The sequence below is a fragment of the Clarias gariepinus genome, chromosome 18 (assembly GCF_024256425.1).
Source record: "Clarias gariepinus isolate MV-2021 ecotype Netherlands chromosome 18, CGAR_prim_01v2, whole genome shotgun sequence".
Classification (NCBI taxonomy): domain Eukaryota; kingdom Metazoa; phylum Chordata; class Actinopteri; order Siluriformes; family Clariidae; genus Clarias; species Clarias gariepinus.
In genome coordinates this window covers 10,235,889-10,346,181 of record NC_071117.1, presented here as the reverse complement: position 1 = coordinate 10,346,181, position 110,293 = coordinate 10,235,889, and the positions used below count along the sequence as shown (strand labels likewise).

The window sequence follows — 110,293 nt, the reverse complement described above, 5'->3', positions numbered from 1 at the left end:
TACGGCTTCGAAAAAAAAGATGAAGAGAAAGATGGGAAAAAAATAATTATTGTTTTGTTCTTTTTTTTTATAAAAAAAAAAAAAGATTATGTTTTACAAGATGGACTCTGTGAACAAAAGGCACTTTTGAAGGGAACAACCTTTAAATGCTGGCTTAGTACTACACTACACTAATCACGAGCACTAGGGAGGGTCACTTACATTTTGATGGGGAGGGGAGGGGGTATATGGGGTGGGACTGGTGGTGGTGGTGTTTGTGGGGTAGGTTTGGGATGAAGCTCATCTAAGTTTTATTCTTCCACATGATGCCATGGTTCTCTGGAACGTTCCTTGAACCCGTCTTCACATTGTCTAAAAACTACAAGAACTTCTACAAATACTCGTTACGACATTGTTCAAATCATCACAAAGGCAAAAACACTTGCTGCTGATTCGCAGTTCTTTAATTTACAGGTGAAACCTTTATGAAATTCTGGGTTTAAAAATAAAATTTAAAATTAAAAAAGCGATCTCTAAATTGAACCAACTCTGTAGATCAGGTTTACGGAATTAAATATGATCTTCTTAAAGGTTGAAATAAAATGCCTTTTGTCACAACTGACTAAAAAAAAAACCCTACAAACCCCGCCCCCCACCCCCCAGTGAGCACACCAAAGACGAGAACTGACACATTTTTTTTTTTCAAACGTGTCTGGAGAGAAAGTAATATTCTTTACAATAATAGACTGACCCTGCGTGAACAAGCGGGATCGTACTGTAATACACAGTTTTGTAAGATTGTTCATCATTCCACCCTCCTTAATAATAGTTTAAAAAGAAAAGAAAAAAAAGATTATGATTACAATATTAAACATGATAAAAGGTTAACTATGGGGAAAAGAACAAGAAACGCCCAACATTTTATAAAGATTGGGGTGCTGTTCATGGCCCTTGAGTTTAGAGTCCAGGACGAGTGGACTTGTGTGTGTGTGTGTGTGTGTGTACAATTCTCGTATAGACTCACAGGTTTGTCCCCTCAGCCCACAAACACCTTACTCTGTTTTCCCCCTTTAAACACTAACACTGATATTTAAATATATATATATTTTTTAATCAGTCCTGTACCATGTATGAACGATAGGTGATAAAACATCGATATTGTTTTATAAGTTTCCTGGAAGACAACTGACATGAACAAGGGGTGAAAAGTCAAAAAATAACTAGACTGCCATATTCCAAAGAAGAGCTACTATACATATTTCCATATATATACACAGCACGTACGAGTATGATTGTTATTATTATTTTTTTTAAATGTCTGGATAATATATATTTATAAAGGCGATGTTTCCAGTCTTGTTAAGCCATGATACATATTGTACATTAATTTCTGTAGCTTATACATGAAATAGACACAGACCCTGAATTCGATGGCATTCGGTTGCATAAAAAAAAGGAAAGGGAGGCACTTTCTCTGCACAAATTGGAATCGTCAGGGAGGGAGAAGGGGGTGGGCGGGGCTAACGAGGTGAATATGAATCCCTGACATGCGATTGACAGCCGGGCAGTCCAGTTATTTTGTGATGTCAGAAATACACAGTGTAACTCTGTTACCAGTTTGTTCGTTTATTCACATTCAAGAATGAAGAGTGTAACTCATAAGATCGGTGACCGGAAGGCTTTTTTTCAAAGAGGGATTCTTTTAAGGGATTTATAAATCATAGTGCAATGTTTCGTGTTTGTGATCCGGATGTGAGCGGTCTGTAATGACGAACCTGTAGTGGAAAAATGAGAGCATGCTCGGAGGAAGTGATGTCAGTAATATGAAAAGCCACTCCTGACAGGAAGTAGAATGATAATGATAAGACAATAAGAGGGATCGGACATGCGATCGGGAAAGGGAGGTACTGTGGTATTGATAAGGAAGCCGAAGGAAAATATTTCACGAGTGTCACTGTAGAAATCGTACACGTTACTGTGACCAGGTTGTAAAAGCAAACCTGAAAGAAGCGAAACTCTCATGCAGTTAATTCTGTAAATGAAAAAAAAATCCCAGATGACACAAAATTAAAACCAGTTAAAACAAGCTACTGCAAACCCAAACCAAATCTCACTTTCAGCAGAAAGAGAGAGAGAGAGAGAGAGAGAGAAAAGCAAAAATAAAAATGTTTTTTCTATTTCTAACATTTCTACAGGGTTGTGTGGTTGCACTGAAACTGAGACACTGAACTCCCTGCAGAGAAACAGTTACTGCTGGAAGTGGTGAAAATGTCTTTTGTTTGTTTGTTTGTTTTTTCTCCTGCATGATGGTTAGTAATAAAAGCTGAATTGTGCATTTATAACGACTTTACAACACCATATTCATGAATGCGTCACTGTCTTCGGTTTATTGCTAAGGAAAACTGTTTATTAGTGTCATTAACTGCTGTACGTAATGGCCTACAAACTCCCCAAGCATCCCTCACTCGATGGTGACACTTTTTAGTTTTAGGATTTACATTTTTCATTTTTTCAACTTTGGGTGTGTCCCAAACACAAGTGTGTGGGGAGAAGCGCTGTCCCGACACAGTGTCTGAAAAATATAAAAAAGACATATTTTGCGGTAGCGTACAAATAGAAACGTCCCCAAAGACGAGAATGTCATATTTTTGTTCTGATGTATCCTGTTCACTCGCTAGCTCTGATGCTCATTAGTGGTCAGGTTTTTTTTTTCCCCTCGTTCGCGTGTAAAGCATGTTAGCTTTTTATCTTATTTTATTTTATTTTTTCGACCAGGCCAGTTTAACACGCATTTGGTCTAACCACACCTGGCTTGGTAAAGTCAGCAAGACAGCAAGGCGCCTAACTGATGCAATGTAACGCAACATGCCGAACCGATGCCTGACTGATGCAGTATGCTTTTTCTGCTCAATGTCTTCGTTCACATAAAATGAGTACGCTCTGAGTAATAGTGTCCATTCCACGCGTGAATTCTGATATCGTGACAGCCATCCATGGCTGAGGGGTCAAAAGATTAGCCATGATCGCTGGGTGAGAGAGAGATTGCATGCCAGGACAACCTTCTGTCAGTCATAGAGACTCTAGTCAATGGCAGGCATCTGTAAGTTTATAGAACGTATGTGAAAGTGGATGGATAGTGTTTTCCTCTTTAAAAAAAATGCTGCAACAGGCATCTTGTGTCTCAGAGAAAGCACGTGTCAGGGATAAAACCTTGAGTTAGTGTGTTTTGTGATTCTCTTGCCTCTTGTGCTTTGTGCTAGGACTTTAATCTTGACTTCATGTCAGTATGCTTTTTTACTAGTAGTGTCATCTCGTTTACTGGCACCTGAATCTAGTTAATCTGATTAGTGTGTGTGTATAAGCAGGCCTGTGTTTGGACTTATCGATGTCTCACATCTGTTCGTTTGCTGTCGTTACTGTCGTCACCATCATGTTCTAGTTTTGTTTGTGGTTTTTCTTAATGAATGCCTTCACGTCTGCACATATGCCTTGCCTGCACCCTACCAACGCTGATAACAGGTTTTTTGTTCTTTATACAGGAAACAATGTTTTGATTAAACTTTGTGACTATATGCTTGTTAGGTAGTGACAAATCACCCCAGTGATAATATTGTTTCTGTGTTCAATTTCAATTCATTTTAATTTGTATAGCGCTTTTAATAATGCGTATTGTCGCAAAGCAGCTTTACATAATCAAAATAATAAAGAAATATGGGAATGAGTTTGAAATATGTATTAATCAGTATTCCAAACTTTGACTTATTGTGTTTTGCATGGAACGAGGGAAATATTTTTGAGGTTATGTCTCAACATGAGGACAAGATGCTGTTTCTGTTTGAGTTTTTGGTTGTGCCAATGCTATGACTAACTGCTAAAGTTCTTTGTGTGTTTTTTTCTCCTTTGATTGTTGAGGCCAATCAATAAACCTGGAACATACAGATTAAGGTCAAATTACTGCAAATAGCTATTAATATTACAGCGTTTGAGACACACACGATACGATCATGTTAATTATCATACTGGTCCGATCTAAAGTGGAGGGTGCTGGGGAGACATTTGTAGTTTCGTCTGATTAGATGCTTGAGACAGGCTTGAGAACCAAGTGTAGCTTGATGTGGGTGAGTCAATCCCCGATGTCACACTATGCTTTATTTGCACTAGATGCAGATTATCTGAAATGGTTTCGTTTCAATAACCTGTGATGGAGTGAAAGCAGAATGGTTTGGCCCCACTGTATGATGATCGGTAAACGATGCAAAAAAAAAGAATAAAACAACGGCTGGAACTATTGGTCAATACTCGGGTCACCTTCATATCATTACAAAGATTACTTATGATGAAATCTCTTCTTCATCCAGAATGGAATCACATCTGTTTTCCACTCCTGATTTTTTTTTGTGTGTGTTGCTGTTTTCCTGGTTTCTCTTTTCTCACCAGTGTCAGATTTGCAGAATCGTGCAGTTTTGAAGACTTGTGTGGAAGTTTTCCTGATTCCTGGTTCGAGGGCTCATGGTGAAGGTTTGCAGGTCTGAGTTGATTAGGGACGGGGTGTATGTGTGAGTGATTAGCTAATAGCAGTCCATACTTAGCTTTGTGTTTCTTGTCTCAGCTACAGACTTTGTAATCTGTGTGTTTCAGACAGATCTTGTCAAAGAAACCAAGACTGTAAAACAGAGGAAAAAGTACTGATAAGAATCTATACACAAAATCTGTACATAGACATTACGTAACTTTTCACCAATATATGCAAAATACACCTTAATAGAAATTGCAAAGAGTTGTACAGTAGTATCACAAAAATAAACGATTTCTATTGTTCCAAAATACAAGTTTTTGATAAAACTGCAGAAGAATTTATAAAACTGCTTTACAAATTTATAGCTACACATTGTAATGCCTGTTGGAAAGTCAGAATTTAAACCTAGTCACTGTAATTTTAGTTGGAATGCTGGAAATCTAAAGTTGCACACTGTAAGGGTAGTTGCCATGTTGGAAATGTAAAGCTACAAAATATGAGGCTTGTTGGAATGTTGGAAATTTAAAGCTGGAAGTAATACTACAAGCTATAAGGATATTTTGAAGTTAAAATGTTAATAATAAATGTTTAATGTTAAAATCCAAAATTACACACTGCAGCTGGAACTGGTAGCACACTGGTTGGAAATAATCTTTTCGTCTGAACAATGTTTGACAATTTATACTTCCACAGAACGGCCATGGGATTTGCACAAACACACAAATAAAGCAGACGAGTTGAGGCCTGGGAAAGCGTTTAATTGATTGTGATGTGGCATTGATCCCCTAAATTCTCAGTCTTGATTTGATCTTGGCTAGTCCTTGTCTTGAGCTTGAGACAGCTCTAGATTTTACTTTTTAAAAGCACACATCTGTACAGAAGCATGTCAGAAGGGCAGTTCTCATGATGACCACAAGAGTGTTAGAAAAGCACTGTTACACAAGCTGGTGTCTTCAGCCTAAATGTTTTTTTTTTTGGTCAATGAAAAACAACAGACTGACATCTTTTATGTGTTGCACAGAGAGGACACACCACCATGTTTGTATTAGAGCAAGAAAACATTTTTGGACCGAGCCTTTGGGGAATGTTTGTTAACCCCCCCAGGGAGGGGTTTACTTTTTTGGCAGAGCTACAGAGATAAGTAGGCTGAGGCTGGAACTCTCTCTCTCTCTCTCTCTCTCTCTGTCTTTCTTTCTCTAATACTTGGCACTGTCCATCCTCGCTTTAAACGCTCACCCTTCACCACGCTCATGTTCATTGCCTATGACATCATGTCTGTCGTTGAGGGCAACCAGACAGTTGGATCTGAATGTGTGTTTTCCTCTCTCTGTGTTTCTTTCTCCCTTTCAGTCTCTCTTTCATTACTTTACTTCCTTCCTGTATTTACTCCCATCTGACTTAAACTATCTTCGGCCATGAGGTTATCTGCGTGCATAATCCATGTGTTATCGATTGCGTTTTTTGTGAGGACGCAGATGCGTCAGTTGGAAAATAAAACATTTAATATTTTGTAAAAATTCTCCATCCAGGTGTTTCACGACTCCCATAAACATCATCTCGAATCAAGAGGTATGTGCTGCAGAGAGAGAAAGAGAGAAACAGACGGACACGGAGACGCGCTCCAGATTGCCTCCATGTGTGCCGGCTTTAGTGTTTAGCTTGAGGTTTTGTTCCTCATGAAAGATGTTTCAGCGGGCAGGAGTGAAAGTATTTAACATCTGGTGGCCAGGACCGTGTACCAGAGGAGCGTCTTTAGTAGAATGCCCCGCAGCCCTGCTCCCTACAAGCTCACATCTGGGTTTGAACACACGACTACACTAACCACAAACAAGCGACAACATACAAGTAGCCGATTCAGCCTCGGCCTCCGTCATTATGTGAGTGATACTCTGTCTGTGTGTGGCATGGGGTGACGAAAACAAAAAAAACACTGTGTGTGTGTGTGTGTGTGTGTGTGTGTGTGTATGTGTGTGTATACATACCTGTGTCTGCTGTGGGATGTTTAGAAAGTTGTCCCGTGCTCCGATGCCGACAAACCTGTTGGGAGTTGTGGAGCTTGGCGAGGAGTATGCTGCTCACACACACACACACACACACACACACACACACACACACACACACCTGTCAGTGTGAAGATATTTATATATATTCTACAGTGGCTCAATGTAACAACATTGTTTACAGTATTACAGCTTTTTTTCGAAAATTACGAAAGGTTGTATAATGTTCGTTCTAACAAGTGATTATAAGTTTATACACCCCTTCCCAGAAGAATTTCAAAATCGTAATAATTTGCTATTAAAAATAAAATGACTACAATTTATCTAGTTAAGATATTTGCAGATAAAAAATACCATCAATGTGCCAAAGATAGACACAGTATGGACACATCCTTTATATGTCCATACTGTATGTAGTAAAGAAAGATTATAGTTACATACAGAAACTAGGGATTAAAGGGAAAAACCCCAAATAAATGAGCTGATGAGGACGCAGAGGCTTCCGGAAAGTTTTACCCCATCACACGGATAATCATGCTCTGCAGCAAAGGTATTAAAAATCTGGACCAACTGTCTGTTTAAGCCTCAGATTCTGAGAGAAAAAAGTGGAACCTGATGTTTCTTTTTTCTCATTGAATTCTGAGATGCTTTTCTGCTCACCACGGTTGTTATAAGTAGCTATTCGAGCTAACGTCGACCTTTTATCACTCTGAACCAGCCTGGTTATTTTCCATTGAGCTCCCGCATGGACAACAACATGAACAGGTTCAGGTGTTTCCCGTCATGTAGAATGTTATATTAAGGATCTTGTAGTTATAGTTGGGTTGGTGTAGACGAGATGCTGAGATCATGTGTGGCTAAACCAAGAAGGTGAAGGGTTCATCACCTGAGTGACAGCTCGTGCAGCTCTGGCGTGGCCATGGGCGTGGTCTCTTCCCGAATGACTCTGTCTGAGGATGTAATCATATACTATTACCTTCACATGCAGCCGAATCTATGGGTTGAAACTGAAGATTTTGATGTAAAGTGATGCTTTAAAGGTTTATCTTGCATTTAGCATCTTTGGCACATTGATGGTTTTTCCTTTAATCTATCACCAGGTCTTGTTTCCTTTAACTCACTCCATAATAAATGTTATAACTGTACGAAACGTTCTTTTTCAGCTTGTAAATCCGAGGAACGCTTTCTGAGCTTCTTTGCTGAACCGATCGAATTCTGGGCAGAGGTATACAATGGACTCCAAATTTTAAATTAAATATGTCTAAGGCAGTTTTACACAGCTAAACCAGTGGACCAGTGTCTGCATTGTCTGAAGCTCACATCTGCGTGTCTGCATTTGCACGTGTGTGTGTGTGTGTGTGTATATATATATATATATATATATATATATATATATATATATATATATATATATATGGCATATACATATATAAAGGTAATGAAAATATGTCAGCAAAATATGACAGCAGGTCTGTGAAATGTGACTGGTGCGCTATTACAGATATACAGTGAGAAATGTGAAAAAAGAGGAGAGAACAGGTGAGAATAAGGAACAGAGCTTTAAAAAGAAAAAGGAAGGATGTCATGGAAACACATGAAAAACATATGATATGAAAAAGTTGGAAAAAGGAGGAGAGGGAAAAAAAAAGAGACAGATGGTCTTCATCCATCCCAACAATCAACTTGTTCTTAAGGTACTTTCCACCGGCTCCTCCCCTGGTACACACACAGACCCCAAACTTGCCCCCCGAAAACCACGCACGCACGCACACACACACACGCGCACGCACGCACGCACACACACACACACACACACACACACACACACACACACAATCGAATCGGGGTATGGTGACATCCGAGTGTTGAACAAACTTGCTCTGTTTGGTTCGGCCTTATTTTCAGTGAGACTGTTGTCCGGTGGATTTAACTGAAGTGTGATGTTGATTTATTGATCATTTGTTCGTGGTTAATGTTTAATGTTTATTTTTGGAGTCCATGCACACTGCCCTGAATTTGACCTCTCAAATGAGGCAGGGAGGAGAGTAGAGAAAGGAAATAATAATAGAAAAAAAAAATATATATATATAAAGAAATGACAGGAAACATGAAAGTGTAAGAGCGGCCTGTGTAACTGTTAAGGCTCTAGATTTTATAAAATAAAAAGAAATGAAAGAGTGAAGAAAAATTAAAGCCAGTAAGGTAAATTATAAAGAAAAATACTACTAGATTAGCAGGAGAGCTTGTCTAATTCCTGTCCTGACTATTTAAGGATTATGAGGAGACATACAGCACTTTCTGAGTGAAAGGTTACGAGTCCTTAACTTGACATGATTTTTTTTTTGTAAAAGGCGGTGTTTTCTCACTACAGCAGTTTATTTGTTTTTTTATCTGTTTTTCCTTCCTTTCCACATCTACAGTAAATCTATTAGCTTCTTTAGACTGATTAAATGAAGTTCCAGTCTGGAGGCAGCTGTCTTACAAGTCACATCCTTTTCAGGTCTCTGACTGTCCAGCAAGGTTTCTTATTTTATGCCAAGTTCCAATATCACTTGACGTCTAACTGAATGGACAGGGTGAAGACGGGGACATGTTTGTGAATCTGTGTAACACGCACTGGAAGAAAAACGTCATCTTTCACATACTTGAGGTCATGCGATTGGTCAATGTGGCTGTGATTGACAGGCGACAGAGAGCGTGGAAGATCCTCTCTCATGGAATTCCACATATAGTACTATAGAGGTGGTGTCACTGGGATTGGAGCTCATGATGTTGTGAACGACAAGACGACCTCTTACTGTGGCTTAAGAGCAGTGACGACTTTCTCGCTAGCTGACTGAAGCTACGTTACTGTGGACCTTCAGAATGGGACGGTCTGAGGAGCTGCCTTCTGATTGGAACTGGGGCGGGTGTTGGATTGTGGGAGGGGCTTGTGAAGGGGCTCGGCGCTCTGGGTCGTAACTTACGGGGCGATGCGGGTGAGCCGAGTCCCCCGTCGGGGTGTGTGTGGCTGGGTTTGGGGTCGGGCATGGGGAGCGGCACCGGCCGTGCCACCAGAGAAGGCGGAGGAAACAGGAAAGAGCCGGACATTTTGCTCTGACCGCTCCCGTTAGGCTGCAGACACACACACACACACACACACAGAGTGAGTGATGACTCTCTGTGATACCACACACTCTCTTAGCATTTAAACACCCACCCACACACACACAAACACACACACACACATACACACACACCCTCAGAATGAGCGGATGAGAAACAGAGCATATGGAGGTAAAAGAAGTTGAGAGACAGAGCAGTTAGATAATTTAGGCTAGAGGACGTGAGTGTGTGAGAGTGCTACCTGAGCACCGGGCTGGGCCGTGCCGTCCGAGCAGACGAACTGGACGAACTCCTTGAGCGGATCCTGGTGATGGTGGTAGCGGATGGTGGGGTGGGTGAAGTACGGGCTGGACTGCTGGATGATGGAGGGAGACGGGAAATGGAGAGCCGAGGCTGAGGCACGTGGACTTCCTGTATGTGTGTGTGTGTGTGTGTGTGCGTGTGTGAGAGAGATAGAGAGAGAGAGAATACTAATTCAGTGAAATATGTTCAAGACTAAAAAAAATGACGATCAAAATCATGTAGATAAACATGTACTGTATCATGTATTTCATACGGCAACGTGTAAATATGTTTGTTTGTTTTGTTCTCTTTCTTTTCATTGGTCAGTCCATCTATCACTGACATTCCTCTAATCTTTGGACTCTTTCGCACTCATTCTTTGAGTTTGTCATGTTCTCAGCCTTAAACACACATTTTCAAACTCTCTCTCTCACACACACACAACATAAACATGTTAGTCACTCAGTAATGTTAACTCTCTCTCTCTCTCTTTCAGTTTACTCTGTATTATGAAACAAACTTTCCTAATCACATCCACTTCAAACAAGCAGCTCGGGATCCTCGTGACCTTTTCTTAACAAGCTCGCTCCGGTTCGACGCTGCACTTTTTCTCTCTGCGGCAGTTAAACGTTCAAGAACTTTGGGAATATTTCTGGGAGGATCTGGGATTTTTCTCTTCTGGGTCGCAGAGAGAGAGAGAGAGAGAGAGAGAGAGAGTGTCTAAGAGAGAGCGAGAGAGAGAGCGTGTTCACTCGTCGCCCTCTAAGAGCGTGCTTGCGCGCGGCGCTACTTTATTAACAGGATTATCACGCCGATTCGAGCGGCTTTGCCTTCGCCAGCACAGAAGGAGAAGATAAGAGTACATTTCCTCCTCCTCCTCGTCTGACAGCGCTCTGCTTTTCATCCTCGCTTGCAGCCTGAATCACAGCATGTTTTGCAGCTTATGAGCGGCTAAAAAATTTAGAAGAGACTTCAGGTCGCGCATTGGTTACGCATTTGGACATGTTAAGAACATTTCTCTATTTCTCTCTCTTCGCCTCCATCCATCTCTGCTTTCTCTTCCAGGATGACTCATCGGGGGAGTTTTAAATTAATAAAAAAAAATTGTAAAAAATGAAAAATGAAACGAGCGTGCTTGGCACTCGAACTACCACTATACATATCTGAACACACACACAAAAAAAAATGGCGCCCACTATGGATCTTATTTTGGAAAAAAAAAAGGCAAGCACTCCCTGAAACGTGTGTGTGTGTCTGTGTGTGTGTGTGAGTGTGTGTGATGACCAAATCTAAACCAGATGCTCCGGCTTAAGACTCTGATGCGCTGGGAAACAAAGAACAGACACGTTAAGACTCTGCGTTATGACTCAAGCGCTTGGAGGCAATAATCTTCTGGCGGAGGAGTGTCACTCTGAAACCGCACTGAGAAACAGCGATGGAGTGATGGATGAAGGAGGGGAGCGAGCGAGCGAGCGAGAAAAAGAAAGAGAGGGAACGCATGACGAAAAAGAGAAGAAGAAGAAGCAGGAACGATGGATGGATGATGAGGATGATGATGATAATGTGTGTCCTGAGAGAATCTGTTTTAAAAAAAGTTTTTAAAGGTATAGATATAAAATATATAAATAAATATATTTATAAATATATAAATATATAACCCCGGGTCTCTTTAAAACTCTCTCTCTTGCACTGTTTACAAGGGGGTCATTCTTTTTTATTTTGTTTGTTTGTTTGTTTGTTTGTTGTTTTTTTTTTGGCGTGTCTCACCTGGTCTCACTCCCGCCAGCATGGGCAGTGGGTGGTGTGTGAAGGCCATGCGGGGGGACCTCGTCTGAGCCGACAGGGCGCCGAAATCGAATTTCCCCGACGGCTTCTTTAAAGACCCGGGAGAGGACAGCCCTGCCAGAGACCACATGATCAACAACAACAACAACAAGCAACAAACAACAATAAGCTACACCTTGGGCTAAAGGCCGCTCTCTTGCCACTCGGAGCCTGACCTTGCTGGGGTTTCAATCTTGAGGTTTAAAACCAGATTACAGACGACAGGAGGGACACAGCAGTATGAAACTTTTTAGATGCCACACTGATGCCTGGCTATCAGTGCATCCCAAAATATACAGCGTGTTCACTAATCTCCTTCTGTCTGATTTAATGGTCAACTTTTCTTTAAAAAGACGATATGTTACCATATTATCTTGTAAACCGATACAAGAATTAAAAAATAAAAAGTGCTTATGATCGATTAACATTGAACCTGCAAACAGGTGAAAGCTTTTAGTACTTTTAAACTGTCATAAAATAAAATAAAATTCATGACAAAAGATATGAATTATCATATTTTGATCTCATTTAAAATGTTTATAAACAACAGACTAAAGTTTCTTTGTATCATACAGCTTATCTTAGCTTAATGGTGTGTATATACATGTATTTATAGAATTTTTTTATTTGATTTAACATTTGTTTGCACTCAGTTTGTATAGTAAATTAATATATTTCCTTAGATTGTTGTTTGTAGTAAATTTGCAGACTTAATTTTTATTAACGTTTATTTATACCTTTTATTTATTGTTTATTTATTGTTTTAGTTGTATTTGCTTATTTTATACAATGAGGGCGGACTTTTTATTATTGTATATTGTTTTATTTGGATTTTATTTTATTATTATTTACTGTTTCCATGTCTGCAGCTATTTTAGAATTGTACAGCACTTTGGTTAACCAAGTTGTGTTAAATGTGCTTTACAAATACATTTGACTTGACTTAATATTTGGACAATAAAATATTTTTCTTATCTTTTCTTTAAACCCACTGCCGCTTCTACCTGTATATCATTAGGAATAAATTTAGTCTGTTAAGTGGCACTCTGCACTTTTCCTGCTGAAACCTCTACAATATATAACAGATAATCAGGGACGATTCATACACGGGAATTTACACTGACTCTTTATTATCACTTAACACTTGAAAATGGTCACTTCATACTGTGGAAAATTATTTCATTGTTTTTTTTTTTTTTTTTAATTAGAATAAGTTTCCTCTAGTTTTCTTTCTCGCTTCTTACTTATTTATTTAAACTTTTTAAAGCGACTATTAATTATATTTATATTACACTTTACTGCATATGCTATATGTTGTTCAAGATATTACGTATTGTAAATTATGCTTGTTCCCCCTTTATAGTGTCTATATTTTCCATATCTGTACAGCCATACCGTCTATAAGTTTTTTATATATATATATTTTAAATATTTTATATTTTGTTCTCATCTATATTTCTACTGCTAAAGTTTTTCTATATATTTTATTCATATTTTATTTCATAATTTGTTCTTGTTGATAATCTTAAGGTCACGGGTGGTCGTATAAGCATTTCACTGCATGTCGTACTGCGTATGACTGGGTATGTGATAAATAAAATTTGAATTTCTATAGTCGTTCATTCTTGATAGAAGTAAACAAAGTAAAAATTCCACTGTACTAGTGCATATGACAATAAAACTCTTGAATTTTTAATCTTGAAGTGTAAAAGCATTTCAAAGTCAGCCAAAAATTTTGATTTTATTATGTATAATAATATTAATAATAAAAGGAAGAAAAAGGAGAGGAGGCGGAGGAGGAGGAAGAAGAAGAAGATTATGGCTTTTTTTATGGAAATAATGTATAAAAGAAGAAGACTCCTACACACACACCACTAGCAACACTATCAACACTGTAACTCTGAAGTGATGTACTTCCTGTAAAGAAGACGTGTTTGTCGAATAATGTTAGGTTTATTCTCAAAATAGAATTAAAAAAAACAACAAACAAAAATGAAAGAAAGCGATTCGACAGGCGACACGTCCTGGCTTCTCCTAGACTATTACGCGAGCGGACATACGAGGCTGCTCGCTCTAACAGAGTGTCAAACAGCTGCTCCACTACATCTCCCAGCCCAGAGTGATGGATAGATGGGAGAAAGATGAAAGGATGGATTATATGCATGGGTGTGTGTTTGTGATTATATGTGTGTATTTTTTGATTATATGTGTATGTGTGGGTGTGTGGGTGTGTGGATGTTGGGGAGAGGGTGAGGGGGGGTGAAAAATAGCATGGCGAGGTGAGAAAATGTGGGAGCAAGTGACAGGAGGACAAGCGATTTAGTGGCAGATTATCAGACTGCACACACACACACACACACACACACACACACACACTCACAATGGAATCAAATCCTGGTTATGGACATTCTCTATTAAATCCAATTTACTTTTCAGTTTGTCATATGTGTTTATGTGTGTGTGTGTGTGTGTAGTGTGTGTGTAGCGTGTAAGTGTGTTTGAGTCTGCCTTTTAGACATGTGTGTGTGGGTGTGTGGAAATGTGTGTTAAGTCTGGAGCAGGTGGGAGTGTGTAAAGGAGAATATGGGAGCCGTTGATTTTTTTTCTTTTTTTTCTTTTATCTTTTTCCCTTTCTAGCAACAAATATTGTGAAAAGGCCCAGAGGGTGCGCGCTATTAGCAGAAAAACCAGGGATAATCTCACCAAAAACCTGCAGTCACACACACACACACACACACACACACACACACACACACACACACAGAGAGACAGATACACACTGTGCACTTTCATAAATTGTTTTTTTTTTTAAATATATTTCTAAACCTTTTGGAAAACAGAGCACTAGTGTTTGATTATAACAATAACAAACACACACACACACACGGGAACAGATGTCTCCTGTAGACACACAGAGGCACCATCTGGAATCAGGAGCCAGACTGTGTGTGTGTGTGTGTGTGTGTGTGTGTGTGTGTGTGTGTGTGTGTGTGTGTGTGCATGCTCCTGGCACAAACACCTGAAGGTGCACCTGTTAATGTGTGCGGATATAATGTGTGTGTGTGTGTGTGTGTGTGTGTGTGTGCATGCTCCTGGCACACACACCCGAAGGTGCACCTGTTAATGTGTGGACACGGTGTATATATATATATATATGGGTGTGTGTGTGTATGTGTGTGTGTGTGTGTGTGTTCTAACCATGATATGGGAACTGCACGCCATCATTTTCATGTTTTATCTTCCTCTCCTGAACGCTGGCCAAGTGGTGCTGCACTGCAAGTGGAGAAGGACGTCGTTAGTGAGACGGTGAGAGAGAGACAAAGAGCTGGACAAAGAAAGACAGGGTAATATTTTCTCTCTCTCTACACACACACACTCTCTCTGACACATTTTCTTACTACGAAGAGTACTAAGAAGAGTAACAACAAGAAACCCCTCCGAACTCAGACAGGAAACACGCACAGATAAACCCTTTACTCGGACACTCGGTCATCGAATTCTGGAATCTGATTGGTCAGGGGGATTGAATTCATTTTATACGACTGTCGGGCACGCTGTTTATTTTATCACTTCATTCTGATACCTTATAGTTTCTATAGTAACGGCTTACACTGTGTGTGGAGAGTTGTGAAACAGGAGCGTCACATAATCCAAACCTAACAGTTCTGCATATACAAAAAAAGTGATTAACCAATTCCCTGCTTTTTGTCCTGTTTCTATTTTTCTATATGGCCGAGATTCCCCCCTTGGTGTGACCTCAGATTACAATTTAGCAAGAAATTTGATCTGCATGCAAATTACTTTTGCATTCATACAAGTGACCGAGTCAGTCATGTGTGCTTATACTTGCGCGTATATCCGGTTGTGTGTGTACTTCTGCTAGCCGATCAAAGCTTGTTTGCATCAGTTAAAAGAAAAGTGGGTTTATTTTGCATTTTGTGCAAGATTTATTAAAGACATAGCACCATGGGTCCCAAGAATGTTTTTCCCGAGGACAGCAGAAAAAAAAAAAAAAAAAAAAAAGCCACCTTTGGTTTAATTTTTAAAGTAGCCCGGTGCCAAGAAGAATAATAAATTAAGGTTAAGTGAAGTTGAATGTTCATTTATTTCATATTTTACTTTATTTACATGTCTTTTTTAAATGTTTTAATTGTTTTATATGCAAAACATATGATTATAGTGTTGGAAATGGGTTATATTGGTCATATTTTGACATGGCTGGAACGAATTATCTGCATTTACATTATTTCCTATGGAAAAAAGGGGTTTTGCAATATGATCTTTTGACCTTAAAAACTCCACTCCAGCATGGATTAAATTCATTAGCCGAGGTACCACCGTATAAGACGGTACCCCTCCCTCCCCACTCCTGCCTGAAACAGACAGAACTATAGCTTTTTAAATCCAGAGGATTTGTAGATATTTTTTTGCACTACTATGTTTTAATAAACATATATACAGTATATAGTGCTCAGAATTGTGTAATAAAGAGTGAAATATACTTTTCTTCAGCGCAACCAGGTCAATAAGAGGAACTGAACTTTTTTTTCAATGTAATCTACTATACAAGCATGACTGAGCAAAAAATTTAAAAATAGGTCACACAAAAAAGGCAAAGAAATAACACAGATACACATGGTTATGTGATTTTATGGTTGTTGTTTTTTTATAATAAGAATATGAGCGGTTTTTGAGTTCAAAACTTTTGTAACGTCATTTTTATATTCCAGTAGTGGTGGAGTTTTCTGCTTTTTAAAATGAATGATAACTTTGATGGTACGTGACATACCTGAAAACCCAATTCGGTCTGAAGCCTCCTCCGTTGACACACATACTGTACACACATGCACACACACTGCAGGACTTCCGTATAAGCAATTATTATTATTATTATTATTATTTTAAAGTTTATTAATCAATGCTGTGTTTTTTGGAGGTTAAGGGATAAAAAAGGCCTATATTAATATGTTAAAGAAATAGTACAAATATGGGACCTTTAATTAAACAACATAAGCATAAGTTGAGCATGACCTGATAAACAAAAAACCCACTTTGCTCCAACATGTGTTGTTCACCGAAAAAAGTGTGGTCTGATTCCTTCAACACACACACACACACACACACACACACACACCTTCACACACTCACACACACACACAATCACACATTCTCGGGGCTTAAAAAGCTGCTGTCTTCCTTTAAACTCATTTACATAATGGAATCTGATTGGTTGTTTTATTTCATGACATACGAATCCTCTGTTTAGTGTTTTCCAATACGAATTTAGCTTTTTTTCTCTATGAAGAATTTAAATATAAGTGTCTTCATATATTAATTAATTCATTCATCTTCTATAGCGCTTGTATACAGGGTGGCCTGTGTGTGTGTGTGTGTGTGTGTGTGTGTGTGTGTGTGTGTGTGTACCTGCATCCACATCATTGGGCCAGCCACTGGACTGTGAACTGGTTCCAGCAGGCGAGCGTGTGGGGTAGAAGACATCGTCCACTGGGCTGTCCATCTCACTGTCATCTATAGACTTACGCTTTGTAGAGCTTGAAGAAGAAGAAGAAAAGAGAGAAAGAGAGAGAAAGAAATAGAAAAAGAGTTTTACAAAAAAAGAAGACTTTAAAATAAACTCTGTAACAAACACTGACACACACACACACATAAACACATACAAGTAAAGAGACAGATAGGCTACCTCCGAGGAAGACTCGCGTACAACTCCACCTCAGCCCTGAAGCGGCAGCCAAACAAAGAGAGAGAGAGAGAGAGAGAGAGAGAGAGAAAGAGAGGTGGAGAAGGACAGGACGAGAGCAAAGACATGGTGACAGGGATGGGAGAAGGAGGTTGAATTTTAAGTACTCACAAAACACTATGTCTGTGTGTGTGTGTGTGTGTGTGTGTGTGTGTACCTGGTGGACGGCGGTGAGGTCAGTGAGCGTCGGCCCAACGCTACTTGGTTGATGTTGTAGTAGCCGGGGTTTTCCAGGTCAGCCAATGAAAAGTTAGGACCTGAAGCCGATGCAACAGGAGCTGAGGAGGAAGTGAGGACAGAGACATTGACAAGTCAAAAACATTGCCTTCGGGATCAATAAATAAAAAAATCTATCTATCTATCTTTATATCTATCTACATGAACATATTGTAATACTGACTTTAACAGAGTTAGTAAGTATGCGAGTTCATTAACTTTAGAGCAGGTTTAGATGTCTAGCTAACAACTTTTTAAAATGTTTGCAATCATAGCCTCTTTTTTCATGATTTTTTTTGGTTTCTTGATGCTAGCTAGCTAAATACAAATCTAAACATGTAAACAACAGCTCTAGCTACTAAACATGAATAAAACATTGAACAAAAATCATTAACAGTAACCAGAAAAGTACTGTGGGCTAACACATGTAGGCTCAGATGCACGTGAAGCCGCCAAGCATATTTTTATTTCGAATGCAGCATTAGGGAGCAACATAACACACTCTGAGGACCTCCTGATGATACTTGGCTGCACCTCTGAGGAGGCCAGTGTTCATATTTTAACTGAGAAATTACAAGTTTGAATCCAGACGATGCCTGAGAGCTGAGAGAGGAGAAATAGATTTGCCGTGCTCTCTGCGGGAGAGGGCCGTACTCTTTCTCCTCACAATGATGTCAGTCACAATTTCGTGAGACGGCTGTCGTCATGTGTAAGCTAGTGCATGTAGAAGAGGGCAATTAGCTCTTGTGTTACTCGACGCTGTGATGCCACCTCAGCAACAGTTTGGAAAGATCCGGTGGCTTCACGTGTCTTTAAGTAAGTTTCCGCAAAATGTATATATATAGAAAGCATTATTAAACCTTTTTTAAAAAAACTGAACTTATGTCAGTAGGAGAATGTTATGTTGTATGCTGCACCCTATATTTTAATCTTTTAAAAAAGGAATAATGCTGCACAAGCACACCTAACCACAATTATCCTGCTTTTCGCCAGGTCACAGCCTGTGCTCATGTCTGCCACACCCACACGTGTCAGCGCCACCTTCTTGTTTTGTACTTATATTTGCACTTGGTTTAAAATCCTGAAAAAAAAGCAACTGCGTGATCCTACAACGAAATAAATAATAAGTACTGCCTGGAGGCCAAATTGGTTTGTCGGTCTAGCGTAGGTGTCCAACTAAGTCATTAATGGCTAAATAACAAGACAACTCCCCCTTCAGAACGATAATTTAGAGACCTAAAGTGTTCTCGTGGCACCTCTGAACGTACTGTACATGGTTAAGTTTCCCAACAGGTGTGGATTTGTCCCTGTTAAACATATTATCTTTTTTTTTTTCAAAAGAAAGCAAACAAAGCTAACTAGTTCATATGGGTTAATACTGGTTACTGATTTCCTGGAAGGTTATTTTTTTAATCTCTTTAAGGACAATAATGTAACAAAAATGGAAGAAGTAAAGCTTGTTATCCACATTGTTATCTGTTGTGAACGATTTATTTAGATTAAAGAGCAGTACACGAGCTGCCTTATAAATTCAGAAAGATGATCTCGTTTGTTGTTAAACAATACATCAATACTACCTATTTAAAAAAAACATCAAAACAGATTGGCTCTATTTTATTACAAATCATGTTAAAGTATCAATAATTTGATGTAATGTGGATTTCAGGAAGAAGAAAATTGCACGTATACTGTATATAAAAAGACTGAATTAATCTGAATTTATTTGCAAAGAAACATGAGATTGGAATTAGATTTGGAAATTGAATATGTAATTTTTTTGCAAAGATTGCTTTTTATTATTTGTTTTAAAAATATTTTTGTACTTAAAAATTCATTACACAGCAGGGATCATAACGATTAATCATTAATTTATTTATTGCTGTTGAGAAATTATTGCAATCGATTGCAAAACTATAAACCCATAATGTTTGTTTTGCAGAATATTTCTCCATGCGTCTATTAACTTGTGCACCACAAGAGGGTGCACTTGAGGTTTAGTAATCTGCAGTGTATTTATTGTGACCTTGTTTTTAAATGAGGACAGACTCAGAAGATGTTTTTCCCCCTTCTTTTTATCACATTTTTGCCTTTTTTCTGTTTGTTTAAACTATTTGATTTATTGAAAGTGTGTTTAAATAAATCTTAAACTAAGAAAAATTTTGCATCTTATCAATGATTAATGATGAACTGATTATTAATTGTTAATGAGTTCAACTGTGGGTTAAGAAAAATGTTTAAATTTTCAACTTTTTCCACACAATGTGTCCCAGATGTACACAATGAAATACGACATCTAGTTAGATAAATATTTTTTAATCCAGATAAATTGATCTACTATTTATTATCAAATGACACACATTATTGGATTATAAAACCTATTCCTAGACATATTTTACTAGTTTGAACTTTTCAGTTTTACTTTATTCAGATGATTTTAAGAATTCACACCTAGAAGCAAAATAAAGCAGACATACTAACATAATTTTTGGTTAATTATAATCCTATTATAAATTATAGTATAAAGATTTTCATAGTTTTCATAGCAATCACAGACATTCGCATTCGGATGGGATTAAATTTCTGAGAGGACCTCCGAGTTTGCTGAAAAACAGTAGGTAATTTGATCTGGAATTTTTACAGAGGTCGTGTGAGAGAAAGACAGACATGGCAGATTCGGACGAGATTAAAATCACAAAGTACGTCTGTGAAACAGAAATTTTTCTAACGACCCCCAGTAAAACTAGTCCCGTCCGAATCGGGCTTTTGACTAGGATTCTCTGTGAGTGGAAATATTTGGATTTGTTGTTTCTTCCTACAAACAGGTTTCATAACAGAATGTTTATGGGATCTGCACTAAGAAGGACAGGACTAGATGATATTCTGATACTGATACTGTGATAAACCTGTATATTTATTAATTAATTTTATTGAAGCCTTTATTCTTCATTCTACATCACTGCACAGTAAAATTCTTTATCTCTTGCTTATACCAGCTAGTTGTTTGTTAGTAGGCTAGGGTCAGAGTGCAGGGCCAGCCCCCCCGAGCAGAAAGGGTTAAGGGCCTTGCTCAAGTGCGCAACAGCAGCAAACTGGTGGAGCTGGATCTTGAACCGCCGACCTTCGGATCGGTTCCTCAGAGCCTTAACAATCCCCCCCCGCTTTTTATTATTAATTCAACTACTGCAATCTGTGTTTCCATGATTAATCACTGTAACAAGTGAGGGCTGATGATTCTGAGAGGATTCTGCCTAAAATCTTTCTTCAATAAAACTCTTTTGTCTCAGAAAAAGGATGTAAAGTCTGCTGTTAAAGGATGTAAAGCACAAACTATTTTATCCTCACAACGACACGTGTGATTACATAAAGCTCTGAGCGCGAGCACATTTTCACTCACTCTGTGAAACTCGTACGAGCTCGGCCGCGTTCCAAACCCCAGATGTGACGAAGCAGTCCTGGAAGCTTAAATGCCCTGTGGATAACAAAAGGCAGATGTTATGACCTCTTATAACCACAGGCTTGTAAAAAAAAAAATAATAAGGTAAATGAGTGCAAATGTATCACACATCCATCTTTTCTAATGGAAAGTCTTCACTTTAAGAAAATGTCATGTTTCATACAAGCAGATTTAACACCTTTTTTTTCCCTTTCTCCTTCCTCATTGTAAAGCATCCTTGAGCTCTGGAAAGGCGTTATATAAATAAAAATTATTATTATTATTATTATTATTATTATTATTTACTCAAATGGACTGGATTGATAAAGTTTATGACTACCATAGGGTACACGTATTCTTATTGTTCGATACAGGACATTCAGTTTGGTGTGTTCTGCGTTTTGTTCCGAGTGAAACCAGTCTTAAATATTGTCTGGGGGATTTTCTCTATTAATTATCTATTCAGATATCACTTTGGAATTTGTGCCAGATTAAAAAGTCAGATGAACAGGTTTATTAAAAAAAAAAAAGTACATTGTTCAGCTATAACTTTAAAACCATTTACATTACATCCACTTAAGTTTTAGGTTTTACTGGTGCCACTGGGGCAGGTGTGGCCCCTTGGGGTATGTCTTAACTGGGTGTATGGGGGTGCGCTGTGGTGTCAGGCCCCGAGACCCTTTGTTTGCATGATGTGAGTTGCAAGATGAGGCCTCTGTGGATTGGACTTGTTTGTCTGGATGTTTGGTTGGGTTGGGATCTGGGTAGTTTTTTATGTTCTGATACTGTTCTATCATGGCCAGCTTCTTTCAACTTTATTTACCTTCTTTGGCAGTTTGTGGTGCACTAGCTTTGACTTTGGGATCAGGCGAACAGGCCGGTGGGTGTAAATGAGACTCGGGTGCCTGAGAGAGATCTTGTCACCTGTTTACTGGTATATAATCAATAATTATAACAATGTCATTCAGTTCAACTAGTAGCGGTGTTACTGTTATGGCTGATCTGTGTATTTCGGGGTTCCAACTGCGATAATGTTTCGGTCAGGAAAAAACTGGACTCGCCACCTCCAGTGATAGCCAGCAAGTGATTAGTTATACATCAATGAGTGATGTATATTTTCATTCTCCAACAGCAAACTGTAAAGTCAGTGTTTTAGATTTAAAGGAAAGCGTCTAGATGATAATTACTCATTACTAATCTGCATGTCTTTGGACTGTGGGAGGAAACCGGAGCACCTGGAGGAAAACCACCAAGCACGGGGAGAACATGCAAACTCCATGCACACAGGGGCGGAAATTTAATCTGGCCGGGAATCAACCCGTACCATGGAGGTGCAAGGTGACGGTGCTAAACGACCAAGCCCTCGTGCCAATGTATGATTTTTAATCTAAATAAAATTTTAATATTAAGTGTAGTATAATTAATTTAACGGTAAGAAGTTTAAAAATGACTTCGTTTATTTCTGATACTTTGAGCAGGCATGATGATGTGTAGTCATTGTAAAAGTGAGGAAGAAACTCGGATTTGGATTTTGAAAAAAAAATACCCCAAGTTACAAATAGTGCATATAATGTTTTCAAATATAATGTTTTAATATAAAACATTTATATTAAAATATAATATTTTTAGTGCCATGATTTGATTTTCTCCTTTTTCATGTGTAAGTGTCGAATACTGTATTTAGACGTCAGCGATTTGACTACGAGTAAGTCTGAGGTGAAATGATGTATTCTTTCAGTTGATAAAACAAGAACAAAGTTAATGTACCATGTGTACAAGAGAGAGAGGGAGAGGGAGAGAGAGAAAGAGAGAGAGAGAGAGTTACGTCTGGAATAAAAAATTGGAATAGTGGTTTTTTGATAAACTACAACTCGTGTTCATTCATTCCTGTTTTATTTCTTAGGGTCAGGTCTACTGAGATTACACCCTGGACGGGACACCAGTCAATAGCAGGGCACTCCACACGCTCCAAACCACACACACACATATACACACACATATACACACATATACACACACACACACACACACACAAACATTTACACACTCGTTTAGGTTTACAGTAGGACCAGTTTAGAGTCACCAAATCCACCGGTTTGTTTTTGGACAGCAAGAGGAAACTGGAGAACGCAGAAGGGACAGGATTTGGGAAAATCATGCACAGAAGTACAACACAGAGGAGTAACCTGAGCTCGGGATTAATGTGTGAGGAATTCACAGAGAATATACAGCACACAGAAATACATAAAGGTGTGTTTTTAGAAGTAGAAGGATTTGCTACACTAAACACTTTTATACACTACCACTTAAACAAGGCATGAAGGTCGGCTGTTCTGGAACAGGCCTTGCAAGAAGGGTATCGTGTCAAGTGTATTTGTCAAACCCATCAAGCTCCATGATGAAACTGTCTCTCAAGAAGACCTTCACAGGAAAGCAAGACCAAAACATTATCTCTGCTTCAGAGGAGACGTTCATTAAGAGTTACCAGCCTCAGAAATCACCAATTAACAACCAGCACCTTAGATTAGAGCCGTTATGAAGGATTTACAGATCATAAGTAGCAGATATACATCTCAATATCAACTGTTTAAAGGAGGAGTGTATTTTGACTAAACGCCTTCAGTATTGTTTTAGGGTGTAGAAAGAAAGAAATATCAGTGGAGTTAGAAGGGGTATTCCAACTTTTACCAACTTATGGTTGTGTTATAACACCTTATAAGCGCTGAGATCTTACCGTTCGGTGGGGGTTTGATGTCTGAGTCTGCCTGTTGACTGGAACTGTCTGATTGTCCTGATTCTGTAAGGGCAAGGGATAGAAAAATTTAATGTTATGTTAAAACGTGATTTCAACTATATAAAGATGATCCAGAGGAAAGTGTGTGTGTGTTTGTGTGTGTAGGTGTGTATCATTCACCCAGAGCTGCCAGGAGAATACAGTGGCACATGCCAGCATGATTTGATACAGCGCAGTAGAGATTAGGAGAGAGAGAAAGAGAGAGACACAAAGAAACAACAGTAAATACCTCAAGCACAGTGAGAGTGAATAAGAATGATCTCTCTCTCTCTCTCTTTCTCTCCCTCCAGAAACCTGGCAGCCATGTTAGCGTTTGGCAGCCATTTTAGCATTGGCGGTACAGATGCATTCCTACTAGCTGACACACATCCACACATCCACATCTCGCAAAAAATATAAACACTATAAGCAAACTAAAAAAAAAAATTATGCCATCTAACAAAAATTCACAAAAACCACAGCGGAGTCCGACTTCTCCTCCGGTCACCTCACGCACGAAGAGCAGCAAGAGCCGTTAACGACCGGGATGGGACGAGACGGGTCGTGGAGAATGACGTACTTTTGTCCGCTCGTATATGTAGCTGTGTAAGAAATAAATAAATTGTGCTGGAACGATGACCATAACGCGTAATTGATGCATAAAGCATTGAGATGATAGTGTGTGTGAAGGCGATCCACACAAGGCTGCTCCCGTCGAGAGGTCGCCACAGTGGACCGTCTGATCCGAGCAACGACTTGGCACGGGTTTTACACCGTTTATGATTTTGACGAGTCGAGTTTGACTGAACACCCAAAATGATTGAATGTAATATTTGTGCTACAGATACTACAGTACTACTAATTCTCTATTTCGTTTCGAGTATAAAACATAAAGCAAGGTAATAAAAAACATACAAATATCTTTATTTATTTAGTCACACCCACTGAGACGTCTTTTTTTATCAATGCATGAAAAGAGGTGCATTTGTACTAGGAAACTCCTATATACTCTATACAAACTAGGATACTTCCGGATTAATACCAAATAATCCACTGAAGGATTTTGTCAGGAGACATTCTTAAGAAAACCTTAAGCTCCATTTGTATTCTATACACCTTTGCACAACTCTGCTCATCCCAATTGTTTTTTCATCCCAACATTGATTGGTCGTTTTTTTTTTAAAAAACACTTCCTAATCCCTGACATCTATTGGAACGTTACTATACATCCTGCACATCCTTTAAATAGAATTGATTCAGAATTGTTTAATAAAATTTTAATCAAACAGTAATAAAATATACAAAGCACTGTAAGAATAAGGGGGAAAAAATATGGAAAAAATGAACAAATGTGCATTTATATGGGTACAATTAAATTAAAAGCAATACTAAAATAAACATGCACCAGTGCTTGTTGGATGTCCAAAATAAATATCATTCTAGCTCGGTCCCATTAGATATTACATTCTGACAGCATGGCACACAATGGCATCCTCCTCATCGGACATCAGCTCCAGCATTGCAGTCTGTCACAGTTCTCACTCTGCATCTGTTTGAACGACTCTACACCTGGACTCCAGCAACTGCAAAACACATCATTTGTTTACCCCTAAAAACACTCAGAGATGTACTGAACTTAATACATAGATGAATTTGTACACTTACTTATCTTTGTTGGTTTTTAGCTCCTGCCTTGATGGAGTCTCTTAGCTAACACTGTCCTGGCCAAGAAAAAAAGTTTTTCCTCTGCAATGTCTCATAGTAAGTCCTGTAACAAAATCAGGTAAGTGACAAAATCAATTCAAATTATTAGTGAGACAAAAATAAAGGGATATGAAAATAATTACAATAACAATTTCTGATTATCCTTTATACACTCAGGGTTTACATCTGCAAAGGTCATCTTTAATTCCTCCAGCAGATATGTCATCACCAGTGTTGGGGGACGTTACTTTTTAAAGTAACTAATTACATTACAAAATTACTGTCTTTAAAAAGTAATAAATTACATTACAGAAAAGTAACTAGTTTGAGTACTTCAAGACCTTTATAATTATTCTACTATCATCATTCAGCGAAGTTTGGCCCATAATTTGTTAACTACTAATACCTCTATCTCACCTACGCGGTTTCGCACTGTGGCCGTAAGTACGGTTCATCATGATTCACTGCGAGTTTTGGCACTGTGATTAGATTTTATTTTTCGTTCGCTTCTCGCATAGTCAAACCGCATAGGTGAGATAGGGGTATTACAGCAAGAATAACAGAGGGGGCGGGTTATCAGGGGCGGGGCTCGTAGGAAGACTTTCACACACACACACTAATGGATTGGAAATGACTGCTGTCTGGCTCAAGGATTAAATTAATTGTCTGAACGGATAACATTTTTGAAAAAGTAACTAAATAACTGAGTACTTAAATTGCGGACCTAACACATTAGATTACTTGTTACATCAAAAAATGTATTCAAGTACTCTAACTGTTACTTTGTAACGCATTACACCCAACACTGTTCATGCATGTAAAGACACAACATTCTTACCCAGTTTGTGGATCGTATTTTGTGGGCTGTTTTTTAAATTATGAAGGCTCCTTACAGCTTCCTGTAACGTTGAATAAAAAACGCATTAATACATACATTTTTTAACAACATTTTATAATTCAGATGTGACAAACTGTTAAATAAGCGGGACACCTACAACAATGCAAGTAACAAAAAGTAGTTGTGTGGCCAAGTGCTTAGGCTAACTTGATAAGGTATAATTTACTACTGTATTGGCAGCTAACATAAAGGTCAACTTACCGCAATGCCCATGTTGTGTGTCCTCTTAGCTGTTTTACGCACATGGCTTGTCTCTTCCTGCGGTCTTCGCTCATCAAACTTGTGCTCAAGTGCATCAAGACGCTGGATAACCTCTTTGAGAAGAGCAGTGTGTGCAGCTTGCTTCTCCTTAAAACCGATCAAGTGGAAGAGACAAAAGCACACCATGGCTAATCCCCCCACCCGGCTATGATAAAAAGGACAGCACCTCTTTTTGCTAGTCATTAACATACAAAAGGCCTTTACACCTCACAGTCATCACCTCTCAATGCTAGCTGTGAGGATTTCTGGAAAGTTTTACAGATTCCTGTATACACCCACAGACATGAGGTATCTGGTCGTTTTACAAAATTTCCTTTTGCATGCTACCTTTCCAAGCACTCTGCCTCATACATCTGGCAAACATGAAGTTTAGCGGGGATTTCCCAGACCCATATTTGTCTGGATACAGGTCTTATCATGCAGTGTATGATCCTGAATCTGGTCACACTGGAAGGTGAGTGAAGCTTCACAGATGGTGCAGTTGCAAGCTTCAACCAAAAGGGGGCAGATAAAAACTCTTTATTACACCCACATCTGTCTTTATCAGTGTCAAGCTGTTCAGAATAACTGTGTACTAGATTTCACACACACACACACACACACACACACACACACACACAAACATCATCATCATCATGGGGTATTGTCATGAACCTTTAGTGATAAGTCACAGACAATAGTGAATAAATAAAGATAATTCCCGGTGTGTGTGTGTGTGTGTGTGTGTGTGTGTGTGTGTAAGGGCAAAAACACCTCACTTCAAGTGAGCATGCTCCAATAAAGGAGGCTATTCTGTCTGTAGAAGTGTCAACATTTATAAAGGAGGCGTGTCCTCTCTGTAGGTATGTCAGCCTTAGTGAAGGAGGCGTGTCCTCTCTTTAGGTGTGTCAGTCTTAATGAAGGAAGCGTGTCCTCTCTGTAGGTGTATCAATCTTAATAAAGGAGGCGTGTCCTCTCTGTAGGTGTATCAGTCTTAATGAAGGAGGCGTGTCCTCTCTGTAGGTGTATCAGTCTTAATGAAGAAGGCGTGTCCTTTCTGTAGGTGTGTCAGCCTTAATGAAAAAGGCGTGTCAGGCGCTCTGTAGGTGTGTCAGCCTTAATGAAGGAGGCGTGTTCTCTCTGTGGGTGTGTCAGCCTTAATGAAGGAGGCGTATCCTCTCTGTAGGTGTGTCAGCCTTAATGAAGGAGGCGTGTCCTTTCCGTAGGTGTATCAGTCTTAATGAAGGAGGCGTATCCTCTCCGTAGGTGTGTCAGCCTTAATGAAGGAGGCGTGTCCTTTCTGTAAGTGTATCAGTCTTAATGAAAGTGGCGTCTCCTCTCTGTAGATGTGTCAGCCTTAATGAAGGAGGCGTGTCCTCTCTGTAGGTGTGTCAGCCTTAATGAAGGAGGCGTGTCCTCTCTGTAGGTGTATCAGTCTTAATGAAGGAGGTGTTTCCTTTCTCTAATGCGTGTCAGACTTATAAAGGCGGTGTGTCCTTTCTGTAGTGCGTGTCAGTCTCATAAAAGAGGGGTGCCCTTTCTGTAATGCGTGTCAGCACTTTACAGAGGTTCCTTTCTGTAATGCGTGTCAGTCTTATAAAGGAGGCGTGTCCTTTCCGTAATGCGTGTCAGTCTTAATAAAGGAGGCGTGTCCTCTCTGTAATGCGTGTTTTGTATTATGATTGTGTTTATTTTAACATTTCTTAAGGCACTTTGCTCATACGTGTGCGGGTGTGTGAGCGTCAGTTTAAGTGGGTAATCATTTGTGTGTGCGAGAGCACCTGCATGCATGTGTGTGTGTGTGTGTGTGTGTGTGTGTGTGTGTGTGAGACAGAAAGAGAAAGAGCGGGAGCAGGTGTGGTGTGAGTGGCCCGCGCCCAGCCTGCCACCCATCTGTGTGCCTGCCTGTTTCAGCCAAGAGAGAGAGGGAGAGAGAGAGAGAGAGAGAGAGAGAAAGAGAAAGAAAGGTACTGGCATGCACACACTCTCTCTCTCTCTGTAATTCCTTCCATGTTTTTAGTGTTTTTAATTAGCGTGAGTCATTCCTGGTTTTAGTGTTAAGCTCGGCACAGGAGACTGAAGATCTATTTTCAGAACTCTGATGCGACATAAGCCTCCATCACGGAGCTCTGACTATTATGCATGCTCGTCACAGACCAGCAACAGAACATTTATCCATAATTAAAATGGACTGGCAGCTAGAGGGGGAAAAAAGTGTGTGTGTTTGTGTGTGTGTGAGAGCAGCTTGCTGAAGTGGGTTTGTGCCTTGGAGCGATTCTGACAGGCTTTTGATAGGACAGCCATGTAGAGTCTCTGAGGACCCCCCTGGGCTCAGTCCCATCTTACACATACAAACACACACATACACACACACTACAGCTCTCAGTTGAACCATAAACTGGGTATCTAAATGACGTTCTGTGAAGCTTTGTCAGATGGATTGCTTATTAATTTGGAGTTTGGACAAAAATACAATTATCCTCGAATGTTGATCAGAACCCGGGCTTGTTTCTGAGTTTCCTGTTCCAGGTTTAGCACCTGAGCCACGGCGATGAACGAGTACGCAAAGCTTGTGTGCTTGGTTCAATTTACCAAAAGTCATTGATTACAACTTTACATCTGATCAGAGTTAGGAGAAACTAAGGAACATCATCATCGTTAACATAATAAGTCTGTTTAAAATCTTTTCTCTGACTTATTTAGAGATGCTTGTCTGGTATAAATACACATACACACACATATACACACGCACACACTGTCTAACCCTCGACATTCCTTTAACTCTAGTCTCGCACCACGGCGACGGCGCCGAGGCCAGTCTGAGCACCACAGTGGACTGCCTGAGAATACTGGACATGCTTGTACGTAGCTTGTAGTTTATAACCATTTTTCTCTGCAACTGAAATCGTTGTCAATTAACAGCAAATAAAATAGAATTGCTGGCATGAAGTACGCAGTCTGACATTGTTGTGTGAAGCCAACATTTGAAAGACCTGCAATAATAACTGCATTCCTTGTTTCGTGTTTTTCTTTTTTTAATGAGACAAAAGAGGCTCGAATGGGTGTCCTCGGGAAAGCATTTCAAATTGTCCTGAATGACTGACTTTGAATAACAAGGTGATAATAATCATAATAACAAATATTAAATTCTGTAGATTTTTTTTAAAACATCGAATAAATAACAAAACTTAAATTCGAACATAAATAAAATAAAACTTCCTGTCCATTACGCAGTGCAGTGTGCATCAAGGTGAATCCTTGATAAACAATGAATCCTAAATAAACAATTATCATTATTCTACTTCTTCTTCTTCTTTTCTTTTATTATTATTATCCGGTTTGTATTATAAAATAACACATTGGAAAAGAACTCCACAATGTTTATCCTGAAAGTTCTGTCTTTTTTGTTCCAATCGAACACTAGAGGATCTTTTTTTTCAAATCCTCTGTGAAGTTAAATTATCGTTTAAATGAACATGGTGTCACTTTGAGGCCACAGTGAACATGCTTTTAAACTGAAACTAAACAAGGACATAAAAAGAGATACTTATGTTAAAGCGTTAAACTGCAATTTAACTAGTAATTTAACCGATTAAAAAGTTAATAACCGATAATCATAGCTTCTCCATAGGTCACACATGTATCAATGTGTATACCACAAGAGGGCGCACATGAGGTTCATAACATGACATTGTATTTGTAGCAGCGTCATTTTTGAACAAGAAAAGATAGATGAGCTGTTTTTTCAATGCCGTATTAGGACCCAACACTAACACTATGTCTTCATAGTGACTATGACATCATTGTACTTCAATGTTGATGTCTCATAGTGTAGATGTCATACCGTGCAAGGGTGCTAATGTTCTTCAGTTTTTTTTTTTGTGGGGGGGGGGGGGGGTCCAAGCACTATGACATCAGCCCTATGTCATCATAGTGTGTGAAAGCACTCTCATTATTCTTCTCATATTTATTATTTTTCCAGCATCTGAGGCTTTTAACATTGGGGTCTTAACATGCTCAAAAAGTCAAGAAAATCACAGCAAGTGACCTAAATGTGTCCCCCAACTGTGCCCACTGTCCCCACCTCCTGGTGTGCTGATGGGGCAATGGCGCAGGGTGCTTGGGCCCGCTCATCGTTACTTGCATCTATATTTATTTATTTTTTCTTATTGTCTAAACCGTTTTTGCTTCAATAAATAGTAGAGATGGGAATCACCAGGGACCCTGATTCGATATTATCACAATAGGTGGTGGTTCGATCTGTAATGCGATTCTATAAGTATCACGATTTTTTAACCCCCCCCCCACCAATTCTAAATGAACTTAGGAAATAATTTCACCACGTCAGTGTACTGGAGATATATGAATTTCAACACAGAAGAATCGCGACACATCAGTAAATCGATTACTATTTTTGGGAGGGTTTTTTTGGGGGGGGATCTCATCAGCTTTACTTAGTATTGATTTTTAGTATATGTGATGTATGAAAGGTGGGATTTTCCTTGAATCATATCTTGAAACTTTTTTGTGTAGACTTATTCACGCACGTCGTTATTGCTGATGATAAAATCAGGCGCGAAATGATCGTCATCAGTACTGGAGGAAACCAAAGACGTAAAGGTGTGTGTGTGTGTGTGTGTGTGTGTGTGAGATAGTGTATATATTCCTGAAAAGTGAGACTCATGCATGTGCACACACTAGACTGTCTATGTATCTAAGCGTGTGTCCTCAGATCACCCCTTGACTGAGGCAGGATGTGACTGTTAGAGGAGCAGCACAATAGCTTAGTGTGTTCCGTGCAGCGCGGGAAATACGACACACACACACACACACACTACAGCAGACAGATTTATACTACAAGGATCTCAAAATGATGCAGTTTAAAAAAAAAAAAAAAAAAACAGCATGACGTCTCTGCCGACTTCATGACACAACTTATTCACACACGACTCGCAACATTTGCGGTATTTTAATTTTTTTTAACATTAGGTTTCTACTTCGTTTTACGATGTGTCCTTTTTCAGCCCTATAGTTGTGTCTCGAGTTTATTACTATTTTGTTTTTATATACTTGTTTAAATACTCGTCTGTTGCTATTTTCTTTCTTTTCAGCTGCTGCGGCACTGGAATTTCCCACCTTGTCTTATCTAAAAGTTATGTGATCATGTGCCTGGGATACGAGTGCATGTGTTTGTGAAATAATACAGCGACCGAGAACAAGAGAGGAGACAGATTTACGGAGACGCAGTGGACGGAATCGAGCCTTCCAGCACGTATGATGTAGCGGCCGATTGGAGCCAAGTGACCTGGACCGTGACTAATGCTGAATTTGGTTTTACTCTCATTGCCAGGGCACTAAACCGAACGCTAAGGTCGTTTTCTGGGATGAATCAAAGATCAGATCCCTGGACTTTTTAGACCGGCTTTCAAGCGGACCAGTCCCCGTCAAATCGGGCGATTTGTTACGTTACTCGTCTGGTCTACTTTTGTAATACCTGGGAAATGGGAAGTGAAACATTAAACCGACGGAGTGCTGGAGGTAGCTAGGTGGTACAGGGAAAGAATGAAAAGCAGTGAATTCTATAGATGAATCTAATGAACTTTCTAACGTTAAAAAAAAATTTAATCGAGCCACGGTTCAAAAGGAGTTCCTGATGAGACCCACCTCAACACCATTGTATCCCTTAACGTCACCTTTGAGTTAAAGGTAAATCTGACATCAGATCACCTACATGTCAAGGAAGAAATGATGTCACCATCGCCATAATCATCACACCTAATTTCTGTATTGTTATGTATTGTTATGCCCTTTGATCTTACTTGGCATGATCTCTATTACCCAATTAGTAAAAGAAAAATACACTCACACACACTCACACAATTAGCAGACTGATTTCAACTCCTATGGTAACCAGGAAGCCCTGCCCACTTTTCCCAACCATTACACACACACTCCTCCTGTACTCGGAGTGCTCTCACTTTTTATCGGAAAATGTTTTAAGTTACTCCATGTGAAATTAAATCTATTAGTGTATCTTGCTCGCCTGTCTCAAACGAGTAGCATTTTACGTCATGGTCACTATTTTACTCCGTGCTTGTGTAACAGACGTTAACAACTCAAATGTTTTAAACAAAACAAATATTTAATTCAAATTTTTGTTGCACATTTAATGTTTGATCCCCTTTGTAGATTTATCAGAAATGCCACAAAACAAGTAAAAAAACCCTACATGTTTATTTTTAGAAAGAGAAACTTGTTAACAAAGTGAAAAAAATCTAATGCTTAATAAATATGAATCGTAATGATCATGAGAAAATGAGCGAATTTATTTATTTATTTTTCAATTCTTTTTGCAGCAGAAAAAAATGTCAGCCTTGTTCAAGATTAAACAATAGAATGGATTACAAATATATACTCAGCAAAAAAATAAACGTCCTCTGACTTTCAACTGTTTTTACCCTCAGTAAACTTAATGTGTAAATATTTGTATGAACACTAAAAGAGTCAACACCATAAGACACAAACTAAAAATGTTTCACAATGTGTCCCTGAATGAAGGGAGGCTCAAAATCAAAAGTACCAGTCAGTATCTGGTGTGGTCACCAGCTGCTTGAAGTACTGCAGTGCATCTCCTCCTCATGGACTGCCTATTGCGGACAGTCTGAGCACTGATGGAGGGATTGTGTGTTCCTGGTGTGACTCGGGCAGTTGTTGTGGCCATCCTGTACCTGTCACGCAAGTGTGATATTCGGATGTACCGATCCTGTGCAGGTGTTGTTACACGTGGTCTTCCACTGCGAGGATGATCAGCTGTCCTTCCTGTCTCCCTGTAGCGCCGTCTTAGGCGTCTCACAGTGCGGACATGGCAATTTATTGCCCTAGCCACATCAGCAGTCCTCATGCCTCCCTGCAGCATGCCTAATGTACGTTCACACAGATGAGCAGGAACCCTGGGCATTTTTCTTTGGGTGTTTTTTTACAGTCGATAGACAAGTCTCTTTAGTGTCCTGCGTTTTTAGAACTGTGACCTTAAATGCCTACTTTCTGTTAGCTGTTAAGGTCTTAACGACCATTCCACAGGTGCATGTTAATTAATTGATTATAGTTAATTGAACACGCATGAAAAAACATTGTTTAAACCCTTTACAATGAAGATCTGTAAAGTTATTTGGATTTTTACAACATTATTGTTGAAATACCCAGTCCTGAAAAAAGGGGCGTTTCTTTTTTTTGCTGAGTATATATATATATAAGTTATGTATATATGTATTATATTTGTAATACATATATACGTATATATTTGTAATCCATTTTATGGATTGCAAATAAAGGCAGACCCCTTGCAACCCTGAATACAGGATAAGCTGGTTTAGACGATGAGTGAGTGAAAGTGATTTGTATCAGTATAATTTGTATCAGAACAGGGTAAATATAAAATATGAGATTTAATTAAATCATTAGAAAGGTTAATTGGGGTAAAAACAAAAAGCAAGTTTAAAAAAAAAAATAAAGATGAGCTAGTCGTGTCACATGTGCTCCTCAGACACACCACCATTTTTGGAAATGATGTCATGGGTGCATAGATTGACAGATTGTCACATGACTGCACCAAGATGCTAATTAAATGTCACTCATGAGTCAAAGTCGAGGATAAAAGCTGAAAAAATAAGGAACTTTAAAAAGTTTGTGACGCCTGTGGATCACGTTGGGTCGTTTTAAAGGTTCTCACATTTACGTCCAAACCCAAAATGGCGAACAGACGCTGAAGGGCACGCTGTGGTTAAATTGAAATGATCGAGCTTTGTGTCACATCGAGCGGACGGTACTGGAACTGATGACACCATGACATGGAGATCTAGAAGAATCGATTGACATTTTAAAAGTTCCTTAGCCGTTCAACTGGTGCGTCAATCGCAGATAAAATGATGGAGACTCTACTGGACTTGTCAAACACGATGAATACATGATATTATCCAGGACATTTTATTTATTTATTTATTTTTTTACAAAACCCCATACGCGCAGCAGCTGTATGATCGGACCGAGCGGATCCTCGGCCTGAATCTGCTGCACTCGTGTCGTGTCGGCATGCGCACGTTTCAAACACGACCCTGAGACATCTGATACGATGCAGGCCGAAAGAGCGGAGGGGGAAAAAACTGGTGTATCAGGACACTACTGTTCTGTAATGGAGAGAGGGAGAGAGAGAAGCATGAAAGCTCCTCTGGTGGAACTCCAAGAGACTGCATCTGTTTGGCAGCTATTCAGAAAAATCTACTGTTACACACACACACACACACACACACACTCAGAGAGAGAGAGAGAGAGAGAGAGAGAAAAAGAGAGAGAGAGAGAGGGCTAGTGTTTCAGTGCTCGCCTCAGGGACTGCTATTCCAGGCTAGAGTTTATAAAAAACAGCTTTATGTGGAAAAAATGCTAGACGTGGAAGGAGAGCGAAGGAAAGAGCGAGAGCGAGAGAGAGAGAGAGAGAGAGGGGAGGGGGGAAGAGTATATACAGGTGAAGGAGAGCAGTATTTACAGAAAGGAATGATGAAGAACATGAACGTTGTCAACGTTATGAATAAAACTTTTTCTTCCTTCATCCTTACACTTCTAATCTATCAGAGGACAGAAAAAGAGAGAGAGAGAAAAAGAGAAAGAGAGAGTGAAAAACATCTGCTCTGGCTATAAAACACACCACAAAATACACTGTTCTCTCTGTCTGAGCACAGCTGGGAGGCAGGTGCTGTCCATCACTCGTCTTGCAGGAGGGAATCGCTCCGACCTGAGGTGACCCAGCGATCTCTGGTGCATGGAGCTCGGTTTAAAAAAAATCGATGACAATGTGAGTGAGTGAGTGTGTGTGTGTGAGAGAAAGAGTAAGGGATTCTTTATTGCAGGTAAGTGGAGTACAGAGTGTTATTCTTGGACATCAGGAACCCCAGACTTCTAATGAGTCGAAAGAAGAAAAAAAAAACATCTCAGGGTTTCGGGGAGGGTTAATTAGAAAACAGGGACCGTCATGTTTTCTCTGCGATTACAAATTCGTCAGAGGGCTCGGAGAAATGACAGACTCAATTTCCGATTTTCCGTGCTTAAAGCGCTGCCAAGGCCACGAGTTGGAGGGGAAAAGAAAAAAAAAGACAAAATTGTGAGAAGGATTTCAAAACCTCGTTCGTCACGAACAGGACGTTTTTACACACAGGAAACTATTTCCGAGCTCTAACAAGAGCAATTATAATTAGTGTTCAGGAGACGTGGGCTTGTTTGCTTTACTCCCTCGCTCTGAGGACGCTTGTGAATTGCATATTTGGATTTATCTCACCGTGAATTGCGCGTACACACCCTCGCTAAAACCGCAAATTTCTCTCCCACACACACACACACACACACACACACACACACACAGGTTTTGCTGTTCGACCTGTATCACACTCTTTTTTATTCACGCCCACTTATCCTTCACTATCAGCATCAGGGAATCTGTTAAGCGCTACTGATGTGTAAGAACCCGTAACACATTTCCTGCTGATATTGCCCGGCCAATCAGAGCGCGCCGCGAAAGAGCAGCATCCAATGATGAGGAGGGAACGGAGTCTTTGCACAGTGCACGCTCTATACTGTTTTTTTGTTTGTTTTTTTAGCCAGGATTAGTAAACATAAGTGTAATCGAACACTTGATTTCATCAAGTGTAAACAAAATGAATTTGGTGTGAATGGTTTAAATAAACTTTAAATAAAAGTGCTTAACCACATTTTGCTGAATGATTTCTTTAAAAAAAAAGATATAAGGTTGGATATTCGCTAAACTGGAGACCTGAAAATTTGTGTGGAATATATCTGTTCCTATAATTCTTAAAACTCTTGAGACTGTCACGGTCCAAATTTTTTATGTGGCGCGCCCACAGCTTTAATCCCAACTTTGATCAACTCACAATCTTTTCAAATAAAGAATAGCGCATTATTTAGTCTTATGTTTGGCTTTGTTTAATTAGTTTCAATTTCATTTATCAAACATTTTAATGACACTTCTGAACTTAAATACAAAATAGGAAATAAAAAAAGTTGTATTTATCTATTTATTACAATAAGTGCCCGAGAATTTGTTTGCGTTAAGTTTATTTGCACACTCATAAGCACATTCTAAAATCTGTATAACTCCATCTGCTGGATTTTGTAATGTACAAAAATTTTAACTTGTTACCATGATGTTCAAGGAATGAAGATGTGAGTTTCATGTACAGTAGTAGATTTCAATCGCACCCTCATAATTGCGTATTAAAAAAATGTACAGGGCCATCTGTTGACTGTTTAGTTGGTCTTTTTTTTATGATATAAGAGTTTGTTTTCGTTAAAACCTTTAAATTTGCACATTTATCTATTACTTTAATCTCTGCAAAATATACGTGTGTAAAAACACATTAAAATTCCTTCAGTAGTTTTTACGTGAAACAGACAAACTGACAGATGAAAATCCCAAAACCATCTTGATGTGTTCTATTATCTTACATCCCCACAAATTATTTTTCCGCAAATATCTTCAATGTACAGACATGACAGTTTATAAGTTTTTATCTAAACTTTACTGTATAGATAAAGTACCTCTCAAAGGGCACGCTGCTCTATGCATAAAATTAGACTTTCAAAATAATTCATAAAATGTTTTTTTTTTTAAATGCTGTTATAAAACATGTGCCCTTTTGTTCCTCTGTAGAGTATAAACTTTGATTCTGTTCAGAATAAAATGAAATGGCAAACAAATGGTTTCTAAGTTTTGTTTAAAATTTTTGTTTAAGCTTCGAGTCCTCTAGAATGTGACATGTGTCGAATCTCAGACACGGTAAATTTGACCCAATTTGAAACACTTTGGATTGTTTGTTCTTCTGCGACCCCTCTCTGCTCACAGCACATTCTCTTCTGGTTTGGTCATAAACGACTGAACCCCATACAAACTGGACCATCTAGAATATCTGACGAAAAAAACGATTTCACTCTCTGGACGGCTTTTTGGGAAAGTACAGCCAAATGCTGGTTTTCCTGAGAGCGCTATTCACCCTCTTCCACATCACATACTTGATCTCACTGACGCCCACGACTGCTTTATCCTGGAAGGAATTTTATGTTGTCGAAATCTTGTTGCGACATTAATTTGTCAACATTGTGGACACTGGGACACTGTCAATATTCTGTTGTTTTTTTAACCTTAGAATTACGTTAATACAATTCACGGTTTCATTGACTGAAATATATAATTGAAACACTCGGGTTTTATCTTTTCAGCAACTAACCCTCTTCGGTGAGGGGATTCATACCCAGGCCATGGTAATGATAGTGCTGAATGCTAGCCCCTGGTCCACTAGGGAACCTTCTGCTGAGACTAGAGGCTCCTCCAAATCAAATAATGCTAAAGAACTACACTTTACCAAACCATCAAATATGCAACAAAAACAAAACTAACTTCTGAATTTTTTTTTTTTTTTTTGTAAAATCATTATTCAGTTTTGGACATGAATCCTTGTAAATTCTGTTATTAATGGTTTAAATTCTGCTGTATTTGCCCAACTGTTTCCATTCATTCACCAATCCGTTCAACACTACCGAAACTTGTCCTGATGCTGTGTAATGACTGGAGGACAACCTAATTATGACACTATGACGATGTCATACAATGTTGGGGTTGTGACTGACACGTGCAAAAGGTGAGATACAGCATGCCACGCCCATCCACTTCGCTCTCTCTTAGAATCGCATCATTTGGATTCCATTACGTGACCCGGAAGCCTTTCTTGTCTCTGGACTCAGTTTTAAAAAAACTGATTCTTACTAAATTCTCATGTAAGAGTTCGTGAAGAAGAAGAAGAAGAAGAAGAAGGAGGTGAGAGCCTAATGAGACTGTTTACGACTGCACCGCTCTCCAAAAAAACACCCGAGCAACTTCCTCTTTTATTCTCCTCGTCTCTTTCGATCGCTGTTATTTTCACATTCAGCGTCTCTCCATCTGATTTCACTTATCTGTCTGGAGGCAGAGTGACAGACTAATAATCACCCTTTCCTGTAATTATCCCTTCTTCCTGTCCTTCCTACTCGCTTTCTCTGCCTCTCTCCGTTCTGTTTCCTATGGTTTATATTCATTTCAGAGTTCCTCCTCTGCGTGTGAGACTGTGCAGATGTCAGCGGCGCGCGGACCGCACACCTCCGCAAAAATGCCAGAGTGGAAAGACGTGAGAGTTCCTCTAAGAGTCAAAATAAAAAGACAAAAAGAAAGAAAGAACAAAAAATAAGAGAAAGGTAGTAGGAAAGAAATAATAAAAAGGTAAAAAAGAAAGGAAGAGAAAGAAATAGAAAAAGTAAGATAAAGGAAGAAGAAAACAAAGAAAGAGAAAGAAACAAACAAACAAGCAAACAAAGAGATAGAAAGAAAGAAAAAAAGAAAGAAATAAAGAACCAAGGAGGAAGTATTTGACAAAAAAGAAAACAGGAAAAACATTGAGATGAATAGAGAAAAGAGAGAAGAAAGAAAGAGAAAAAAAACAAGAAAGAAAGAAATAAAAAGAAAAACTAAAAGATAAAGAAAAATAAGTAAAAAAGAGAGAGAGAGAAAGAAAGAAAGGAAGAAAAAAGAGAAAGAAACAGAAAGAAAAAAACTAAGAAAAAGAAAACAAGAAAGAGAAATAGAAAGGAGTATTAAAAAGAACTAGAGAAGAGAAAGAGAGAAAGCAAGAAAAGAAATAAAAAGAAAAACAAGAAAGGAAGAAGAAAAGAAATAAAAAGAAAGTATAAAGACAGAAGCAAAGAAACAAAGAAAGAATTAAAAAAGCAAAAGAAAAAAAGAAAGCAAAAGAAAGAAAGAAAAAAAGAAAGAGGAAAAGAAAGCAATTGGACTGACACACTGCAGTATTATTTAATAAGCGACCAGGTCTTTTCAGAGCTTGTCTGCTTCTGCGATCAGGACCGATCCTACAGGTCCACCGAGACCTCATTTATAACAGCTCTGTCTCTATTCTGTCTATCCCTCTCTTTCCTTTCGCTCCGAGTTTCATAGCTCCCTTGTTAGCCGCCGCTGTGCACTCTGGGAAAGCGCGGGACAGGAAGGCATTCTTCTTGGATATGTGTCCCACAGGAACCGTAACGGAGATATCGAAAAGAATTAGCAGAGAGAAAAATAAGGTAATTTGCCGAATAAGAGGAATTTCAGATGGTGTTGCGGATATTTGGCGTGAATGAGGGGTTTGAGGAACCTGGCTCCGGCGGCGTGCGCTATCTTAAACAGACGTGTTTATGTTTCTCACCCAACGTGATGGAGTGTTTACATGTACAAAAGACGTCACAGTGTGTGTGTGTGTGTGTGTGTGTGTGTGTGTGTGTGTGTGTGTGTGTGTGAAGCTTGTTTAACCTTATTCTGCTGTTTTATGAATCGTTTTTTATCCTCATTGCTCTACTACAAAACTGAAACTTCTGACACACACACACACACACACACACACACACACACACACACACAGCCTTGACCCTGTAGGGTGCTTCAATAGCAGAGTGTCTTTATTTAAAGCAGAGTGATTACATGAGCGTGGGAGTGGGAGAACAGGCGAACAGAAGAGGAGAGGCGATAAACTGAAGCAGGAAGAGAAAAGAGAAAGGGAGGAGACAGACGCCTTTCTCGACACACCATCCTTGGGAACAGACAACAACAAACAAAAAGAGTGAAAGCGTGAGTCTGAGGAACAGTGAAGAAAAATAATCTTTGGCTTTGAGATAAGCGAGGCTTTGAGCGCCGCGGCACCAGATAAGGCAGCTCTCACTGCGCTCGTCTGTTTGGGGAAGTGATTCATTCTCGGCTTTCTCTCGGGGGTTTGTTTTGTTTTTCTTTTTTTTTATCCTCACTTCACTTTCTTACGGGAAAGACGTCTGTGTTCGCGCAGGCTCTCCGCTATCACCTCTGATTCAACATGCACAATGAGTGCTCTATTTAATACAAAGAGTGCCGAACAGACAGGGATGAAAAGGAGAGAGGAGATGAAGGATGAGCGTGAGGGAACAGGAGAAGAGAAGAGAAAAGAAAAGAAGAAAAGAGAAAATAAGAGAAAATGCAAACACAAAATAGTAAAGAGAAATCAAAAAAAGATAATAATAATAAGAACAATAAATTGAACAAAAGACAAAAAGAGAAAACAGTAGACAAGAAAGTACAGGGGAAAAAAAGAATAAATGAGAAGAGACAAAAGACAAAAGATGAAATGAAAAAGAAAACAGGAGAAGCGTCGAGACTAAAAGAGAAAACGATGAGAGGATAAAACAGCAGAAAAAATTAGATGAGAAGAGAAAAGAGAAGAAGAGATGAGATGAGAAGAGAAAAAGGAGGAGAAGAGATGAAATGAGAAGAGACAAAAGACAAAAGAGAAAACAATAAGAAAAAGGAGAAAAGAGATGAGAAATGTGAAGAATTGAAGTAAGGAAAATTTAAAAAAGAGTCGAGAAAAACAAAAAGACTGAAAAGAAATGAAATGAGAAAAGAAAACAAAAGAAGAGTTAAAAGAGGAGATAAGAAAAGAGGAAGAGAGATGAGATGAAAAGAGAAAACAGAAGAAAAGATGAGAAAAGAAGAAAAAAGTGGAAAAGAGAACAAAAAACATCAGAAAACAAAAAGAGAAGATAAAAAAATGGGAGAAGAGAGGGAAAGAAAATAGATGAGAAAACAGGAAAAGAGATGTAAAGAAAAGAGAATGCAAAAGAAGAGTAAAGAAGAGAAAACAAAAGAAAAGAAATGAGAAAAAGGGGCAAGACCAAAAGCCAAAAAGAAAAGAAAATATAGAAGAAAACACACACACACACACACACACACACACAAGCAGATAAGATTGTGCATCGTAATGTAACTGTATCTAGGTTGTGGCATTTACTAATTGCAGGGCAGTCCATGGGTGCTTACCGGTCTAGCTGATGTAAATCGATCTCTTTCTATCTTTTTTCTGTCTCTCTCTCTCTTTCTTTCTGTCTCTCTCTCTTTCTATTTTTTTCTCTCACTCTTTCTCTCTCTCTCTCTCTTTCTGTCTCTCTCTCTCACTGTCTCTCTCTCGTTCTCTGTTTTCAGGCCAGTAAAAGAGCAGCCATTGTTCAAGGCTTGAGGAAGCTGTATCCTCAATGACCTGCTCATGGGTCTGTATGCGCACGTGTGTGTGTGTGTGTGTAATCCGCTTCCTTTTAGGCTATTTGATGGCAGACACATAAACCCTCTTGGTGTCACACTAGCCTAATTTTGTGGCCGTGTGTGTGTTTGTGTACATGTGTGTGGTCATGCTCAGTTTATGTTATTGTGGAGGAAATGTCTAGTGCGGGTTCGGCTTCTTAAACCTGTGGTCACACACACACACACATACACACACACACACACACACACACACACATTGTGATAAATGAAACCTGATGCAATGTAGTTTATAAATGATATAATTTCACCCTACATTCACACTATTATAGATGCTTGTGAGCAAAGTGAGTGCTACTCTAGTGTCTTGTGATTGTGTACCATCCCTCCACCCATCCAACATTCCATCTCCCCTTCCATCCATCCATGCCTTAATCCATCTATCCATCCATCCATCCATGCCTTAATCCATCTATCCATCCATCCTTCCATCCATCCATGCCTTAAATCACCTATCCATCTCTTTATCTATCCACCCAACTATCCATTCATCCATCCATCTATCCATCCATTCCTTAATCCATCTATCCATCCCTACAGCTATCCCTCCATCCATCTCTCCTTCATTTATCCATCCCTCCATACATGCCTTAATCCATCTATCCATCCATCCACCCATCCATACAAGTATCCAACTATCCATCCATCCATCTATCCATCCCTTCACACCATAACCATCCCTTCATTCATCTATCCATCCCTCCATCACTGCATTCGTAGAAACCAAAACACACACAAATTAATTAAACAACGACGTATCTGTATGATGGTTATGTACACCTTCTGTGAACTTTCACCTGAGGCACCATCCATCACCACTACACCATCCCGAGCCGTCTTTTTCTTCTCCCTCTTCTTCATCACCTTGTAACCATTGTTACAAACTTGTCTTTAAAAGTCCCATATTTCACTGTTTCTTTAACAAGTTACCACTGGTCTCGAATGCCCCTCATACTGTATAAAGCTTTTCTTATACCTCCAACTGCACTGTTTCCGTCACACAGAGAACATCAGCTCTGAGCAACAAGCCTCGGGAGGGGCCTTTTCTTGTATGAGGTCACATTTGACAACTAGAAAAAAATCTAGTTGGATTTCTTTATATCTTATCCAATAGAATCCAAATAGCTGATAAAAAATAAGTACAAAATGCAGGGATTGTTTTTTTTTTTTTACAGTATAACCCAAAATATACAATACTGAAATAAATAGACAAACAATATTACTGTACCTTGTTGTCTAGTGTGTGTGTGTGTGTGTGTATCGCCTTGCTGTAGACGGTGTTCATATCGCTCACGCTGATTCTCGACTGGAAAAGGATTTGCTCACGTAATGCAGGAGTGGTTCTTGAACACTCTTCTTTAACATTCCCCACAAGTAGGCATCGTGAGGAGTAAGATCAGGGGAATGGGACGAGGATGGTAAGGAATTGTCTGGAGCTCTGCCGTGTGGACAAACACACAAGCGTGTCCGAGATGCTTGAATTCCAGTGCTGTATATTTTGGAGCATACAATACTTTAATAGAAATCTTCCACTATATTTACGATTGAGAAGACGTAAAGATTTTAGATTTTCTCCATTCACGTTTTGTGATTTATAGAGATTGGGACTGATTTATAGAGATAGAGGATATCTGATGTCTAATTACGGCTCCAGTTCTGAGACCTCGCTGTATGAACACCGTTTGACAAAAAACTAAATACAAGCAGGAGAGAAATGAAGGAAGGGAAAGTTTCATGGCATTCCTTTACCTAAAATGCTCTCTGACCATCTCTCCCTCTCTCTCTCTCAGTGGGTGTATATTTTTGCAGTTTGAAGGAGAAAAATGAAAGCATCTGTCTGACGCCAGTGATCTGCCAGACCACAGAATTCTCCCAACACTCCCAAATCTCACACTCTTTCATTTCCCTTCATTTATCACCCATGATACACACACACACACACACACACACACACACACACACACACACACACACACACACACTCATAGATCTCGTCCAGCAAAGACCAAAACTTCTTTCCCATACGCCTCTTCTTCTCCTCTCTCTCTCTTTTTCTCTCTCGCACACAAACCCCCACTCTCTGTCTAAAATGGTCTTAGTGTGTAGTAGTCTAACATAACAACTCAAAAAAAATTTCATCAGTTTAACCTAAATGCTGCCCTAACTCAGTTTAATTGGAATAGACAGCACACACACACACACACACACATGCCGGTACACTCGCACAAACAACCCCTGCGTCTTGCGGTGGAGCCGTAATCATTTAGGCAGATTGTAGAGATTGAAGAAAGACTAACATTGGGTACTTTGGCAGAGAGTATGTCCACACACACACACACACACACACACACACATGCTTGCATCTGATACAGTATGTGCATTTTCAGGATCTGCGTTCAATTACCGCAACCACATATTTACACACAGAAAGAGTGCGTCTCGTCATCGGGCTCTTCATCAAGGCTTTTTAGATTAAGGAGTTCAGATTCAGATTTAAAACAGACGCTCGCAGATGCGCGTGCGAGCTAATCACGTGGCAAATCCGTGTTTTTTTTTTTTTTACATTTTTGAAATAACAAACTGCATGTGTATAGAATCGCCCCCCTTAATTTGATCAGACGAAATCATTACGTTATGTGGCATTTGTGGAAAAGTACTAATTATTGTTTCATTGTTGTAACTTGTTATATTATCAGTTTTCTTATCTGTCATCCCTAATTAGATTTTTAATAATTAATAGAATTGATCTATTAATTCACCACCACTTTTTTCTCTTTTTTGCTCACTCTAGCTCACTCAGATTGCTTTTTCCTGCCATTCTGCTGGCACAGGCTAGATCTCTACTGTCTATTCATTCTGAGATGCTTTTCTGCTCATCACGATTGTAAAGAGTAATTATATATAGGCGCAATAGCCTTTTTGTTTTCCTGTCACATTCGTTTTACCTCAGTTATCTTTTAACCATTCTACAGTATCATCTACAACGCTAAGGGGAAAAATTGTGCTGTGAATCACAGGCAGACAGTCAGTTTGATTTCATTTGATTTTAGTCCCGCAATTTTTAATTTTGATTGGATTTAACAAATTTTCTATCACTAATGTTTACAGTATGATTTGATTTTGAAGCATTAAAAACTGTACTGTAAAAGTATCTATTAAAGTAATGTGTGTTGTTTTTTTGTTTAAATGTCTCAGACAAAGTGATAATCTTTTTTTTCTGCCGATCTTCCGCTCCACAATCCAATACAGCTTGCAGTAAGGCAGAAGAAGAAAAAGAAGAAGAAAATGTGACACTTTAGAAAAATGAGAAAATATAGCTAACACTTTGTAAAAGAAGCAAGTGGTTTGTATTTACTGCTAAATTTGTGGTATATGTTTAAAGAACTCATCAATTTTAGAGCATTAATGACTGTAAGTTTACTCATATAATTCTAAAAGTGTAAATCAATTCTGAATCGAAAACCAACTCATAAAAAAAAAAATATATAAGATGTATATTTTCTTTTTGAGAATTATGGTAATGGTATTGATGCTAAAATGTGTCTCACCTACTGTAAGTAAATGTTTAGATAGGATCATATAAAGCATTTTTAATAATACTTTTTATGTTTTTTTGTACATACGAATACCCATTTATACTTTCATCAGATAAAAATAAACACATCTGTTGAATACAATTTCATGCCCTTTTATGTCCGTAGTGTCCGTTACTTTTTTGAATTAAAATCTTTCAGTGAATTAAACTGTCGTTCAGATGAAACATGGCTGATTTAGATTTCACATGAAATTACATAAACCTACATTTTTGGGGTACATACTGTATAAAATCACCTCTCCAAAGTGGCTGAAGTGCAACTTAAAATTTTTAGGAACGCGAGATGGGTCACTTTCATGTTGAATAAACTTTAGAAGTAGCTTCTTTGGCCACACACATTTTCTCTATTATGTGTATAACTAAAAATAATATTAGCACCAATACTGTGTTTTGACCGAGTCAGAGTTATAGATTTTGTTTAAATATTTAATATATTTTGATTGATCTAAAGCTGACACTTGTATTAGGGTGAAGGCCCTTGCTCGGGGATTCGACAGTGGCAGCCCCGCAGGTCTCGAGCCCAGGACCTTCTGATTAGCAGCCCAACACCTTTAACCACAGGGCCACCCCTGCCTGACAGGTGTATACTGATATACAGTGTGATTAATTTCAATGTAAAGAATGCTACTGCTGATCGAGGGTTTAAGAGACGAGACCGCTTTATCATTAATTTTTTTATACAAACACGGCACTTGTAGCTAGCTAGCAAAAAGGCAGTATGACAGGCTGCTTGTTAAAGATGCAGCGTATATTAGTCGAGAGTGAGTGTGGATAAAAATAAACAATGCTAAATGATGCAGTCAGAACAATGTCACATAAAATACAGTAGAAAAAAAGCAGGAGTCGAGGAATAAATGGAGAACAGGTTCTCTCACCACACACTCTCTCTCTTTCACACACACACACACACACACACACACACACACACACACACACACTGTGTGTAACTGAACGTGCTGACCTGACTCGACTATTTGTGTGATCCCTCTATTAAACTTGATCCAGAGACAACAGCTGTGTGTGTGTGTGTGTGTGTGTGTTGGGGATGACGGTTGGAAGGTGTGAGAAAAACATCTATATTGTGCTTGTGTTGTGTGAAGCAGTAGGAAAAGATTCACTTACACACACACACACACACACACACACAAGCACGCACACACACACACACACACACACACACACACAGCTGCCATGGCTCACAGTTTTTGTAACCTTTTGCATACTGCGGTTAAGCTTGAGGGAGAAGCTTGACCTTGTGCTGCTCCCCCACACACACAGCTTTTTTAACCTCTGACCTCTGGCACGTGTCAGCCCTCTCATTAACAAACACAGGCATACACACACACCGAGAGAGAGAGAGAGAGAGAGAGAGAGGGTGAGAGAGAGAGAGAGAGAGAGCAAGAAAAAGAGAGAGAGAGAGAATCTAACACTTTAAATATCTAAATATCAAATATCTGATAAAATATAAGTTTAATTCACTTTTCATCAATGACATGAGTAAAAACCCGTACATTGAAAAATAATGTGGGGACGTGAAATGAGTAATAGGACACATCAAGATGTTTTTTGGAATTTTTGTCTGTCTGTTTGTTTGCGCACAAATCATGCAACTACTGAACACATTTTAATGGGGTTTTCGCAGGTGTATTTGTCCGAGCTCAAGGTAACATATAAAGTTGGCTTTGCTTCATCGCAATCAGCCCATGGGAAGAGAAGATATGTTACTTTGAAATTTAAATGGAAAACGCCCTTATATCATAAAAAATTCAACTTGAAAAAATCATTAGTTCATCACAAAATTCAACAGATGGCGCTGTACATTTTTAAGTGAGTGTGCGATTTACGTATATGTAAATAAACGCGTGAATCTTAGACCTTCTTTCTGCATACTTAACACGTAAAAGTTCATTGTACATTTTTTGATACGTGCTTATGTCGCGAGCACATCTAGTCATACAATACAAAAAATCTTATTATATTGATGCATTAATGCTGTAAAAAGCAATTTTTTAACAAAACTGTGATGTGTCTGTATTTCCATTTTTCTGCTGCTTTAAATTTATTACACACACACACACACACACACACACACACACACAGTTCACAAGCATGCACTTCTAATTATGCGTCCATGAAGAATAAAACCTGTGCCGTAGGCCAGCACAAAAATGTGTATTTAAAAAATGTCAATTAAAATAACTAACATATAAAAAGTCCTGCGCTGTAAGACCGGCCGCATGCCTCTCATACCGCTAGCTCAGCAATCAGACTAATTCTAATCTTGTACAAACGCAGGTTAACTCTTTTGTTTGTCACAATGTACAAGGTTTTTTTTGTTTTTTTGTTGTTGCTGCTCAATAGCAATAAGTTTTCCGTAGCCGGGTTTCTGTGTCTGTTCACACACATACAGTATAATAGCCATGGACTGTATGAGCCAAAAGAACACAAAAAAGAGAAAGCTCAGCAGTTTTTTGTCGTGCTCATGGGGCTCTTTCTAAAGTCTTCTGGACACTGGATAATGCGACATACGCACTGTACTGTAGCTAAACCCCTCTGGTGGCCTCTGTGCTTTTGTTTGGTCAGGACTTTTTTTTACAATAGAAGTGGGAGTGGAGGGGGGGGGGTGTATGCGGTATGCACTCTTTGGGTTTGGTCAGGTATAAATGGCAGAGGTTAAACCGGTGATCAATGTCAGTTCACACACACGCATTCGCATCATCATCACCATGGGCAGAGTAAGCAAGCAAACGTGGTTTCTATAGATTTTAAAAGGTAGTGATGCTGTCCTGTGAGTTAAATCTGAGTTTTTTAATTGTCTATCTACAGGTCATCTTCTACGAGGACAGGAACTTCCAGGGCCGCTCCTACGAGTGCAGCGGCGACTGCTCGGACATGTCCACCTACCTGAGCCGCTGCCACTCGTGCAGGGTGGAGAGCGGCTGCTGGATGGTGTACGATCGTCCCAACTACATGGGGAACCAGTACTTCATGAAAAGAGGCGGCGAGTACGCCGACTACATGAGCATGTGGGGCTGGGGCGACAATTGCATCAGGTCCTGTCGCATGATCCCGGTGGTAAGATAAATACAGAAAATGTTGGAACTATACTGTACGGTTCAAGATCTTTGTGGTGTGTATCAGCGAAAAGATAATAAACTACTCCTGTTACAGTACAGAGGAGCTTACAGGATGAGGCTCTACGAGAAGGATAACTTCATGGGTCAGATGATGGAGGTGATGGATGACTGTGATTCCTTCGCGGATCGCTACCGCTGGTCCGCCGGCTGCATGTCCTGCCACGTCATGGACGGCCACTGGCTCATGTATGAGCATCCTCAGTACAGAGGCAGGATGTGGTACTTCGGCCCCGGGGAGTACCGCAGCTTCAGGGACTATGGGGGCATGAGGTTCATGAGCATGAGGCGCATCATGGACTCCTGGTATTAAAGCTTGAAAAAAACGTGAATGGATTTTTATTTCAATAAAAACGACAGATCTGAACCCTACCTCTAATTGTTTTGCTTTTGTAATAATCTATGACCACACATTATTAGTCTTAATATTATTAGCCTTAATGATCATATTATGACTGTTTTATCGTAAACTATACATATGAACATTTTTTACTTCACTAAGAAAGCAGGTAAAAATGTTAAAGGATATAACAGGAAAAGTAGAAACTGTTTTAAAAAACAACGACAACAAAAAAAAAAGCTGACCAAAAAACTAACATACTTATCAAAATATTTCTGACGACTTTTGGGCCAACGGGACTCCAGGTGTTCAACAGAACAGCATGACAAACCCACTGGAGGACACAGCTGAGACACACACACACACACACACACACATACTCCCAGGAGCCTAAACACTCTAATTACCGGCAGCTGACCATCACTCTCACACACTCATACGCAACCCCGACAAACGTCTGGTCCGCTGTCCATCTTCTTTTCACTTAACTATCAGTTTATTTATGTTGTTTTATAGTTAAAAATAAACTGCTTGTGCAAGAGCCACAGGGTGCAACTTAAAAGATTTCACAGCGAGGGAAAAAAGAGAAAAAGGACAACCTGAAAGCAGCAGGAACAACAGGGGCAATAAGTGTCGAACTACAGCACAATCTCACTTCCTTTACCTCACACAAAGCCCTTAGACTAATCAGAATTCTTTGAGAACGGTCAGATAAACTTAAAAAAGGCTAATCTTTGGCAATATTGCAGGCCGGCATCATGAAGGGACTAAGGGTTGCGTGTGTGAGCCCAAAAAAAAAAACCCACCACAAACTCTATTAAGTTATAAAGTTTATAATGAGGAGATTCGCGTCGTGCTTGTTTTGCATCTTAACTCTCCTTTTCGTTCCTTTTAAAGTAAGAGATGTGCCTAGATCGACTCTATAGATTTCACATACCAATAAAGCAATAAATCAATATTGGATCATAACCTTGCTGTATTTTACAACACTCACTATATACCCAGATCTCGTTTTTTTTTTAAATACTGTATACACAGCTTTTATGATAACAGACAGAGAGAAAGTCAGGCAATAATAGTAATTAAAGTGTGAATGTCTCTTAAATAAAAGTTGACACTGTTTTCACCATCATAGCACCAGCTTAAAAAAACAACTACAACAAAACATCAAGACAAAAGCACAATATTGCTCTATGTGAATGCATCAAGTTAGATATTTTGTAATTAGTTAATTTAGACGTGACACGTTAATTAATTTTGACCCAATGTTACACCAGAGAGTGAGAAACACAGGACAATTTTCCCTTTTTTGTTGCTGTACTTGTTTAGATGATTTGCACTTTATACCACTATAAAATCTCAAAAGTCTGGGATTACTTGCAAATTTCTTTGTTTTTGTTTAGTGATTTATTTCCTATATTTTAAGACAATAGTGAGGATTTCAAAATTTGGAAATAACATATATGAAATTAGATAATTATGTAACAACAACAACAACAACAGTCAGTTGTTATTTTAGGACAATGAGGTCAGTCTTTCTGGTACAGTTCTTTCAAGAACAGTATTGTATCAAGTGCATTTACAAAACCCATCAAGCACCATGATGAAACTGGCTCTCATGAAGACCTTTTTTGTAAAGCAAGACCAAGACTTTCATTTAGAAAAATCACCAATTAACAAACAGCACCTTAAATTAGAGCCATTATGAAGCAGTTATAATGATCATAAGTAGCAGATACATCTCAATATCAACTGTAAAATGATGATTATTGTGTTTTTTGGATAAACACCTTCAGTATTGTTGAGAACGACCATGGAGTTAAAAAGTGATACAAAACTTTTAAGTGGTATGGTAAGTACATTTTCAATAATAAATAAATAAATAAATTAATAAATAAAAAACAGACCTATGAATCATTCCATATTCATTTTGATCTACAAACTATTCTTCAGTACTTAAACTCTTTTTACTTATTAGTGATTTGTGTTGAAGTAAAGTGATGAACAGTGCACGTTTTAAAGTTCAGGTGGTATAAATTTGGAGTTAATGGTAGGGGCTTGCGTTATCGACTGGCGCTAACGCAAATGCAATTTTGGACTGATGTAGTTATGGAAAAGAAACATCATTGCAATGTAAGAATTTAATGCCACATCACACTGATTTCTGGCAAGGGAAATATGAACCGGATAAAAAGGAAGAGATTTGGCTCCGGCCCAACCACATTAGCAAAACTCTGGCGTTATAGCACTAAATTATACTTGTGCAGCAACTTTTGTTAGTGTCATATTAAATATAATTTTTTTTTTCTGAGCCAAGTGTACACAAATCACTTTAAGCATTGCTTTTGATTTAAGTAAATATGGGCCACAAGAGTTAAAAACAATTTACAACATTAATTAAATGAAAACTCCCGCAGGGCCGAGCAGCTTTCTGTATCCTAAACAGCTTCTTGTGGTTGAGCATTAGATCCCCTTTTCTTCTTTCTCTCCTTCGCTTTTGCTTTCTTGCTCACACACACACACACACACACACACACACACACACACACACAGTGAATGAGAGGACAGTACTACCTGCTTTGATCAGGTAATATCTTTCTCAGCTGTGTAGTCCTTTCATTCCTCTCACACAGGGAAATGACAGAGATGGAAAATCGGACTCATGGCAAACAGGCCGGGAAAACCAATCATTGATACTGACACACACACACACACACACACACACACACACACACACACAACATCTCTCTATCTCTGTCTCTCTCTTTCTCCTTCCATCACTTTTTACCTGTCCAGGGCTTCACAACTTACTCTCTGAAGAATAAATTACTAACAAATGTGCTTTCTGTGCTGTACTTTCTCTTTGGCCTTAAAATTATCGATACACGATGAAGCAATTTCTTGGCAGCACAGTTTTTATTCCTTTACTTTTTTCATGTTTTCTAACTTCTTAGATTTACATGGTTCTAAATGGTGGTTTCTGGATATATGAACAATTATTCCACTCAAACATTTTTTTTGAAAGATGATATGACAAAGAAGCACACTTATAATGTTTAACTGGACCCTACAAAGTAACTCTTCAGCTACTCTATTCTGAGTTTTGTCTAGTTTCCACATACCATCATATCAAAAGCCTGGAGAAGCTGAAAGTTAGGTAGACCAGTGTTAGTATTAACCTTATAGGTCAATGGCTCCCAAACTGGGTGTCGCGGAATAATTTCATGGGGTCGCAAGAGGGATTAAAAAATTATGTCTTTTTTTGTGACTATAATACACACTTTTCAGTATTACAAGTAAATGCCATGAATAAATATTTTCTGATTTGTAAAAATATTACTAATTGAGTGTGAGTGTTTAAAAAAAATAAAATCGCGACTTGAAGATATTACGTCACTGTGCAGCCACTGGCTCACTAGTTACTGCTACAGCACACAACTGCACGGAAAAACAACCGCAACTGCCGAGATTTGTTATTCGCAAATCTAAAAATGTTGAGGAAATTGTGGACAGTTTGCCTGAGTCATCGAAACCATGTACATCGACCAAGCATAAGAGCAAGACCCCATCAGACCAAAGTAGGAAACGTTGAAAATATCAGGAAGAATTTATAAAGTATGGATTTACTTGCTCTACTGTTGACAACATAGATTTCCCTCAATGTGTAATCTGTTCAGAAGTGCTTGCTCATGAAAGTATGAAGCCCAGCAAAACACATGATTGCTCAACAAGCAAAAAAAAAAAAAAAAAAAGAACACCCTTCCCATTAAAAGGTACAGTAAGCCAAAATTATTTTAATGTATAGTGCTGTAAATGTAGTCAAAATACTGTGAACAGCTTGTTATGTTTATTGCTTGTTTTTGATAGTGGGGGTTGCAAGATCTTGTTGATCTTTAATTAGGGGTCGCTGGCTTGAAAGTTTGAGAACCACTGCTATAAATTATATTCTATAAAATTTAAACATACAGATTTTTACTTCTGAGTGTTTATCTGTATAGGAGTACCAGGAGGAAACCCATCAAAAACAGGAAGAACATGCAAACTCCATGAACACTGACCTGGGAATTGGAAATCGAACCCCTAACCCTGGAGGTGCGAGGCTACAGTGCTGACCATTACGCAGCGTGTGTATTATTGTGTGCCCTGCAATCGACTGGCACCTCATCCATGGTGTATCCCTGGGATAGGCTTCAGGTCTACTGCTAACTTGACCAGAAAAAGGGGTATAATCGAACCCCAGCCAATAGATGCAGTGCTGGTCCCAGGCACAGATAAAATGGGAGGGTTACATCAGGAAGTGCATCTGGTGTAAAAAAGTTGTTGTGTGGATCAGATGGTCTGACCGACAATAAGTCCAACAATACCCTTCTTCCCCTACTGCTACTTCACAAGGTCTTTGCAAGAGGAACTCAGCAACTTGAAAGGAACCTATCATGAGAAAACTGGGAGTATTTTAGCTGGAGCATTAGCAGACACACTTAAGGGGAGTATTACGGCATGTATTAATCTTGGTAAAGAAAGAGTAAAATATGGGACCTTTAATCTTCTTACTGAGGCTCTGCATTGCTGATCAGAGGGATAGAAATTTGAGACCTGTCATCGTCTGTCTGCAACTGTTGGGCAAGGCCCTTAACCTATGTCCATACTACAAACAAAATCCCCAGCCCAGTCATTGCCAGTCTTAAGTCTGAAGAAATGGGTGGGTAAAGTCTGTGCAGGTAGAATGATCCGATGTGGCGACCCTGAGAAAGGAACAAAGCCCAAGAGATAAAAAAATTAAATAAACTCCAGATTATCAGCATAAGTCCTCTAGCTGGCTAGTTCACTGGCTCTCAGTTTGCTCCGTAAGTGACACACAATAAGGCAGCCAGTATGATCGCTGATTTCCTTTGCTATGTTAATGACATCATTCAAACGACTTCATCCTTCACATCAGCGCTGTAATAAATCCCTCATCAAACTGATTCGCTGTCAGAAATTTTGCTTCCGGTTAATTTAAAAGAGTGCACATGCGGTAAGAGATGCTCATCACAACAGCAACAGCAACAACAAAAAAAAGACCTGCCTAAAAAACGAGGCAGTCAAGGGCCTAATGTGTGTGTCTCGTGTGTGTGTGTGTGTGTGTGTGTGTGTGTGTGTGTGTGTGTGTGTGTGTACTGTATGTGTGTGTCTGCTGTGCGCAGTGTGTTTGTGTTGGCACCGGTTCAGCATTCCACATTCCAGTGTGATATTCTGCACTGTGACCTCAAAAAAACTCAGTGTATCTCTGTCTCTCTCTTTCTCACACACACACACATACAGAGTTCTCTCTTCCTCCCTCTTTCCTCGACTTTACCTCTCTTACACTCGCTCTGTCCGTCTCGCACTCATTTTCACATTTCCCCAGCTCAATCCCACCTTTCCCTCCCTCGCCCTTTCGCTTCTCCCGTTTCTGCGCGTCTCGCTTTCACACCGTCTCTTCAAGCTGCGACTTGTCAATATTCAGGCGGCTGATTTATGTTCGGCCTGTTTCCTCGTAATAATGCCGCGAACGCAAATTAAGGCTCGGCTGAATTCAATTAAACTAAATTTGATTGCAGCCAGTTTAGAGCAGGAACGGCTTAGCGCTGGATGGAGGATGTGGTCCGGGCCTGCTGCTCATGCTGAATCCAGTCCAAGGCAGCCTGAGGCTCTGACTTTCACCAAAAGCATGAAGTTGTTAGTGACTTTCAAGGATGTGGCCTTTTCAGGCTTACAGCATTTCACAGTAGTTTGACGAGCCAACATGTACCCAAGCAATTCAGTTAAAATACTTCTCTGTTTCTTCTCTTAAAAACACGCTGCACTTCTGGTCCGCTGCTCATCCTTCATCAGTTCACTTTTGATTTGTAACAACCTTTAATGGTGAAGTTTCTGCCATTGTAGATTACTAGCTGGAACGTGGTTACATTTTTGTGACTTTGTTGTGAAATCTGTTGTGAATTTCTTGTTAAATCTGTTCAGGAAACCTGTCGTGGTTTAATTTCTTCATAATTGTGTTTTTTTCAGTTTTTTTCACAAATTTGTTGTCAAATTTTTTATGAATCTATTATGAAATTTGTTGTGAGGTTTGTGTAAATTTGTTGTCATATGTTTTCTGTATTCATTCACTGAAAAAGTTGTTGAAACAATTTGTAAAATTGGGTTGTTAAATTTGTAACTGTTGTTTTTAATTCATTGTAAATTTGTTGTAAATATTTGTTGCAAAAAAACTTGTGGTGAACTTATTGTGAACTTTGTCATCAAATTTGTTAAAATTGTTTCTCATTTGTTGTAAATTTGCTGTGAATTGGTTGTGAAATTAGTTTTGTGAAATTTTTTGTGAAGTTTTAAGTTTTGGACAGGAATTGGACGGAATTTTCAAGGAATTTGGATGAAAATTGTTGGGCTGTGCAATGTGTAATCTACCAAACATTCTCTATCGTTGTCCTAACCCCGTGACCCCACAGTAGTCTTTTGATTTGTCTAGAATTCATTGAGGTTTATTCTGAAATTTTCTGGAATCTGATTATTCTGGAATTTATCAGTGGATTATTATTCAGAAATTCTGTATTTTAGTTTTTTTTTTTCTTCGCTTGTAGTTCAGGAGTTCTCTGTGCATTCTTGAATTGTTTTCTGTGAATGAATCTACAATACTCTGTTCAATACATAGAATTTTCTGTTTATTACTTAGGAACTCTATTTTTATTTTAATGAAATTCACTGTTATTGAACTAAAATTCTCTGTTTATTAATATGGAAAACTTTGTTCATTGTGTTGGGATTCTTTGTTTACTGTTATGTAATTCTATCTTTATCACATTGTTTATTACACTAGAACTACCTGTTTATTACTATTGGAGTCCCTGTTTATTACACTTGAATTCTCTGTTAACTTCTATTGAATTCTCTTTTTCTTTTTTTTATTAAATTGTCTAGTGATCATCCAGATCTTTTCTGTGGGAGATTTTGTGATTCACAGCATTATTTGGGAATTTATTAGTTGATTAATACTGCAATGAGTCTGTTGTTCTGTTGATTGTTCTGTCGATTATTCAAGAATTATCGCATTATAACATTGAAAAAATCCAATTAACATTTTCGTTGTACTGAACACAAACTATTGAGCAACAATTTATACAGAAAAAAGGTGTAATTTTGTTAACAGCAGGAGTTATTGAATATACATTTTGGTGAATTTACAGTTGTTTATCTCTCTCTCTCTTTCTCTGATTAAACATCACCAAGAAACGTAAGCATACCTTAAGTAACCTCAGTATTTACACACACACACACACACACACACACACACACACACACACCTCCCTCCAGGCACATCCATAAATCTATGAAGAAACATCAAACTCTTCACCGCCACACCTGTGTGTGTGTGCGTGTGTGTGTGTGTGTGTGTGTGTGTGTGTGTGTGTGCGTGTGTGTGTGTGTGATAGTCTAAACCTCACACTGACACGCACTCTGTCAATTAGCGCATTACGAAATCCAATTATTTTATCCGATTTTAGTTTCCAAACTTCATGTGTGCTAATGAAGACTACAGTGCAAACTGAGTGAGATTAGGTTGTGTTTCTGGATGTATTGGATGTTGTTGAGTGAGTTGTTGAGTAATTCTTTGATGTAAACATGGATATAAAAGCACTTACAGGATCTGCAAGGAATGGAGTTTGCAACTAAAACAATGGCTGAGCATTTTCAAACAGTAGATCGTACAAACAATAAGTGTTTTGATTTCTCTACATTCCACACGTTTCTCATTGTTCAGCCAAAAAAAGTGAGTTGTATAGAAGCAGCTAATTACTGAGGAATGTTTATACAGATAAAAACACTAGTCTCACTTTTTCTCGCTCTTTTTGGCAGCGATGACAATAAAAACAACAACAATAATAACACTATGTTCGCAGTGTGATTGGCACAACTGGCAGGATTTCCTGGCATCAAGTGTTGCCAAGCAGTGATCCAGGTAACGTGGCTACTTCCTCTGCAACTGTGGCTCTCTGGGAAAACCAGTGCTGCAACGATGAGGCCCAGGTGTGTGTGTGTGTGTATGTGTGTGTGTGTGTGTGTGTGTGTGTGTGTGTGTGTTGGCAGGTGGATCTACATGACTGCCAAAGCTGACAGAATGTAAGCTTTCGCTCAGGTTTGTAGTCCTGCTTTAAAATAGACATCATCATCATCATCATCATCATCATCGCTGTCGTGAAAGAACAATTAATCTGTATAAAGTATTCCTATTCCACTAGTGTGATTAAGGACAAATACAAATACAAATACTCGTCTCTGATTGGGTGACAGCTCTGTGCCATGATTATCTTTAACTCAACTTTTATAAGCTTCTATACGATATTAAATGTAAAATGTTAAGACCTTTGCGGTCGAGACGATCGTCCATCTGACGTCCACATTTAACGCAAGCAAGCTAAAGCAAAATTTTACGCCCATGATGTTCCGTAGCCGGAGGGACGGAGAGGTTGGGGGAGAGGTTTGAGGTTTTGAGGTTCTATTTAGGCGACGAATGACGACCAGGGGATTTAACGAAACACAAATAAACTGAACCCCGTTCAGATGGCTTCCATGTGTGTGTGAACGGATCAGGCGGTCTGATCGAACCCAAGACAAATACTACGCTGACGAGGAGCAGGAAAAGAAACTGTGTTTTTTCCGGTGGATGGGGGGGGGTATATATACATATAACAACAATATATATAAGTATATATATATATATATATATATATATATATATATATATATGTGTGTGTGTGTGTGTGTGTGTGTTTCTCTTATTCTTGCTGCATCTCTTTCAATATCCCTGTCTTTTTCTTTCTTTTTCTTTGTGTCTCTCTTAATGTGTCTCTCTCAAGATTCAAGATTTAAAGGTGCTTTATTGCCATGACAAATATTTACATTCGTATTGCCAATGCATAGAAATAAAGGCACAAGAAAGTATCAGGAGTAGAGAGTAAAAAAACAGAATAGTATAGAAAGAGTCATAATATTTAATAAAAGAGTACAAACATTTAGTCAAAGATACAGTGACTCTCGTGAACTTTATTTAAAAAAGCATATATAAATATATCTACATAATAATAATAATAATAATAGTAATAATAATAATCTCTCTATGTCTCTTTCTCTTTGCATCTCTATCACTCACTCTCTCTCTCTCTCTCTCTCTCACACACACATGCTCTCTTGATCTTTCTCTCCCCCTCTTGAATCTCTCTATCACTCCGTCATTCTTTTTCAGACTTCTTTCTCTTTCCATCACTCTGTTTGTGTCTTTTGTGTCTCTGTCATTCCCTCTTTCACTCAGTGTCTCTTTTACTGTTCCTACAGTATTTGCCTGCCTCTGAGCCTGCTTCTTTTGCCATGTGTCTTTTTCTCTAACTGTCTGTCTGTCTCTTTCTATGTCTCCCTCTCTCTCAGTGTAATAACTTCCTCTGTGCCAAGACAAAGACTATGTATGAACACATCTGTGTGTTTTCCAAGTAAGTCTTAAAAATAGCCCTCGCTGACCCGCTGTAACCTGCGGATACGTGTGTGTGTTCTGTGTGTGTGTGTGTGTGTCATACAGTATACTGTCAGCACACCACGTGTTATACCTGGGACCGGTTACTTACCCATGAGACAATCAGCTTCTAAACCTTACTCTATGCACGATCCTGGTTGACTTTAACCACATGGAACAGTTCAGGGAGAACTTTGGTTCCTCGGAGTTCTGGTACTTTTCATTTAAAGCTATTTATGATGTCACATGGAAGCTTAAAGCCTGTGAGACTTTTTACAGAATGTTGTGGCTAACCAGAGATGTTTTTTTTTTTTTTTTTGCTGTTGTTGTTTTTTATTAACACATTTTCCTACACAGTTCTCTTACAAATTAAAGATGCTACACACATGATGACTCTGTGCATAAAGCTACCTCGAGTGGACATTTACTTTAGTACAGCTTGGCTGAGCTTAAGAGACTGACTGTAAACGTGTGTGTGTGTGTGTGTGTGTGTGTGTGTGTGTGTGTGTGTGTGTGTGTGTGTTTGTGTGTGATTATAGAATCAGACATTTTATTTCAGATGACACTGAAAATACCAATTTTATATACAGTTAACTATATAGTGCTCCCTCTCTTTCTCTCTCTCTCCCTCTGTCTCTCTCTCCCTCTGTCTCTCTCTCCCTCTGTCTCCCTCTCTCTCTGTCTCCGTCTCTCTGTCTCTCTCTAGGAGTTGAATCTGGGCGCCGAGCCATGCTGCATACATCAACAAAACCCTGCCAGCTCTCTCTATATACAGTCTCTCCATCCTTCTTTTCACTACATATCATGTGATACTTGGGGCCGTATTCTTCCCGACACCTCTCCCGAGCGTGGCGGCCATGTCACCAGACGGGCGCTGTCTCCATGCCGACCGACACTGCCCTCCCGCACCTTGGATTTTGCCCAAGCAAGGTTTACTGGGACACACGGTTGCCATGGCACCAGTCGAAATCAAAGCCAATCACTGATGAGGAATGGCTTCTGTGTTTGTGTGTGTGTGTGTGTGTGTGTGTATAGAGGGGGCGGGGCCACTAAGAATATACTTGATTTTTTTCCCCCTTTTATAGCAAGTGTGTCAACACAACAATGAAAAAGTTTTAAATAAACTTCTGTGAGTTTTCTAAAGCGACTGTAAAACCTGACTTTCCTGAGGAAAGATAACAGCTATTAAAATTAAAAACACTGAAATGACAGAAACAAGAGAGAGATTTGATTTGATTCATCTGTCCCTTTGTACACATCGTCGACTGACTTAACACCAAGCGAAGGTGCGACTGGAGGCATTAGCAGCTAGTTGGCACCCGAGTCTTACTGGCAAACTGGTGCGTGCGCAGCACACGCTCACACGGTAAAGCTGGCACTATCGTCTGAATAGTCACCGTGAACACCGTCATGCGGTGTCATGGAAACCAGAAGTCGGGTCCCAAACAACAGTAAACTTTATGCAAGCGGTCGATCGGGTGAGGAGGGAATTTTTTTTTCACTTTTATTCACAAAAAATGTCACCACATCCTGGTTTGACTTAAACTAAATTTTATTTGTGTATTACAAATAAAATAGTGAATATTATAGTAATAAACTGTATTATTCCTAACAATTTCACACAAAACAAAAGAATAAAAAATGCCTGAGTTACTGTCCAGTACGGTGTTTATTCACAGTGTTATAAACGATCTGTGGTTTATTCTGTAGCATTGTGTCGTCTCTGTGATTTTACTAGCTGTGTTGCTGTACAACGTGCTGTTCTTTTTGGATGTGATGTCCATTGAGCCGCCTCCCTCCCTGTCTTGCACTTCTGACTCGTACCAGTGTCAGTGCCTTCACTCAACACACTAAAATCAAATGAAGTTAATTTATCCACACGGTGATATGAAAAAATGTAACGTGTAAAAACGATTCATCGTGCCAACATCCTGAACTTTTCCTTTATTTTTTTTTCCCATCACAAAATGCTGTAGGTTACATACGGTAAGACTGTTTTAGTTGACACCGTGACAGACACAGGGGTTTCCTTCTATCCACTGACTGTATGCTTCTCATACAAACCACCCTGTCTTAGTCGTTTAACCTATAAAATTTGATTTCCCTTAGGTTTCACTTTGGTTTTTATCAGACGCCTGTGATTGACTTGTGAGAGACAGAGTATGTCCCTCCCACCAGACAGCAGTACAAATGTTTTCCCTTTTCTTTTCCTTTTTCCAAATGCTCTTCTATTGTGTAAGATCTTGATTTGGGTTTAATTAATTAGCCGCTGACATCGGCCAACATGCACAAATCTGCAAAAGATTTAGCACCGCGGAGCAGAGCCATAAACAAGAGCAGACGCGACGTGAGTTTTGATGTTTACACTGTCTTTAACAATCCACATCACACACGAGGAAAAACAATCCTGCTTATTTGTTGTGCTTCTCTCTCGTCTCATCATTTGTTCTTTCCCCCCTTCTCCCCCTGTTCATAGCAGAGAGAGAGGAGAAAAAAAAATCTATTTTTTTCTTTTTATTTAAACTTATGGTAAGTCAGAATCCAATCCGACTTAGGCGGTTGAGTTTCACTGTAAAGACTAAAGGCTATGCCATTTCTTCTTATCTGTCTTATCTAAATCTACAAAAAAAAAGTTTTGGGCTTGTGTTGATCACTGGAGAAGTATTAGAAAATATATACCACTTGCATGTTTTATTGGACGCTTTGAAAAAGTCGGTGTAGATAAACTGGCTCGGAGATGAGATGCAGCAGCAAGGCTTCTAATCCAAATCCGCAAAGATTGGTGAAGTGAATACGAGGTTTTGATTGTTGGTCGCCCTTCCCCTCTTTGGCAGCTCTGGGTTTTGAATTTACGACTTTCAGATCTCATACTGTAAAATGTCAAGCGATATCCTCAAAACTTAAAACTGATAAATATTTATTTAAAAAAATATAAACAAATACTAATATTAGCTGATGAACATTAAAATCCTGTGTAACTTGTTAATCAATCAATCAATCAATCAATCAATTTTTATATATATTGTATTTCTATAGCACCTGTCCACGACCACGTAGGTCCCATGTGCTGAACTAAGTGCAAAATGTCAAATGTAGACTAAATTTGTAAAATTAAATAATAAAATACACAGAAAGGAAATTTCTCCACACATATATAGTATCTAGCATATATTAAAAATAAAATAATAATAATATAATAATATAAAATACAAAAAAAAAACAATAAAACAACACAATCTATAGAAATAAAGACTAATCACTTCCTTTACTACATAGTATAGGCTTTTCTGAATAAAATAAATCTTCTAAAATAAACTTGTTTTGGTTATTGTTTTTAAAATGATATACAAAGCGATGCAATTATAAAACTAAACTAGAATATTTTGCATATACTTTGTAAAAGCCGTTTGTATTTTCTGCAAAATCTGCACTACATTTTTAAGGGTTTCACACCATTTAAAAACCGTAGGTTTACTTAAATCATTTAAAATCTATAAATCAAAAAGTAGATAAACTTTCAGATTTAATCGAGCAACAAAAGAAGACTTGACTGATTAAGTCGCGCAGCTCTGGAAAAGAGTGAGGAGAAACAATAAACCGAGCTGTGCTGAGAGACGTTAGATTAAGAGGTTGAATGACTTTTTGCTTCACTAATGAAGAAGAACGACCCTGAGATGAGACGTGGATGGAACTCGGTCCTCTTTGGTGGGACGAATAAAGGATCGAGGAACTGTTTGAGTCTGCATGTGTCGAGAAGTTGAAGTAAATGAGTCGAGTCACATTAACGCTGAAGTGGGACGTGAAAGGAATGAGACATCGAGCTGGTATATTGCTGCTCTTCATACATTTAACAGAAGTGTAAAAATAAAAACCAAAAATTACCAGGACACAGATGCAGCGAGAGAACGAGATAGAGACTGGGAATGGTTCCCTTGTTACACTTACAGTAGATTTTACTACACTTGTGTCCTTTGTTATTTAATTGTCAAAAAAGCTGGAAGTGAGGGGGGCGGGTTAGGGCTGGGATCGAGTGCTCTGAGACACTGGGATTTAATGGGAGGGAAGAGAGAGAGAGAGAGAGAGACAGAGAGAGAGAAAGAGAGAGAGACAGAGAGAGAGAAAGAGAGAGAGAGAAAGAGAGAGACAGAGAGACAGAAAGAGAGAGAGAGGATCAGAGGGAGAGAGGTTGGCAGAGAAGAGCTTCTGGCACCTTCTACACACAGCTCACTAAGACCGGTGCCAAAAAAATGGCAGACTGGGCTGTACCCGTCTCTCTCTCTCTCTCTCTCTCTCTGTATGTCTATCTCTCTGTCTCTTTTATCTCGTGCTATAGCTGTCTTCATTAACATATACTGTATTCCTGAAATAGCTAAATCTACCAACACACTAACAATCACACAGAAAAAAAAACTATTGGTGCTGGTGTGTGACAGGCGTGAGGTTGATGCATCACATCACACACACACTGCTACATCACACACTGCTAAATCACACACACACACACACACACACACTGCTACGTCACACACTGCTACATTACACACACTGCTACATCACACACACTGCTAAGTCACTGCATCTGCTTTGTACAGTGGTACACACACACACACACACACTACACCCTGCTGAGTGCAGAGCTTAACTCACACGCGGCACACGCTCAAAACACTGCCTCTAAAACCATAACACACTCTAACACTCTAACACACTCTCTAACACACACGCTAAGACTGTAATTCACTCTAACACACACTCATACTTTAGCATACACTCTAATACACTCTCTAAGACACACTCTAAGACTGTAACCCACTTTAACACACACTCATACTTTAGCATACACTCTTAACACACACTCATACTTTAGAACACTCTCTTAACACACACTCATACCTTAGCACACATTCTAACACAAACTCATTGGCATACAAACCAACACACACTCATACCTTACCATACACTTTAACACACACTCATACTTCAGTACACTCTCTAACACACACTTTAAAATTGTAACTGACTCTAACACACTTATACTTTAGTACACTCTCTAACACACACTTACTGTATACCTTAGCACACACTCTAACACACACTCATACTTTAGCACACACTCTAACACACACTCATACTTTAGCACACACTCTAACACAAACTCATACTTTAGCATACACTCTAACACACTCTCATACTTTAACACACTCTCTAAGACACACTTTAAAACTGTAACTGACTCTAACACACACTCATACTTTAACACACTCTCTAATACTTTTTGCAAGTCGCTCTGGATAAGAACTTCTCCTAAATGCCTAAATGTACATGTAAATGAACAGCTGTTCTGGAAAAGTTCCTGTAAGAACAGTATTGTGTAGAGTGTGTTTGCAAAACCCATTAAGCTCCATGATGAAACTGTCTCTCATAAAGAGCGTTACAGGAAAACAAGACCAAAACGTTACCTCTGCTGCAGAGGAAAATTTATTTAGAGAAATCACCAATTAACAACCAGCACCTCAGATTAGAGCCGTTATGAAGGATTTACAGATCATAAGTAGCAGATACATCTCAATATCAACTGTTCAAATGGAATTATTGTGTATTTTGAATAAACACCTTCAGTATTGTTGTTTTTTTTTTAATGTGGAAAAAAATAAAAATCAGGAACGTCCATGGAATTAGAAAGTGATCCCAAACTTTTAAACGGGAGTGTATATATTGTAGCGTTTTACCGCCGGAAAGGATGTTGGAAAGACGAGTGAGCTTACTTGCTGCCCAATGCAATGGCTGGGAGTACTTTATTTTACACACAGCATGTAAAGCAAGAGCAGCACATTCACACAAGAACCACATCCAAGTTAGCCTTAGCATAAACCAGAGCACATTCAACAGATCACACACACCTCCACACACAAACTCCCAAACACCCTTCCCCAACCTTCGCACCACTGTATCCGTTGCTTTGGTGACGTAAGGCTTGCATGCAGACGCTCGGCCATAGAAATCCACTCCATGAAGCTCTCTACACACTGTTCTTGAGTCTAAAGAGACTAACCTTAAGGCCACATAAAGTTTGGAGATCTGTAGCTATTGGCTCTGCAGAAGGTTGCCGACCTTTATGCACTATATATCCCCTGAACCCTTTTCTGTGATTTTACGTGGCCTAACATTTCGTTGCTGGCGTTCCCAATAACTTCCACTTTGTTATAATACCACTAACAGTTGACGGTGGAATATTGAGTAGCGAGGTAATTGTCCAGTAAACACAACTGGACTTATTGCACAGGTGGCATCCTATCACGGTACCACGCTGGGATTCCCTAAGCTCCTGAGAGCAAAACTTCTTCCACAGATGTGTGTAAAAGCCGTCTGCACATTTACAGTAGGTGCTTGATTTTATACACGTGATTGGAACACCTGAATTCAATGATTTGGATGGGTGAGTGAATACTGTGTGTGTGTGTGTGTGTGTGTGTGTGTGTGTGTGTGTGTGTGTGTGTGTGTGTGTGTGCTGATCTGAACCCCAGCAGGACGCAGCACTCTGACTCTACGCTTACTGCACTGCCAGAGACGTGAGACTTGGAGAAGAGTTAGAGATTTGTTTTGCTTTTCTCTCTCTCTGTCTCTGAAAGCTAAACATGATTTTTTCATTAATCTTGCGAGAGCGCTGATCTGCCTACAGTGAGGTGCTGAAATAAAATTTTAACTGTGACATGATGTCATTCTGTGTGTGTGTATGTGTGTGTGTGAGTGATCTGTCCTGGCTATTTTGCCATGTCTAGCGGAGAGTGACTAACAAAGCTTCAACACTCAGTCATCTTTCTCTCTCTCTCTCTCTCTCTCTCTCTTTCTCTCACACACACACACACACACACACACACACACACTGACACACAGTGCTGCTATTTCTCTGTCCTTTCTAAAACCACAAATCATAATTATAATTAACAAAAAATGCTCCAAAGGAAAAAGAAAACCTATGCACAATTATTATTATTATTTTTTTTCATTTTTAACTCCTTCGCTAAGTCTGGTTCTTTCTTCTTTTTTTTTTACCCTCTCTCTCCCTACTGGCTTGGGTTTTTGTTCCAAATTCCGGTTTTGGCACGGTTCGGGACGTTCTCCGAGACGAGGAGGAGGAGGAGAAAAAGCCTAAAATGGCCGAAGCCACATATTTCACACCTTCTAAAGAGTGCGACTTCAAATTTCCTCTGCAGCACGTTTACCACGAAAATACTGAACTCTAACAGCACGGCAGCATGAGGCATAAAAACCTGAAGCTAAACAAATATAAGCAACGTTTAAGCTACTTAACCTGTTTTCCAGGTTTTTTTAAATAAAAATATGACGAGCTTCCATGAATGTCGCTAAGACCATAAAATCAAAATCCCATAGGTAGAACTTTTAAATAAAAGCTTTGTCATCTGCCAGACGTGGATTTAGTTTTATATACAAAACGGGTTTTAATCCAGCATTTTACAGTAATAACGTAAGGCCACAATTAAACAAAACTGCAATAATAGTGTGTTCAATTAAAGTTTTTCAGTAATTCAATTATCAACTCCATATTCACTACAATTTCCTTAAAACTCATCACTTAACAAGACCTACAGCAGCTTTTCAGACAAAAGACAGTCACACCGCAAATACAGAAAAAAAAAATTATAGTAAAACATTGTATATAAAAATATATTATAGTAAAAAACTGATGACAAATTGATAAAGCTATAAATGTGTACAATTATATTTATATCTGTAATTATAGTCCTGTAAACCGGCTTAGTGAAAATGTCTGTTGTTTAAAAATCATGACAAAAAAATAAAATTGTATTGGAGCTCCAAAAGTTTTGTGCAGAATCACAATGAAATAAATTTGTATTATTATTTTTTGTTTGTGTGGGTATCGGACCCGAGCTGTCTCTAGCAATGAATGGAAGCACTCTCAGGATCAGTAACAAGCTAATTCTGACAGAGAAAAAGAAAATGGATTAAATATCAGTATCACGTAACAAACTTGGAATTCGGAACTGGAAAAGTTTACATATAAAGATTATTTTTTTATTCATCACTGTATCTCTCATAAGAGAGAGAGTGAGAGAGAGAAATGTGACTATGAACTGCTTAAGTAAAACCCCTCATGAAGGTTTCATTATCGCTTTGGGAAAAGATGGGGTGCAAGCGTGGCACGGCTAGTACGTCCCGCCATGATCTGTTTAACGATCCCACAGGTGCCTCTTGTATGCAAACGAGTCTGTTTACTGAACTGAAGCACTAATAAGCTGGTGAAGACGTCTGCGAAGCCGGATTCATGTTTACAGATCACATAAAACCTTATTACCCGCGATTTGCTATAGTACGAGGCGCTAGCGCTAACCGTAACTGTTTAAGTTGTTACACTACTATAGAACTACTCACTTTAAATCAGAAGATGATGATGAGGGAAACTTTAAACGTCATTTGACTTCTGATTTCTCGATTCATGATCATTAACACGTGCAGTCCCACAACCTATCATGGCTGAATGAGTGTGATGAAGAAAAAAACTGTGATGACACGGTCTTATAAATCATTTTGCTCCAGTAATATTGACATATGGCTTATAAAGCAGAAGTTAAAAGTATGTTTAGAACTAGCTAAAATGTCCCGGTGACTGACGTATCAGAGAAAAATCTGCAAGTGTTTCGCAGGAGACACGGCCACGGTCGGCCTACTCGGTTGCGCACGTTCTTCCTCACCATACACACTCGTTCTCGCACTTATCTGTAACACCTTGTCGCAGGCGCTCTTACATTAAGGGCTTTGTGTTTGTGCCAGGAAGGAAGAGTTCAGTATTAAAGTGAGGAACATGGCTGAGCCTGTTTGCTTATGGCATGACACAACACACACACACGCCCGCACAAAAAAGTAAAAAGCATCTTCCCACACCAATGGCCCTGAGGTTGTGCCAACACGAACTATTGTACTCGCAGCTCCCTGACGCTCTCTCTCTTTCCCTGACGCTCTCTCTCTGGCACACAAAAGGAGCGCTCACTACGCGAGACTGACAATGAAGGCAGCATTTAGCGATGCTAAACAAAATGTTTACAAAAGCAATAATCACAAGGACAAAGAGCTGAGCCAGAAAAACAAATAAAAGTAACCAACTTGCTGCATGAAAAAAACACACACGGAGGACAAAAAAAAACAAACAATAAACCCGCTGCTGTTTTCTTTTTCTTTACGACGTTCATGCGGCGAGGTCACTGAATAAACGAACCACGTGGATTAAACAAAGCCGCATACGAAAAGGAACGTTAAATTAGATTTAGCTCCTCAGAGGGCAAACATTGACAAAGACATAAAATCATCTATGAGGAGTTTATTTAATAAATAATCAAAGCCACACAGACGTAAACAGAAGAAGGCCTAGAAATACAGCCTGTGTGTGAGTGTGTGTGTGTGTCAGGGATGTGTGTTGGCACAGCGTGCCAGCGGCGGTTCTGGATTCCCGCATGGCTTCCCGCGGGGTGTCGGGCTGAGCCGCGGCTATTTGGAGGCCGATAAAAGCAGCAGGGACACACTGGATTAGCAGCGATAAGATAACAGAGCGCCGCGAGGGCTAACATTGTGAACGGGCAGCACGCTGGCCAGCCCTGCCGGGTACAAACGTGGTGTGTGTGTGTGGGTGTGAGAGAGAGGAAGAATGGCAGACATGCTGGTAAACTTTAAATGAAATCCAGTAGCAGTGTTAATCCTCTACAGTACTGAGGTCAGCCTTGAGTTTACTGTGTGTTACACACGACACTCGTAAATATTTCTATTACAATAATGACCAAAGTTGTAACTCTCACAATATTATCCTTTTTGTGGGGCAAGAACAATAAACCCCAGCGTAACATCTGTTGGTTTTTATACAAATGACGGAGTATGGAGCGATTTCAAGAGCCCCAAAAACAAAATCCAGCATTGTTGAGGATTATCAGGCTTTACTGAGAAATAATAATAATAATATCATGTATTAACAAGCAGCATAAAGCAATATCTAGCAATAAGGAGTAGCATCACGAATTTTTAAGCAGCATTAAGCCGTGTCAAACATTATTGAGCATTATCAAACAATACTGAGCAGTATGGAGCATTATCGCGTAATATCATCAGTTTCAGGAATTATTGAGCAACATCAACAGTGTGATACTAGTAAAAAAAAAATACGGGAATTTTTTTCCCTTTACAATTATAAATATTTCCATCTAAAAAAAAACAGACTAAATATATATATATATATATATATATTTTTTTTTTTTTCCCTTTAGGACTGAATTTTTTTTAATGTAAACAACTCAAATTAAAAACAGAAAAAAAAATTGGGTGGTTGGTAATTCCAAAAGTCTGTATCATGATCAATTTTTTCAAATATATTATCTAGTTTTTGTTCACTGTGAACGCTCTAAAAACAAAACGTGTCTGGGGCTATCTAAAAGACTCAGTCTTGTATTATATTTGCTATTTATGTATTTTTTTTTCGAATGCTTGGTAGTAAAGTAAATACATACAGTATGTTCAAAAGATGGTTATTTATATCAAGTATCTTCAGTAGCGGTATCAGAACAAAAATAAGTGGTATCGTAGTATCATGTCTCCATTTCTCCATACCCTATCATCTGTTCAGATTGATGAATCGATTTTATTTCTTTATGAAATATTTTTGGATGGCAACCTTAAAAAAATAACTCTAAAACTTTCTTAAGAAAAACATAGGAGGCCCAAGAATAAGTCTGTCCATGATTTTATGATGGCTATTTTTTTTTAACTTATTTCCAAATCAAAACAATAAGTGGACAGGTTTAATGAATAGAGAAAAATGTCATTATGTAATATTTATAAGAAATTCCACTATAGTGCTCGCTCATATATAAACCATATTTTTAAATAATTTTCTGTACCTTAGCGTATATGACATCACAGTGGACGTTATATGTCCGTCACAAGTCAAACAACTGTTGTGTTAATGTAGTTGTGTAGCAGAGGTGAAAAAGGGACACATTTCATTAATAATAAAGGAGATCTTGGAGTGCTTTTCATTAAGAAGATGAGTTATAATGAAATCATCTACGATGGACGAACACTTTAAATAAACCTGTCTGTTGTGATAGAAAAGTTGATTTAAGCAAAAATCCACACACTTAAACACACAACCACACGCACAGACAGACCTAACACACACACAAACACACACACACACACACAAAAAAAAAAAAAAACACCCACGACACTGTATCCAAGGTGGTGAACATGAGCGGTGATATTTGGCAGTGAATAATTGAGTGCGCACCACACTGATGCTCAAACACACACACACACACACACACACACACACACAGAATTCTAAAATACACTTGCCAGTGAGACAGCGGGCTGTGACTGGGAGACTGGCCACTTACTACATACAACATAGCGAGCGGTATTACGCCAATGACAACAGAATACACTCTCTCTCTCTCTCTCTCTCTCTCTCACACACACACACACTACATCATTTTAAAACCTCATTGACAAACTGGTTGTATAAGGTCAGATAAAAAAATTAACATAAAAAAAGCTCTGTATTTACAAAGCTACGATTAAACTCATGTCGAGACTCTTTCTGTTTAAGTGACCTTGCAGTATTTTTATACGTTTTAACTAAAGGATGAAATAAAGCTCTTGGGTATACATGATTTCATTAGGACATTTAAATGTGTGTGCTACAGTATGTATTTTTTGGGTGTATGTGTGTGTTTTCTGTTTTATTTGTATATTTCTGAAATGTTTCTGAAATGTATGTAAATGTGACTATGTAAATGTAAAAACATTCAAAGCAACAATAATTAAAGTTAATTCGGGTAATTTCTTCTTTTTTTTACCTTTAAAATATAAACTAGATCATACATTATATACTCAGGTTCTCAATTTAAGGTGCAGGAGAAAGTCTGTAATGTAATGTAATGTAAATGTGATCCGCTTTATTTGATGTGATCTCTGAGTTTATTTAATAGTTTTTTTTTTAATGAATAGCTTTAAAATAACATAAAATGACATAAATACTGTAATCTAAACATAAATACTTTTACAGTAATCAAACGTAATCACTGAATATTGGCAAACGTATGTGAATGTACGATATTAGTGATATATCTGTTGTAGAACTGATTAGACTGTTGTCTTATGTGTTTGGTTTTGTTAACACATAAATCTCTTCCAGAAAATCGAGTCAGCAGTCATGGTTTCTGAGTTTTGGCCTGGAGTTGTGGAGAGAGCGTGAGAAAAAAGAAAACCTTCTCCTTGTTGTGTGTGTGTGTGTATGTGTGTGTGTTCTGCACTGACCTGGCGAGTGGACGAAGTAGGCCAGGTAGAGGTCGAGTTCCTTGACCGAGACGCCGATGTGGTGCGGCTGCACGCACAGGCTGTGGTTGGAGCACTGTGGCGATTTGACAAGCCGCTCTCCGTCTGTGCTCTCCAGCGGGCTGCCTTTAAACAGGATCACCATGACCAGGTCGAGCCTCCACACCTTGTCGGCTTGCCTCAGGCAGTCGATGCGCCTCATCTTGCCCTTCTGGTCCGGGTTGGAGAGCACGCAGCACGGCGGCTTCTTGCCCGTCACGCTGAGCACGAAGTCTTCACGAAACTCGGGCCGGATGTCCTTGCGCAGCTTGGCGAGGAGGCGCGATGCCCACTTCTGCTTGATCTCAGGCTTCTCGCCCAGCAGCTCGTCCTTCACGGCGCGCTCCTCGTCCTTGGACATGCGCTTCTCGTGCTTCTTAAAGTACTTGCGCTTGCGTGCCTGCAGGTTAAACCAGGTGTAGGAGAAGGCGCGCACGTGTGGCAGGAGCGCTTCGATGAACGGGTGGAACTCATCCTGGATGGAGGAGGAGGAGGAGAAGGAGCGGGGAACAGGGGGAGAAGGGAACAGAATGCGAGAGGGGGAGATGGCGTTAACATCGTGCTGCATGGAAGACGAAGGGGAGAGGAAGAGAGGATGAAAGCGCGGCTTGGAAGAAGAACGGGCTGCGAAAGAGAGCTGAGCCTGCGTGTGTGAGTGTGTATGTGTGTGTGGGCGAGAGAGACACTGGGCTAAGCTAAGCAAAACACACACACACACACACACACACACATATACATATAATTAACAGTTGCCCTGATCTCAAAATACTAAATAGCATTCTAGATTTTCTGAAAAAAATATTCAAATTTTTTTTTGTGTAAATAGACTCTGAAAATTTTATACAATTTCTATTTATAAAAAAAATAATAATAAAAAAACACAGCTATCTGATTTAAATAACATTACAATTTTTTGAAGATAAAATATTTACATGATTTATAGATAACAAAAGATGCCAGGTATTTAAGCTTATTTATACATGACAGAAAACACAGCTTTAATATGAGCTTATTTTTTTATTCTGCATTTTATTCTCTATGTTCAATTACTCAAAAATCTATATAAAACATTGAACTATGTGTTCTTAATTTTAATTGATTTCATAAATGAACTTACATGTAAATATGATTAAAAGTATATAAACAAATTAAAATGTTATGGTCCTGATTGTCTAGCGTTTACACCGAAATGCCGATCAATCCCAGATGTTTAAAATTAAAAATCACCTAATCATTTAAATACTAATTATTTTTACCCATCTTATAATATTTTTTTCTCTGTGCAACAGACTACAGTCACAACACTGCACAATCACCAAAACAAACGCATGCAACACAAAAAAAGCAGAAGATTTTGGTAGTTACCATTTTGCACTTTCATCATAAACTTCAGCGGAAAACAAACAAACACAAAAAAAAAGCTGGTCCTCTCCTTGCTTTAGTCAATACTGCATGTCCTAATTTTCGCTAACCGGAAAAATAGAAAAATACATTTTCTAAAAACTTACTTTAACAGAGAAAATAAATTTAACTAAAAAATAATGCAAAGTTAAATTTGCCTTAAATTAACATGTTAGAAAAGGTTAAGTGGCAAAAATTTGAAAAACTGCAAAAGGAAAAAAAAGTTGAGAAAAATTACTGTATGTTGTAAGAGACAGAAAAGACTGTGTGCAAAAAGGTTATGAAAAGAGTAAGGAATATAATCATAAAAAAAGTATTAGATAAGAAAAATCGTTTGGCAAAGTGGCAAGTGACGTCTGTTCAGATCTGTATGCTCTGTATTCAAGGATATTAAAAGAGAGAGAGAGAGAGAGGAACGAGAGAACGACAGCAAGCAAGAAGGGGGGTAGCAAGAAAGCAAATGAAGACCAAGAAAAAAAAAAACACAACAGAGAACCGAATCGCTGTTGGAAGAGTGTGCGAGAGAGCGGCTGGCAAACCTGACCGATGCTTCCCTTTCTCCCTTTTTTTTCTCTCCGACTAGCTCTCTCTCTACGTTCTTTTCCTAACCATCGCCCCAAAAGTGTGCCAGCACCGGGCTGAACCCACCTATTTGGCACAGAGTCTCCCAATATGCTCAACCAATACGCACGCTTCGAGGCCTGAATGGGTGGGAGAGAGGGGGGAGAGGGAGTAAGATAGAGAGAGAGAGAGAGAGAGAGAGAGAGAGAGAGAAAGAGAGAGAGAGATGGAAGGAGGGAGGGAAAGATAGATAGCAACAGAGAGAGAGGAAGCGAGCGTAGTATGCGAATCGGTCAGTGGGACGGCTCTTTACTTTTGCCAAATTAACAAGTTCCGTGTCCAAAAATCATTAATTTCGCATGGACCAATCAGGCGCTTTTGCTGTATTCTAGCCCCGCCCTTTTGTTCCTTATATCCATATCCGTCACTGAACACACTTTCCCTGTGCCCTCACTCCTTAATCTTATCCTTCTATGCCAGTCTGCTTCTTGCTAACCGGGTTCATCCATCTCCATATCACTTCCTTTCTCCATCCCTTGCTCAATCCCCCTCTATTCTCTCTCTCTCTCTCTCTCTCTCTGTTTTTCTACAAGCCTTGGCATGGGAACAGTGTGTGAACACACAGGGCTGAAATCCCTACAGACCCTCCAAACCAGCAGCTGCCTTCAGACCCACCACACAAACAAAGGAGCAGGGAGACACACAGACAAATACTCTTCACCAACACCACTATGTTCACACTCACTCCACACACAACAAATACAGACACGAAGGTCTGCGTGATGGTTAGTGTATTTACCAAAAGAAAAATAAAACACACAAAAACAATGTATGGGTATGTTTCTTCTAGATAAATTGTACTTAGGGTCCAAATACAAGTTGGTGGTTTGGCCACATGCATGCAAGTCTCATTACAAGAATCACAAAAAACGAGTTACACGTATGAGTAGTTCAAGACAAAGTCTTGTACGTGATGGGATTATACTCTAACTATTGCAAATGCTTTCTCAGGGTCTAGCTTTCCATTGATTTATATTTTTAATTTTGTTTTGTTTTTTAAAATCGTGCTTAAAAAATTCCACTGCCCATTTTTTTTTGTCAAAGCGATCACCTGAGTACAAATAAAAACACAAATCTTAATCATCATTGACCTGATAATCGGCTTTACAAAACTGCACAAATTGCCATCGTAAGTCTTAAATCCCCCACAACGAGTTTAAGCAGCATATGCTGTGGTATCAGGGTGCCGTCATTTAACGTCTTTTTTTCTAGTTAAAAAAGAGAAAAAAAATCTAAAAAATTTCAAACCATCATAATGAATAAATTAAAATAATAAATTAAACCATTATAATAATCAGAACTTTTATCATTAGTGATCTAATTTCTGAAACCAGATACTACCAGCTTATCTAGCAGTAATTAATTTTCCAATTCAGTAATTAAATGAAAGCACAGCTTGTTAAAGCTTGCTCCAAAGAACATTATTATTATTTAAAAAATGTAAAAAAAAAAAAAACATCTTTAATATAACAAAATCAGCAGAACTTTTCAGAACAGTTCTCAAAAAAGTATGTTGTAAAAAAAAAGGTCTGAAATAAAATTTATATAACATAAAAACATTTCTGTCAGTATTGTTAGAGCAGAAATAAAAGGATTTTAAAAGCTTTTCTGAATATATATTTCTAAATTAAATAAGTTCAACTTACTGGTATGAATTTGTACTATATCATATGCTGATAATATATAATATTTAATCAATTATATTACACTAAACGCAGCAATAAATCTTAGGTCTAATAGTGCAACATAATCTGTTTAAAGAATATTGTAACACAACTTTGGTTATCAACATAATTTAAATGTGCAATATCGTCACTGGGACATCCAAGAGTATAATTCAATTCAATTCCATTTAGTGTTGTTTGATGTAACGCTTTTAACAAAGCTCATTTTCACAAAGCATCTTTACAGAATGAAAAAATTATGTAAATGAGTTTGAGGAAAAGTGTAAGAAAATATGCATAAGAGCCACCAATGTACCACCCACGTACACTTGTGTATTTTTTACATTTAAACACAAAGGTGTGTGTTATTTCAATTTTATTACTCTACAAAGTGCCACCGGTTGTTGGAGGAGGTTGTTGAGAGAGACAAAACAAGATAAGGAAAATAAAAACTGTCAGTATGATGAACTCAGTGTGTGTGAGTGCGTGCATGTCTGTGTGGGCATGTTTTTAGACTAAATGCCCGTCAAGAACAGGAACATCTGACAGTGTTGTCTTTGTTGTATTGTCTGGTCACCATTAGGAAAGCTGCTTTTTATAAAGATTTTTTTGATTACTGAGGTTTTGGTTGTTGTTGGACTAGGGTGTTGGTGTTGAATTAATGCAAGACAAATGTGTGTGTGTGTGTGTGTGTGTGTGTGTGTGTGGTTTCTTTTACCAGAAATAATGATGATGGTAGCTCGGTGGCACAAAACTAGGGATCTACACAGTATCTGTGCATTTTCACTACAACGAATTTATAAATCTTCATTCTTTACAGACTGGATAATCATATATCATATTTAGCTCCTTCTTAGTTTCTGTGATTATTTTCTGACTACAAATCTGACACCTTAGAATTCTCTAGGTAATCAGACACCCATGAAAATATATTCTATATATATATATATATATATATATATATATATTTATCCTCTTAACTAAATACACGTTACTAGCGTTACTAAATACATGTTACTAACGTGTATTTAACGTGTATTTGTTAGTTTAATAATAGTAAGTTTAATAATATTAAGATTATCTTTTGGGATTCAGAAGTGATTTTATTTTCTCTGAAAAAGTTATTTTTTTACGAAATAAAATGTTTTACATGAATTGTAAAGGCATTAATCACCATTTATACACCTTTCAATGGGCAAAATTGATTAATAACGTTAGTGTATTTAAGCTGAAGTCTACACACCGTTCAGCCGTTTTGACCGTTAATTTAATATTTTTTTTAAATAACGGTCAGTTTGTAACGGCTGTGCTCAATAACGATGCCCTTAATTAAAGCAATTATATAAATGACTGAAATGGGTTCATAATAAAAAAAAACAGAGGCCTGGAAGTCTGGATAAGCTCATATCTTTCGCTCTGCGTTGAAAACATTAAACACAGCTGAATCCCCGCCAATATCCCTGTATTTTTGTCCGTTACCTCAGAAGCTAACTGGCTACCACACACACACACACACACAAACAAACTCACCCACACGCCGTGCCACAGCCAGAGCGACATCTCTGCGACGAGTGACTAGAAGACACTAACTGACAGAAAAACACACTTGCTTGGCCAGTTTAAAGAAGTAATGAGACGTATTATGGTTATTATTTGAATTTTTAGTGAGAGGAAATTTCAACTCGTCTAACAGAACAACGGATCAGTGGAGCGCGAGGTGACCCGCACGAGCGTGCAGAGCACGCGCGCGGCCACTTCCACAGCAGCGCGCGGATTTAGCTGGAGGCTAGATTTATTCCTAATTCATTTATGGCAATAAAACAGCTATTTTTCGTCACAAACTCATTTTAAAAGAGGGGAAAAACACACACACACACACACATATATATATATATATATATATATATATATATATATATATTGGTGCTTATATTTATCTATTAGATTAATAATAAAATGAATAAGACAACTTGAACCTAAAAAAATTAAGCTGTTTACTAGTGAAAATTAATGAAAATACAACTAATTCAAAATGTAATAATTTCTATCAAGTTGTTTAAAATATCTGCAATATATTTCACACATTCAAAAACACAACTATTAACATATAACAACCCTAATATACACATATAATACCATATTTATGAATCATAACACATTTTTTTTTATATGATGCGACACACAGGCACAAATCATCGTAAACATATAAATAACTATTTTAAAAGCGTATGAAATATCCGACAGCATGCTCTCGTAAAAAAAAAAAAAAAAAAGCCCGTATGGCAATAAACGCGCCTGAAGTGGTTCATCTGCCCAGTTTTATCTTACAGAGCAAATCATTAAACATCCACTATTGTGTCTTTTATTCTCTTTTACCCCAAATTCGATTAAACGGAGCAAAAAATATAGTCTTAATAAATAAAAGGCTTAATAAATAAAAATAAAATCTAGACCTTAAAAAACACAGCACAGGTGCACACACATTTTTGTGCACAGTTTTAATCCTACAGTCAAAGATGTGTGGATTTTTACTTTTTAATTAAATTAAATTTTTTTGTCTATTGAACTACACAATATGGTACACAATACAGATAAAAGGCTTTTTTTAGTTATATAAAAACGACTTTAGTCTGTTTGCTTCTTGAGAAAAGACAGAAAGATTTCACTGCAAGTAAAAACGTAACTGAGAGAAATGTAAAATTTTAAATTAAAAAAATTGGGTAAATGTACAAATTTACAATTTACAAAGTTTCAACAGAAAAAAAGAATTATATAAAATGTATAAAGTAAACATATTCGTTGAAAAGGACGGTTAATTTACACATTTAAGCAGGTGAATGAGTAGAACGTGAGGTATGGAATGAAGTGAAGTGTGTGTCCGCAGCAGTATTATTGTCCATGTTTTTGTCCAATAATATTAAATACTGATTACGCTGATTATTACAAATAACTTAGTAATACAATAGATATTAAAAGAAAATAAAAAAACAAGCAAAAACAGTAGTCTATTGAAGGTTGGGGAAAGACAGCAGGTTTCAGTTACTGGAACTGTACCTCATTAGTACTGATTGGGTCTAATCATATTTGCACAGTACTTAGAGGCTAATTAGCCTTCATGTTTAGCCTGTAATTATTATTTTTAGGCTATATTTAAAAAAGAGTCCCTCTGTTAAGAAATACACATGGGACCCTATAGAGCTTCAGCTGTCTATTAACTTGTATATATTTAAATTATATTTTATGACTTCTTATTTTTGATACACTTGTAAAAAGTTTAAAGGTTTCAGGAACCATTTTTAACTGTTGAGGCAGCGTCTCTCTCTCTCTCTCTTAGTCTCAGACACACACACATACACAAAGCAAATAAATCCTAGGGAAAAATGTGTATTGTTCCAAAAATCACAGCTCCGTTTCACAAGGTTAAAGAGAATACAAGCACCGAGACGCCATCTTGTAAGTATAAAGCAATATTTTTGTGTGTGTGTGTGTGTGTGTGTGTGTGTGAAAGAGAGAGAGAGAGAGAGACTTTAAATATAAACCAAACACACACACACACACACACACACACATGTCTGAGGAAGTCTAAATGTAAGTCAACGATAATTTAGGAGATAAAAAAAGTATAAAAAAACCATATACATGCTATACACTTAAAAATGCCAAATTATACAGTACATGTCTTTCGCTATTCAGTACATTTGTAGTTTATGTTTTTGTCCAAGATTTTGTATAATCTATCAGCAGCACCTATCTATGCAAAGGGAATTTTAAGTTTTTATGATGCAGAAAAGCGATCCAGACTCTTTCCTACCAATTTCACATGTTGCAGTCGATAAGGATTATTCAGTTCCTTCTGGTTTATGCAACCTACAGACCCTAGGGTCATTGAAGCATAGATATAGGGTCCTTAATTTTTTTATGTTTTTTTTTTTTATCACAATGGATAAAATCACAGCTTAATATTATCCATCTATATATTCATTTAATATGAAGTTCTTATAGTATATCCAGTTTAACTTGTTGATTGATTTAAAGGCAACACAAGAAGTTTTAAAACAGTTAAGGTAAATATGGACGTAATAATGAAGAATTAAAGAATATTTAAGTAATTGCACTGTTTTCTCTTTTTCTTTTGGTCAAACAAACAATAAAACTGAATTTGTGTAATTTTTTTTTTCTTAAAGTTGTCCCTGACTGCGCACATTTTTACACCCCTTATGTGGAACCTAAACTCTCCTAATATCCTCCAAAAATCACCTTTAACTTTCTAAAATACCAATATTTTTATTTGTACCTTTGTTTTATTGTTTTTAGGTCTACTTACTTTGGCTCGCATGAACTCACGTGAACTGAATTTGAACTATCGAGGCAGGCGCAGAGTGAGGCCTAGCGCCTTGAACCGGTCACCGGAGGTTCAGTGGGCACCCTGGCACCTACACAGTGATGGTGAAAGCGGCAGCCGGGCACCACATGCAGCCTAATGAAGTGAACTCATCAATGCTGGATTGATTGATCGACTCAATGCGCAGCCAATGAAATTAAGTACAGGAAAGCTAACGGTGCGACGCGTACGATCCGTATCAGATGGCTGGCCAGTCAACTCTGAAGATTCGAATAGGAAGTTGAGGAAGTAATAAATGCTTCCATCTCAACAAAACATACTTTAATGAAGCACATTTGCCACATCTTGCTTTTTTTATGTCTTTCCCTCCCCTTTCGGTCTCTCCTTCTCTCTGTCTCTTTCTCTCTTTAGATTGCCGCTCTCATACATACTCTCTCTCTCACCCTCTCTCTCTCTCTCTCACTGTCTTTCTTTCATTATTTTTTTCCTCCTGTGCCAGTCTGCAGGGCCGAGTGCCAACCCTTCTCCTCCAGTGGGCACAGTGCCCCATACTTTATGCAAATCAAGCACCAGCTTCCTTCTCCATCTCTACTTCTATCCCCCTCCACCCCCCTCTATTCCCCCTCTCTCTCTCTCTTTCTCTCTACTTTACTTCTTTCTTTTCACTTGTCCTTCAGAAACACCCCGATCCTGACACTATTTAACATTCCTACAGTGAAATAATATTTGAACATAATTATACTTATAAAGGGCAGAGGCATGCACCTGCACTTTGTTTATCTAAGGAAAAAAAAATGAAATGGACACTTTGGGAGTCTAAAGTTTGCTTCTTTAGTTTCACACCAGAGGACTAATTTAGCTAATTTACCTAACAAAAGTGTGTAATTTGATTGTCGTCCCTCCTAAGCCCCGCCTCTCAGATTTTATGCCTCTCAGAATATAATTTCTTTGGGCTTTGCTTGCTATTTTACAATATTGTTTACTTACAAACAACATCCTTGGAAATTAAAAAGCATATCTTTTATTAATTTTCAGCAACAAACTAAAATGCTAAAATTTAATAACTAAGTTATTTTGGTTACTTTAACTTTAAAAAGCCTCACTCCTACATACAAAATAAAATTCACCACTCATAATCACACACACACACACACACACAAACTCCTCCAATCCATTGACAAACGCTAACAAGGCAGTCCATTCACGAAACAGACGAATTCACTTTGTGTACCTAAGGGGCGTTTTTGGTACAAAGATCACACTGATAACAATCCAACAAACACACACACACACACACACACAAACACAGGGTCACACCATGTGCTCAGGTTTTAATTATATCCTTGTAAAAGTAAATTACCGCAAGCTACATGTGAGCACACACACACACACACACACACACACACAGAAAGTAGAAAAAGTTTTATAAGAGAAAGGACAGTCCTGATACCAGAACGTGAGTGTGTTTATATGTAGGGGAGAGTAAAGAGGCAGGGAGACACGGGAGTACGAGGTTAGATGAGGCTGCGTGTCTGGATTACGAGCCAAATGATTTCGCTTTTAAAGGTGCAGGTACTTAAAATTAGCATTGTTTCAAACATAAAAATGGCACCTTTCTTCAGTTCTAAAGCCACACCCTAATACACACACACGCCTAGCTTAAAATGCTAGTGTGAGAGAGGAGATTTGGAAATCAATAAGCAATGTGATGTTCTTTGTCCTGATTGACTGGCTTGTCTTTGATGATCGATTGTTTTGTCTGATGATTGTTTTGACTCTCAGTCAGTATGTATAAATGCACCGTTAAGTCAAACTTTTATGTGTGTGTGTTTGTGTGTGTGTGTGTGTGCACACGCCCACATATAGCTTGAGGTAATTCACTTTTACAGTGATATAATTAAAACCTGTTTTACCCTGTGTGTGTGTGTGTGTGTGTGTGTGTGTGTGTGTCAGGGGTTTTTTTCATAAAGGTAAAGTATACAGTTCGACTAGGCCATTTAATTGGACTACTGTTCTTGTCTTATATAAACACAGCACGGGAATCAATTTATTGGCCAAAGTATGTCTGACTCCGCTACGGTAGGTGGCAATACGCCCCCTTTCAGCTTGTTAACATTTTATCGACAGTGGATCTATTATGTCACCGATCTAAACAATCGACAAACAAGTTAGTTAGCCGCAAACTGGGAGCATGTCGAACGGTGAATTTTTAAATGGTTACATTGCTGTACATTTTACTCTTTGTATAAATGAAATGCACCATATTGCTAGCGGTCTCTTCTTCGTCTCTTATGCATTTTGTTCGACTTTCTGTGTCAAAGCCTGGGGCAGAAACTATGGACTATGCACATAGCACCTAGGCTGGCAATTGACTTAAACATTCAGGAGTAGCTCGACTCCGATGCTAATTGTCTGAATGCGCTAGTTCGACTTTGAGAAGTTCAACCAGACTAACATGTATTTTAGTCAGACCAACACAATGTCATAAATGACCTCTTCTGGACATAAACTAGCCTGCTAATGAAGGTGCGAGATTTGTTTGGGTTCGTTAAAAATGGTGTCAGGTAACATTTAAGAAAACACGATCTGCACCTTTTAATGTGAAACCTTCAGCTGTAATGCAATAATCCTCTCTCTCGGGTACTAGTGTTCTTGTGCGTATTCTGGTGTTTCTTTGGCTCTATTGAAGGTGCCAGATTTACAGTAAGTGAAGAATTTAAGTGAAAAACTAGTGACATTAAATTGCAGTTAAAGAAAGATGACTTATGTATCCAAGGTAAAAGAAGAAAAACGTCTATACATTGTCATGTGCCGAAAAAAACGAATTCTTCTAGGAACAACTTATAGATTAGCTACCATCTGTTTCTAGTCGACTTTTTGCAATTCTTTGTTCTAGGTAACTTTACAAAGTTTTCATGTAAAGAAGGTTTTTTTTTTTTTAAGTTGCTGTAAATGTTTGTAAATCATAAACTGGATAGATAGAATAGAATAGAAAGATTTCACTACAATGATTGATAAATTGCACTAGAAGAATGCAATTAGAGGTAAGGTAGAAAAATTTGGGATGGAATATACAAATTTACAAATGCACAGATTTGTAAAGTTACAAATATGGCTAGCATTTGTAAGTTGGTTTGACCTTTAAAAGTATTTACATACAACTTTATACATGAATTATTTGATGCATCGTTTAACACATTTATTCAACAAATTTTTCGAATTAATATTTTTTTTTATATTATTAAGATTCTTTGTAGCGTTAAAAAGCACAGAGGTTTAACAAAATCATGCAAATGGGTCAAATTGATTAAAGATATATACATAGATACGTACTAGCCCTTTCACATTCGCTACTTGTTACTACGATTATAAAACAAACAACATTCTTTTTATTCGTACTGGCTAGCATGTCTGTAATTTCCCATATTTTACACTCATGTGGTTCAGATTCTCTGCTAGCGACCCGAAGGATACGAGTCTGTATTTCTGAATCAGCGAGCTGCTGTTAGACCCTTGAACGAGGCCCAAAATGATCATCTGCTCAGTCCTGTGCAGATTTGTCTCATCCACTAATGTGAAACGATGCTATGTAAAATGTCATATGGTAATGCTTATTTAATGGTGCATTAGATGTGATTAGTTTGACGTTTGATTGATTTCCGCCTGTGTTTATGAAGCTCCGCCCACAGCAACTTCAGTACCCTGAATAGAATGACTGACAGGAGGTCCGTCAAAACATAAACAAGCATTCCTGGCCCAGAAGCTTGGGTTACAAATGAGTTTTCTCATCAACATAACACAGTTTTGCAAAGCACATGGTTTAACCCATTGTAGTTGTTGTTGTTTTTTGTCTCTTTTTAAAGTTCTGTATATTTTCCAGATTATATATAAGGATAAAACAAAAGTAAAAACATCTCACCTTTAAAATTGTAAAGTATGAAAAAAAACCCTGTTTTATTTGTAATTTCCTGCACACACACACACACACACACACTCATGCACACGAGTCAGAATGGCCTGTAATCCATAGCTCTCTGCTGCTTCAAGATGGTGCCACGTCACAAGCTTACTTGGCTTAATGTCAGAGAATACGAGTGAAAAGAGAGAATGTGTGTGTGTGTGTGTGTGTGTGTGTGTGTGTGTGTGTGTGTGTGTGTGTGTGAGAGAGAGAGAGAGAGAGAGTGAGAAGGGAAATAAGAAAGACAGCCAGCCCAGTAGGGAAGAACGCTCCCATCAATTTATGAAAGACAAAAGGCCGAAAGCTGCAAGTCGGAAATGAAATCGCCTCGGTCACAAAAGCGCGGCTCTGACAATTTTAACTAGAGAGGGTTAGAAACACCTGGAAAACACATACACACACGTGCACACACACACACACACACACACACACACTGCCATTCTCTGTCATGACATATCAAAGCTTTAAACAGCTCTCTGCGATTTTCACACACTGTTTCTCCTTTTACTGAAATCTTTCATGTGACTTTGCACAATCCAAAGAAAGTATATGTGGTGTTGTATCAGTTCGAGTCGGAGGTCACTTCTTTGGTTTCTACCTAATCAGTGTATAATGCTGGCTATAGCATGAGGTGCGATGTTCTAAATCATCAGACTCTGGAGCTCAGGAGCTGGAAGTCGAAGGGGGACTGGGCTTTCTAGAGAGTTATAGAGACACAATTCATACACGTCAGTCAGACAGTCTGCAGTCAACGAGTCAGTACATCAGTCAGTCAGTACATCAGTCAGTCAGTACATCCGTCAGTCAGTACATCAGTCAGTCAGTACATCAGTCAGTCAGTACATCCGTCAGTCAGTACATCAGTCAGTCAGTACATCAGTCAGTCAGTACATCAGTCAGTCAGTACATCAGTTAGTTAGTGCATCAGTCAGTCAGTACATCAGTTAGTACATAAGTCAGTCCATCAGTCAGTCAGTACATCAGTTAGTTAGTGCATCAGTCAGTCAGTACATCAGTTAGTACATAAGTCAGTCCATCAGTCAGTCAGTACATCAGTTAGTTAGTGCATCAGTCAGTCAGTACATCAGTCAGTCAGTACATCCGTCAGTCAGTACATCAGTCAGTCAGTACATCAGTCAGTCAGTACATCAGTTAGTTAGTGCATCAGTCAGTCAGTACATCAGTTAGTACATAAGTCAGTCCATCAGTCAGTCAGTACATCAGTTAGTTAGTGCATCAGTCAGTCAGTACATCAGTTAGTACATAAGTCAGTCCATCAGTCAGTCAGTACATCAGTTAGTTAGTGCATCAGTCAGTCAGTACATCAGTTAGTACATAAGTCAGTCCATTAGTCAGTATGTCAGTCAGTCAGGATGTTAGGCAGTCAGTAGTTTACTCAGTGCATCAGTCAGTACGTCAGTCAGTACATCAGTCAGTCAGTGTGTTCGTCAGTACATCAGTGGGTCAGTTAGTCTGTCACTCAGCACATAAGTCAGTCAGTCAATCAGTCAGCACATCAGACAGTCAGTACATCAGTCAGTCAATACATCAGTCCTAATGGACTGACTGATGTACTGATTGCTTTACTCAATGACTGACGGACTGACTGACTGATGTACTGACTTCAGTCAGTCAGTCAGTCAGTCATTGAGTAAAGCAATCAGTACATCAGTCAGTCCATTAGTCAGTATGTCAGTCAGTCAGTACATCAGTGGGTCAGTCAGTCTGTCACTCAGCACATAAGTCAGTCAGTCAATCAGTCAGCACATCAGTCAGTATGTCACTCTGTACATTAGTCAGTGCATCACTCAGTACATCACTTAGTACATGAGTCATTACATCAATCAGTGCATCAGTGGGTCTGTCAGTACATCACTCAGTACATCAGTCAGCATCTCAATGTGTCAGTCAATAAGTCACTCAGTACAACAGTCAGTATATCAATACATCAGTCAGTTCATCAGTGAGTCAATCAGTCAGTCAGTAGCAATGAAAATAACAAAGAAAAAAATCTAAAAATCTAATTTGGAAGAAAGAAAGAAATATTGGTTATATAGGATAAGATGTAAATAAGGAAAAAAAATTAAAGTGAGCAATGGTTAGAAAAGAAGAAAGGAAACATGTTGTTGGAGTGATGTTCTAACAGTACAAAAAGTCTCCAGAGCTCGAACGTTTGAAAGGAAGAAAGAAAGAAAGTTCTCTGCACTTTTATCCATACATAAAGGATAGCCGGGGAGGGAGCATGAGAGAGAATGAGTGAGTAAGAGTAAGAGAGATACAGAGAGAAATATGTGAGTGTAATACTTCAGCTCTCTGTCTCTCAGCAGTGTTTCAGGTTAGTAAGTTTACGCTGCTGCACTCTCTCTCTCTCTCTCTCTCTCTCTCTCTCTGTCTCTCTCTCTCCGCGCTGAGGCTGGCCTCGTCTTCCTCTGTAAGTCACTCTGCATTAAAGTCTCTGCCAGATGCACGGCTCTAAACGTGAAGTCACTGCCAGACTCTTTCTGGATGTGTGAGATCATCACTCTCTCTCCGGCACAACACAGTCAACACTGTGCACTGACAAACACTTGAAAAATCTGTTTTAAAGTCGATTTGTGTCAGTAATCTGACGGCGTCCGCTGTAACTGTACTGATTAAAGCATCTAATCACAGGTCTGAGTGTTGGGATAAGCGGATCCTCTATTACTGCTTGGTTGAAACCCAAAATATCTGCTAATGGCGCATATGCTTGAACACGCGCCTAAGTGCGAAAAATCTACTAATGGTTCTTGGTGACAGATGCATTCCAGAGGGAACGTGGAAAGAGAGCTTTTCAAATAGAGGAAATTACTCTATCCTGAATGTAAACACACCCACCCACCCACACACACACACACACTCACATATTACATTTTCATACACACACCTGGCTGCTGAAAAGTCCCAGATTTATTTTTTAGATTGAAAAAATATTTCTAACAAACTAAAAGTGGTTCGAGTGCAAATTAGGAATCGCGCAATCATGCAAGACGCAATGCACTATACTGTAAGGACTTGATTTAAGAGGAGAGTGGTGAGGGGACGGTGAAGTTAAATCCTCTTCATTTTCTCGCTGATAGGACTTGGCAACCCGTAACACCCCTAAGCAGGATAATATGGTTAGCATTCCTTCACTTCCCGCTAAGAAATCCAATATGTGCGGATCATGGTTACGTGCCCGGGTGTACGCTTCCAGACACAATAAAGGGAAAAGGGTCCAGCCAAACGACTAGTGAGTTGCTAATGCTAACTATGGAGCGCTGGTGGATAGATGTTAGCATGGGCGGATAAACCAAGGAAGTAATTCTGAAAAGCGAATAATGGATCTGATCACAGGAGGTAGAAAGGGAAAGCCTTGAGGGGAAAAGGTGATATATATAAGTGGCTTCCCGTTAGCTAGCAAGTCCTAGTCTTCTAACGTCGAACACCGAAGTCTCCATGTCCTACGCCACGTTCTTCTCCCTCAGCTACTTCTTCTTGGATCAATCCATGTTGCCTGGGCACGGAGTCTAATTCCAGATAATTCCTCTGGCTTTGCCAAAATTCTTCAGCACTAACTCTTCAGGGAAGCAGCAATGACAAGTCCATTAAACACTCTTACATTCAAAAACAGCAGTTTGTTCATCCCAGCGTCATCAGCTTGTGGAACAGAAAACCAAATACAGATTTATTCCTTCATTCATTTGTCTTCATCAAGCTCAGAGAGTTATGGTAAGTTCCATAAACTGGCCCAGGAACAGCAAATGTACAGCAAGGCCAGTTCATTTCAGAACACCACCCACTCACACACACATACTTACACCTAGGGGCAATTCGAAGTCACCAATCCATCTAATGGCATGCTTTATGGAATATGATGAAAACATGGAGAAAACCCACACAGACCCCCATGTTCACATGGGTTTCCTCAGGTTCTCTGGTTTCCTCCTAAAAACAGGCTGTGCTGTAGACTGGCTACTTTAAATTGCACGTGGGTGTGTACTGTATGTGCGTAGTGCCCTGAGATGAACCTGGGTGTTTTCCAGCCCCAGGGGATACACTCCGAATCCACCATGACCCTGACCTGAAGAGGAAAGCCTGGATGAAAACTGTAGAGAAGATTGAACAGTGAATGTGTTTCAGCAGAACCTCACTCATCATACATTTAAATGAGGTACTAGAATGAGTCACGGATCGTGCCGAAATTCATTGCAAAGCTGTCTTGGTTTATGCAAGTATAAGCAAGTCCAAGTCTTTTAGCCTGAAGCATGCAGCGAGTCTCATGTATTATATATCAAGTCCCAAGTCAACAAGCCAAAGTCAAGTCCTAGGTTTCTTTCTTCATTTCCTTCCTCCTTTTTTTTTTTTTTTTTTAATCATCGTACCACCTTCGACCTATTTATTTATATCAGTTACATGTACTAATACACCAAGGGAAACACAATACGCCGGTGTGTTCTTGTTTGGCACAGTTTAGCACATGCAGGATACACAGACATAAGCCTCTGCCCATGGCTCACAGTGTGTATGATACTTATTACACACCTATCTGGCCACAAGCCTCAGAATCGTTTACAGGCATAAAAACAAGTGGCACAATTATTGCAAGTATTACTTTCAGAAGCAGCATGGGGTGTGAGCAGCTTCTGTTTGATCTTCATTAGGATGCATTTGCTAGACTGCCAAGATTACATTTGCTTCAATTTGGGCTACCTATTGCAATAATATTCAGTGACAGGCAGAAGAGATGTTGCAAGGTGAGCTAGATAAGACAAGGCTAGATGAGATGAACGCTCCGTTTTGATGAAGATTGATTTAACTCTGGTGATGTGGAGGTTGTTTGCCCTGACTCTAGCGCTTGCAGGATGAACTTCTAGAGAATTTATGCTGGTGGTGTGTATTGTTTGAGCGTGTTTAGCCAGAGTTAAAGAGTACACGATTTATTTAATTAAATCAATGTGTCAGGTCCTGATTCAGAATCGATTCATACTTTTTGAGCTATTTAGAACATTTTTTTGTTTTTTTAAATACTATAGGGTCCAGTCCAATCCCAATCCAAGGCAGTGCACACACACTACGGACACTTTGGAAACGCTGATTAGCCTTACCTGCATGTCTTTAGACTGTAGGAGGAAACTGGATTACACTGAGGAAACCCACCAAGCACAGGGAGAACATGCAAAATCCACACACACAGAACGGAGGTGGAAAATGAACCCCGGAGGTGCAAGGCCACAGTGCGAACCACTATGAATACTTAGTAGTAGTGGTTTTTAAAATGTAGCTGCTTGAGACAAATCAGCGTTAGTGCCATTGAATCGAATTAACCAAAAGCCCACCTAAAGGGTTAACTCCACCCATACGTGATGAATGTTTCAAATCGAAACACTAAAGCTTTCCTGTTTAAAACCTGATCTGTCCGATCCTCTTTGGGGGATTTTTAACCAGAGTGGGAAAAGTATGAGTCACACTGATGATGTCAGATACCAGTGATTGGTTTTTATCATTGAGGGGCAAGTCCTACTTGATGACTTCACCAGATTCCTTTGATTCCTTCACTACCTTAATTTAAAAACCGGTTTCTTTTGAGGATAACAACCAAGAAAATTAGACAGCGCCATGCAGGCCCTAACTAGCCTTGACCCTGTCCCAACTGGCCTAGTTTTGGAAGTTCTGTCATTAGAACGCATGCAACAATGCCAAAAAGAAGTCCCAGCCACGTCGTTTCACTTCACACGTCTTTTTTAATTTTTGGTCCTCTGGGTTTTCCGTAGTAGCGGCTTCACAGAGAAACTGGCAGAGTTCCACATGCTCACGGCACAGCGCCTTCAGGTTAGTGTCTGGATTTCACCACCTCCGTGAAAGGCAGTCTAAACACACATAACGCAGGAGTGCGGCTGGACACACACACACATGTACCTAAACACACATAGCTGGGGAATGAAGCACGACATCTGGCGCGCTGCCACCGAGCTATAATCACATCCGTGCAGTTCTATATGGCTCTTCAGACCTCGCTGTCTGCTAGAGTCACTACAGAACTACAGATTTGAGGTCATGTGTAAAATGATGCATTCAGACAGAAACCGAGTGTTTATAAGAAAATTCCATAAGAACAGTTCTCTTGTGCAATTTAAAATATCGCTGACTGCTCACTGAGTCCACAGATTATCATGTCAAGTTGATGCTTCCTAATACGGCTAGTTCCACAGGGGCCCGGCTTGCTTTTAAGGCAAAGTGTAATAAAAGTGTCATTTAACTCGTATAAAGGCTTTTCTTAGCAATTTAGCCATATATCTATTGATTTTTCTGACATTTTTATTCTGTTTCTACTGTCTCTGTGCCTGTTTTTCTCTGTTCCTCTACAAGACCTAACATATTTATGCTAGCTAGCCAGAGTGTACATTTTTATGTAGATCTGCATTTTAGCTATTACTGTAGCTATATAGATGAATCAAAAGTCATTGAATTGTTCGAATCTTTGACACATCGACTGTGTTTAGCTGCAGGTAACCATTTAAATTGAAACAAACTTTTTTAGATGGTTTTATGGCTAGGTAATGAAAGATTATAGTGGTGCGGTGGCTTAGTGGTTAGCGCTGTCGCCTTGCACCTCCAGGATCTGGGTTCGATTACAACCTCACAGTCTGTGTGCATGAAGTTCACATGTTCTCCCCACACTTGCGGGGTTCCCTCCAGGTACCTTGGCGAGGGGTAGCTCAGTGGTTAAGGCATTGGACTACAGTTCGGAAGATCCCAGGTTCAAACCCCACAACCACCAAGTTGCCACTGTTGGGCCCTTGAGCAAGGCCCTTAACCCTCAACTGCTCAGATGTATAATGAGATAAAAATGTAAGTCGCTCTGGATAAGAGCGTCTGCCAAATGCCTAAATGTAAATGTACTTTGGTTTTCTCCCACAGTCCAAAGACAGGCAGTCTAGGCTAACTGGCATTCCCAAATTGCCCATAGTGTGTGAAAGCGCATGTTAATGTTGACCAGAGGTCCTTCTACGGTTGTAAAAACTGGAATAAATATAATGGTAATCATCATTGGCCATGTTAACCATGTACCCTAGTTGGATGTACCTGTATCTCAGAATTTCCTGAGGTAAATGTTCTGACTGAAGTCAAGTTTATTCCTGATTTATGTCACATCATATTTAGATTTTTGTTTTTGTGAAAAACATTGATCATTTAGCTTTAGCTGCAATTAGCTATCTAGCTATCTAGCTATCTAACAGTAACCCAAGACATACAAGAAAAATTACCAACATAATTAAACAAAAACTAACTAGCTAACTAAGCCACCTCATTAGCTGACTAGCTGAGATAAAACAGATTAACACTATACTGTACATTTACAGTACAAAACGCTAAGTACTATACAAGAGCGACAACATGACAAACAACATGACACAATCCAATCCTTTGGTGATGAGGTAATGAGTTGAGGTAGTGATATGGGAACGGTTAACATTTCTTGTAATTAGCAGCGAAGATCTTTGCGCAAATAGCAGGTAAATAGCTAGTTTGTATGCTAGCTACAATTTGTTGTTTTTGTGAGTTTGCTTTTTTTATGTAGTGTTTTCTCACCGTGGCAGAACCAGTACGCATTCAGTTAGTACACAGCAACTTCTATCATATTACAATATGTCCTGCCTGTGTATTGTTTGTAAATATTATGATTATGCTAACTTACGCTTTCGCTAGCCTCACCAGTCATTAGCTAAATAGCTCTTACTCTGTTCCATATAGATTATTTACCTATTATTTTTCTAGCCTTTAACCATCACTGTATTATGCTGCAGTCGCTGTATTTTCCTGTTCTTCGCACGTTCTTGCAGCGGCAGCACAACTGCGCTTTTAATCGTTTACATTCCTCGTTTTATTTCTGCGCTGTGCTGCAACCTGTGGCAGTGATCGCTTAGAAACGTGAACGAGAGCGAAAACAAGAGAGAGTGAGAGCGAACCACAGGAATGCCTACATCAGCAAGATTAATGTTAAGTGCGTTAAAGACACACAAACTTTCTTTCTTGCCTACAAACACACACACACATACACAGGCACACAAACACACACACTCTTTCCCTCTTATGCGCACATTTCCCTTTGCTTGGTGCCTGGCTCGGTGCCACTCATTCTTCTCGTTAAGCGTCTACGGCTGCAGCCTATAAGTAAATAAACAGTGATCCCTTCTCCACCCCACCCGAAACCACCTTCTCCCTCTCCGCAACTCGTTTAAAAAACCGCTCTCCCTCCCTCTGCTCGTTTAGAAACCACCATCCCTCCTTCTACTCCTTTATAAACTGCCGTCCACCCCTACGCTCATTTACAAAACCACCATCCCTCTCTCCACTCGTTTAAAAGCCACCATCCCCACCCTCGTGTCCGTCCCTCCGGCTGCACCGCCTAAGGGAGTTTTGGAAGTGGGGATGGGGTGGTTGTGGGGGGGCTGAAGTGGGTGGTGGGTAAGGGGGTAGGACGCGGTATGTAATGTGCGCCATCGGAGTGTAGTTTGTCTACAACATTCCGCAAACATGATGCGTTCCAAGCCGGAGCAAGTGAGATGCGAATGAATGATTACAGATTACACTCTGTTTAGCATGCAGATTATTCGGCATCTCCGTCCGTCTTCGGTAATGCGCAATAACTTTAAACACTGATCCGGAATTGCCTACATGTGTGGATTTTCATCTGCTATTATGGTTTATTTGAAAGATAATCATCGCGGAGGTCCTATGGGATTAAGTATCATTATCAGATAATCCAAGGCACACCTGGACCTGATTAGAACCGATCCTACATCAAACTCACAGTCTCAGAAAGAGCACAGTTGGAACTTGGCCTTGGGCTCGGATTAGAGCTTCGAATGCAAGCTATTATTATGACATTTACAGACTTGTACAACAGCAAGCAACATATGCGCCGGCGACCTCCTGACATGCGCCGTGTAGGGAGATGTCACGATTTTAATTATCACCGCGCCGTTCTCCAGAGACATTCAGGAGTTTGAGAAAAAGCCTTATCCAACATTTATTTTAATCTGTACACCTATAAACACCTGTACACACAGGCGCACAGGGATCAGCAGAACAACAGCGTCAACCCTTACCTTATCACCTAAAAATAAAATAAAATAAATAAAAATTACCAGTGTAGTCTGTCAATCAACATTTTATTCTGCTTTACGGAATTTGGTAGACTTCTTTATCAAGGGCAATTTACATTTTTATTTCATTATACATCTGAGCAGTTGAGGGGTCAGGGCCTTGCTCAAGGGCTCAACAGTGGCAACTTGGTGGTGTGGGGTTTGAAGCTTGGACCTTCCAATCAGGAATCCAATGACTTATCCACTGAGTTACCCCTACTCCTATTATCATTATTATATTACTCAATTATTCGTCTGTTCAATCTACTCGATTTAATCCTTTATCTCTACTTTATTCTATCACTCACTTCCATTGCACTCTACTATCCATCCATCTAGAGCACATGACTTTGGAGTGTCAGAGGAAACACACACTCCATGCACACAAGACCAGGGATGAAACTCAACCCTGAAGGTGCACGTCTCCAGTGATAACTAAATGTCAAGCCGCCTGCACCTTGTTATATTCTGTTATTTTATATTAGTCCTTTTTTATTTTAAGTGTTATTACTTGTCAGGTATATTCTCTTTATTCAAATATGCTTCACATTACCCTGTGACATATACTGACTATATGTAAAAAATACTGTCTCCATTGCTGTTGGATATCCAAAATTTCCTTTAAGATCAATAAGGTATCTATCTATCTATCTATCTATCTATCTATCTATCTATTATTTCGTTGTATTCTATCCTTGAATTCTATTTGTTCATTGTACTACACTCTATTTCACTGTATTAGTCCGTTCTCATTCAATAATCAATTCTTAAACTCTGTTGGATTCTGTTTCTATAAATTCTTTATTTGGATTCTATTTTTATTTCTATATTTGAATTCTATGGTTCAACTTGAATCTATTCATCTTTTTCACTATTTTGTTATTCTTTTCTATTAATTTACTCATTTCTATTATTATTCTAATTCATATTTATTGATTTATCTAATTTATTGTTTCATCCTTCTCTATTCTATCAATCTATTATTCTTTTCCACTCTACTCTTCCTTATTCTTTTACTCCATTCTGAAACATTACCTCATTCTACACTATTATTCAGTTTTGCTTTGTTCTGTTTTTTTTTTTTGTCTTACTCCTTTATCATATCTAATTTATCATTCTATTTTATTCTTTCATACCACTTTTCTACTATAACCCAGTATAACTAGGCACTAGGCTTATGAAAGCTCATTCACGAATAGCGGCTTTTTATAGTGCAATGTCAGAGCCTGGTGTTAGTCTTCAGTGCTTCATGTCCAATCATAGCACAACCCTGACACACCAAGATTACCGGGCTGCTACCGGACTGGGCTGCTACACTGGGACACTTTGTCTTGCCTGTAAAAGCTTTTTAAACTTTGATGTAAAATCCAGGATATCTGTTAACCAAATCTCTAACTGTAACACAAAGGATGCTAGGATATATTGCACACACACATATATACAGTGTGTATACACACATCAGTCAGCGCTCCAGTGCAGGAATGTGGTATAGGCATAAGGGTCGACATCCCAGCTCTCAGTGTGTACAATATATCACAGACTGTAAACAGTGCTCTCTGGCAGCTGGCACGGTTCGGCCTCGGAGTTCACGTCAGGTAACCGTATTGTACATTACGCAACGGCGTGGCGATATTTCCCCGACAGATGGAGAGACGCCAGCCAACGCTTATCTACGGACCGAGCTGCGCACTTTGGACTAAAGGTCAGGAGAACGATCCAGTCTGGAGAACCATGCACAAAGACCACATAAAGTGCCACCTGTACAAAAAAGTCTTTCCACACTAAATCTTTCCACAAAAAAAAAAAAAGAAAAAAGGGCAAGTCAAATAAAAATGATTAGGTTTCTAATCATCAATTTGGGAATGTGTATTCTATTTAGGCTGTTTTTATTGCCAGCCTTTTTAGACACACATCACAGGGATGACTGATCTATATTAGTCTTTCTGGTATGGATGAATTACAACAAGCTGTCCGCATATCCAACACACACACACACACACACACACATACACACACACATGCATAGACAGAAATAAATGACCTTGGATGTGTTCTATCAATACAACAGTACTGATAGTGTGAGTTTGTACACACACACACACACACACACACACTTGTACCAAGCGCAGCCCCTTGCATCATACTGTCACAAGTCGTGTCAGTTAACAAGCCACGCCAACTTATTTAACATTCCTCTGCTTAGTTTTCTGTTCACTGCCCATGACCAGAAGATGTGGACAGAGGCGCATAGTGAAAGATCCCACAGGCCCGACAGACGAAACGCACCCAAGCGTGGTGCGCGGTCCAGAACGGGACTTTTCCATGTAACGTGTTAGGAACTGACAAATCGAAAAAACATGAAATTATGAGACGCTGGAGGATTGTGTGGAGTTGCGGCAACAAAGTCCCGAAACCAACTCCGGTTACAGGAGGAGTTAAAAAAAAAAAAGAAGAAAAAAAAAGAAAAACAGTTCAGGACAAAATATGAAGTAACTGTTATGAAAGGATCTATTATGACATGGCTCCACACACTGAAGTGATTAGAGGTTGTGTGGTTATGTAATGCATGTGTGCGCGCATGTGTGTGTGTGTGTGTGTGTGTGTGTGGGTGCATTAGGGGGCTATTTGCTCATACATAGAACTGCTACCATGACTAAAACCTCTGGTTTGAGGTGAACGCACAATCATGGCTGGAGGTAATAACAGTTTCGTATGGTAACAGAATACGTTGCAATGTGTTATCAATTTATTTCCAAAATACCACAGCGCTCTTAAATTCTCCATCCTGATTGGCTGATTTGTTTTATATAGGAGCAGCATTAGTACTGATGTACTGTGGTTCCCACAGGTTGGTTTTTATTATTTCTATAGTGACAGCTAACACAGAGAGCCGTACGACAAAAGCTACACAAAAAGAGATGTTTAAGGAAGGAGTCTCCAGTGTCGCTCATTAGGTTCGTCACGACAGAATAGTCATTGTTTTTTTTTATATACCTTCGAGAGACAAAACAACAGGAAATGTAACTATAAATTGATTTTATTTTAAAGTACGTCGCAGATTTCTTAAGTTTTTGTGTTGCTGCGTTACGATTGGTTACAAGAATTCAGTCTTGTCCATGATTGGTGAGATGCAACAATAAGATCAGTTGTAAGTGTTTGCAAGAATAATATTGAACCTACTGAACAGATCACTCCCATTGAAGATTCTTTCAGATCAGGCAGAATCAGGTCAGACTGGCCTATAGTTTTATTCCGATTGGGCTATTATTCCCTTTATAATTTAAACATTATATGGCCTTTGTATGTATATGCACCTCGTGGTAATTTCCCCAGAATAGACCACCCCAAGTGTGTTTTTTTTCTTTTCCTTTACTATACTTGTGCTGTATTACACACAGCATACAGTACATGTAATATCAGCGTACATTAGTACAGGAGGGAAAATCCTCTAGCGGGGATTTCATTCCTGAGGTGAGATTGGAGATCGGAGACGAAGCCCATGTCGTTCTCTGACATATAGACCCGCAGGGCTGAGAACTTCCTGAGGCTCAACTCTTCATTTCCCCAGACACCTTTAACAAACTCAGCGATCTCACCTCATCAGTTCACGGCTTTCTGCCTTTCCTCCTCAGCTCGGGTTATGAAACATGTCTTCGGTTTAGATTCGAGTCTTTCAACGCATCAAAAACGCTTATTCATTCGAATACGTCCCTGTTCACCCCTCCTGCAGCAAGAACCATCAATCATGGATTCGTCTCGATTCCCATGAATAGTCGTGGCACCGTGGAGTGGATTTTAGTCCAAAAAAAAAAAAAAAACTCACACACACACACACACACACACACACACAGAGATAGAGTACTCTGGTTTTATGGTGAGGCAATTCTTTAGACTGAAAAATATGCTGCAAATTCCCTTTCTTTAATTTTTGTGAATGAACCTAACAAGTAAACAAAGCTAATACCTCCCAGTTTAGCACTGTTTTATTCCCAGCCCAAGGCATTAATAATGTTCTGACAATGCTTGTCAGTTCACTTCCTGACTTCTCAGTATATATAAACACACCTGGACCTCTGACTGATTAAGAAGTCTTGCCAACTGTTACAGACGTACATGTCCTGAGCCTTGCTTCTCCACTAATCTGCTACCATTTTTTCAAATGAGTGCTGTTCAAGCCAAACCGGGACTTGTGATAACATTTTTGTTGAATGAAGGTGAGGACTTCAAGCACAGTAAAGTGATGTGAGTCTTAGCTGCTGTAAAACATTCGAATGCCGCGGACTTTTAAGGAAGAATGCACGTCCGTGAAGGGCAGTCATGGCCGAGGTGGATCGGTACCCACTGTGATCTGAACTGCACACTCAATCATTCACCAACACCACTTGCACATTACAGGAACTCGGCTGGGAGTTATCGCCACATCTCCAGTACAGACCTCCCCTCGCTCCAAGCTATTTCCACATGTTTGGGTCATTGAAGGAGTTCCCAGGAGGCCAGCGTTTCAGGCATGGGCAGGCTAAGAAAACTTTCTAACTTGATGGTATCCAAGCAGTAGTGAAACACTGGGATAAGTGCATTAGTGTAGCAGGAGATTATATAAAATTAAGAAAATAAAGCTAGTTTTTACTCTCATAACTTTTCACTTTTTTTTGTTTTCAATAGTCTCGGACTGCCTTGAACACTCCTTGTATATTGCTTTTGTTACTCAGTGAGTGTTTTCAATAGTGTCTGATTATCGACACTGATTCTTGGCCCAGCTCATTCTTTCAATTTGTATCTCAAACAACTTCATAAAACAAAAGAGCGCTGGTCTGATCGGTCGAGTGCCCAATTCAATAAGCGCATCAATTTCACTGTTTCAAAAAAAAAAAAAACCATTCGTAAAATTTTATGATGATGAATACAGTGATAAAACTTACTATTTTGCCTCAAAGATCTTGGTTCGCTTTAAGACAATCGAGGATTAAAGAACGAAGCTCGCTTACTTAAAACAACACTTTACAGTTTTTTGTTCGTGACTCGCATTTCAAGGTTTTCCGTTTTTCCCCAACTCCCATGTGCATTTAGGAAACCCGTAGCATAAGTAAATCAGTCATGGGTCATCGGCTGCTCGAGTCTAAACGAGCCAACGGAGGCTTATCTGATGATGAACGAGAAATGAAATCATCACACGGAAACATCTGAACCGTACGAGAGCACGGCCGTAATTTAAACAAATAAAGCATTCGAAGGTTGGTTTTGGCAGGGCATTTGTCCTAGACTGGGCTTTCACTGCATTACTGTAATTCCATGAACTTTGCATTTTTTGCATGTGCTCTGTGCATTAGAAAGCCAGCGCATGATCAGAGAGGAAAATCAAGACAAAATCTAAAGGAAAAGAAATCTTGGAGCGTCGTAATGAGGTACAAGATCGAATTACTTCTGCGAATAACTGGAGAAGAATCAGTCAGTTCTATATTATATTATTAAGCACACTCTTTATTTAGTATGTAATTACTCATCATAACTTTAAAATCAAAACTTCATATAAAGCTTCTTTTTCTTTTATATTTCAGCATGTTTTTTGCAAATATAAATAAGATACATTCTTTACATGATTATTACATGCATCTATTAAATTCCCTGTTTTTCTCAGTTTTGAATTGTTAAAAGTAGTGATAACATAAAGATGTAAATGAAATCTCACTTGTTTTTAAACATTTTTTGAATATTTTCCATTTTAGTTAGAAATACTCTTAATTTTAATTCCAATAATCATGCAACAAGTTCTTGCCCTGATTTATTATCTCGACTCAAAAGACTGCTTGTGTGAGAATGCTGCGAATTTTTCATGTTTGTTTCAGAAAATGGTTTAGAAGACCTAATTATAGTGGTGGTTTAGGAGAAGAGGAGATCAGACAAACGTGAAATGCTGACCTACTGAATCTTGGAGCCCAGCATAACACACACATACTGTATATACACACCCTTACACTAGCATTTTTTTTGCTTTTCATCTGCAACTTCGAAAATTCTAATTCACGGTAAATTCAACTAAATTCAACAAACATCTAATAAGCCTGGTCATTTAATGCAAAGGTTTTTTTAAAGGGAATTTCTGGGAAGCCAGCATTTTAAAAGTGAAGCAGCAGTTAAAACATGGCTCTGTCATCCTGAGAAGATTTTCAGCCTTGATGGTATTCAAGCACTAGCGAAACGCTGGGATAAGTGCATTAGTGTAGCAGAGGATTATATGGAGGAATAATGTGTTCTTTTTTTTTTTGCACAATAAAAGTCCTGGTTTGACTTTAACACTCCTTATATTACTTTTTAAAAATGAGACTACTTGTGATGTTTTAAACTTGTTATATAAAATATACGAAGGTATTCATATTAAATAAAATATAATAACACATCGACTATTACTATTACTATTGCACGAGATCAGATTGCCTTTTAGCAGTCATCAATATTGTCTAGATTTTTTGAATGGACATAATTATTTTATTAGAACATATTTTTACTAATATAATTTCGTACAAAGTATTTTATGTTAGTGATAGAGAAAAAAGGCACTTATAAGTATTCTTTATGAAACCGTGTAACATGGAAATTTTAACGATTTGAATCAACATTAATTAATCTAACTTAAAAAATAACTTTAGATTAGGGTTAGTTGAGGAGGGTTAGTGTTTGTAATTTCTGTCTCAGTGTTGCCAATTCAGTCAACAGATTTAGCAAATTTTAGAATCATCTTACTGATCACTGATCACCACTATTGCATCAGGTCTGCTCCCATTGATCAATCACCGATCAACATTATTCCCATCAATGTATAATTTATCATAACTGTTTCAATCGAATAATCACTGTTCCACATTGGTCGATGGAAACAATCACTGATTACTATTGTTCCCATTGACCAATAACTGATTACTATTGTTCATATCAACCAATCACTGATTAACATTGATGTATAACTCATCACAACTGTTTTATCAACCAATCACTGATCAGCATCCGTCAATAAAAACAATCACTCATTACTATTGTTTTATTGACCAGTAGCGGATAACCACCGTTCCCATTGACCAATCACTGGTCAGCATTGTTCAATAGAAACAATCAGTGGAAGCAATCACTGATCACTATTGTTCCTATCAAACAGTCACTTGTCACCATTGTTCCTATGGATTAATCACTGATCTACATTTTCCCATTGAACAGACACTATGCTTCTCAAAACCCCTACACTGATCACTGTTTTTCTCACTGATCACCCATCCTCACAATGACCAATCCATCCATCCATCCAGGGACTGCTGTAGTCCAACAAGACACAGTGAAGGGCAATGGTGATTATCATTGTGTTTATTCTCATTTTACGACCATGGTGGGACATTCGAACATTGACCAATCACTAATCACTATTAATCCCAACAAGCAAAGACTAACCACCATTCTTCCAAACTGACCGATCACTGGCCACCTTTCTTCCCACCGATACAGTTTGTGCCACCATGTGCCTTATTTCATTTTGTAAGTAATTCGCTTTTGATGCCATAACCACAGAATTCTTCTTTCTGCATAAAACAAACTGTAATCTTTTATTTTCGTCTCAGGCAGAGGACTTATTCCGTTCTTTTCTTCTCTAGAGCGTCTCCAGGAAATTCCCATTTAACGTAATTTGATATGCAAATAATCATGACGAATCGACGATTATGCAAATCATGGCGTCACCTAGCGACTTTTTGCGCGTGCCTTAGCTACCTTTGAAAAGAGTTGGCAGCAGTGCTTCAGTACACAGCTCAGAGTTTAAAGCTAGCTCAATCATCACGCTGAAAAAAAAAGAGAGTCTAACGTTAATAACTCGAGCAAGCAGGAGAAAGCATTCAGGAGATTCTTAGATGGCGTTCGATCACCCACAGACTCGCTCATGTAGGGGTCAGGTGTCTGGCCAGGACAGCACTCTCAGCCTGCACGGAGGCTGCGGGACTCAGCAGGGCTGTGCTGCATGCAAACCGCCCAGATCTCTCGATGCGCGTAAACGTGGCCTGGAGTGAGCTGAGCCAAAAACCTGCGATCCGCGCCGCGGCCACCGAGCACAAAGACGGCATTCATTAGGGGAAAAAGTCCGAACTCCGTCCGAGACCCTGGCTGTGATCCAAATCCCAAACTTCGGTGCTGTGCACTTGCATACTAACAAGTGAGTTTTATTAAGTGCACGCTCCGGCACGCACGGGGGAGAAAGATTTACTTATAATATACTAAGTGCACGCTCCTGCATGCAAGAGGGAGGAAGATTTACATATAATGTACTACGTGCACGCTCATGCATGCAAGGGGCAGAAAGATTTACATATTATATACTAAGTGCACGCTCCTGCATGCAAGAATGTGCTCTAAAGGAGCAAAAAGATTTACTTGTAATATATCAAGCGCGCGCGCTTTGCTGTGCGTGTCGCGTGCGCTAATTAACGTTAATTAAATAGGAAGACAGATGTGCAAAAGCTGACCCCTGACAGCTATACTGTTTACGGTATCTATAATTATTTATCCGAGCATAAGGACGTTCATCTTTCTGTCGCGGTTTATTCCGCCAAATCACTCGCGACAGGATCACTTTCCCGCGCGCGCCTGAAACAACACTGGATCCTGGATCTGGCTCTCTGGGCTCGTGCACTTCACACGTGCTGCCGCTTATTCAGTTTGAGTATTTACAGGACGTGCAATGTGCTGAGCAGAAGGCTAATTACACTGATTACCCAAGCACCTTGGGCGACGTGAGGTGTGTATAATCCATCAGCTGGTTTCCCGAGAACCTGCCGGGCCAGAGCGGAAAAACATTTCAGCAGACACGAGCAAACATTTCGGCTGAACTGTACGTCTGTTAGAGCCTGCAGACAAACCTCTGCTTCTTCAGGATCTGCTCTGTGAATGCAGGGGATTCACTGCATGCACACACTGCATGCACACATGCACAACAGGGAAAACTACAGCCTCTAATGATAATAAAAAAAAATCTTAAAGATTAATTAATATCATTTACCATATATCACTAAAACTGCTCTCACAGGTTGACACACAGGATGTGTTTAGCTTTTTACTTAAAAATATATATATAAAAGCAAAACTGGCCTCCAAAAAAATCCCGCAGTCTACTATTCATATTCATTATTAATAATCATATTTTCATGGAGCGACTCAGTGACCTGCAGCCTCCGCTCCTGGGCCTGCAGGAAAATCACGACACTTGCCAGGAACCCGAGGCCAAGAGCAAACTCTATGAAATGAAGCAATAATAATAAGAATGATGATGATATTAACAATTAAATGAATAAATAAATAATAAAAAGTAGGAAATTGCATATAGGAAATATTTTTTAAATAAATATAATCTGGTTTGCGAATAAAAATGTCTGTTCTAAATATAATGTCGAGGCTGAGGCTTTAGTCAGAATCAAGCTTTATGCAAAGTCTGGCCAACAGCTAAAGTTTTGAGCCAAACACTAAAAAAAAAGAAGAAAGAAAATTCGGGTCGGGGTTTAATAAATAAATAAATAAATAAATAAATAAATATTCTCCTCTCATACACTCGCACATACCCTTAAACTTGTTTTTTATTTTTAAACAGCACTTATAATGATAATAATAATAATAATAATTAACAATACAGTTAATTTCATGCTCACATTTAATTTGAATTCATGAGCTCTGTGCACTCGTTTATTATATAAATTTACATACTCGTCTACACATCATTTTCAGATATTGAACCAAAAGACATGAGGGACAGGCTATGCACGAAAATAATGAATAAATAAATAAAAATAAAACAGCCAAATGTTGATGTTAAGAACATGAAAAGAAATGGAATTATTATTATTATTAAATTCTCAGATGAATAATACCCATGTGGATATCATACAGGCTGTGCAAGAGTTAGATCCAAGATACGACTGAGCAGCATGCTGCACTTTTCAAAGCAAGACAAGGAAAAAAAACGTTTTGAATGCTGTTCATTTATTAATTCCAAAGAATTAAATTAAGTGCAAAAACAACCTATTTAACTGTTGCACGAAAGCTAATATCCTTAGGACATTTGTGACTTTTCCCCCATAGGTTTGCATTGACTTAGGTGTTCAGATGCAACATTTTACACAGGGTGTCTCTAAATCACACATATATTATAATAAGAAGAAGAAGAATGATGAATGCAAATAAACTGGTGAGATATTCATCCTGATCCCAACCCGTGAAAAATTTCAATAACATCAACAGGAGCAGCAGCAGCAGAAGCAGTGTGTTGCAGGTTGCATGCTGTTAGAATAATGCAGGTGCACTGCCAGTCTTTAAAATAAAGAGTTTAGTTGAGCTGAAGTCGTTTTGGACTATTCTGCAGTTTGTCTTAACGGCTATGTTTTTTTTTAAGGAAAGAAAGAAAAGAGTCATGTGCATACTGACAGCTGTTCATTCTGTCATCTTAGTTCGGATCCAAACCTTTAGGCAAAACTGATGAAAAACAAAAACCAGTTTAAAACAGAGAGGGAAACGCAAAATGCAAACACGGTGTTAACACGAAGCGTCCCGAATACGGCATAACACGGCGGAACGGACGCGCGCGCGTGAGCACGAGAGGGGAAAACGATCACGCCGTCCGGGATGTCTTAGCATTTTTGCACATAATATTTCATAACACGCATACAGTGCAGTATGCATGGGTTGTTGTTGTTGTGTGTGCGTTAGTGTGTGTAGCTGTAGATTTTGTGTGTACGCGCCATTTTCTCCGAGAACCCATGTGCACTGAGACAAAACAGATCCGCGCGCTGGAAAGATGCCACGCACGAGGGGGGTTCGAGAACCGGGAGAGCGCGCGCAGGGGAGGGCAAGAGCGCGGAAGAGTAAAAAAAAAAAAAAAAAAACACACACACACACACACACACAAGAGTAAAAAGGAAGAGCAAACACCCCCTCCTCTGAACACACACACGTATACACACACAGCACACGCGCGCGCACAGTAGAAACATTTTTTTTTTTAAATATCAAAAGCAAGAGATCAAAAGCAAAAGTTGCAACAAAATCACAATGCACATGCGCAAAACATCAAAACTGATCATAATGCATATATATTGTTATTATGATGATGATAATGATGGTTATGATTATAATGATTGTTATAGTTGCATTACCTGTGTCAGGCAGTACGGAGAATACATAGCTACTTCGGAATTAAACATTGGAGGAGCGTTTACAGAGCTGAATGGAAGTTCGCAGTGTCGGGTCGCATAGCAATAACTCGCGCTCCTGCCCCGCCCCCCTCCTCTTCCTCCTCCTCCTCCTCCGCCTCCCCACTCCTCCAACAAACCCCGCCTAGGAGCCAGAAAGTGAAAGCTCAAACTTTTGGCAAGGAGGAACACGAACAAGAAGAAAAACACAACACGCGCGCGCGCGCGCGCGCACACACACACCATGTCCTTTTCTACTTCTTTCTCTCTGTACGTCTTTTCCTCTCCAACTCCAATCACATTTCAAAAGCAGGTTTTTCTAAAGCACCTCAGCTCACACCCAGACTTTAAGTCAAAATAAATGCTCTCACCCCATCAACACTTCTGCTTCTGAGGGAAAATCCATACTACCCCATATTCTTTCTGTATGGGTTTCCTCAGGGTTCTCCGGTTTCCTCCTACCTCCCCCAAAAAAACGTGCAATATGAGTGACCTGGCTATGCTACTGCTGTACGCGTTTGTGGTGTGGGGTAATTATAAGGACGTTAAACCTCAGGACAAACAACATTTCAAAGTGGAATTAAAAACAAGTCTTTTGTTTGGTTTGTGCGACCGTGTGAAGCTCATATAAAACTACTTTTAGTGCACGTTCACAGTCACAATCCTGAGTTGTGACTAGAATGGATTGGAAAGGTTTTATTATGTTTATATATTGTCATATATATTATTTTGCCATCTCTAATCCAACTGGGGAGGCCTTGTATTTATTACCATTTTTCAACCGTGGTAGGACCTCCAGTTAACATTCACATATGCATTCACACACTACAGGCAGTTTGGGAATGCCAGTTAGCCTAATCGGCATATATACATATATACACATCACACTAGTTTTCTTTTCCTAAAGTGTGTATTCATTTTTTTGCTGACTCTATATGTGTGTGTGTCACTTACTAACTCTATATACATTATACAGTTATGCAGATAACCCAGTACTGTATAATCACTGCACACCCTTGTTATATAATATTTATTATATACACAGTACCAGTGTGTGTGTGTGTATATGTGTGTGTCACTCACTAACTCTAATTACATTGTACAGTTATGCAGATAACCCAGTACTGTATAGTCACTGCACACCCTTGTTATATAATATTTATTATATACACAGTACCAGTGTGTGTGTGTGTATATGTGTGTGTCACTCACTAACTCTAATTACATTGTACAGTTATGCAGATAACCCAGTACTGTATAGTCACTGCACACCCTTGTTATATAATATTTATTATATACACTGTACCAGTGTATCCAATACTGGAGATCTCAAAATTATCAATTAACACACATGCCACATATATTACATAAAGGTCAGAACTGATAATCGAAAAGACTTCCCCAAGCTGGTTGTTGGAGTTGAAATTTTAAGTCAATCAATAGTTGACTGGAAACTTTGACTTGTTGTAGGCAGGAAAATATAGGTTGCAACTTTGCCATCAATACAGTATCAGTTCCGCCTATGTGCATGTGTGTTGCTGGACCGGTGTCATATTCCAGGTGTATTCCTGACTCACCCAACAGTCTTCCCAAAATATGTTGCAACCCTGACCAGGACTAAGTTCTTACTGTATAATGTACTCCTTAAATAAAAAAAAAGAGTTCTTTAAGAGAATCTCCCATAAATTGTACACTCTCACAAATCTTATTTAGGGTATTTGTAAGGTACTAAATAGTATATTTTCTATATAATTTAAGGTACATAATCAGACCCTACTGACTACCATCAAATCTTAATTTTAAAAATTAATTAGAGCTACAGAACATGCATATACAGTATATATATATATTATTCTAGATACATAAAATATTAATTTTGTTATGATTCAGTACTAAATATTGACAAAAATGTAGTAAGATCTATTAGTAATAAATATTATTAAATTAGATAACCATGAAAAACAATTAGATAACTGTAATATCAGAAAATAATATTATTGTAATTATAATTGTATTAACAACATTATTATTAATTAGTAATATAATATAATATTCATTTGCTGACATTATAATTGTATTGTTATAATTTATCATACTATCAAATGTACTATTGTCATATCATTCAAAACTGCTTAATGGTTCTCAAAGACAAGAAAAAGTACTGTTTGGTACCTTTTTTTTTTTTTGAGAATGTCCACAGTTGCAACCAATAGGGTTTTCCTACAAGAAAAGGAATTAAAATCCAGCAACCGTTGACTAGACAACCTACAATCGAAGATTATGCTATTTACAGCTGCATTTTATTTCATTTTATAAAAATTTTCTTTACACTTATGTTTAGTAGAAGTGAGAAACAAACACTACACTCCCAGAGTAAAGGCTACCCATTGGATTTTAGAGTGAACACACTGTTCATTGTGGTGGTGTCTTTTTGTACATTCGGTTAGTGAAGAGTGTACACTCGAAGACATTTACATTGTTCTTGGCTGGAAACCCAGAAATGAGCTCAGAGCTCCCTGAAGCATTTCTATAGACTTCATATTTATGCGAGTGCGATTCGATAAAAACAAAGTCTTGCCAAGCTCATTTAAATACAATTGCAATTCACTTCACAGGCAGCAGAGGCACCATTACAATCTGTTCAGTTATCGTAACACTTTCAGGATGGATAAATGGTTGGAAAGAAGATTCTGCACAGAGGGTGTTTTTTTTTTTTTGGTTTGTTTGTTTGCTTTGTAAAAATTATATTAGCTTGTTTTAAATGTACAAAATGTGATGTAAAGACATTCCGATTTGGAATTTTCCTTATAATTAAGTATTTATTCCTCTTCGATGATGAAGAAATTAGTTCTTTACAGAAACTACTTCTTTTACCCTCATGGTTCTTTTACCCCTTTTATTCCCCATGTGAATCAGACTAAAGAAACCACACCATTCCTTTATCTTGTGACCTTTGAAATTAGGTGTCCTAATAACCTAGTTGGCGAGACAAAATCCTTTGGCTAGGCTACTAATAATCAACTTATAGTCTTGTGTAAAAAAGAATAAAACAGATAATATTTTGGCAGGAGCCTCATACTCTATAACTAAGCTACTCTGTGTGCTTAATACACCATAAATAAATAAATAAATAAATCAACAGATTTATTTTTATTTTTTCTGACTGTGACTCACCTAGCAGGCCATGTACAGTCCCCACATCCTTTGGACCACTAAACCAATGTTTTTTGATCAGCTTACTATTAAAGGCTACGTTTGCCTCTAGTTTAACATTCTATAGGCTTACCATGCTATTATTCATGGCTGGAAAAATTTAACTGGCTCTCTGCTGAGCATGAGGGTTGTTTTACAGTCAGAAAGTCATCTAAAATATGGGTGAACATAAAAAATAAGATGTATTTCTATTTAAAAAAACAATTCTTTGAACAGATATAGTAATAACTCAAGTTCTGCAAAAAGCAAATTTGAACTTTCCCACTTGTTAGGTGCGTGTTAAAGTTAATGAATTGGTTTAAATAAATTGGACCAAATCCAAATCTGTGAACATTGCTGGATGTTGCATTGAGTTTTGATAACCGTCCATGCTTTGATTCTTTCCCTCTTTAAACTGCTATATGGCCTCTATTTGCATAGGAGAATGTGATTGGCTCTTATATTTTATGATCTGTCACTTCCCTACCTACACTTCATGTACTGTTTCCAGTATAACACTTTAAACAAGCAATGAAACCAAATGTTTGGCCATTAGCCCATTGTGGGTGTTACCTTAATCACACACTATTCATTCGTTCGTTCATTCATTCATACATCTTCTTGTACAGGGTCCAGGGGCCTGGAGTCTATTCCAGGAGACACCCTGGACAGGGCGCCAATCAATCACAGGGGAACTGGAGAGCGCCAATTATCTTAATCTGCATGTCTTAGGACTGTGAGAGGAAACCAAAGTTCCTGGAGCAAGCCCACCAGGGAGAACATGCAAACGCCATGAAGAGTTTGAGGCAAAAATCGAACCCTTGACCCTGGAGGTGCAAGGCCACAGGGATAACCAGTATGCCACTGTGCCACCAAACCCTATTTACGTTTTATTAAACTGGGATTCTTAGGGCTTCTTTAGAGAGTTACAGTACTCTTATCTATATCCATCCATCTATCCATCTAGTAACCTCTGAAGTCCAACTGGGGATCGTGGAGGCCAATGGTGACCCAATGGTATTTATTCCCATTTTGTAAAACCGTGATAAGACTTGGAAACGCAGATTAGCCTAATCTGCATGCCTTTGTACTGTGGAAGGAAACTGGGGTACCCAGAGGAACCCACCTAGCATGAGGTGAATATGCAAACTCCATGCACACAGACCCAACATGGGAATCGAACCCAGGTCCTTGAGGTGCAAGGTGACAATGCAACCATATGCCAACCATATACCTACATAGCAGTTTATATTTTGTAAAACCATTTAACAAATCTTCAATTTGTTCTCTAAAATTGTTACACTTGCCCATTTTTTCCTTTCCAACAAATTGGCTTCGAAAACTGACTGTTCACTTACTGCTTAACATATCCTACTTCTATATAGGTGTGATTATAACAAGATAACCAAGGTTATTCAATTTGGGTCATCTCAGCTGTAAGTGTTTTTTATTTATTTTTATTTTTTTTACGATTGTTTGATGAATAGCGCCACACACTCTGGGGTGTTCTAAATTAAGAATGTAGACTAAACACACAGTTATATGCCAAATTGTCTTTAAACCTTTTGTTTTTGTTTATCCAGTCATGCCAGTCAGATAGCTAATCAGCTAAGTGTAGCTAATCTTTGGTCTGATGGCCTTTTGCTAAATGATTTGCATTCATTGTACGGGATTGACTGGAGGATGTAGGATTGATTGTCGCATGATCTGCTGCTATTTTCATACGTTTATCACGTTTGGTGACACAATGGCGTAGTTACACCTCCTGGCCATGTGTGTGTGAAGTTTGCATGTTTTCCCCGTTCTTGGTGGGTTCCCTTCAGGTACTCTGATTCCCTCTCACAGTCCAAAGACATGCAGATTAGGTTAACTTGCGTTTCCAAATTGCCCGTAGTGTGTGTGTGTGTGTGTGTGTGTGTGTATGCGTGCTCCCTGTGATGGATTGGCAACCTGTCTCCTAGGATAGGCTCCAGGCTCTCTGTGACCCTGTACACAGGATAATGCGGAATAAGAATGAAGACAGGTAAAAGGTATAAGAGGAAAGAATAAACAATTAATAATCACGTCCATTTAAGCCTTGAAATACTTTACAGTCAGTGAATTTTGGTGATTAACATTTATTGTCATGCATGGAGTAAACCGAAGGTCAGTACGTTAAATGAAGGTTGGGTAGCTCTAAAAATCTCAGACCATAATTCGACGCGTTAATTTAACAATGAATCACGTTCACGTTTCACGTCATGCGTTGTTGTGGCTACGCATTCCTCATCTTGATTTTTTCAGGAAACAACTCAATCCTTCTAACCTTGACATTACTGAAATATATCTTCAAATTTGAAGCAAAGCTACTGAAACCAACACGTGCATGACGACGGATTTTAACATCACGAATAATTAGAAGTTGCTCTGAGGCTAGGCAACCAGTAAAACAAGCTAAATGTTCTCCAGGAGAATGAGATGACTGAAAGAAATGGGAGTGAGAACATGGCCAGTAGAGGAACAAATCATATAGGGGAAAATAGACAGCTAGAGACAAGGAGAGAGTACAAGAAACGCATGAGAGAAAGCGAGACAGACAGAGAGAGAAAGAAAGAGAGAGGGCATAGAAGGGTGAGACTGCTTGGATACCCGGTTTGTCTTACCACGCCCAAGGGCAACAACCCAAATAACTGCTGCATAGACCAGCACAAAGTCTACACTCACACACAAGTAAGTCATTAAACACACTAAGAGTGTGAGGTAAAATAAAAAGAAATCATTTAATTTTTTACGAGCGATTTTTTTATTCCTACACACACGCAAACCTCTCTCTCTCTCTCTCTCTCTCTCTCTCGCTCTGTCTCTCTCTCTCTCTCAGCCTCCAGCTAAGCAGGAGTCCAGAAACAAGGAGTTGAGGTTAGCGGTTTCAGTCGGTAATGCTCCCATTAAAACACACAAAAAAATGCAATATAGTTAGAGCATGTGGTTTTCCCTTCTAACATGCACACACTTGCATACGCACACGCACACGCACACACACACAATGAATTTCAATCCCTCCCATATGGCTTGTACTTAAACGATGTTAATGACGTTTTACGCAGATATCTTTGCTCTATAGAGCTTAAACAGCACGTCCAAACGCACAAAAGCATGCCATATGATATAAGCGTATTGTCTCATTAACTGAGCTGATCTTCAGATTATGGTATGAACCAGATTTAGTTATTTCATCCTGTATATTGGAAAGAAGCTTTACGTCGATCCACCTGCGAATGAATCGTATGCTTGTGTGAGACTGGAAGTTAATTCTTGGCTAGACAGAGGACTAATCAAACGCCCCATTCATGCGATCGAAATCAAAGTCCAATACCCTGTAATTCCACGAGCGCCGTTATTATCTGGCTGGCATTTGAATAACCGGAGAACAATAAGCTGTTCCCTAAAGGCTCTGACACGCTGCACTTTAGCAGAGGGAACTGCTTCGAACAAATTTCGAATTTGGGACATTCTCAGGGTTTTAGTGCTAATCAGTTGGTCTCAGTAGTGAAGAGGTGAGCAATACAGCAATAACAACAACAAAACAATCATATCATGATACTTGTATTGTGAAAGGGTGATTTAAACACACAGCAGGTATAGTATGTATCATGACATTTACAGTAAAAGAGAACTGATGCTCATGAATGTTTGAATGCACCAAAGATCAGAACCTAATACAGGTTTTAGCATAAATATTTATTTGGGGCAAAGCTAATTTTTTGTTTGTTTTTTTCCACTAAAACTGATTATTAGACAGTAAGCCTGGGCAGATGTGAAATTTACATTTTTACATTTTGGCCATTATTATTATTATTATTATTATTAT

The 110,293-nt window shown here is 38.8% G+C and overlaps 2 protein-coding genes across 7 annotated transcripts; one reads left to right on the top strand and one right to left on the bottom strand.

Annotated features, from left to right (window-relative positions):
- Positions 1–326: 326 nt before the first annotated feature.
- nfixa (nuclear factor I/Xa) lies at positions 327–103,329 on the bottom strand. Of its 5 annotated transcripts, XM_053476623.1 has the most exons (13): positions 72,861–72,923; positions 72,281–72,382; positions 70,859–71,390; positions 23,848–23,910; positions 21,075–21,149; positions 17,622–17,742; positions 17,408–17,443; positions 17,131–17,258; positions 14,905–14,979; positions 11,650–11,781; positions 9,842–10,011; positions 6,478–6,566; positions 327–4,642 (listed from the first exon to the last, which is right to left on the bottom strand). In XM_053476623.1, exons 2-12 carry the CDS (start codon positions 72,281–72,283, stop codon positions 6,498–6,500), a joined length of 1,404 nt encoding a protein of 467 aa, XP_053332598.1. In that variant the 5' UTR covers positions 72,284–72,382; positions 72,861–72,923; the 3' UTR covers positions 327–4,642; positions 6,478–6,497. The 5 variants fall into 5 exon arrangements, with proteins under 5 accessions (XP_053332598.1, XP_053332594.1, XP_053332597.1 ...); XM_053476619.1 differs by lacking the exons at positions 72,281–72,382; positions 72,861–72,923 and adding an exon at positions 103,219–103,329; XM_053476622.1 differs by lacking the exons at positions 72,281–72,382; positions 72,861–72,923 and adding an exon at positions 99,953–100,040.
- Positions 39,802–49,020, top strand: LOC128506262 (gamma-crystallin M2-like). Of its 2 annotated transcripts, none has more exons than XM_053476626.1 (3): positions 39,802–39,895; positions 48,352–48,600; positions 48,697–49,020. In XM_053476626.1, exons 1-3 carry the CDS (start codon positions 39,836–39,838, stop codon positions 48,970–48,972), a joined length of 585 nt encoding a protein of 194 aa, XP_053332601.1. In that variant the 5' UTR covers positions 39,802–39,835; the 3' UTR covers positions 48,973–49,020. The 2 variants fall into 2 exon arrangements, with proteins under 2 accessions (XP_053332601.1, XP_053332600.1); XM_053476625.1 differs by lacking the exon at positions 39,802–39,895 and adding an exon at positions 48,189–48,260.
- Positions 103,330–110,293: the final 6,964 nt, after the last annotated feature.

What these genes read in the sequence shown, in the direction of transcription:
- LOC128506262 (XM_053476625.1), top strand. Translation starts at nt 48,189, where the DNA reads ATGGCAGAGGTTAAACCGGTGATCAATGTCAGTTCACACACACGCATT. An exon ending in TCATCATCACCATGGGCAGA is followed by an intron (nt 48,261 to 48,351) that starts GTAAGCAAGCAA and finishes GTCTATCTACAG; the next exon opens with GTCATCTTCTACGAGGACAG. An exon ending in CCTGTCGCATGATCCCGGTG is followed by an intron (nt 48,601 to 48,696) that starts GTAAGATAAATA and finishes CTCCTGTTACAG; the next exon opens with TACAGAGGAGCTTACAGGAT.
- nfixa (XM_053476619.1), bottom strand. Translation starts at nt 103,266, where the DNA reads ATGTTTAATTCCGAAGTAGCTATGTATTCTCCGTACTGCCTGACACAG. An exon ending in CTACTTCGTCCACTCGCCAG is followed by an intron (nt 23,911 to 70,858) that starts GTCAGTGCAGAA and finishes TTGCCCTTACAG; the next exon opens with AATCAGGACAATCAGACAGT. An exon ending in CGTGCAGTTCCCATATCATG is followed by an intron (nt 11,782 to 14,904) that starts GTTAGAACACAC and finishes GGTCTCTGGCAG; the next exon opens with GGCTGTCCTCTCCCGGGTCT.